The following is a 144,179-nucleotide window of genomic DNA, read 5'->3' as shown; positions in this document are numbered from 1 at the left end:
CTGTTTCTGTTTGAGACGACCGCCATTACTGCCGCTAGGACTCCTCTTTGTGTAAGAGCCTGGAAACTTTTCTTAATTTCACTTGGATAGGAAAACTTAGAGTGTCGAGAGCTCTTCAGATCAGCAGCTCTGTAGAGCAATGAAGAGATAGAAAATCAATGCACTCATCCTTCTGAGATCTTAAATACATGCAAGTCCTAGAGAGTGACACAAAGAAGTAAGGGGTTACGTCGAAGCAGAAAAACCTCCAGGTCCTAAAGGACCCTAAAAGACACTAATGGCGCATTTCCACTACAGCGTGGAGCTCGCTTTAAGCGTGGAGCTCGCTTTAAGCGTGCCGTGCCCGGCCCGTTTTTGGTTGCGTTTCCACTTAGCGTAGTTCCGGCTAGCGGGTACTATTTCACAGTTTTTCTGGCCCCATAAAATCGAGGTTCTTTCCGGGCCAACAACCAACTTTTAAAATGCGTGTTTTCTGAATGGAGATCGGCCAAGCTAACGCAGTATATGCTCCGACCGTCCACACTCACAGCAACGGCCTACAGACATAAATAAACCAGCGACTGTATCCTCCATGACACAGGCAGTCTGTGGTTTGGACTGGTTTAACTTTTGTCTAGTTTCTGAACAGATATGAGGAGCTGAGCGCTCTGAGTGCTAACAGCTAACGGCTGATGTTGGTTTTCTGTGGTTCACATTGAAGATGACGTCACGGCTCCGCCTACACTGCGTTACTACAGGGTTGCCAACTCTGGCGTGTGACACACGCTTTCACTCTCAATCGCACGCTCTCACGCTGCCCGAACTATTCTCACGTCAAAAACAAGATGAACCAGCGATCGTTTTGGGTTGGTTATTTAATGTTGAGTTGACAGCTGCTCAAGCTGTCGATCCGCTCCCTCCCCGCCCCCACCACTCTTAACAACGTTAACAGACAGCAGAGCAGTGCGAGACGGTTGGTCAATCTGCGCAGATGATCTAAAATCCAGTAGAAATGATAAAAAGTAAAAGTCTGCTGCTTATTGTTCTACTAGGCCACAATAGAGTCAAAGAGTATATGAGAGTGAGAGTGTGTTAATTAATATATTTGACAGTCTGTAGATTTGTTTGTGTGCGTGTGTTTCATGTATAGGCATCTCACGATAATTAATTTTGTTGGATACATTTTCCCGGAAATTATTGCGATAAACAATAATATTGTCGGCACCGTTGTATGACCATTTTAGACCCCTGACATAATGATAATATATAATAATAATTGAAGTACATCCTTTCAAACTGCTAGTCACATCCTCATGTAAAAGGACATTTATCGAGTTCATTTTTATTTATCGTACGATAAGTCAATTAATTGCTTATCGCGACAGGCACACAATAAAACAGTGGAAACAAACATGTGTTTGACTTTCATTAGTGAATGAAACGTTGTGCCCTTTATAGTCTGTGTCCAATATTGTGTATTTGTATATATTGTATATATCCTATATATATGCTAAGGTCCCGCTACTGACACGATAGCAGTCATTTAGTGCGCATATGTGTAATTAAACCCATGATATCAAAATCTCACTCCAGCCAGGTACCCAAAGTAAGCATATCTTAAAAGCCCCCAGACATATTCCCCTTATCTTCTTTCTCAGAGATAACATCATTCAAGCGTATCGTCAAAATGTTTGTTATCTCAAAGCAGGATTTGTTAAATGTCACATTGATAATGGATTATATGAAACCTTTAATAGTTCAAAATACAACAAAAATCAGGAACATTTTGCAAAGTAATTTCCAAGTGTGTGAGGCTTTCAGACTTCTTAAAGGTGAGGCATTTCCTGCCATGTTGTCAGATATTAGTCTGCACAACTTAAAAGAGAAAGACTTTTCAGCGGATCAGATGTTTCATATTAAACCCAGACATTATCAGGAGAATCAGGTCCTCCAATTGTTTTCCTTTCCATTAAGTAGCAGACTTTAATTACTGGAAATGTTCTGTTTGGTTTAGGGAAAAGTGTTGGCTGGTGTGCAGGAGGCCGAACATGACGCAAGTTACACCGGTCGTTCAGTTGCTTTGTTATTTGGGTTTAACCAACCAGGTCTCTTATCAGATTTTGGTCCTAGAGTCCTTGAATTTGGATGCTCTCTAGCTGTTCTTGTAAATACCCTTTCTTCTTTATCCTCTAGTATTTGTTTTCTTTAGGTTTCACGTCATCAACACGTCATCAACACGTCATCAACACGCCATCAACACGCCATCAACGCGTCATCAACGCGTCATCAACACGTCATCAACACGTCATCAACACGTCATCAACACGCCATCAACGCGTCATCAACGCGTCATCAACACGTCATCAACACGTCATCAACACGTCATCAACACGCCATCAACACGTCATCAACACGTCATCAACACGTCATCAACACGTCATCAACACGTCATCAACACGCCATCAACACGTCATCAACACGTCATCAACACGTCATCAACACGTCATCAACACGTCATCAACACGTCTTCAACACGTCATCAACACGTCATCAACACGTCATCAACACGTCATCAACACGTCATCAACACGTCATCAACACGTCATCAACGCGTCATCAACGCGTCATCAACGCGTCATCAACGCGCCATCAACACGTCATCAACACGTCATCAACACGTCATCAACACGTCTTCAACACGTCTTCAACACGTCATCAACACGTCATCAACACGTCTTCAACACGTCTTCAACACGTCATCAACACGTCATCAACACGTCTTCAACACGTCTTCAACACGTCATCAACACGTCATCAACACGTCATCAACACGTCATCCACACGTCATCCACACGTCTTCAACACGTCATCAACACGTCTTCAACACGTCTTCAACACGTCATCAACACGTCATCAACACGTCTTCAACACGTCTTCAACACGTCATCAACACGTCATCAACACGTCATCAACACGTCATCCACACGTCTTCAACACGTCTTCAACACGTCATCAACACGTCATCCACACGTCATCAACACGCCATCAACACGTCATCAACACGTCATCAACACGTCATCCACACGTCATCAACACGTCATCAACACGTCTTCAACACGTCATCAACACGTCATCCACACGTCATCCACACGTCATCAACACGTCATCCACACGTCATCAACACGTCATCAACACGTCATCAACACGTCATCCACACGTCATCAACACGTCATCAACACGTCATCAACACGTCATCAACACGTCATCCACACGTCATCCACACGTCATCAACACGTCATCAACACGTCATCAACACGTCATCAACACGTCATCAACACGTCATCCACACGTCATCAACACGTCATCAACACGTCATCAACACGTCATCAACACGTCATCCACACGTCATCAACACGTCATCAACACGTCATCCACACGTCATCAACACGTCATCAACACGTCTTCAACACGTCATCAACACGTCATCAACACGTCATCAACACGTCATCCACACGTCTTCAACACGTCATCAACACGTCATCAACACGTCATCAACACGTCATCAACACGTCATCCACACGTCATCAACACGTCATCAACACGTCTTCAACACGTCATCAACACGTCAATCCACACGTCATCCACACGTCTTCAACACGTCATCAACACGTCATCAACACGTCATCCACACGTCATCAACACGTCATCAACACGTCATCAACACGTCATCAACACGTCATCCACACGTCATCAACACGTCATCAACACGTCATCAACACGTCATCAACACGTCATCAACACGTCATCAACACGTCATCCACACGTCATCAACACGTCATCAACACGTCATCAACACGTCATCAACACGTCATCCACACGTCATCAACACGTCATCAACACGTCATCAACGTTTCATTTCATTTAGCTGACTCTTTTATCCACAGCAGTGTACAATAAGTGCAATAAATCACGAAGACACAAACTCAGAACAGCAACACACATGCAGGATTCTCTTCATACGACTAAAAATCTAAAAGTGAACCAATTATTTTTGTTTTAGGTTCACACACACACCATGTATACATCACTTCAGGGGACATTACATTGACTTACATGCATTTCCTGGAGACTTATCCTAACCTTAACCATAACCAACACATGCCTAACCCTAACCAAGTCTTCACCCTAAAATTAATGATTCCCCTCATGGGGACCTCCATTTTGTCTCCATAAGGGAGGCGGGTCCCCACACGTGAACAGATGTAGGTCCCTACAAGGATAGTAATGCCAGGCCACACACACACACACACACACACACACACACACACACACACACACACACACACACACACACACACACACACACACCACACACACACACACACACACACACACACACAACACACACACACACACACACACACACACACACACACACACACACACACACACACACACACACACACACACACACACACACACACAGGGCTGCTGCATTAGTTTTACCTGGACTAAATGGACTACACCCTCTAACTGCTAACTTTTTTTTTTAAAGGCCAAGGTGTAGTTGGATAAAAAGTTGGGTTTTCAGTCTGAGATGGAAGATGTGTAGACTTTGGCTGTCCTGATGTCAATGGAGAGGTGGCCAACTTGTGGCCCCACAAAGTTATATATCAAAATAAAACAGGAAACACAAATCTGAAATCATGACATGAGGTTGCTCAAGTAGACATACTGTAACAAAGACTTTGTTTCACAGAGCTGGCAGGCAAACATCTGGTTGATATACGGTACTAATGATGACATTGATTGCCTTCTTACATACAGTTCAACCAGGTAATGTCAAGTTCATTTCGAGGTGGAAGTGCATGTGTTAAAAGGGCAGAGGAGGTCCAGGTGCAAATTTATACTTATTAGGATTTGCAGATTGAAGTGTAATTCTTTTTTCGGTGCCTTTGCTTTAAAACAGGGGTGTCAAACTCAAGGCTCAGGGGCCAAATCCGGCCCATGACTTCATTTTATGTGGCCCCACAAGAGCTTGCAAAGAATATAATGTTTATTATATGGTTACATGCCGATTTACAGAAGCACATTGCCCATAAACTATATGTCCCACAATGCATCTCAAATTTGACTTTTTTTCTCAGGATTTGACTTTTTTTCTTCAAAATATTCATTTTTTCTCAGAATCTGACTTTTCTTTTCAAAATGTCACTTTCTTTTTTTTACTTTTGACCTTTTTTCCAGAATTTGGCTTTTCTTTTCAAATCATTTTGTGACATTCTCACTGCAGAGACTTATTACGTTATTACCCTATCCAATATTAATCCAATGCAGAAGCAATCATGTAATATAATACACCACACCACGGGCCATAGGACCCAGAACTTCCCTCCCCCTAACCAGAAATCAAATATAAACCCTATGGGAAACAAAATAAAGTCGCGAAAACTGGACTACCAGGTCCTCCAGGCTAAACATAAACACATCTGCACAAATATGGCCTACAGCTCAAAATGGTAAAGAGGTATTCTAAGGAGAGTGTCTCCCGGCGTTAGGATAGGCGAGACATCCTTCTCCTCCAGCTTCTCTTTATATACACACGGCTGAGTGGAATTTGGAACACCTGGGCAGAGGCGGAGCCAGGGGCAGACCAGACGCACCTGGGCAGAGGCGGAGCCAGGGGCAGACGCACCTGGGCAGAGGCGGAGCCAGGGGCAGACGCACCTGGGCAGAGGCGGAGCCAGGGGCAGACGCACCTGGGCAGAGGCGGAGCCAGGGAGACAGAAAACAAGGAGGGGAGCACTTGTCTACACAGACATCCACTCAAAGTCAACACGTTTTCTGAAGAATGTGCTGACATGGGGGTTTAAATTGCCATGCCTCTTTTTGGCTTTCGAGCCCATCTCAGGTTTAATGCCCAGGAAGCACCTGAAAACAATAGGCCAAGACAACAATTTCAATGTTACATATATGTATATGTTGCCTCATTTATTTTAAGGCACATGCAGCGGTGCCCCTTTCAATTTAAGTAAAACCTGCACCAAAGAAAGAAATTAGTATTTAAAGCCAAGCAAGAGTGATGAAAGCAAGAAAAGCACTTAATTTGTTGTGTTATCACAGAGGATGGTCTGAATACAGTATTGTACTGTGAAATAATACAGTAGCATGTTGTGCAATCCTGGTAATCATTTATCCTGTACATTCACGGTAATTAACTGTGCCTGCATTGATTTCACTGTGACATTCAACATTACAGTATTATATTGTGAACATTACAGGTAAAGACTGTAAAGTGGTAAAACAGTAATTTATTGTAAAATATTACAGCTAAATATTGTGAAATCATGGTAATATTTTACAGTGCAGCACAGCAACAAAAAAGAAAACGGTCACTCTAGTCAATTTCTAATGGACTGGACTTAACTTCAATTATAAATGCATAAAGGAATAAAAATGCACGTGGGCGTGATGGATAAAACCTGCCAAAATTGCAAATATTATATGTGTTAAGTGTTTTATGGTAAACCGGTACAAAGAAAGGATTGGATTAGCTTTGCCAAGGTTGAAAGGAGTCTTAAGGTTTTCCATCTTGGTGTGGACGACAGTACATAGTCTCTGTGTTGTTTTACAATGCAACTAAACCAGGTCCACACAACGTGATTGATAATCCATTCAATGGGCTAAAGCGAAGCTAAATGCCTCAGAAAGATGAGATTGCTTTATTTTCATCGTGTTATATTTGCATTCTGCTCAAAAGCATTCATTGCGAAATAAATTGATGGATGAATGTAGCAAAAAGGGCCCTCGGTGTGTAAAGACCTTTTGTTTCCTATATAATTTAGAACGAGATAAATTGTGCTTCAGTGCTTTCGTTGTATTGTTCTTTCATTTTCCTCGCTGCACAAAGACACTTGACTAGAGGGCAGCAATAAAAGGAGAGCAGCAGATCGGTTAAGAGACCCTCCTCTCCCTCCTCTCTGACACTACAGAGATGAAATGTTTGGACATGTTTGTGTTACATCACGAAGAGAAGGGTCGAGTCAAGTCCAACCGTGCAAAGCAAACCCATTGTTATATAGTCTGCACAGGGGCGGATCTAGACACATATTCATGGGGTGGCAAGAGGGGGGCAGGAGAATTTCAGGGGTGGCGTCCCCTGGCAGAAGTATATGCTGATTTAATCGCAGTCATATCAATTAATGTTAACTTGGAAAGCCACAATATTAATATTTTAACTCAATAACATCAGGTGACATTATTGTGGCACATCAGTAAAGCCTTACGTATAAATATATAAGTTGGCAGACATCATTTAATGAATTTTAACTGAACAATAACTGAATGAGTTTGTCTCACTCTAAGACCAGCAGGGGTACCAGATCTATGCAGACTGCTGCAATAAGTACATTCATTAACTGTCTCATCGATGTTTGTCTGAATGAATATGATAATATTAACAATCATATTATTCCTATCAGCTGTCAATCACTGTTATGATTCACATATTCAATTATTATTAAATAAACTATATTTTTTGGAGAGTTAATGATGAATGTTCCTCAAGATGCTTGCTCACCCTCCTTCAAATTCGAAAGGAGGGGATCCAGAACGCTGCAGCACGTGTCCTCACTAACATTAAAAGAGTGGATCACATCAGTCCGGTTCTGAAATATCTACATTGGCTTCCAGTCGGCCAAATAATTGATTTTAAAGTACTATTGCTAGTTTTTAAATCATTACATGGTTTAGGACCAAAGTATATAATATTATTGAACTCCTACATAATTACGAGCCATCAAGGTGCCTCAGGTCTTCTGGGACGGGTCTGCTATCGGCTCCGAGAGTAACATCAGAACATGGAGAGGCAGCATTTAGCTGTTATGCCCGAGACTTGGCTGCTTTTAATTGAGCTGCTCATATTCGCACTACAGTATGCCTTTTAAACATTGTATACCTGTGGTGTTTATTTCTATTATTTTATTATCTTTGCTTTGTAATGCCTGTTGTAAAATGCCATTATACTTTATATATTTTTACTGTATGTATTCCTAAAAAGTATTTTAATTTGTTTTGTAAAGCACTTTGAATTGTCGCCTACAGAAAAGTGCTATAAATAAACTTGACTTGCCTTACAGCCAAACTTGACAGGCTCTTCTCTGTCCGTGTAGACCGCAAATACCTCATTCCTTCCGTCTACTTGGATCAGAAATGCTTCTCGTTTTGCGCTGTCCCCCCGTTCAAATGAAATCGCCGTCAATCATCTTTCCAGGCTCGTGCCAGGGAGGGGTTACAAGGCGCGTCTTGTGCTGCATTCACTTGCACTCGGACATTAGAGATTTTCTCTCATAAATGTCCGATGAGCCAAAACTTTTCATTCAAAACAAAGCTGCCAACTGGGGTGGCAGCTGGGGTGGCAAGGCATTTTTCTGAGGTGGCAGCTGCCACCCCGTGCCACCCTGTAGAACCGCCACTGAGTCTGCATAATCTCAGAATGGATTTACTGTAGAGGATGCTTTGTGATAACTGGGGATATTTGATGTTACTATTTTTTAAGCTACAAATTTAGATCATTTTTGAGTAATTAAATGAAGTGTCTTACATGATGCATGCTGCCAATTGACTTCAAGTGAGTTACATTTACAGTACTTGTATATGGAGTGGTAATAAAAATGTAGTTTTCATTGTCATTGTTGACGAAACCCACAACATATTTGACATCCACTTCATAGAACAATGGGCGGGTGTTATAAGGAACTACTTTCATTTCGTTTTATGTCATGGTGGCCGGCAGCTGGGATCCACATGAATACATCAATAATCATTATCCAGTCATTTCATATATGATTCTGAAATTGAGTTTTATGCTTAACGATACTTTAGGTATATTCTTATGCAAATGTTGTACTTTTACTTAAGTAAGCCTTTTAATCAGAGGTGGGAGAAGTACTCAGATCTTGTACTTGAGTAAAAGTAGAAGTACTCAGATCTTGTACTTGAGTAAAAGTAGTAGTACTCAGATCTTGTACTTGAGTAAAAGTAGAAGTACTCAGATCTTGTACTTGAGTAAAAGTAGAAGTACTCAGATCTTGTACTTGAGTAAAAGTAGAAGTACTCAGATCTTGTTCTTGAGTAAAAGTAGAAGTACTCAGATCTTGTACTTGAGTAAAAGTAGAAGTACTCAGATCTTGTACTTGAGTAAAAGTAGAAGTACTCAGATCTTGTATTTGAGTAAAAGTAGAAGTACTCAGATCTTGTTCTTGAGTAAAAGTAGAAGTACTCAGATCTTGTACTTGAGTAAAAGTAGAAGTACTCAGATCTTGTACTTGAGTAAAAGTAGAAGTATTCAGATCTTGTACTTGAGTAAAAGTAGAAGTACTCAGATTGTGTACTTGAGTAAAAGTAGAAGTACCAGAGTGTAGGAATACTCTGTTACAGTAAAAGTCCTGCATTCAAAATGTTCCTCAAGTGAAAGTAGAAAAGTAGTCGTTGTGCAGATTGGTCCATCTCAGAATAATATATATGATATGTTTTATAATGATTGATCATGAAAGTGTTCTCAAAGCTGGTGAAGGTGCAGCTAGTCTGAAGTACTTTGTAGACTGCAGGGTAGCTGGTGAATTTACTCCAGATGGAACTAAAGTCTGATTCAACACTTGGTTAGATTTCACATCATTCATCCACATCTGTGAAGTCACTAAAGGTATTAAATAAAGTACACCATTTACCTCTGAACTGTAGTGGAGTAGAAGTACAAAGTACCATAACATGGAAATAATTACTTCAAAATTCTACTTAAGTACAGTACTTGAGTAAATGTACTTAGTTACTTACCATCTCTGCTTTTAATGCAGGACTGTTACTAAAAGAGAGTATTTTTACTAAAGTATAAAATGTGAGTTCTTCTTCTACTACTATCTGATTATAATACATTTTGATTGGACTGTTTAGAAGCTGGCAAGCAAGCTAACCAGTCACCATTAACTAACATGTACACACACAGATGAATCAGACGTATGGACCACAAGATGCATGAATGGACAAAGTGTAAAAAGATACCAGTGGAATTGAATCACTATTGAATCATGAAACTAGGTGAAACCGTGTAGCAAAATATATATTTGTTAATAGAAAATAAACGACTTATTATCACTTCAATGAAAGGTGATACAAACCTTGATCCCTCACTATTATGACTGATATGGAGCCGAAATGCGTTAAGAGGATGAATCACATAATTCCATGGCGAGAAATAACACCTCTCTTTTTGACACCTTCAGTTTTCACACTTACTGTGGCGAGATTTTGAAAGTATCACAAAATCCTCACAGTGTTCTCTCTGCTATGGGCAGGAAATTGTTGCTCCCTTTCAGTGAAATTACACGAATAATCCAAAAGCACCTACAGAGGGAGTGAAGAGGACGAAGCTGAAGGACTTTTCCTGAAGGTTGAACAACGGCCATGTGAAGCCAATGTCGATATTACAAAATGACTGTACTCACAACAACATCATAATATGCATGGTTTAAAATGATTAACAAAGTAAATGTGTTGCTCTGTATTTAAAAATAATAATGTAATACAAAAACCTTTCATGCATAACAAAGACTATTGATATGCGTAACAGATTTTATTTTCAAAGCCTCCACAAAACTAAGCTTAACCAAACAAACCAGCCATTTCACTCACAGTTTTTCCCTACTTTCACAATATCCTCAACGCTCCAAAGCTCTGCTGGAAATTGTGTTCACGGTGATTTACTGGCAGAGCAAGAGTTGTTAGGAATATACTTGAAATACAAATCAAAGCTGTCGAAAAAGTGGCAAGTCTTCCAAACAAAAACACAAAAGACTTTGGTTAGTGACACTACAAAAGGACATTGTTTTCTGATCTGAAGATCCATTCTGCAAGATGGATAAAATGTAGCTTTGCCCTCAACAATTTTTCGCAAGTGTTGCGATCAGTCGCTGCTATGGTTAAGGATTGGTGAGACAGTTTATATGCCTCAATGTACGTTAAAACATTAAGCTGCCATTTGTCAAACAGGCATTCTTGAGAATTATTACACCGCTTATGAGTACTCAATTCTGATTGGTCAATTTGGACATTCAGCGATCTGTTAATTTTTGATAGCAGACCGCTACTAATGACAATCTGATCAAGGGACTATGAGCAGTCATATCAATGGAATACTTTTTTAATATTATTTTTAATATTTGTGGAGAGCATTACACTTTGGGTTCATGATGGCCAGACTTTCCCCAGTCAAGAAAATAAAATGAGAAGAGAAGGAAAGTGGATAAAAGACAGAATGCTGGACGTCAGAGTAAACACGTCAGAGTACAGCAGAAGAAGACTGACAGACAGGAAGTAAACACTAACTGGAACAGCAGAAAATACGGACAGGAAGTAAACACTTAAGGGAACAGTAGAAGAAGACAGACAGGAAGTACACACTAATGGGAACACTATGGGCTCTGGCAGTGTGTAAACACGTATTAGTGGAAAATAATATTTGAACAGACTTGAACAGTTACAAAAAACCTCGATCTGTGCTGCCATCATTTCAATTAAATTCAAAACCTTTATTTATCCAGGTAAAATCCCATTGAGATCAATTATCTCTTTTTCAACGGAGACCTGAAGCAGTAGGTTCCACAACCTTTTACCTTCGCATCGCTAAGCTAATGGCGGCCGATGTTCGCCATTAGCTTAGCGACACTGCACCGGTTTATTGCACATGCCAGATTTCACCATACCAAATCATGAACACCGATCAAACCGTCAAACTAGGCAGTGCCGATCAATTATAAAACCAAGATGTAGTCACTGTATTTCCTTACTATGTATAGCTGTAACATCTGAACGTTTATGACCCTGCCGCCATGTTGAAAACGGATCAAAAAAACATGTTAACTCATTTTAAACTTAATCATAGATGACAACCTTCATATCCTTACACTCTGCAGATACTACAAATGGAAATAAATACATAATTAGGTCCTTTGTTCATAGACTGACGTAGAAAGAGTTTAACCCTCTCCAGATATATAAAGCTTACAATAGCCATCATTTGCTTTGTTGACGCTGTTTGTGTTTGAGTGGGAGTCGGACACTTGTTGTGGGTTGCAAGCGGTCAATTAAATCCACTAAAAACACTTCACATTATGACAAATGTAAAACTGTACACAGCACTGAGCATGTGATGAGGCTCTAAAATAAAGCATCCTCTGCTCCAGTGGTACGTTGGAGTACTGCAGGGGGTACGTGAGATTTATTTGATGTTAATGAAAAAACCAACATAAGTAGGCTAATGCATTTACACAAACTACTAATAGTAGATTAACTACTTTATTCAAAGTTGTACAGTAATTCTGGATAATAAAATGGGAACAATAAACGGGTGCTCTCGAGTCGTGCAGCTCGCTGAACCTGTCATGAGTGACCCGACCGTAAAGAATACACATATTTATAACTAGTTTAGCTAGTTCTAAAGTAGATAAACTGCTAAGTGTGTTAAGTCTATCTCTTAGTGTATTTAATTTTTCTCCACTCAACGGTCCGTCACAGCGGCGGCTTTGATCCGGAAGAGCTGCGTGTTGTCCGTCAGCAGCAGCTAATCTGATCTCTCGTGTCCGATTATACTTCACTCGCGTTGATGTCCAAATCTGTCAGATCTAGCTAGTTCTAGTTAATTATTTGACTGCCTGCTTATCAAAGGACACCTAAACAATAAGCGTTGCTTGGCAACGGCGTGTGGCCGCAAGTAAAGCGCAGCATTATGCATATATGAGGGCTCAAAATCCCATGCTCATAAAATGCTCATATTTGTTTCTCTTCATTCCCCACGCCACAAAATAAATAAATATACCAATTTTAGGAAAAGTAACGAAGTTTGAGCAGTGTGGGTTTTATATTAACAGAGTTACACATATTTCAAAACGCGAAGTGCAATAACTGCAGTAGCCTTCCTGTCACTGAGAATAACAAAGATCCTCAGTGAAGCACAAGCCCATGGTTCTCACTTCATTGCAACTTATTAAAAAGATCAGTTCAATGCAACTAATGTCGTCTTAGTGTTATTGCATGATGTTAAAATTGGTTTGCCGTGAATTTAGTGATGGATTGTAAACATTTTAAATGTAGCATTTAAGTGTTTCTCATGTTGTTGTTTTAATAAATGATGGTGCAGCGCTGTAGGCCTACTGTACCTCTTTATATAGGCATTTTTTCCTTAACAAATTGTGTTTGCGCTGATCAGGGGGTACTTGGCTGAATCTTTTTTTCAAAGGGGGTACAAAAGTTTGAGAACCACTGCTCTACTCAAACACTAAAGGCCCGGACACACCAAGCTGACACCAAAGAACTGACACAGACGGACCCCGGACTGTTGTGTCGCCTCGCCTCTCCTGCGTCTTGGCCATGTGTCGCCCTGGAACACACCGCAAAGACTTCAGCCGACGGCCAAGAAGCACGTACGAACTGCGCATGCGTGAGTGGCAATAACTCTCCTTACCAGCAGGCGGCGGTTGTAGAGGTCGCATTAACCGAATATATTCCGTCTATGACGGAATTCTTTTGACAATGACCGAAAAATCTGAAAGCAGTCCGTCATTTTGACGGATTAGAACAAACTCACAACAGCGCCAAAGTTTCCCCGCAGCAGGGCTCCGGTGTTATGCCCTTATGTCGTTTCCAGACCTAACTATGCCGTACAAATCATTGAAATGTCTGGGAGTTTATGCGTTACGCTGTGGCGCGCTCCCACGAGGTGCAGTGGGCATGCACAACACGGCATAACACCGGCGCTAATCCCCTTCCGTCCCCCCCCGTCAGTTGTGTACAGACCGACGGGTAATTCTGGATTTTGACGAAAATTGTACGATCTTGTCCATTGGGCAGCGAAAAAGTCTAGTGCAACCTCTGGGCGGTAGTGTGTATTCGTCATTCAAAAGAGGCAACAACTGGAAGACAGACTGCATGATAACCGAGAGAAGAAGAACAGACTGCGTGATAACCGAGAGAAGAAGAACAGACTGCGTGATAACCGAGAGAAGAAGAACAGACTGCGTGATAACCGAGAGAAGAAGAACAGACTGCGTGATAACCGAGAGAAGAAGAACAGACTGCGTGATATAAACAAACAACAAATAGCGTGTGCGTTCCATTTCCACTCTACAGCGAGAAGCTCACGGGGCTTTCCCGAACCTGAGTCGAGAGCTGGAGTTAAATGAAATCTCAGATTTGCCTTCTTAATCGTTTGTTTGGGTCCCTCACTTCCGTTTCGCTTCTCATGCACTGATTCGCTAGCTGAACAGCCAATCAGATTTATTTTGCCGACAACCCTAAAGACATGACGGTGCGGGACACATCAATCTGAGTAGGGCGTGTCGACGCTCATCGTCGGCCTGACGCCCATCGACGGCCAAAATCGGCTTGCTTTGTCCGGGCCTTAAAAGTGACAACTGACAGAAAGACTGCAGACTTTCCGCAGGGTTTTCCAGCTTCTTAGTGAAATACTGGACATTTCACTCGAAGTGCCAGAATGGAAATGCAATCAAAAGTTTCTGAAATGAATTAATAAAGTATATCAAATCAAATCAAAATCAAAATCAAACATGTCAGTTCAGTTTTCCTCATAAGAGCTCCACCAGCAGCTTTGGCCCTCTTGTCTTCATCCTTAGCTCTGACACTAATTCACATTTAAATCTTTCTCATTTTGCAAAGCTCTTATGCAAAGGGCTTATAATCAGTGAACTCAATTACTGTAGGGGAGAAGCTCTGATCACAATCACCATGTTGTGTCTCGTCAAATGTGTTAGTTATGTTTAAGTATTTTGTCTGTCATTTCCTGTTTTATTTTGTACTTAGCTCTTGTCTTTCATTTCAGGCCCTGTTTCTTGTGTGTTTTTCCCGCCATCATCAGTGTCTGCCCCGCCCCTGATTGTTTCCACCTGTTCCCACTCACCTCATGTTTAAATAGTCCTGTCTCTCCCCTGTCCTGTGTCAGTTCGTCTTGTTTGTTTCTCCGAATGTTCGTGCCAAGCCTCAACTCAGAAAGGATCGCTTTCACTCATGTCAGGTTTATTTAGTTAATTTTGTCGGCTTAAGTTTTTCTTAAATTCTCTTTTCGTTATGCCTAGTTTTTTCCTCCTTATGAATGCCTTTTGGTATTTCCAGTACCTACTCTGTTAAAAGGGATTACCTGATCTGTGACATTTTAATTTTAATTTTTTACATTCAAGACTTAGTCTCTGGGTCGTGCATTTGGGTTCATCAGTTTGTATCGAGATCCTGACACTAAGCCTTTATTAAAGGGAATGAATAATAAAATAACAGCATGCTAAGCGCTCGTGACACTCTCATAGCAGCAACAGCTGATATAGCACACTCGAAATGCAAAGCAGGGCCACGTAATAAACAGACAATGTGGAGCTGAATCCCTTTTGGGTCTGTTTGGTTTGGAATAATATTGATAATGCAAAACCTTCTCACAATCATCCTATTTAAGTCACAAGCACGATTCTTTTCAAGGTATGCATGAATATTCTGCAGACGTCCTGAAGCCCTAATAACAAAAAAATGATTGAGTTGCCCAGGAAAGGCAGAAATAAATTCTCCAATTCACCAATTTCGTCCTCTAATCACTGCTGCATTCTGAATTTTAATACTTCAGGTTAGCAGCTGATAGACAGAGAATTGTAAGTCATGGATTAACCTGTTAAGCTCCAAGCCTGTTTTTCAGGTTTCAGGCTCGAAAATGACATTCCCAGAACAAATGACCATATCTTCCCTTCTAAAAGGGTTAAATTAATAATCTTTTTTCTCAAAGTAATGATAAACCTGTGAGTTGGATGTATAAAAGTCAGAATCAATATAAATGTTTTTTATTTTAAAGAAAATTCAGATTGAACATGGTAAAAAACTGTAAATTATAGTGTCCGTCCAAAAAATTGTTTGTACTTATAGTGAAAACTAACCTTGGATGATGGGTTAGTAGACTAAAAGCTTCAGGAATCCAAAGTACAACATATAATAAGTACCCTGTATCAAGATTGATGCAAAACAAGTGATATTTGACCTTTTTAGGCAGATTTAGCAAAAAAACCCTCTTCTGGGGCCATTTGGGTGGATTTTCCATATCTCTGGCCCCCCTTGTTCGATTTTGACATGTGACATCTCTTTCTGACCGTTACGGCCCGTCTACACAGCGGCGTGCGTTGAAGCTTCCAACGCTTCTGCCCATTCACTTTGAATGGGGTGTCGTCACTTTTAGCCGAACTGCATTTTGGGAAGCGACGTGGAGCGTTGCTGGCGTTGCTCGCTTCAAAAGTTGAGCAATGTTCAACTTTTGGTGCCTCGGAAGAAGCGTCAGCCAATGAAATCCCGTTTATGCAAATCTGCCAGTACAAGCGCTAGCCAATCAAACCGTGTGTATGCTGGGAGAGACTACGCAGGTAATTTCCTCATATTAAAAAAAATGGAGGGAAAATTCATTATAGCGGTAGTGAATCACCCGGTGCTGAATGATCAGTCTCTGTTCATCTACCGGGATACAAACCGGAGGAGCGAGGCATGGAGGGAGGTGGCAGAGACAGGGGGTGGAACTGGTAGGTTTTCGCCTGTTTGGGGATTTTATATCCAGTTTACTTCTTTTTAACATTGCTATTGCTTTGTATGTCGGGGACGGGAGATTCATGTGATTGGTTGTTGGTCACGTTGCTCGCAAAAAATCCCCAAGCTTCAGACACGCCCACCGCCAAGCGTCAACGCACGCTGCTGTGTGGACGCTCCGTTAGAGCCAATAGAATCCAAGGGAAATCGTCCCGCACACACTCATATTAAAAAAAAAGTAGCCTCTCTGCGCATGCTAGCTTTCAGCAGAGGGGAGAAATATCGCTGCTCTGATATCAAGCAACGGAAAAGCTGTTTTATTGCTTATGGATTGTCAGAACATTTCAAAGGGGACACAGTCACATTGGATTAACATAATGGATTAACTACATCATCGTTTTTATCGTTTTAATGCCATTGAAGACCAGTTTAGACCAGACAAAGACGAAGGTAAGCCATGTTAGCGTTGTGGGCTACCTAGCGCCACTTGTTTTGATGTACGTTTTTGTTGATAACGTCGCGAGTTTGTATCTTTTAGTGTTGATATGGGCACCGTTCGATTCTGTGTCTCCTTGCGATCATAAACGATGTGTTGGATGTGCACCTAGGATAAGTAATAAGGGAGCTAGGAGTGATTATCGGTGCAGTAATAGGTTAGCATTTTTCGCTCAGGGGTCATTTAGATGCTTCTTATGAGACTTGTGTTTTGTTTTGGTAAAAATGGTTTATATCGTCAGTTAGCTGAGATTCTTCCCGTTAATCTGGTATAACACATTAATAGGTTCTTAAATATTAAGATCCCCTGAGACACAGTGTCGTGAAAAAAAAAACTAAAGTACCCGCCGGCAGGGACCTTGGGGCTTAACAGGTTTTAAGTTTCATATCGTCAAATATTGAACAAATATTAAATTGTTCAGAAACTGAGCTGGTTTGTATTCAGTCAGCTACCTCATATCAGCGTGCCAACTTTGGGTTCTTGGCTGGAGTGAGATTTTGATATCATGGGTTTAATTACACATATGCGCACAAAATGACTGCTATCCTGTCAGTAGCGGGACCTTAGCATATATATAGGATATAGGATATATATACAATATATACAAATACACAATACTGGACACAGACTATAAAGGGCACAAAGTTTCATTCACTAATGAAAGTCAAACACATGTTTGTTTCCACTGTTTTATTGTGTGTCTGTCGCGATAAGCAATTAATTGACTTATCGTACGATAAATAAAAATGAACTCGATACATTTCCATTTACATGAGGATGTGACTAGCAGTTCGAAAGGATGTATTTCAATTATTATTATATATTATCATTATGTCAGGGGTCTAAAATGGTCATACAACGGTGCCGACAATAATTTCCGGGAAAATGTATCCAACAAAATTAATTCTTGTGAGAGGCCTATACAACACACACAGACACACACACACACACAGACACACACACACACACACACACACACACACACACACACACACACACACACGCACACGCACACGCACACACACACACACACACACACACACACACACACACACACACACACACACACACACACACACACACACACACACACACACACACACACACACACACACACACACACACATCTACAGACTTACTCCAAAATTAACACACTCTCACTCTCATACACTCTTTGACTCTATTTTGGCCTAGTAGAACAATAAGCAGCAGACTTTTACTTTTTTATCATTTCCCCTGGATCTTAGATCTGCGCATGCGCAATACGGGTCGGCAGTTGCGGCTCCAGAGTATTTGTGTTGGGTAATCTACGGTAGGGCTAACTCATATAGACTATATGGCGCTGGGTTAGCCCATACAGTGGTGGGGTGAAGTCAGTATTTGCAATGTAATTACATACACGCTCCCCTTGACAGTGAAACGCCACGCGTGAGGTTTAGATTATTTCCCTGTCTCAATCCAAATTGAACTGTATCAAATAAAAAGGCACATTTGTCCAATCCTGCAATTTCTCCACAAGTGAAAGAGTTGACATGCTGAAAGCCCAACCCCTGCAGGGGGGTCTGGGGGGATTGTCACCCAGGAGATTTTTTGAAATACTAACATAAAATACACATTCTGGTCCTCTCTTGAGAAGAAAAATAAATACATCTATTACTACACGACATATTTAAACAAATGAATGCCATTTTAGTTTTGTGTTACTTTGTTCTGAAAGCTGAACCTGCTGCTCCCCACAGAGACAAAAGGGAAGAGGCTGTGAATGACTTTACATTGTGGATAGCCCCCATTGTTCTGTGTGCCAAAATGAAAGACAGCCCACACACCTATCAATCATCAAACACGCAATGTTTTTGGCGTGAGAATAGTTTGGGCAGCGTGAGAGCGTGAGATTGAGAGTGAAAGCGTGTGTCACACGCCAGATGCGTGAGAGTTGGCAACGCTGTCATATTAAGACAGCTTTTAAAGGTTTTTCACATGTTTGGTTTGAAGAAAACACTTTTTCACTAGCCCCATGGGTGGCTTTAGCGATTCAGTCATATTTGGTGTTTCCTGTTTCCCTGTCTGTACCCCTGTGTCTGGCCTTTCAGCTGTTTCTCCGTGTACACTACCTTTGGTTTGTTAGCCCTTTACTTTTCTTATGTCTGCTCTAATGACAGGTTACCTCCTTCTGCACTAACGTCCTCAGTACTGGACATGTTTTTCCAGATAAAGATAGCATTTTTAAACCCAAGGGCCTCATCAACGAATCACAGCTGCTTCCTTAGATTTGATCATCTGTTTGTACTACTCTATATATTTGATTGACACTTCTTCCTTCACCATAACAACCAGCTGGAAGATTATTCTCTCAAATGTGTGAATGAGCTTCGGCGCTTAGTCTGACAGCCAAGGATGAGAATAAGAAAAAGGCATTGGAAACAAGGCCTCACTCCTTACTGTTGGCTGTGTGTTTGAGTCCAGTTGTCCAGTTGCACTCCTGTTCTTGCAAAGTTTGTTTTTTACCTTCTGACTTCAACGAGTCTGTCGTGGGTTTGTTGCTGTTCTGTGCAAACAAGAGGATTCTGCTTCAACAAAATAACAAGACGCTGGATTTAAAGGATGAGGCAAGGCGACGTACGAAACTAAAGAACAATCCTAAAAATGCACCTGGCAATGTAAAGAAAACACGAAGCCTTTCCCTCACGACTGCACGTTCCTCCCTCATACTCACGTCTTTGCTGTTGAGACTTTCTAAAGTGAGGAAATAAGCTTTTTTTCTGCTTTGTTCGTTCTTTTTAATACACAGTTGTGCTCAGCAGCTCTTTCAGCTGAGGTCAGGGCAGCGCTTCACGTCAAGATGCAGAGAGAGAAAGCCATACATGTTTATCTTTCAGATATTGTAGGAACAGTTCATGAAATGTGAAATGCACGCACTCAGCACTATGGAGCGCTGACAGGTTCCTCTGACAAATGCGATTGCCATCTCTTGCGAGTAACAAGCAGTGAGCTGGGCTGCAGATGGCAAGATGCGAGAGACGAGTGAATTAAAGAATGAACAACCCAGTCTCACATCTAAAAGTGTAATAGATTGGTCCACAGAGCAATATAGTAAACAAACAAAACACATCATGCAATCGACTGCTTCCCGCAATAGCAGCTACCATTTCAACAATCTTATGAAACATGAAAAGCTAAGTCAAGGCGTCAGGATTTAAATTGCTTTTACTCAAGGAACAGTTCAACACTAACACTGTAATACCTTCATTTGCCCAGAGTGAGATGAGAGGATTAATACTCATGTCATATCTGTATTATAGGCTAATGCAATATATTAGCATTAATACTTTATGCAATTGGAAACTCCGTAGTTTCAAAAAAGCATAACAAGGTATAGTATCATTTGGTATATCTGAAAAATGACATGTTATCATGTAAGCAATAAAACGGCTTAACCTCCGTAACATAGTGACATCACTAGCCACAACTAAACATCCTACACATCCACTGAACAAAGACTCTGAAAGAATACGATATACAAATACTATCAAAACACATTTGAATGCTATGCATAAATAGGATTCTCCGCCGTCTGTTGTTTCCAGGAGGTTGAGAAATGTGACATGGACGCTGGCTTTTAGAAATGAATAGGGGGTTACATAGATATCTCACAATTTCAGATATATATATATATATTTATAAAAAATATATGAATTATATATAAAAAATGGTATCATTAAAAAATAACATGTATCATTTATAAAAAATATATTAAATATATATATACAATTATATAGAAATAGAACAGATAATTAACTTAATAAACTAACACTGCCGCTGACACACCAGTTAGAGAATCTTATGCACGGCAAAGATCCAAGTCCAGACAGGAATCTCCATTTGTGCATTTATTTCCGTGGTCCAATATCACAAACATAAGCACAATGAACAGGTTTCCTATATTCCTTTCTTTAAGCTAGAGATGTCCCGATCCGATCACGTGATCGGGGATCGGAGCCGATCACGTGATTTTCAAAAAATCGGGGATCGGGATTTTTTTTTTTTTATAATTTTTTTTTTTTAATGTAATGTTACAAAACAAAAATGACCATGCTCACGTCTTAAAGTCATCCTGAGGACTTCGTTTTGGTTTAAAACTGCCCCAGAACAGTGAAAAGGCCAACACAATAACAGCCAAGATAGCCAAGAAGAATTCATCGCGTTGGATGACCAGCCGTTATCTGTTACTTTTTTTTTTTCTCTTAATGCATTGCATAAAAATCGGATCGGGAAAAATCGGTATCGGCAGATTGTCAAAATCAAATGATCGGAATCGGATCGGGAGCAAAAAAAGGTGATCGGGACATCCCTACTTTAAGCCTTTCCTGGCTTTCCTCGTGGCTTGAATCGACCTGGTAACATGTGCGTAATAGTGCTCTAATCCCACCATCTCCAATATATACAATTACACCAGGTGCCCAAAGATGCTTTAACTCGCTTCAATAACGACACCATAAGAATACGTTCACTGTAAAATATATATATGATTTGAAATCCATGCACTAGCAGTTACAATAGTTTGGCTTGTTGCTGTTTTCTGTTCATGGCTGACTTCACTTATTGTAAGTCACTTTGGATAAAAGCATCAGCCTAATGTAATGTAATGTATGAACTGCTGGTGACCTCGGCCTCGGGCTGCATGCTGCAGGACGGTGAGTTGCTGACAAGAGTTGAGACACATTGAAGTGGCATGCTGCAGAACCCCCTCCAGGCTCAAAGGACACTGCAGGGTCAGGGCCTCACTTAAATAATATATACACACGGTAACACTTTGTATCAAGGTAAACATATTCTCCATCAACTAGCTGTTCATTAACATGCATATTAGCAGTATGGGCTCTTTGTTAGTCATTATAAAACACTTATTAATGCCTTATTCTACATGACCATATTCTACGAGTACTACGCCGTTAGCTGAGAGCTTTTCCTCAATAACCCTCTAATCAGTGCTCATTGATTGCAAGTAAGGAAGTTGTTGTCCATGAGTTTTGGTCTTAATATGCTCAATATGTTCCTAACAAGGCAGCAGTACCACAAGAATAGTAATGTCCACATACAGATGTAGCACTCCAGATCAGACTCAAATGGGTGTGTCCCAGTCAAAAGCCCAGCGGATGCCAGTGGCTGGGGGTGTTGCCAAATTGCTAGAGAGCGTTGCCCAATTTCCCAACACAATGGGTGTTGTAGAAACATCAATATTTTAGATCAAATAAAGTATATAGTTTGCTTTATGCAGTATATTTCTTGTAATATTGTACAGTAGATTGAAGTAAATCAATTTATACATTAAGATAAGATAAGATGGACCTTTATTAATCCCGTGGGGAAATTCAGTAGTTCAAACAGCAACAGGGTGAGAGTGAAAAACAGGACAGCACAGATTCACACAGATTAATAAAATCAAAAATAAGATGAACGATAAAAATAATAATAATGAGAAACTATGAAATAAGAAATGAATAAAACTAACTGTATGGTCTATTCTTATGTAACAAGACATGAAACTACAAGTGTTAATTGTGTCAAAATAAACATAAATGTGGTTTTTCTAACTCGGAATATGTTCCCTATTTTAAAGTGAAGTCTTGTTCATAACAGATAAGCTAGTAGTTTGACTCTAATATGTTAGGGTTAGTGGACTAGTTGATGGTGAATAAATGTACCTTAGTATAAAGTGTTACCACATATATATATTTCTTTGTGTTCAACCATATTTATTTTAGTCAAACCGACCTATTCCTGCACTTTATCTGCATATTGAAGTATGCTTGTTGTTTACATGTTGTCTTCTCCTGAATGTTGCACGTCTCTTGTTTGTTTATCTGTATTTTTGATGGCAGCTTGAAAAAAGGAGTCGCTCTACTCATCTCATTGTACCTGTATAATGACAATAAAGGATTATATTCTAATCTATTCATATCAGAATCAGAAATCCTTTATTTGTCGCACAACCGGTGCAAAACCCTGGAGTTCACCTTCAGTGTGTCGTAAAAGCGACAGAGATAACGGCTAGCTTACTGTAACGGCCCGTCCACACGACAGCGTCGAAAACTCCAGTCTGCCCATTCACTTTCAATGGGGTGACGTCACGTTGCCTCGCTTTTTCGCCGAACTGAATTGTGGGTAGCAGAGCGGTCCGTCTCCGCCGTCTCCGGCATCAGAAGTTGAACAATGTTCAACTTCTGACGCCGGAGACGCCGGAGTAGCCAGCGCCAGCCAATCAAATCCCGTTTCTGAAAATCTGACAGCTGAAGCCGTAGCCAATCAAACCGCGTCTAAGCTGGGAGAGATATCCCGCCGTTCATTTCTATATTTCAAAAAAAGTCGGAGGAGAAACTAACTATCGCCGTAGCAATCACCCGGTTTTGTATGACCAGACCCTCTTCACCTCCCGGGATACAAACCGGAGGAACCAGCATGGAGGGAGGTGGCAGAGACAGTGGGGGAAACTGGTAGGGTTTCGCCTGTTTGGGGAGTTTATATATTTATTGCTCCCATACAATCCCCGGGGGTTTTTGCTTTGTATGTCGGGGGCGGGAGATTCATGTAATTGGTTGTTGGTCGTGTTGCTTGAATACAATCCCCAAGCTCCAGACACGCCCAGCTCCAAGCTATTTTTGAAGCTGTAGTGTGGACGCTCCGTAAAGGTCTCCTAACATACCATTTTTCGGCATACAGTATATTATGGGTCTCAGATATATAAAAAACATGTCTGTGATGTGTTTTGCTCAAAATACCAAACAGATCATGCATTTTGCTGCTGATTCTGGGTCCAAAGCATTAAAAAGCCCACATTTCAGATATTACGTCATATCGGCAGCCGATCTGGATCCGCTCCGTTGTTCCCCCGTTTTTAGAGATTTGGGTACGGAGGAAAAGAGAGAGTTTCGTTTTCTGACACTTTGTGAGTTCCCTGACGCACCGGGGACACATGTTTATTACATTACATTGCATTTAGCTGATGCAAAGCGACTTACAATAAGTGAGCGACTTACACTAAGTGTATATTTAAGTATAAAAGTGCATTTTGCCTGATAGGAGACCTTTAAGAAATGAGCAAAAAAGGGTTACAGATTTAATTTCACCTCAGTTCAGAGTGCTTAGCTGCAGACGAACTGAAGCATACTGTAGAGAATATATACAATTAACATCTGGGTATTCCCTTGAGGTGAAGATTAAACACACTCCATATCACTCCGCTCACATTGCACACTAATTATCACATGTGCACGAGTAAACACACGCTGAATACAGCTGGAATTTATAGCAGTAAGCAGTGATTAAAAATCATCATGTGCCGGAGTATATCCCCCCCCCCCCCCCTGGACACTCTGAGTGAACAAATGTCTCGGAGGTGTTGGAAGGAGGATCGAGGAGGCTGGAGGAAAAGCTGCATGCAAATCAATTAGTCCATATACGAGTGAACACAAGCAGAACCAATTAAAAAGCTTCAATGTCTTATTTGGTCAATTCGGATATTCCATTAATTCCTAAATTACATCTTCAACATTTTACAAAACGTTTACTCGAGTCACTGCTCTGCGGTGGAAGAAATAATCAGATCATTTATTTACTTCACTGCCAAAACGCCGTGTTACAAGTCAAAGGAAATGTGAGTCAGCATATTCAGAAACATTTATTGCATTTACTTTTTGTATATTTATGTGTCCTGTAGAAATATACCTGACTTCTTCCTTCTGTCTGTCCGGACTCTCATGTTCCGAATAACCCAGCTGCCCCCAAATTTCTTTTTGGTGTCGATCTACGCCGGGATCCTGAGTCGTGGCTGATCCTGTTGCTGCGGTCCTGTGTCCTGGATCCTGTATCCTGAGTCCTGAGTCCTGAGTCCTGGATCCTGAGTCCTGTGTCCTGGATTCTGAGTCCTGGATCCTGGATCCTGAATCATGTGTCCTGGATCCTGGATCCTGTATCCTGAGTCCTGTATCCTGAGTCCTGAGTCCTGGATCCTGAATCATGTGCCCTGGATCCTGGATCCTGTATCCTGAGTCCTGTATCCTGGATCCTGAATCATGTGTCCTGGATCCTGTATCCTGGATCCTGAGTCCTGTATCCTGAGTCCTGAGTCCTGGATCCTGAATCATGTGTCCTGGATCCTGTATCCTGGATCCTGAGTCCTGTATCCTGAGTCCTGAGTCCTGGATCCTGAATCATGTGTCCTGGATCCTGTATCCTGAGTCCTGGATCCTGTATCCTGAGTCCTGTTTCCTGGATCCTCTATCCTGAGTCCTGATCTGAGTCCTGGATCCTGAGTCCTGGATCCTTAGTCCTGAGTTCTGGATTTGAGTTGTGGATTTCGAGTCGTGGCTGAACCTGTCTCTGCGGTCCTGCCTTGGGTCTCGTCATGCTGCTTCCCTGATGGCTTCCTCAGGATTGCTGACATCCTCGTGGATTCATCTTCTCATTACAGACACATGCATTTCCTAACATTCGGTCTATATGCTGTAAAATGTATTATCTCTTGGATTTGCACACGGCATCTATTGCACGTCTGTCCGTCCTGGGAGAGGGATCCCTCCTCTGCTGCTCTCCCTGAGGTTTCTCCCATGTTCCCTTCAAACTGTGGGTTTTCTCCGGAAGTGTTTCCTTGTACGATGTGAGGGTCTAAGGATAGAGGGACTAAGGACAGAGGGTCTAAGGACAGAGGGTGTCGTATTGTCATACTGATATTCTGTACAAACTGTGAAGTCCACTGAGACAAAAGTAACATTTGTGATATTGGGCTATATAAATAAACATTGATTGATTGAAATGTGTTCTTGTATTTCGTGTATATTTGCTCCTTAAACTTTAAATGCTGATATCCCGCACATATTTATTTAGTTATGCGTCACATTCTAATTCTTCATTCTTCATACATTTATTGCTAACATTTTGCATTATCTTTCAATAAAAATCAACCTATTTCTGCAGTCTTTGTAATTTAATAGTTTTCACAATAGTGTTTATAATAATAATATTTGTATATTTACTTCCTTATTACGCCTTCATTCCTAACTCCTTGTTTGTGTAACCCTACATGGCACGAAACCTGATTTTAACTGTTTCCCTTTTCTCTGACTTCGCTCTCCTTGTGTCCGGTGAACAGCAGAAGTGGAGACGTTTGGCGGTCGCCTGCTTTGTGTTATGAATTATTGAAGGATTGGGAGAGTTGCTCGTTTCCCACGGAGATTTTCTAAGCTAAATTTAAATACTTTGCCAGCTCGATTAAAATGTAGCAGAGATATAAAATCTCTCGGAGCGGTGCAAGTGACAAGATGATGAAAAGCCCTTCATCCCTTTGTAAAAATGGATCATGGGAGAAATTAAGATTAGAAAGTCGAGGCGGATTTAATTTGCTTTTACTCAAGGAACAGTTCAACACTAACACTGTAATACCTTCATTTGCCCAGAGTGAGATGCGAAGGTTAAAACTCATGTAATATCTGTATTATATATAAGGCTAATGCAATATATTAGCATTAATACTTTATGTAATTGGAAACTCCGTGGTTTCAGAGAAGCATAACAAGGTATTGAATAATTTGGTATATCTGAAAAATGACATGTTATCATGCAAGCAATAAAACAAGCTAACCAATCAGAGCAGACTGGGCTCTGGTTTCAGACAGAGGGGGAAAAGAGGTGCTGCAGCACAGGCAGTATGAGAAACATAAAGAGCTTTTTGAACATTAAAGCATGGAGACAGTAGAGACACTACATACTGATATACACCTGAACATCAGCAGGAGAGGACTCTTTAAAGTAGAGACACTACATACTGATATACACCTGAACATCAGCAGGAGAGGACTCTTTAAAGTAGAGACACTACATACTGATATACACCTGAACATCAGCAGGAGAGGACTCTTTAAAGTAGAGACACTACATACTGATATACACCTGAACATCAGCAGGAGAGGACTCTTTAAAGTAGAGACACTACATACAGATATACACCTGAACATCAGCAGGAGAGGACTCTTTAAAGTAGAGACACTACATACTGATATACACCTGAACATCAGCAGGAGAGGACTCTTTAAAGTAGAGACACTACATACTGATATACACCTGAACATCAGCAGGAGAGGACTCTTTAAAGTAGAGACACTACATACTGATATACACCTGAACATCAGCAGGAGAGGACTCTTTAAAGTAGAGACAGTACATACTGATATACACCTGAACATCAGCAGGAGAGGACTCTTTAAAGTAGAGACTCTACATACAGATATACACCTGAACATTAGCAGGAGAGGACTCTTTAAAGTAGAGACACTACATACTGATATACACCTGAACATCAGCAGGAGAGGACTCTTTAAAGTAGAGACACTACATACCAGTATACACCTGAACATCAGCAGGAGAGGACTCTTTAAAGTAGAGACACTGCATACTGATATACACCTGAACATCAGCAGGAGAGGACTCTTTAAAGTAGAGACACTACATACTGATATACACCTGAACATCAGCAGGAGAGGACTCTTTAAAGTAGAGACACTACATACTGATATACACCTGAACATCAGCAGGAGAGGACTCTTTAATTATATTGTTTGTTGCATTGTACGAGGATCCTGGGACTTTATATTTTGTATTGCCAGAAACCAGTGGCGAGCCGTCAGGGCCCTCTAGGCCCACTCTGAGGGCCTAAGATATTCTAAAAAAATCTTCTTTAAAAATATATATTTTTAAATATATTTTTAATTATATTTTTCATTAGTTTTACCTAAATAACTTGATTTAACTGTATTTAAAATAACATTTCCAAAGAAATAAATCCTTCGAATCTTCCTGTTCAGTTTCTGTTGGAATGTGAAGGGTTAAATGCCGTCTCTGCGAGTTACTGTGTAGACGGGGTGGCTTGTTGGTCCCTCTGTACATTCACAGAGGGCCCAGATAGAGTGGCGAAGTCACGCCCGTCACACCGGTGTGATCATTCTATAATACACAATTTAAGCCCGGGGGAGAAATGCTAACGCTACATTAGCATCTGCGATCTTTTCTACTTCGTGCTAGCTGCACAAATGGTTGACATTAAACATTAAAAAGACCAGGCAGTTCAGAGAGAATCAAAGGAAGGCAGGCAGGCAGCTTTGCATGACATTCTTCTGGACGTGTTTCATTGTGGTGATAGTGAGGACAGTAGTGACGGCCATCTTGGTGACGTGTGTTGTTCTGCGAGACCAGAGATGTAGTTCATTGTAGTAACAAATGTGTTACTTTACAGTTTTACGACACAAATTATCTTTTAAATTGACAAACATCATATGTGTGATTCGTGGCACAATTCAAACGGGATAGAAAGATAATCTTTCTCTCTCCATTGACATCAATACATAATTTTTCAGAAATAAGGTCCTATGGAGGTCCACCGGAAGGGGAGGGACTTCGCCTCTCTATAGTAACTCTAACTATATGACAAGTTCCGCCCGCTGTGAGGTCTATGCAAGAGGTGCAGTGACGCGTCCTAAAACCCGGAAGTAAGCTGCACTCGCTTTCCCTCGACAGAAAGCAACGGGATTTCTCCATAGGATTTTGGAAAATAGCTCGAAATAAGGTCTGTGGAAAACGAACCTGTTAGATAAATGCACGTTTTGTTCAGCCGGATAATATCCACATGTCTACCCTACTTTTATTATTTTCGAATCATAAATCTAATCGATAGATTTATGATCGATATATTTATAATGAGCATAAGTTCGTTCATGATGGTTCATTTCAGTGATAGTGATGACATCGTTGCAAAATTATTAACCGAGTCATTTTCAAGATTGAGTTACAATGATAAACTGGAGTGGCAAAGGATCAGCTGAATGACCCGCAAGTGCTTCATCCAGAAGGACAGGAGGATGGACTTTGTGTTTCAGTGATTTGATCATCAAAAGTAGGCCTTACGGTACGTCCACACAGCAGCTTTTCAAAAATCTTGAACATCTTGGAGCTGGGCGTGTCTGAAAGCTTGGGGATTTTTTTGCGAGCAACGCGACCAACAACCAATCACATGAATCTCCCGCCCCCGACATACAAAGCAAAAAACCCCGGGGATTTTATGCGAGCGATATATATATATATAAACTCCCCAAACAGGCGAAAACCTACCAGTTTCCCCCACTGCCTCTGCCACCTCCCTCCATGCCTGGTTCCTCCGGTTTGTATCCCGTTAATAGTTCTGGTCGTAAAGAACCGGGTGATTTGCTACCGTAATTTCTCGTTTGGAATATGAGGAAATGAACTGCGGTCTGGTTCTCCCTGCTTACACGCGGTTTGATTGGCTAGCGCTTCTACTGTCAGATTTGCATAAACGTGTTTGATTGGCTGACGCTTCCAGCTCAGCTTCAAAAGTTGAACATTGCTCAACTTTTGAATCCTGGAGATCCTGGAAATCTTCGCTTCGCTCCCCCACAATGCAGTTCGGCGAAAAGCGAGGCAAAGTGACGTCCTCCCCATTCAAAGTCAATGGGCAGAGAAGCGTTGGAAGCGGTGGAAGATTCGTCTAAAGCTGCTGTGTGGACGTACCGTAAGTCATTTTCAAAGTGGCCGCCGTGCCGACTTAATTCATTTGTAATTTTTACTTGGCTGTGGGTGCCCTGTCAGGATAGGTGTTTATATAAATGGTGTTGTTTTGTGTGGTAGAGGGTCGCTGTCAATAGCCGCGTTCACACCGCAGTACTTTTCCCACTTTAGTTCCGATATAGTTCCGAAATGTCCCGATCACACCAAAAAGAGCCGGAACTAAAATGAGTTCATCAGAACGTTTTCACCCCCTTTTCCGTCCCCGCTAGAGAGCAGGTTCTTTCGTGGGAGAAAAAGGTTCCTGTGTCTGATTGGCTGGGCGGATTGCAAACCACGCTCCATACAACTCCAAAAAGGTTTTGTGAAGCTGCCATTTTATTATCATCGCATTAGCATTATTAGCATTAGCATTATCCCAGCGCAGAAACGCAGAGAGACTGACTTATGGCAACACAAAATAAAACATGGGAGCGGTGGAGATGAGGAGGTGTCGGCGTTCTGGCGATTCACTCGGAAGGCTTCAGTAGAAGCTGCTGGGACTCCCAGCAGCTTCTACTGAAGCCAGTCCCCAACTCCGGGGACTTCCGGCCGGGGAATTTGGGCTGCAGTATGCGCCGTGAAGTGGTTTGCGGCCTGCCAGTAAACCCAAAGCAGCAGAAGAAGAAGTGACGTCAGCGGCTTCATTTGCCTAATCCTCCCCCAGGGACTTATTCCGGTGTGAACGCGATCTGTACTTAGTTCATGAGAACTAAAGAGTTCATCAGAACTAAAGTGGGAAAAGTACTGCAGTGTGACCTTGCCTATTGATGCGTTTTGCACCCCGGATCGTTGTTTTGATATTCCGCTGAAGTATACTGTACGCTGTGACGTAACAACTCTTTTTTTTCGAGGGAAGGGGGGGGTCAGAGGGCCTAGGTAGAAAAGTCACGGCTCGCCACTTCCAGAAACATATTAAGATACTTAGGTTTCAACTTATGATCCGGATCAACAAAAGTAGACACAAACATGGCCTTTAGAGCGGCACTAAAACAAACAGAGACATGCATTAAACACCAAGTCCCATGATGCACCTGTGCTGGCACATGCTGTTGAACATATGGCAGCTGTGGTTCCCCTGTGTGTGCGCTGCTGAACCAAGAGGCAGCTGAACTTTGGTTGAACTTGATTTGCATGTTAACTCAATTAGACGAGGCAGAGGCACTACTGAAGACAGAAATTGGATGAGCACTTATCGGAGTTTGCATACAAGCACAGGATTCGACAAGCACTAACTGGTGGCTATTAGTGAGCAGGAGACGGTTATGTACGGCTGAGAGACCAGGGTGGCATTGGTATAATCTGAAAAAATGACTTTGCCACTGGGAAATATCCTATAATTGCCCCCTTTGGAAAAACTATATGAAGACAGACACATTGTTGTTGACACATAACATCTTTGTAGCGTCCATCTTTGTTGCCACATTACAAATTAACACCATTAGACAAGGCTGAGGACTTCCCTGTGTGTGCATACAAGAGCAGGATTCAAAAGGCACACATTTTCCAACTGAAAGCTAATTTATGACTGAAAGCTAACGGCAGTCCGAACAACTGCGGGAAAACCGGTAATAAAAACTATGCTCAAACATATTTCAGCATAAGTTTGAAATGTGGGGTTCATAAATGAGCTTTCGTTGGTACTGAGTGCATTTATGGAAACATATTCAACAGGGAGGAACAAATGTAGAAGTTATTGTATTCACTCACTCAAAAATAGAATGGGGAGGAATTCATTTGCATTTCAATTGAGTTGTATTAATCCTGTATTGACCTGGACACGAGGGCTGCAGTTGAATAGTCCAAAGATCAGCTCCTAAATTCTAACCCTATCGTCTATTCCTTGACCTCTGAGTGAAACGTCACGGGGTGAAGGGATAGTGGATAGGAGAATTCAAAAGGACTTAGGAGAAGAGACTGCGGTACTTTAGAGAATCCGACTGCACTTTCACTATCCGACGTGTTTATGATGCTCCAGCGGACGTCCTGAATGTGCGTCTGCTGCTGTGGGGAAACCATGGAAACCACAGTTTTCTATACAGCGGACTACAACATGGATGTTCAATAAGAACGAGGGACTACTGTGAACTCATCTAGAGACTCTGCACCGTGCTCTGATGCTGCTGCTTTGCTTTATGAACGTGGACAACAGAGAAACATATTCTTCAGGACCAAAGCTGGAATTGAAATAAAAAAGGAAAGTGAAACTTATGCTCGTCACCCTCTCCCTCCGGTCCACATTAATACCAATGATCCCAATACGTATGATTGTATGAACTAAAGATCTTAAAATCAATACAGATGTATTTATTATAAACGTTAGTCCTTAACATCTATCACTGTGTATATCACCATTCAAACATCTTTTAGAAGTTGAACAAACCCCACACAGCTCAGTAAAGACTGAAATGTTGACTTTATTTGATCATTTCAGTGAAAACTAACGTTCATATTTCTCTTTTTGATTATAATACTGATGAACGTTCAGAACAAAGCACTTTGGCAACTTACCACCTATGTTTTAAAAAGCTTAATAAGCACCGTAACTTTCATGATATAATTTCTCGGTCATAATCGGTTGTTTCCGTGAACGGCCGACTGTTGAGTGACGGCAAATTCTGCGGCTGCAAGGCATTGTGGGGCAGCATTTTCTCCTCTCCTGTCGGTTAGGGAGGTCCAGTGGTTCCTAAGCTAAAGGAGTTTATAAAGGAAGTTTGAAACCTCCTTTCCTATCATTCTCATCATTCTAGAGAATTGGAACGGCACTTATCATGGCTGCCACTGAGGGACTTCCGGGTCATTTCACTCCTTTAGGAAGGTTCCTACGCTAAATGGACTATTCGACTTCAGCCCTGGGCATTGGTGGTGCATTCATGTGCAGTCAGAATAATCTGAAAAAATGACTTCAACAGCCGCAAACGTGTAGTAATTTGTCAACATTACACATTTGCACAATTGAGCCCCTTTTGTTTGTTTGTTTGTTCACCATGTAAAGCGGCCTAGGGGCCTTTGAAAGGAGGTATACAAATGTCATCTATTATTATTATTACTATTATCAATACTCAGGAAACGTATTGGAACGTTTGCATGCAAGCGCAGGATTCAACGAGCAATAACTTCCCAACTGAAAGCTAATTTATGACTGAAAGTAGTAATAAAAACGATGTTCAAACATATTTCAACACAAGATAGAATGGTGTGGTTAATAAATGAGCCGGACTGTAAAGATAACACAGAGGTCATTGATGCCTCAACACGCTCTGAGCCAAGAAATACACACATCTCATTCTGAGCGTTCACGTTGTTTCTACAATTAGACAACACAGAGGAAAACCAATTTGATGAGCACTTATCGGAGTGTGCATACAACCATAGGATTCGACGAGCATTAACTTTCAAACTGTAAGAAGGTATGACTAAAAGCCCAAGGTGGCCGCCCGGAGAAGGCTTTTATTGGTGGTTACTGACTCAAAACGCTCCGAGCCACAACATAGCTAGCGTTCAACATTACCAATGTACACAATTTGATAAGCACGTATCGGAGTTTGCATACAAGCAAAGGATTCGACGAGCATTCACTTTTAATCTGTACACATTTGTGACTAAAAACCTATGAGCCGGAACTTAAAGATAACATTTTCTTAGTATCGAGAGTTCATTGATGGTACCGTACTCAACACGGATGAACACATTTGAAATAATCTTTTCTTCTTGTCTACAATAGACTAAGAAAAGAACAACAACATATTGGAAATGTGAGGAAGCCATTTGCATTTTTGGTTTCTTTTCATGAATGCTGGGCTCACCTGAACCCCCTCAGAGGGAAGAGGCTTTTATTGGAAAGGTCGTCTCTGCAGTTTCACGACCCTCCAACCACTCCTCCCTCAGGCCTTATCTGGGCTGCCAGCCTCACTCTGCACACACTTACTGTACAAACAACACACACACACACACACACACACACATACACACACATACACACACACACTAATTACTGTCAAGGCACGCTATGCAGAGAAGGCGGGCTGCAGCCAAGTTCCTCCACCGTCCTTCCAGTTGGCACACAGTCCGTTTAGATTCACTTTATCCTGAATGTGGATTGAACAGCCGCTCTGATCGCACAGTCTCTCAGGGACTGGATGGTAATTGCAGAGGAACCTGTTATGACGCAAATGCCCCCATTTATTAGTGCCATTTTGAATTATATTACTGACAGCTGTTGTGTTTTGCGACAGCCATATTATTAGCACATCTTAAACCTCTACAGCAATCAGACGTCCATTTATTTCCACTGTTTGCTGAATGACTTTGCTCAGTGATTTAGGAGAGTGGAATGAAACCGGGGCTAACAGCCACTCCATGAGGTCTGGAGAAAGTTTCACAAACACAGAAACATACATCAACAGGGTCAGTTTACATAATGATAATGATAACTTAGATTTATATAGCGCCTTTCAGGGGACCCAAGGTCGCGTACATGTACATGAAGGTAGATGGGAGTATTGTCAATTAATTAACTGTGTGTTAGGGTAAATTCTAGACATCGTATCACACTGTTAAGCTTAACACACGCTTGATCTGATCTGCTGTGTCTTTTGCTCACAATGATCCAATTAGGTCATGTCTTTCTGATGTTTTGCTTTAACCCTTATGTTGTGTTCGGGTCTCCCGTGACAAATTAAAATCATACAATATCTACGCTCTAGTGTTGTTTATCGGAACAAGGCTTCCTGATATCCTCCACAACAGCTGTATAAACACTACAACACTGATTTTGACGATTGTAGCCGAGTCTGAAGGTCTCTAAAAAAAAGTGAATAATTTGGTGTTGGGGTCTGGGGAGATCCAGCAGAATTGTTTTGGGTGAAGATTCATCTTTGACTTTAGACGCCCCTCCCCCCCCCCTTCATCCACTGTAACAATAATTTAAAACCTTTTGGGGGGAAATTGTATTCTAATAGTCGATTATAGTCAGATAACGTAACGATCCACTGTCTTCACTATAGGCAATATAATAATGTTTTACTTAGATATGTGGAGTAATGTGTTTCAGGCCATAAAATAAAATAACAACAGGACTGTACGGTTATGAATGCATAATAAGTTAGTTATGATGTAGTTCAAACAATATTGGATGATAGTCATTATTTTGGAGTGTTTCGGACTGAGATAAATCCTGGGTCAAAATGTACCCGCGAACACAACGCAAGGGTTAAGTACGATCATGGCAAAAAAACAGTCGCACATTGTTTATGCCTTTTGGATGAAAGGTAACAAAATAATGAATACTATTAATATTTCTGCCAGTAATTACTCCTCATCAATCCTTGACACTGGTCTTTCAATAATAAGGGAACTGTGATTTCCTGACTGTACTCTTCTTCCCAATGGCTGCCACAACTTCTTTATCTCAGTTTCTCAGGTGTTAGTGACGGAGCCTCTCTGAGCCCTGAAACTCCCTCTGTCAGTCTGACGGTTTCTGCCTGTGAGTGATTCATTCATTTAGTGTGCAACTCAATCAACTCACCAACAACCTATATAACACACTAGAGGAAAGAGGAACCCACAAAAACCCAATAGAGCCTCTTAAAGTTTGATGACAGCAGGAGAAGACAGCGCTTGAAGTTGAACTCACCGACATTAGATCCAGCCCCTAGTTTAGCTGCTATCGGCTTAGTCTGTCGGGGGACATCTTACTTCTTCCTTCTCTCTGTCTGTACCTGTGTCCTCTCATGTTCAGATTAACCCAGCTTCCCCACATGTCTTTCTTTTTGGTGTCTATATACGCCGGGATCCGGAGTCATGGATGATCCTGCGGTCCTGGATGGATATCCTCGTGGATTCATCTTCCTATTATACACACATGCATTTCCAAACATTTGGACTACCTATGTTGCAAATATATTATCTTTTCAATTTACACACGGCATCTATTGCACGTCTGTCCGTCCTGGGAGAGGGATCCCTCCTCTGTTGCTCTCCCTGAGGTTTCTCCCATGTTCCCTTTAAACTGTGGGTTTTCTCCGGAAGTGTTTCCTTGTACGATGTGAGGGTCTAAGGACAGAGGGTCTGAGGACAGAGGGTATAAGGACAGAGGGTCTAAGGACAGAGGGTCTAAGGACAGAGGGTGTCGTATTGTCATACTGATATTCTGTACACACTGTGAAGACCACTGAGACAAATGTAACATTTGTGATATTGGGCTATATAAATAAACATTGATTGATTGATTAATCAATCCGTTATTTTAGCACAATTTCACAAATGACACAATTGTCTCAGGGGGTTTAACAGTGTTTACAACATACACCACCAAGGAAAGCGTACAAGTGTACAAGGAAAACTCCCAAAGCAACGCAAAATAAAAAGGGGAATTATTTTATAAACCACTGGGAAAGCAACAAAGGCTGGTGCAATAAGTGTTGTGTTTAGTGTTTAAAAAAGATGATTAAAGCACTGTCTGTCTTCTTCTGTTCCCTTGAGTGTTTACTTCCTGGCTGTCTTCTTCTACCGTTCCTGTTGGTGTTTACTTCCTGTCTGTCTGACGGACGCGAATTCGCTCCGTCGGTGCGCATGAAGCGGTGGACGCGAATTCCGCGGCGCGATTGAGGCGATTGAAGGGGGCCGCGACAAACGCTCAAGTTCAATTTTTTCAACTCCAACGTCATATTCGCGTGACGCGATCTCGCGGTAGCCAATCAGCGGTGAGGATCTCAGCCTGCCGTCACTGACGTTCAACCAGAAAACATCAGCCGTTCTTCTGCTGTTCCCGTTGGTGTTTACTTCCTGTCTGTCTTCAGCTACTGTTCCCATTAGTGTTTACTTCCTGTCTGTCTTCTTCTACTGTTCCCATTAGTGTTTACTTCCTGTCTGTCTTCTTCTGCTGTTCCCATTAGTGTTTACTTCCTGTCTGTCTTCTACTGTTCCTGTTAGTGTTTACTTCCTGTCTGTCTTCAGCTACTGTTCCCATTAGTGTTTACTTCCTGTCTGTCTTCTTCTACTGTTCCCATTAGTGTTTACTTCCTGTCTGTCTTCTTCTGCTGTTCCCATTAGTGTTTACTTCCTGTCTGTCTTCTACTGTTCCTGTTAGTGTTTACTTCCTGTCTGTCTTCTTCTACTGTTCCCATTAGTGTTTACTTCCTGTCTGTCTTCTTCTTCTGTTCCCATTAGTGTTTACTTCCTGTCTGTCTTCTTCTGCTGTTCCCTTTAGTGTTTACTTCCTGTCTGTCTTCTTCTACTGTTCCCATTAGTGTTTACTTCCTGTCTGTCTTCTTCTGCTGTTCCTGTTGGTGTTTACTTCCTGTCTGTCTTCTTCTGCTGTTCCCATTAGTGTTTACTTCCTGTCTGTCTTCTTCTACTGTTCCCATTAGTGTTTACTTCCTGTCTGTCTTCTACTGTTCCTGTTAGTGTTTAGTTCCTGTCTGTCTTCTTCTGCTGTTCCTGTTGGTGTTTACTTCCTGTCTGTCTTCTTCTGCTGTTGCCATTGGTGTTTACTTCCTGTCTGTCTTGTTCTGTTGATTTCTCTGGCGTCCAGCTCTCTGTCTTTTAAACTCTTTCCTTCTCTTGCAATTTCATTTTACAGTTTAGCCATCATCAATCCAAAGTTTCCTGCTCTAATAATTAAATTACAACAAAGACGATCCAAATGATCACATTAATGTACACAAAGAGCATGGATGATGGAGGATGTCTACAATCTTCCAGTTTGCCACCATAAAGATATATAACGCGGGCATCAGGCAGGTTCATGGAAACTCTCTCGTCTTCTGAAAGGAGGTCAGCGAGTTCAGTCTGCTCCATGCCAGGTTTGAGAAATGTTTTTCAATACTTCTATATGCAAGGAGGAAGAAATTAGACAATAAGCCGAAGCTAAGACGCCGGGCTTACACTCGTCTGTTGTCATAGTGACCCCCACACAGCAGGTGTTGTTGGGTGAACCCCAACACAGATACGTGACTCAGAGGGTGAAGTTTCAAAGGGTTATATCAGGGCAACATGAGAGGATGTGTGTGTGTGGAGAAGAGAGCAGATGTTGGGAATGTATTTATCAAATGTGGATAGCATGGTGGCCCTGAAGTGCAAGTCAAAACAACCTTTCACAAAACACAACGACATAACAAAATTACGGAAGGGTATTCCTTTAGGGACAGCATCGAGGATAACATCATATATATATCCTTTGTTAACATATTCCCTTAAGATTTCCATCTCTTCTTCCATTCTTTCCAACCCAGTTTAAAATTCGTGCAGAAACAGCTGAACAGTACCAAACAGGAAATACGTGGCGCTGTCGGGTGCTGACCAATCACGAAGCGTCATTTCTTGACTGGCAGCGAAACAACCAATCACAGCAGTGCTTCTCTGGCTGGCTCTGTCCAATCACAAACAAGAAGTGTTCTCCCTAAAGGAATAGCCTTTCCGTAATTTTCTAAATGCTGTAGTGTTTTCTCAAATGCTGTAGTGTTTTGTGAAATCTTGTTTTGACTTGCACTTCAGGGCCACCATATGGAGAATCAAACCATTCAGCTGCTTTGTCGTATTTTATTTCTTGCAAGAAAGTTCAGTTGGTCATACAGAGACAAAGACAAGACAAGAATAAAGTTTGGGTTGCATATTTAAACACAGAGAGAGGAGGAAGGGAGGGGTTGAGTTTGGTGATAATGAAAGGAGCGTTCTGGGAGTTACGGCCCGTCCACACAGCGGCTTTGGAAAAAGCTTGCCGGTGGGCGTGTCTGAAGCTCGACCAACAACCAATCACATGAATCTCCCGCCCCTGACACACAAGCAGCGGTTTGATTGGCGAGAGCTTGTACTGGCATATGATTTGATTGGCTGACGCTTCCACCGAAAGCTTCAGAAGCTTCAAAAGTTGAACATTGCTCAACTTTTGCAGCCTGAGACGCCAGGAAAGCTCCGCTCTGCTTCCCACAATGCAGTTCGGCGAAAAGTGACGTCACCCCAGAACAGGGGTGGCCAACCAGTCAGAGGTTAAGAGCCACATTTTTTCTCTGTTACTGCAAAGAGCCACATCAAACACAGTCACTGATACCGCTTGTTTCAGTTTTTTGTTTTCTGGAGACAAGATTTCAACCACGTCACTGATGCATTTTTGTGGCATTAGGATATATATTTTAAAATCCTCTGGAGCAGAGAGCGGAGCTGTGGATTATTGATTAATGCATCAGTGTTTCTTAGGGTCAAAAACACTAAGCTTACAAGTTCAAGTTCAAGCGTTTAGTTTATTTAATAAAAGAGCACATGTTCAATGTGAAAAGTGACAGTAGTTATAGATTATTTGCAATTTGGTGCTATATATATATATTTAAAAAATAATTATATATATTTTTTAAACACCTTGAATTTCAGGGGGGGCGCGGGGCTCCGTTGGCGGGGCGCAGTGCCCCTCCAAGACAATGGTAGGGGAAACACTGGATAGTGTTTAATCAACGATAGGTTCCACCCCCTCAAAGGTGATTGGTTCACTGCATCGCAGGTCTTATTGTGATTGGCTCTTGGGCCACATCAAAATACACACATACACACGTAGGGAGAGCCGGGACGAAAGTAACACGGGACGAAAGTAACGGAGCAATTTTATCCGAGCCCAAACAACTTTGACCGGCCAAATTACGTCAGAATTATCAGCATTCAATACTTAACAGACCTACTAAATATCAGGGTTAACTGTCAGGAGTAGCTAGTGTTGTCACGGTACCAACATTTTGGTTTCGATACCAAGTCAAGAATTGCGATTCCGATTCTTTTTCGATACTTTTCTTAAAAAGAGGGAAACAGTCTTAAATGTAATTATTGTGCTTTATTTCACACCAGAACCAGAACAGCAACTTTTAAACAATGAGAACAATAAATAAAATAAATGACAAGAATTCGCATTAAATACAATTAATACATTTCTTACAGACAGGCCTCGTGGTGTCCGTAGGCTTGCCCTCACAGTCAGAGATATCGCTCAAATACTTCCACATTTCGCTTCTGGCGTCTTTGTTGTCAACAAGCCGAGGCGCAGCGGCAGTTGCACTCCCACTTGCAGCCATGCTTCTCGCTTTCTCACATGCTCTGGCAGCTAGCGCGTGCACGAGAGAGGGGAGGGACTTGAGCGTGCTTGAGAGGGGCGGGACTGCAGGCACGGCTGCAGTGCAGGGAGTGTAAGCAGAGCACTGAACACACACGGCTCTTATTAAAAGTACTTTCCGCCGTCATTCTTAAAGTACCGATACTAATGAAACGGAGGAATCGTAACGTTTTCAACGGCAGGGTATCGCGGGACCTTTCAAGTATCGGCACCACTAGTCAGGAGTCAGTGTCTCTCCCCCAAACTCACACATATAAAATTCAATATGAACTGAAGAGCCGCATGAAACTAGGCAAAGAGCTGCATGCGGGTTGGCCACCCCTGCCCCAGAAGCTCCCAACGCCGCCGTGTGGACGGGCCGTTAGGGAGGCCGTTTCAGGAAGTTCTCAGATCGACAGAAAGTGAAGGTCATAATGTTGGTTCACATCGAGTGCAACTACATCTTCTTAATAAGCAATTTTCCCAAGTTTAGCTAAGACGTGTGAGAAGTAGTAAATATAGATAAACATTAGCAAATACGAATCACACAATGATATTATTAAAGTAAGTATAATATGTTTCTATGACATCATGCACAACATATCACCAGGAAAGCTCTAAAGGGAAAAGTAAAGTGCATTATGGTTGCAAAGTTTGCATGAAACTTTAAATGATGAGTCATTTTATTAAAATATCAGGAGGTCCTCTTCTAAAGAGCGAGTGCCCGTAGTGTGTACTATAGGTTTTAGTGCATGTAAATGGTCTGCAAACACACACTCCCCCTCCTGAAACACCTCCATTGGACTTCTTTCTCTTGCACTATTTGATCTGTTTTATTTGTTGTATGCCCTAAACAGTATATATTCATGTTGCATTGTTAGAGGAGCCTGTGACTTACGTTTTTCACTGCCATACACTGTAGCTAATGTGCACATGACATTAAAGCCTTGAATCTGAATCTTTGTTTACTTCTGGTACATCGTGACATAACTATGGAACACAGGCTCTTCTATTGGCTAGCGCTCCAACACATTGTACGTGATAGGCTAAGAGGCGGGACATCTCTAAAGGCCCTGACACACCTACCCGATTTTGGGAGTCAGAGGCCGTCAGAGGCAGTCGGGCATTCGCGGCGCCCTACTCAGGTTGGAGTGTCCCGCACCGTCGTTGCTTTACGGCACATTTTCACACCTCCCGCGGCCGATTCAACATGTTGGACAAAAGAAATCACTCTGATTGGCTGTTGCCTCTTTTGAATGACGAATACACACTACCGCTGCCTGCTGGTAAGGACAGTTATTGCCACTCGTCGACTGAAGTCTTTGCGGGGTGTTCGTGGGCGGGCGGCGTAGGCGGGCAGCGTAGGCGGGCGGCGTAGGCGGGCGGCGTAGGCGGGCGGCGTAGGCGGGCGGCGTAGCGGACGTAAAAGTTGGGACGCCTTCGGTACGCGTTCTTTGGTCTCAGGTTGGTGTGTAGCGGCCTTAAGTGGTTGACTAATCACAACAGAGCCAGCCAGCTAACCAATCAGAGCAGACTGAGCTCTGGTTTCAGACAGAGGGCGCTAACAGGAGAAAAATAAAGAGCTTTTTGAACATTAATCATTCAAACATGTCACAGTAGAGACACTACAGATAAACTATGAAACCTGAAAGTGAGCATAATACAGCCCCTTTAATGTCCTTACTTTCCACCATTCATTATCAGAGACAAACATCCTTTCCTCGAAAGCTACACGGAGCTGCAGGCTATCACACTAAACCAATCAAAGTAATAAGAAGAAAGAGAGGGAGGATGTGAGAGGGAGGGAGAGTGATGCTGCAGATGAGAGAGAGCCAGTGGGCTGTTTGTTCAACATCTGAATGTCAAACAGGTCAGCAGCAGCCTGCGATGCGTCAGCGGGGTGAACATAATGTCAGGCATTGAAGAAGACGAGTCACCAGACCTCAAAACGTATCCGCAACCTAGAAGCAGATTACTACCCACACTGCATCAGCACTTGAGGGGCAGAGGTTAAGGTATCAGTACTTTACTCCACTACTTATTTTTCTGACGACTGACATTTCTAACCCAAATACCTGTACTTTCTACTTCTTACATGTTGAACTCAAATACCTGTACTTTCTACTTCTTACATGTTGAACCCAAATACCTGTACTTTCTACTTCTTACATGTTGAACCCAAATACCTGTACTTTCTACTTCTTACATGTTGAACCCAAATACCTGTACTTTCTACTTCTTACATGTTGAACCCAAATACCTGTACTTTCTACTTCTTACATGTTGAACACAAATACCTGTACTTTCTACTTCTTACATGTTGAACTCAAATACCTGTACTTTCTACTTCTCACATGTTGAACACAATTACCTGTACTTTCTACTTCTTACATGTTGAACACAAATACCTGTACTTTCTACTTCTTACATGTTGAACTCAAATACCTGTACTTTCTACTTCTCACATGTTGAACTCAAATACCTGTACTTTCTACTTCTTACATGTTGAACTCAAATACCTGTACTTTCTACTTCTCACATGTTGAACTCAAATACCTGTACTTTCTACTTCTTACATGTTGAACCCAAATACCTGTACTTTCTACTTCTTACATGTTGAACCCAAATACCTGTACTTTCTACTTCTTACATGTTGAACACAAATACCTGTACTTTCTACTTCTTACATGTTGAACTCAAATACCTGTACTTTCTACTTCTTACATGTTGAACTCAAATACCTGTACTTTCTACATCTTACATGTTGAACACAAATACCTGAACTTTCTACTTCTTACATGTTGAACACAAATACTGTACTTTCTACTTCTTACATGTTGAACCCAAATACCTGTACTTTCTACTTCTTACATTTTGAACCCTGATACCTGTACTTTCTACTTCTCACATGTTGAACTCAAATACCTGAACTTTCTACTTCTCACATGTTGAACTCAAATACCTGTACTTTCTACTTCTTACATGTTGAACCCAAATACCTGTACTTTCTACTTCTTACATGTTGAACTCAAATACCTGTACTTTCTACTTCTCACATGTTGAACTCAAATACCTGAACTTTCTACTTCTCACATGTTGAACTCAAATACCTGTACTTTCTACTTCTTACATGTTGAACTCAAATACCTGTACTTTCTACTTCTTACATGTTGAACTCAAATACCTGTACTTTCTACTTCTCACATGTTGAACTCAAATACCTGTACTTTCTACTTCTCACATGTTGAACTCAAATACCTGTACTTTCTACTTCTTACATGTTGAACTCAAATACCTGTACTTTCTACTTCTTACATGTTGAACTCAAATACCTGTACTTTCTACTTCTCACATGTTGAACTCAAATACCTGTACTTTCTACTTCTCACATGTTGAACTCAAATACCTGTACTTTCTACTTCTTACACGTTGAACCCAAATACCTGTACTTTCTACTTCTTACATGTTGAACACAAATACCTGTACTTTCTACTTCTTACATGTTGAACACAAATACCTGTACTTTCTACTTCTTACATTTTGAACACAAATAACTGAACTTTCTACTTCTCACATGTTGAACTCAAATACCTGTACTTTCTACTTCTCACATGTTGAACTCAAATACCTGTACTTTCTACTTCTTACATGTTGAACCCAAATACCTGTACTTTCTACTTCTTACATGTTGAACACAAATACCTGTACTTTCTACTTCTTACATGATGAACACAAATACCTGTACTTTCTACATCTTACATGTTGAACACAAATACTGTACTTTCTACTTCTTACATGTTGAACCCAAATACCTGTACTTTCTACTTCTTACATTTTGAACCCTAATACCTGTACTTTCTACTTCTTACATGTTGAACACAAATACCTGTACTTTCTACTTCTTACATGTTGAACCCAAATACCTGTACTTTCTACTTCTTACATTTTGAACCCAAATACCTGTACTTTCTACTTCTTACATGTTGAACACAAATACCTGTACTTTCTACTTCTTACATTTTGAACACAAATACCTGTACTTTCTACTTCTTACATGTTGAACTCAAATACCTGTACTTTCTACTTCTTACATGTTGAACTCAAATACCTGAACTTTCTACTTCTTACATGTTGAACACAAATACTTTACTTTCTACTTCTTACATGTTGAACCCAAATACCTGTACTTTCTACTTCTTACATGTTGAACACAAATACCTGTACTTTCTACTTCTTACATGTTGAACACAAATACCTGTACTTTCTACTTCTTACAACCCAAATACCTGTACTTTCTACTTCTTACATTTTGAACCCAAATACCTGTACTTTCTACTTCTTACATGTTGAACACAAATACCTGTACTTTCTACTTCTTACATTTTGAACACAAATAACTGAACTTTCTACTTCTCACATGTTGAACTCAAATACCTGTACTTTCTACTTCTCACATGTTGAACTCAAATACCTGTACTTTCTACTTCTCACATGTTGAACTCAAATACCTGTACTTTCTACTTCTTACATGTTGAACCCAAATACCTGTACTTTCTACTTCTTACATGTTGAACACAAATACCTGTACTTTCTACTTCTTACATGATGAACACAAATACCTGTACTTTCTACATCTTACATGTTGAACACAAATACTGTACTTTCTACTTCTTACATGTTGAACCCAAATACCTGTACTTTCTACTTCTTACATTTTGAACCCTAATACCTGTACTTTCTACTTCTTACATGTTGAACACAAATACCTGTACTTTCTACTTCTTACATGTTGAACCCAAATACCTGTACTTTCTACTTCTTACATTTTGAACCCAAATACCTGTACTTTCTACTTCTTACATGTTGAACACAAATACCTGTACTTTCTACTTCTTACATTTTGAACACAAATACCTGAACTTTCTACTTCTTACATGTTGAACTCAAATATCTGTACTTTCTACTTCTCACATGTTGAACCCAAATACCTGTACTTTCTACTTCTTACATGTTGAACTCAAAGACCTGTACTTTCTACTTCTTACATGTTGAACACAAATACCTGTACTTTCTACTTCTTACATGTTGAACTCAAATACCTGTACTTTCTACTTCTTACATGTTGAACCCAAATACCTGTACTTTCTACTTCTTACATGTTGAACACAAATACCTGTACTTTCTACTTCTTACATGTTGAACTCAAATACCTGTACTTTCTACTTCTTACATGTTGAACCCAAATACCTGTACTTTCTACTTCTTACATGTTGAACACAAATACCTGTACTTTCTACGTCTTACATGCTGAACACAAATACCTGTACTTTCTACTTCTTACATGTTGAACCCAAATACCTGTACTTTCTACTTCTCTCATGTTGAACACAAATACCTGTACTTTCTACTTCTTACATGTTGAACCCAAATACCTGTACTTTCTACTTCTTACATGTTGAACTCAAATACCTGTACTTTCTACTTCTTACATGTTGAACTCAAATACCTGTACTTTCTACTTCTTACATGTTGAACTCAAATACCTGTACTTTCTACTTCTTACATGTTGAACTCAAATACCTGTACTTTCTACTTCTTACATGTTGAACCCAAATACCTGAACTTTCTACTTCTCTCATTTCCCAAACAGCTGGTTCCTTTAGTCTGAATGTGTGTTGGTGCGTGATCATTATTCTTTAGAGTCATTGCGTGCCTATTGGTTGGAACACGATCCGTGTATCCATCACTTCCTGGTCTTCTCTAAAGAAGATGGACCAATGGAAACGTTGTCATGTTGCCGTTGGTCACCATGGAAACATTCATTAGCTAACAATGACATTATTGTTCTATTAATATGAAGGGAGGTCAGGTACTCTTTAAAGCAGCTGCTAGTTATGGGTACTTTTTACTGAAGTGCACTTCAAAGCCTCTTTACTTTCACTTGAGTAAAGACGTTTAGTCAGTACTTCTACTTTCACCAGAGTATTTTTAAACATGAGTATCTGTACTTCTACTTGAGTAAAGGATGTGTGTACTTTGTCCATCTATGTCCAGAAGTGCACAGAGGAAATGTACCTCCAGGAAAGCTGACTTCTCTCTCCTCGGTACATGCCGTTCTCACTCGTGGTGAGTGCTGAGAATCAGGCTGAGACCCAGATATCTTCACACCACAAACCACAGGAGACACAAGCTGCCAAATGTCACCTGAACAGGAAGAGACACTGTTACTGCTGTGTGATTATCTTGGGTCTCATGTCAGTAGTGTGAGAAAGTTGTAAAAGTTAACTTTCAGCCGCCTGCAGCAGTGAATAATTCGAAGGGGATAAAATGCAGCGATTCTGTCATTTGTAAAGTTTTTTTCAATGAATGACTTCCTCGCTTCACATTATCCACTTTATTACACAGCTACACACTAAATAAACCAAAGTCTTGACTCACAATATTCATTAAAAAATGATTTTATTGATTTAAATTGACGCAACTTAAAATGACGCCAGCACTGATTGAGGTTTTCTGTAACTGTCCAAGTCTTTTTACATTTTCTATTCCACTAAGAAGTCTTTAAACACTGCCAGAGCCCATAGTGAAGGTTTCCCATTTCTCTAACTCCCCCCCTCGACTCCTATCCTCGTGTCTAAGTCCCGCCCACAGGAGATGCGAGCGGAGGAGTCGAGGAGGGGAACCGAGGAGAGAGGAGGGGAAGCAGCAGGCGTTTGAGAAATCCTCTCCTCTGAGCGGCCATTTTAAAGAGACGTCCATTAATGATGACAGGAGGCACAGCAGCCCTCTGTCTGATGGACAGATGTGTTCATGACCACTTATATATTTGCTTTTAATTAATTGACGGTGCGGTATAATGAGACAATAACAGGCTGCGGATGCGGACACACACACACACACACACACACACACACACACACACACACACACACACACACACACACACATATATATATACAATTTTAGAATCAAACAAGTATGAGAGCACTCTCATAATAACGTAACACTACACTATCAGATTAACAGCAGCATGAGAATAACCTGCCGATGCTCCATGGTGGAGGCTCCGGTAGAAATTGCCGGGATTCACGTTTTTACCCCCTTAATGTCTGACCAATGGTTGAACAGCATTTCCGTTCACATGACTTGTGTTTAAAGTTTATAGTCCGTTTGAGTTTTGCCGTGTGAACGCAAACCGAACCTTCTGAAAAATGAAACGATGTAACAAGCTGTCGTCTGGTGCGCACCAGAGAAGCGGACTATTAGGTGTGAATGCGACCTAATTCATTAAAAAAAAAATATATATATATCCGAATAACGAAATTGAAAACCAAATAGTAGGCCAACGATCGAATACTCGGGTACAGCCCATCACTGTTGCCGGAAATACATCCGCGGAGGATCAATCAGTGTATCCTCGATTATAGCTCCTCCAGAGAGCCTCCTCGACGCTCGATCCTCGGTCCTCGATGTGCATTTCGAGAAATGAGATGTCCTTCAACATGGCGCGCTGAAATCTTTTTCCGGGTCACTACCGGAGAACCGAGGAGCCGAGGAGTCGAGGAGTCGAGGAGTCGAGGAGTCGAGGAGGGGAAATTAGAGAAATGAGATGTCCTTCAACATGGCGCGCTGAAATCTTTTTCCGGGTCACTACCGGAGAACCGAGGAGTCGAGGAGTCGAGGAGTCGAGGAGGGGAAATTAGAGAAATGAGATGTCCTTCAACATGGCGCGCTGAAATCTTTTTCCGGGTCACTACCGGAGAACCGAGGAGTCGAGGAGTCGAGGAGTCGAGGAGTCGAGGAGGGGAAATTAGAGAAATGAGATGTCCTTCAACATGGCGCGCTGAAATCTTTTTCCGGGTCACTACCGGAGAACCGAGGAGTCGAGGAGTCGAGGAGTCGAGGAGTCGAGGAGGGGAAATTAGAGAAATGAGATGTCCTTCAACATGGCGCGCTGAAATATTTTTCTGGGTCACTACCGGAGAACCGAGGAGTTGAGGAGTCGAGGAGCCGAGGAGTCGAGGAGTCGAGGAGTCGAGGAGTCGAGGAGTCGAGGAGGGGAAATTAGAGAAATGAGATGTCCTTCAACATGGCGCGCTGAAATATTTTTCTGGGTCACTACCGGAGAACCGAGGAGTTGAGGAGTCGAGGAGTCGAGGAGTCGAGGAGTCGAGGAGTCGAGGAGTCGAGGAGTTGAGGAGGGGAAATTAGAGAAATGAGAAACCTTCAGTGTGTTCCCTTTAGTGTTTACTTCTTGTCTGTCTTCGTCTGCTGTTCCCATTAGGGTTGCTGTTCATTTCTCTGGCGTCCAGCTCTCTGTCTTTTAACCGCTTTCCTTCTCTTGTGATTTATTTGACAGTTTAGCCATCATCAATCCAAAGTCTCCTGCTCTCCAAAAAAAAAAAAAAAGAGTGTTTTCTGATGGAGGAAAACTGGCCGTCACTGCACCACCGCTGGCAGTACAGGTGTTGCTCTTCAGCGAGTCCTGGACATTTCTCTGCATTTCTCAGTCGTATAACAGCGGCGAGTTTCTCTGCAGTCGATGGCGAGAGTACTTCATCAATCAGACTCAACGCTCATCGACCTCCCTTTACAGAAGCTCACAAAGACAGAGAGTGGAACGAGGGGTGACACGGTGCAGGAGTTTGAACTTGTAGACATTGAGATCTGAGTGCCAGTCCTGCTGGGTCAGATCGATGAGGGACTCGATCAGTATGTCTTCCCACTGATATTTTAGCATGGTTTTAAAAACGGATTCTGCCATTGGAGAAATGTGTGTTAAGATGTACTCTTGATGTTGTTCTTAATAGCACTATACATGACATAATATGTTCTATAACTATAGGGGTAACCAATATAAGATAATTATTCCTCACATTTGGTTAAGTTCTTTGTTTTGTGTGTTGTGTTTTTTGTTTTGTCTTAAAGAGGACGTATTATGCTAATTTTCACAGGTTCATATTAGCATTAAGTGCCTCTACTGTGAAATGTCTCCATCTCTGATTGGTTAGCTGGTCAGCTCTTTTGTGATTGGTCAACCGCTTAGAGATGTCCCGCCCCTTAGCCTATCACTACAATGTGTTTTGGAGCGCTAGACCAGTGATTCTCAAATGGGGGTACGCGGACCCCTAGGGGTACGTTGGGGTACTGCAGGGGGTACGTGAGATTTGAAAAAAAATTAAAAAAGTTAATTAAAATGATTACAAAAATAATCTTAGTGCAATAAATTAAATAGAAAACACAATTTTATATAAAATATTCCTAGAACCACCAAGGGGGTCCTCGTATAAACATGTCACATTTGTGTATTGTATTTTATAGTTTTGCATAATATATAATTTTGTTCATTAGTTTGTTAAACAGATATTACTTCAGTTGAAAAAAAATTTTGTTATGTTATTTTTTTTCATGCATAAAATGAACATATCCTTAGTGTGTTGTAATGCGTGCCACGAAGGAGTTAATAAATCACACACTGAGGGAACATCACTATATTGGAATTATTTGTATAGGCTTTTTCGATCAAAAATGTTCGGGGTCGGTCAGGGGGTACTTGGCTGAGAAAATGTTTCAAAGGGGGTACACTACTGAAAAAAGTTTGAGAAGCACCGCGCTAGACAATAGTTGTCGAGTGTTACATAGTGATGTCACTATGTTCCGGAAGTAAACAAAGGAGTCCAACACAGGGATTTTAGTCTTTGCAGACCGTTTACATGCACTAAAACCAATACAACACACTATTGGAACGGGTAAAAGCAGAACAGGAGCATTTTAAGTCTAGGTCTTGCAATTGTCTCATGTTATGACTGTTGAGAGGAAAATACACATACAGTCTCTGTCCCACGACACCGGCTAATAACATAGTTTTTAACGTAAAAGGATTTGTATGAATACAATGTACAGTACAGGGAACGAGCCAAGTTTCTGTCTGACATTATCTGTTAAAATTAGGTTTCCATTTAGTCGAGGAAGGATCAAAATGCCGTGCAGTGCCCATCCTCTCCTAAGCCCTGTCGTCACAGTGTGAGTGGCCAAGAAAGGCACCAACTTGCTCTAAATTATTAATAAAGATCTACTCCACACCCTTAGTGACAGGTCACCTAATTAACCTGCCAATCTACTGGGAGGAATTGAGCCAGTCAGCTTAAATTCATTGGGTAATGAAGAATGTGGAAAGAAAGTGGTTGAAAAAATGTCTCTTACTTAAACCACAAATATAAATCTCATCGTCACATGATGAGAAAAGCAAGTGGATTATCTAAAGCAGGGGTGTCAAACTCAAGGCCCGGGGGCCAAATCCGGCCCGCGACTTCATTTTATGCGGCCCCACAAGAGCTTGCAAATAATATAATATGTTTGTTATACGGTTACATTCCGATTTACAGAAGCACGTTGCCCATAAACTACATGTCCCACAATGCATCTCAAATTTGACTCGTTTCTTCTAAATATGCCTTTTTTCTCAGAATTTACTTTTTTCAAAATGTTACTTTCTTTTTCAAAATGTCACTTTTTTTTTAAATTGTGCTTTTCTTTTAAAATCATTTTGTGACATTCTCACTGAAGAGACTTGCCATTATTTGCCCTAGACTTCTGCTTCCAGACGTAGTTAATTATGAAGTTATTACCCTATCCGATAATAATCCAATGCAGAGGCAATAATGTAATATAATACATTATTTTAAATATATTAAATATTTATATATGTATTTTTATATAGTCTTAAAGTTACACCCGGCCCTTTGAGTGCAACCATAATGTGAATGTGGCCCGTGATGAAATTGAGTTTGACACCCCTGATTCTAAAGTTTAACTATTTTTACAGCAATCTATCCAACCATTTTGTCATGTCTCTAGGGTAAGGGTGTCAAACTCAAGGCTTTATTTCATGTGGCGCACAAGACCTTGCAAAGAATAAAATAAGTGTATGATACGATTACAGGCCACTTTACAGAAGCACATTGCCCAGAAACTACATGTCCCACAATGCATCTCATTTTTTGGAATGCCACTGAAGAGACTTGCAATTATTTGCGCTATTCTTCTGCTTTCAGACGTAGTTAATTATGAAGTTATTACCCTATCCGATAATAATCCAAAGCAGAGGCAATCATGTAATATAACACATTATTTTATATATATATATATATTATATGCGTATATTTATATAGTCTTAAAGTTACAACCGGCTCTTTGAGTGCGACCATAATGCTGATGTGGCCAGCAATGAAATTGAGTTAGACACCCCTGCTAGGGTGTCGAAAAACACATAAAGTGGATCAAGAAAATATATTTTCTGATGTTCTAATGCCGAAATAACTCTCAGCATTCAGGACATGACAGTGAGAAACAGTCTCTTCTGCTTTCCCTCCAATACGAATCACTGCTTGGGGTTTGAGAGGATGACAGTCCTCACACACAGGATATGAATTGTGTCGGTCTCATGCTCTCTGCACGTCACACACTGAACATGGCATCAAAAGTGTGTGTGTGTGTGTGTGTGTGTGTGTGTGTGTGTGTGTGTGTGTGCGTGTGTGTGTGTGTGTGTGTGCACGGCCCAAATCTTCCGGGGAAAAGCTTTTGGTTTCATTTACTCTGCAGCCCTGAGCTTAGCGTTTGACAAAATGCCACCTCAGCAAACGACTTGATTAATTCTAATAAGACTTTTCCTTGAGAATTTCCTGCAATGGGATTTAGTTGCTTCAAAGGACACGTTTCCATTAGTACGATACAGTCGGCGTTTCAGAGCAAAAGGACTGTGCACATTACATTTAAATCATCTTTTTTTTTACTTGTGTGCCAATGCAACCTTAAGACATTGAACAATATCACTGCTCAGCACTTTTAGAATATACACTACCACTTTAAATCTGCTTCTTATTTTGTTGGTGGTAAATAGTGCACGCGGGTTACATTGTGATGACGTGATGGAGGATTGTATGTAACCTAGTTTATTACATCTTTGTCAGCAGAACTGACACTCGGAGAATGTGCCGAGCCGAGCTCTCTCTCTCAATTCAGATTTAATTTAGACTGAAGTTAGATATGTTTTGTCTTTGGTTGTTTTCAGTTCACAAACTAGGTTAGCAAATGTGACGAGGAAGGGGTTTCTGCAAGAGATTTAACAACAAAAGAATAGAGCAAATTCGCTTGACGTACGCACATGCATTCACACACCGACACACACGACACACACAACCTCACTGAATAAGGAACTCGCTGAGGTCGTCCCTCCCAACGACAAACAAGCAAGGCAAACTGTTACTAATTCAAAAAGAAAAATCTAATTAGTGCAATCATTCCTCCGACGAGAGACATGATTAATTAATTTGTTGAACATGGGTCCTTTTAGAACAGGGGTTCTCAAAGTGCGGCCCGCGGGCCAATGGCGGCCCTCGGAAATGTTTCTGGCGGCCCGCGATAGTTAATGTGACACGCTGAAATGCATGCGTTATATTTTAATCCTCCATGGTTGTATCTAGTAAGAACTAGAATGGAATTTAAGAATGGTGACAGCTTGTGGAAAGTTTGCTAGACTACTGGTTGCATGGCAACTAGGCATCTCGCCAGTTGCGGTAATTGGTTAGTACAATAAAGAAAGGATTTGTTTTGGAATTATTTTGTGTTCCGTTTTTCTTGGGCGGCCCTCAATCCAGTATTGGGTACCTCAATTGGCCCTCACTCATCAAAACTTTGAGAACCCCTGTTTTAGAAGTAATGCTATATTCAATTCTTAATATGTTAGTGTGTTCACTTTATATTACAATCCCCTTAATGTGATTATTATGCATATACATCTTATTTTCTATTTACTAGTTTAGTAAACGCTCAATATATGTGTATATTAATGTATATATTCCCTTTCTTTTCAAATATTTGCTTCACATATCCTTTTGATTGAAAGATTAAGGCATGTTTGATACAGTATCAGTATACTGCCTGTACAGAAAGGAGTTGAGCAAAAGCACATGTCCAGACAGTCCAAGTCAATTAACAAAAACGTTTTAAAATAAGTCGTCCTTTTTCTTTCAATTAGCCGCTCTCACTAGATTATGAAGGACCTTCACACTCACACACTTGACCTCCATCTCCAGATAGCAGCGAGAGTGCAGGATGTGTTATGTTTCTTTTATATCTGGATGAATAAACGAAGGTTGTGTTCGAGGGACCACGATGCGACACAGCTAGAGACGAACATCAGATGGAAAGTCATTAGATATCTTAGTTTATTAAGCCACGATAACTGCGTGACGCTAAGGATTGCAACGTCAATCTGTCGGTCTGACTGTGACTTTGGTCCTGAAATATCTCAACTACTATTGGACGAATTGCCATTGAACTTCAAGGCTTTATTGTCATGTAGCTACAGTGTAGATATGGCACAGGCTCCTCCAACAGTGCAACATGAATATATATAGGACATAAAACAAATAAAATAGTGCAACAGAATGTTTTGAGATGTGTAAGTAAATACACATAAAATAGAAATAGTGCCAGAAGAGTCTGTGTACAAGTAAATGGAATTGATATATTAGATACATAATTAGCAAAATGCAAACGGATGAATGTTTATGGATATTCTTTAAACAGTTCAGGTGTTTATTAATAATATCATTTGGTATTTGATGCCCAGAAGAGGAGTGTATACCGTAGAGAAAAAAGAAAAGGACCTGGTTCCAAATGTTAGTTGAGTTGGGCCAAGATGTCGTGGAAACTAGACAGCGTCCACACGGCGGCGTGCGTTGAAGCTCGCCGGTGGGCGTGTCTAAAACTCGACCAACAACCAATCACATGAATCTCCCGCCTCGGACACACAAGCACGCGGTTTGATTGGCTAGCTTGTACTGGCATATGATTTGATTGGCTGACAGCTTAGTAGCTGTTGAGTTTTTAAATTCGATGTAGTATGGGTGCCATGGATAACTAGTTGCATCAATAAAGAAAGTGCAACAGGTACAAATAATGAATGGCAAATAATGATTGTAGTCCCATCGGCCTTTTAAAGTAGCAGCAAAAGCTAGTGACATCATTTATGTAAAGCTAAACTATAATCTAGACCTCAATACCAATACAATTATAAAGCAGACTAGCTCTTTCTGTGTCACCACATATCCAAGTGTCCATTAAAAAACCTCCTTTCAAGCCTAATATTTACATCACAGCTGGATACTGTATAAAGGCAAACATTTGCAAATGATGGAAAATACATATTCAGCAACCGGTGACGTAAACAACTGGAGCCTCTTCCTCTAAAACCCCTTTCAAGTGCCATTCTGAATATTCATTAGATTAATGAACCTTCCCCCTTCAACTTGTTCAACACATCCCCCTCTTATCGAGCACTCATTCAGGGAAGTAACCGCATGGAAGTGTAATCAGCTGAATGCTCTGATATCCATGAGGTTCAAGGGGACTTATTATGTAAAATCCCCTCTTCTTCACGTCTCTTCTACATCAACATGTGTCCCCTCTTCTTCATGTCTCTTCTACATCAACACGTGTCCCCTCTTCTTCATGTCTCTTCTACATCAACACGTGTCCCCTCTTCTTCATGTCTCTTCTACATCAACATGTGTCCCCTCTTCTTCATGTCTCTTCTACATCAACATGTGTCCCCTCTTCTTCATGTCTCTTCTACATCAACATGTGTCCCCTCTTCTTCATGTCTCTTCTACATCAACACGTGTCCCCTCTTCTTCATGTCTCTTCTACATCAACATGTGTCCCCTCTTCTTCATGTCTCTTCTACATCAACGTGTGTCCCCTCTTCTTCATGTCTCTTCTACATCAACATGTGTCCCCTCTTCTTCATGTCTCTTCTACATCAACATGTGTCCCCTCTTCTTCGTGTCTCTTCTACATCAACATGTGTCCCCTCTTCTTCATGTCTCTTCTACATCAACATGTGTCCCCTCTGTGGAAAGAGACTCTGAAAGTTTCAGGAACAAAGATTCTCTCTCTTTTTGATCCATTTCTATAAAAAGCTGTCTGAAAATGAGCTGATCAGATTTTGTCCACTTGATGATGTCATAACGATGTGTTGTCTTGTGTAGCCATTAGCCAATCAGCAACCAAGGTACCCCTCCCCCCCCACCACCTTATCACCTGAATCTCCTCCTAGAGCACCATTAGGCGCTTTCACACCGGAGTACTTTTCCCAGGAATAGTTCCGATAGTTCCTGGGATTTTGCGTTCACACCAAAAATATCTGGAACTAGAACTTTTTGTTGCGAACCTTTTCACCCCTTTTCAGTCCCAGCTAGAGAACAGGGACTTTCGTGGGAGAAAAAGGTTCCAATTTCTGATTGGCTGGGCGAATTGCAAACCACACCCCGTAAAACCCCCCTGTAAAAAAGTTGTTGTGAAGCCGCCATTTTATTTGCTTGCATTAGCATTATTAGCATTAGCATTAGCCCCGCGCACCAACGGAGAGAGAATAACTTATGGCAACACAAAAGAAAACATGGCAGCGGTGGAGATGAGGAGGTGAGGGCGTTCTGGCGATTTACTCGGAAGGCTTCAGTCTTAGGGGCTTCGGGTGGCAGTATACGCCGTGAAGTTGTTTGCGGCCTGCCAGTAAACCCAAAGCAGAAGAAGAAGAAGTGACGTCAGCGGCTCCCTCAGGGACTTATTCCGGTGTGAACGCAATTGACTAGATAGTTCCAGGAAATAAAAGTTCCGGGGAAAAGTACTGCGGTGTGAACGCGCCTATTGTGTTCTTTCTAACCAACTATCTCTCAGAGGGGCGTGGGGAGGGGCTCCTTATTTTCATCTAAAGTAACAGACAGAGAATCAGCACTTTTGAAACAGGGCTGAAACAGAGGGGATTATGGGTAATGCTGCAATGATCTGTTTGGTGTTCCAGCCAATCAGAGACATGTTGTGTATATATCTGAGAGACCTGTAATATATTGATGAGAAACAGTATAATAGGGGACGTTTAGCCTAAAGTGCTTCTTCTGCCGCTCTGGACACAAGGCTGTGTTCATTAAAAGCTGCGGAGGATCAGAAGTCAGCTTGATGTCATTCCATGTTTTGTCTGTAATTGATCTTTTAGCACAGAAGTCAAAGACGTTGCGGTGTGCAGAGCCAACGAGTCCAAGTCTATTTCTATCCCGCCATTGTCTTATTCATTGGTGCTATTTTACTGGTGAAGGTGTCGTCCAGTCAGCCAATCAGAGAGCCTGTCAACCTGTCAGCTGTTATAAAGCAATTCACAGCGATCAATTGTCAAGCCACCACTTCTGATAGCAGAGAGGAAGAAAGAGAAAAGAGAAGGTAATTGCAGCGCTGAGAAATACAATACAAATGTTAAGAGCTGTTTGATTTGGTGCAACAATATGAACTGTGAAACAGAACACTTTTTTGTACGTTGCTATGGACAGTCTTGCACTAATGTACATTCTCAAAGATATTGAAGTGACTGTTATTTTGTATATATTGTTTGTTGCTCTTTTATGTATGTCTTAATGTGTGCATATGTATAAATATGTCTGTTGATTGTGTATATATAGGATATACATATTTCTATATATATTTGTATTTTGTTTTCGGGATTGTGGGAAACGGTATTTCGATCTCTCTGTCTGTACACACAAACTGAACGATTGACAATAACTTGTCTTTGATATAGAAACACAGACTGGCTCCCAATAAAGTTAATATTTGTTAGCCTGATGTTTCTACAAGGATTCTGCACTTGTTTCATTTCAGTCAGACAACTCACGTGTTTCTTAACATGTTTATTATAAGCAGAATATAGCTTGAGTTTGGCGTCCAGGCTCGGGCCTCATCACTCCACAGATTTACAAAGAACATTGAGTGATGAGAAGATATCCCCCGAGCCATAGTTTAGTTTCAGCACAACAACACTGAGATGGAGATTCTGGGATTTGTTTGGAATGAATGTCGAGGAAATATAAGTTCTGTAAACACATTGAACATCATTAAACTCCCAGTAACAAGAATAGTTGGTGTGTGTCTTAATTATTACGCTCTGCAAAGTGTGAACTTCTACTTGTGATAAACATGTTACGCAAGAACAGCCATGTGGTTAAATATACATATGTTTTAATTATTAAAAGATTGGACATGCATAAATAGCTCCAGAGCGGCTCACACATTTGCATCTTCTCACGCCGAGGTAACCGCGTCTCACTTTATTCAGCTGCCTCCTCTGTGGAGCTTTCAGCAGGAAGTGAGTCACCCTGTGTCGCTGCTGAGCAGAAGAGCCCACTGCTCGATTCATTAGCGATCATTATCCCATCTCTTCCTGTGCTTTTGTACTCGCCTCCATTAGCATCGCTAGCTGCCCTATAGAATCTGAAGACATGGGAATGTGTGTCGCCGCGGTCTGGAAGAGGCTGTCCGCCGGTATCTGTTATTCGGTGTTATTCTAAAATGTATTTTCTTTCCGCAAGCGCATGACGAAGAAGTGAAGCAAGCAAGGAAGGAAAGAAGGAAGGAAATGGTGAATGGGAGACAGCGAGGGTGTCATTAGACCTCTTTCAGCGGGATGTGAGCACAGTTAGAGAGCAGCTTACACAACTGAACAGAGTTTTAAATAAACATTCATTCATCAGGAACCTGACAGTTTTCAAGCACCGGTTGTGAATCAGTGGCTGGTTTTGGACGTTTAGAAGAAGTCTTGCCTTCATTAGACACCTATACTTACTGCAGATTTACACAAGTAAGCAAAGCTCTAAGAGATAAATAAGTTATAAAAACAGCCGAAGCCTTTTCTATGTGTGATTGTTCGAGCTATCATCCAGGATGGTCAAATTATGCTTTAAATGTCAACGTTGCACACCTAGACTTCCTTTTACATCATTCGTTCTGAACACAAAAGCACATCACAGCACAGTCCAAGGGATTCTCGGCATGAACATATGTTTGCATTGTTAAACTTACACTAAACATAACACATCAAACAGTCTGCTTGCAATCAACCCACTCACCCACGAAGTGAGACTGTCCAGCACCCGATACAGTAGGCGGTTATTACATCAGGCATTAGTAGAAATGAGACAAACTCGACATTTAACTGGTGTAACTTCGATAACATTTAAAATATATTACATTAAAAATCTGTCCCACCACTTCAACACATCTTTTCATCACCTCAGCCCACCTGAAATACAGAAACACAATCACATCGCTCCAACAATTGTGTCTGTGTGTCACCATGATATAATGTCAAACTGACATCTAACACAAAATATGAAAAACTCCACTTGTAATCAACAAGTTGTTACTGGAACTACTCAGCACACATACAGTAGGTGGTTATTAAATCAGGCTGTATTCCAAATCAGCTAGCAGGACTCAACATTTATCAGGCTTTATAACAAGAAGGTCATTTTTTTAATATTCCATCCACAAAGCATTGTTTATGAAGCATTTAAAGTCAAGTATTTGACATTATTTCACAGATTGACTGCCTGCATTGAATACCATGTTGGTAAGAATATACTGTACCTTGCCTTGCCATTCAATTTCATTCAATCAAGGCTTTATTGTCATTATGACAATATGATATAATAATAATAATACACTTTATTTGTATAGCACCTTTCATGCACCAAGCAGTGCTTTACAGAACAAGAAGAAAACACAACAACAATATTAAAATAAATACAGAAGAAGATAAAACATCGACAGCGATCCCAATGAAATGTCCTTGAATTAAAGCTGACGAGAAATTAAAATAGGTTAAAATAAAACAATAACAAAAAAAAAAAAGTACAATAAAAGCAAAACATACAGTAAAACATGGACAGTGAGAATTGAAAGTTAACCCACATTAAAAGCCATATCAATAATTCCCGAGGCTGTTACTGCAGGTACAATTCAACCTTGAGTTTGACTTCCTTTTCTCTGTGCTGTGATTTTGGAGTGCTCTCAGTCCAAAGAGAGATGCTCAATAAGAGCGTCACTAATCCCTAACGGCTGACCTCTCTCTTGACACCTCCTCCGACAGAAACACATCTTCTGATTACCTTTCATCTGCCGAGCCGCAGCCATCAGACGCCCCAATTACACCTCTAATGGATCCGCCACCTCTCCACCTGGCCTTTCATCTACTACTGTAGGTGTGAGGAGAGAGGAAAGCAGGAGTCAGGAGAGAGGCACTTGAACAAAACAAAGCAAGTTTTTGACCAAACATGCACCATTAGTGGATGTACTCACAGTTCCTGGAAGACAGGAGGGAACAGAGGTGCTGCGGCACAGGCAGAGAAAAGAGCTTTTTGAACATTAAAGCATGGAGACATGTCACAGTCGAGCAGTGGTTCTCAAACTTTTTCTGTCAGGCCCCCCCTTTGGAGTCAGGCTCAGTGGCGGCGCCAGAGATTTCTTTTGGGGGTGCTGTGGGGTAGCTTGACGTTTCATAGAGGGTGCTCAAACATTTAGGGTTTCCCATTAATGTACCGGGCGCTACAGAGGAACTTTCTACTGCAACACTGACAGTTACAACGAAGGCTCGATGATCAGCTCACGGCATATAGGTGTAAGCAGGGGTCAAGTGATATTATTATAGGTGGTGTGTGGACCTCACATAGGGGGGTCCGGGGGCAAGCCCCCCCGGGAGGATTTTTAAATATTGAAGTTGAAAGCATCAATCTGGTGCACTTTGAGAGCAACATGAGAGATCTATGGATACATCTCTCAACACCCATTTGAAACAGACCTAGAAACAGATTTACTTTTTCTTTATGGATATTTTACAAATCACTCCCCTTTTAAACTTTATTCTGTTTTACTGTCATATAGTATTTCATACTTGTTTTTTATTTATTCTCTTATTTTTTTATATCTATACTGATCATATAAATGTGCGCCTCGGAAATAATCGTTTACATTAATGGTGACCAAACCGTTTGAGACCCGCTGAGATAACACAGAGTCCTTTAGTTCACTGAGTCTCTCAGTCTGACAGGAGAGGACTCTCCTCCACCTTGTTGTTGAAAAAACTCCTTATATCCGTTAGCGTAGCTCGCTAGCACCAGAAGCTAACAACAACGATTTCCGGTAACGGTGCGCTCTCTCTCGCACACACACACAATGGCTCGTTCCACACACACACACAGAGCCGAGCTTTAATGAAACACAGAGACCCAGACGTAATAGTACTGTATCATATTATTTTCGAATCAATAATCTTTCAAAATATGATTTATTTATTTTTGTAATCTTTTTTTTTTTTAATAACCATTTTTCCTCCTGGTGCCGCAGTTTTTGCGTGGCTGTGTCTTTAGTTGAAAGCCCAGTGGCGATCTGCTCATCTCTTATCGAAAATAAGATGCTACACAGGGGCGGACTGGTCATCTGTGTTTTGGAGAATCACAGAACGGACGGTCATCATTATTATTTTACCGTTTAAACCGATTATTTAAATTAGTTTAAACGACATCATGTAAGTTGCGCTGACAGGTGAAAGAGGTCCACTCACTGCTTCCCCGCAGCGAGGCTCCCCCGTCCTCCTGTTGACAGTTCGCGATCGTCGGCACTTCATATCAAAAAGGTTGCCGAACCCTGCTATAAAGAAACTACATCACGGTCACATGACTTCACGTCACCACCGCTAAGCTAAAGGCGGCTAATGTTGGGCTATAAAGGAACTACAGCACGGTCACATGACTTCACGTCACCACCGCTAAGCTAAAGGAGGCTAATGTTGGGCTATAAAGGAACTACAGCACGGTCACATGACTTCACGTCACCACCGCTAAGCTAAAGGTGGCTAATGTTGGGCTATAAAGGAACTACAGCACGGTCACATGACTTCACGTCACCACCGCTAAGCTAAAGGAGGCTAATGTTGGGCTATAAAGGAACTACAGCACGGTCACATGACTTCACGTCACCACCGCTAAGCTAAAGGCGGCTAATGTTGGGCTATAAAGGAACTACAGCACGGTCACATGACTTCACGTCACCACCGATAAGCTAAAGGCGGCTAATGTTGGGCTATAAAGGAACTACAGCACGGTCACATGACTTCACGTCACCACCGCTAAGCTAAAGGAGGCTAATATTGGGCTATAAAGGAACTACAGCACGGTCACATTACTTCACGTCACCACCGCTAAGCTAAAGGTGGCTAATGTTGGGCTATAAAGGAACTACAGCACGGTCACATGACTTCACGTCACCACCGCTAAGCTAAAGGAGGCTAATGTTGGGCTATAAAGGAACTACAGCACGGTCACATGACTTCACGTCACCACCGCTAAGCTAAAGGCGGCTAATGTTGGGCTATAAAGGAACTACAGCACGGTCACATGACTTCACGTCACCACCGATAAGCTAAAGGCGGCTAATGTTGGGCTATAAAGGAACTACAGCACGGTCACATGACTTCACGTCACCACCGCTAAGCTAAAGGAGGCTAATATTGGGCTATAAAGGAACTACAGCACGGTCACATTACTTCACGTCACCACCGCTAAGCTAAAGGCGGCTAATGTTGGGCGTGATGACGTTTAGTCTTCTCATTTAGACGCTTGTTAGCAACCGCCGTTATTAAATTCACGAGTGGGGTATTTACTGACTTATTTAATGTTGTAGAATTAAAATCTCTTCAGCTTGTGTTACCCACAGACCTTATTTCAGGCTAACAACCAGAAACACATTCAGAAACCATTGACCTCCAGACCAGGGGACAGGAAGTACTAAAATGCTGACTCATTTCGAGATTTTAAGACTCATTCCTGCACGACGATATCGAGGTATTTGATCAAAAATGGTGTTATGTGTTTTTCTCCATATCTCCTAACCATGTATGCACCTTGGAACTAACAAAGTTATTCAGTTTTCAATTTATTTAGTCCATATACAAGTTATACATAAATCAAAAATAGTTTTCTTTTTCAATTTTTGACAACCTTATGTCTTCTTTTCATTTAAAAACATTAACTCTCATGGATGAAGTTTAACACTCTTACCCTTTAATTGGGTCCGGAAGTGTTTACATGAGTTGAAGCAAGTAGCAACATGATAAATCCAATTTAATTACTTTTACTGAAAACGTCAAGTGGTTAACCTTTATCTGATGGATATGACTCAGAGCTGTCCTGATCTCAGACGTGGTGGATAACAGAAGACAGAAGGCTTCACACTGCGTGGGTTTTTTCTGACCAGCCGTTTATCTCCCTCTCATCGTGCATTGTTACTCCTGGGAGACGATCACACTGCAGCAGCCTGTACACATTAAATCAGGACTCCAGTGGTATCAGAATAATCTCCATAGCTGGAATAATTTGAGGCATGATGACGGTGCATAAAGACAAATCTGTTAGACTTGATATTGTTTCTCAAACTACAGCAAAAGCCCACTCGCAATCATTTCCAGGCTTGGGGCTAACATGAGGATTATGTAATCAAGACACAAAAAAAGGTAACTGTATTCCCTTAAACTCACTTTAAAGCATTCAGATTAGAGTTACATTTCTGAAATATTGGGGATTACTAGAAGGATCAGGCTGCCTTTTTTTCAAGATTCAAGGCTTAATGTCATGTGTAGCTACTACAGTTTCAGGGTTGCCAACTCTCACGCATCTGGCGCTTTCACGCTGCCCAAACTATTCTCACGCTAAAAACAAGATGAACCGGCGATCGTTTTATGTTGGTTATTTACAATGTTGAGTTGACAGCTGCTCAAGCTGTCGATCCGCTCCCTCCCCGCCCCCACCACTCTTAACAACGTTAACAGACAGCAGAGCAGTGCGAGACGGTTGGTCAATCCCGACCCGTATTGCGCATGCGCAGATCTAAGATCCAGTAGAAATGATAAAAAAGTAAAAGTCTGCTGCTTATTGTTCTACTCGGCCAAAATAGAGTCAAAGAGTATATGAGAGTGAGAGTGTGTTAATTAATATATTTGGCAGTTTGGAGTAAGTCTGTAGATTTGTTTGTGTCCCTGTGTTTCATGTATAGGCCTCTCACGATAATTAATTTTGTTGGATACATTTTCCCAGAAATTATTGCGATAAACGATAATATTGTCGGCACCGTTGTATGACCATTTTAGACCCCTGACATAATGATAATATATAATAATAATTCAAGTACATCCTTTCGAACTGCTAGTCACATCCTCATGTAAAAGGAAATGTATCGAGTTCATTTTTATTTATCGTATGATAAGTCATTTAATTGTTTATCGCGACAGGCACACAATAAAACAGTGGAAACAAACATGTGTTTGACTTTCATTAGTGAATGAAACTTTGTGCCCTTTATAGTCTGTGTCCAATATTGTGTATTTGTATATATTGTATATATATCCTATATATATGCTAAGGTCCCGCTACTGACAGGATAGCAGTCATTTAGTGCGCATATGTGTAATTAAACCCATGATATCAAAATCTCACTCCAGCCAGGTACCCAAAGTTGGCAACCCTGCAGTTTAGTTATGTCGATGAAAATCTTAGGTCCCAGGCTCCTGATAATTGCCAACCCTCCCGATTTTCGCGGGAGACTCCCGATTTCATTGCCCTCTCCCGGTTTCCTCCCGGGGTCATATTTCTCCCGCATTTCTCCAGATTTCTGACAACATTGGATTTACTCACGACTGTTTCCACTCGGACTTTAATACAGCTACAACATTGTTTGGTTTCCATGGTAGCGCGTCTCTTTAGTAGCGCGTGCAACTGAAAGTCTGAGAGGGTGAGGGAGATAAGTCACAGAACAAGAATCGACAAAACTCCCCCCTGCTCACTCCCTTCCTGCGCAGGTCCAGCCCACACACATGCTCCATCAAGACAGTGCACTCACAACTACAGTAAGCATGTCAAGCTAATACAGCTCCGGCGATCCACGAGCACCCCCCCCCCCCCCCCCCGGTTTTGAAATGCTCCCGATTTCTGAGGCAAGTATGGGCTCCTCCAACAGTGCAACACAATAAAGCTGATAAAATAGTGCAAGAAGATACAATAAAATAGAATGGAAGTAGTGCCATAAGAGTAATTGCATTCTGATACGTAATCCTGTTACATGTAGTACTTTATTTCCCAAGTCTGTACTTTAATAAAGACAGACAACATGTAAACATAGATAACATAGTTATTGTATTTTAACTCATGACACAAGTCGCTACACACTTTACAATTCCTGGGGTTTCAGATGTTTCTATAAACTCAGTGGGAACCTTTTTGGATTAGTACCAAAAGGTACAGCTTTACTTGAAAGAATAGTAAAGCTAACCTTTTATTGCACCTCAATAAAAGTCCAACATTTCATTTTAACGCTCGTGGCGACTCCAGGAAGCCACTATGCCCGACCATGAAATATTCATTAGTCATACCCTCCTGAATGAACTAAGATTTTCACGCATTTATTTAATATTTTAGACGAAACAAACAAAATATAACTTGCTATTTTGCAGATTTGCTTACATTAGCAGTCCTGCCTGACTCATAATAATAATAATTCCTTACATTTATTATAGCGCTTTTCCAGATGCTCAAAGCGCTTTACAAATACACATTACACATATCATACATGCCATGGTCACCACTGTGGACAATACCCACAGGAGCAAGTTCAGGTGAAGTGTCTTGCCCAAGGACACACCAAACTACTTCCCTGATGGCTCCCACGGGATAGCTGACATCCTCGTGGATTCATCTTCTTATTATACACACATGCATTTCCAAACATCTGGACTACCTATGTTGCAAATGTATTATCTCTTGGATTTGCACACGGCATCTATTGCACGTCTGTCCGTCCTGGGAGAGGGATCCCTCCTCTGTTGCTCTCCCTGAGGTTTCTCCCATGTTCCCTTTAATCTGTGGGTTTTCTCTGGAAGTGTTTCCTTGTACGATGTGAGGGTCTGAGGACAGAGGGTCTAAGGACAGAGGGTCTGAGGACAGAGGGTCTGAGGACAGAGGGTCTAAGGACAGAGGGTCTGAGGACAGAGGGTCTAAGGACAGAGGGTCTGAGGACAGAGGGTCTAAGGACAGAGGGTCTGAGGACAGAGGGTCTAAGGACAGAGGGTCTGAGGACAGAGGGTCTGAGGACAGAGGGTCTGAGGACAGAGGGTCTAAGGACAGAGGGTCTGAGGACAGAGGGTCTGAGGACAGAGGGTCTGAGGACAGAGGGTCTAAGGACAGAGGGTCTGAGGACAGAGGGTCTAAGGACAGAGGGTCTGAGGACAGAGGGTCTGAGGACAGAGGGTCTAAGGACAGAGGGTCTGAGGACAGAGGGTCTGAGGACAGAGGGTCTGAGGACAGAGGGTCTGAGGACAGAGGGTCTAAGGACAGAGGGTCTAAGGACAGAGGGTCTAAGGACAGAGGGTCTGAGGACAGAGGGTGTCGTATTGTCAAACTGATATTCTGCAAACTGTGAAGTCCACTGAGACAAAGGAAACATCTATGATATTGGGCTATATGAATAAACATTGATTGATTAGCAAAGACCCTGGCTAGTTTCCCCCCATGATTTCTTTTTTGATAAGCTTTCATTTCCCCACCTGACTCTTGTAAAGAAAGTGAACAACTGTGTTTCCCTGTCCAAAAGACACACTATACTTCTAATTTAAGATTAAGAATATAATCAGCACTTTAAGAGCCTATTTATATGACGGCACAAATAAATGATACTATACCTCTGCATCCATTCACTTCCACATTATGCACAATATGTATGAGACTATCTGAATGATGGGGAAGAAGATGCATGGTGGTTAAAAGTTAAATATGCACTTAAAACGCTAAAGGAGACACATTTTAAAAACCCAGGCTGAGGGCATTATGATGTAACCCCCAGCCAGAGCTTTCTCAGCCTCCGGACTATTGTCTGTCTTTAAGGGATTACATGTAACAGGATTACGTAATCAGGATACTAAAGGTAATTTACAGGTATATAGAAAATAGTTATTCACATCGCTGTTACATTTCTAAAAACGGGGCATTACTAACATATAGTGTTTGGTGTAAAAGGATCAGATGTGATCTCTTCTCTGTAAGCGAAATGTGAAACCCGCATACTGCCTGAATCTGCTTCATCGCTTTTTTTTTCTTTCCCACAATTCTGACTTTTTTCCAAAATTCTATTATCTTTGAAATGTCTCACTTTCTTCCAAAAAAATCAGATTCTTTTGAAAGAATGTGTTTTTCTAAATTCTCACTTTTTTGAAAAATGTCTCGGTGAGCTGTTCTGTAGGATAATACTTTAAGTGTGTATACTTCTACTGCCTGCATCTGCTTCATGGTTTTCTCTTTCTTTGCTTCCTTTGTTCTGTTTTTCATTCAGCAGGTGAACCGATATGTTCATAAAATAGTGTGTGAGCTTAACTGTGTGTGTTAAACTAAAACGGAACATTTTCTGTCAGCTCAGATTTTATTTCTGCTTTTTTAAAACTGTAGTATGAAGTATGCTCACGTGCTTCATTGAAGGCTGCTGCTGAATATGCTTCATGAAAGGCAGGTTTTCTTATCAATAAAATCATTTCTGATCCTAAATATTCCTCCGTGCTCCATCATGTCCGACGGCACTGAAGCTCTCAGAACATTGCCACAGAGCGGAGCCATTATACTTCCAACTGGTCAGCTTCCTGTCCCCAGAGTCAGAACCAGACATGGAGAAGTTCAGTTACTTTGCTCCGAACATCTGGAACAAGCTCCCAGAAACCTGCAGGTCCGCTGCAACTCTGACTACTTTTAAATCCAGGCTGAAGACTTTTCTTTTTATGGCTGCTTTTAATTGAACTATTCACATCTTAAACTGCACTGTAACTTTTATTCATATCTTTTTTCTTATAATGCTTCTTTCCTTTTCTTTTAATTACTGTTTTTAAATGCCATTTTCTTAATGTCTTTCATTTGTGTAAAGCACTTTGAATTGCCTTGTGTTGAAAGGTGCTATATAACCAGGTGGGAAGTAGTGGAGTACAAATACTTCATTACTGTACTTAAGTACATTTTTCTGGTATCAGTACTTTACTAACTACTCATTTTTCTGACGACTTTTTACTTTGACTTCTTACATTTTGAACTCAAATACCTGTACTTTCTACTTCTTACATGTTGAACACAAATACCTGTACTTTCTACTTCTTACATGTTGAACACAAATACCTGTACTTTCTACTTCTCACATGTTGAACCCAAATACCTGTACTTTCTACTTCTTACATGTTGAACACAAATACCTGTACTTTCTACTTCTTACATGTTGAACACAAATACCTGTACTTTCTACTTCTCACATGTTGAACACAAATACCTGTACTTTCTACTTCTCTCATGTTGAACTCAAATACCTGTACTTTCTACTTCTTACATGTTGAACTCAAATACCTGTACTTTCTACTTCTTACATGTTGAACACAAATACCTGTACTTTCTACTTCTCACATGTTGAACTCAAATACCTGTACTTTCTACTTCTTACATGTTGAACACAAATACCTGTACTTTCTACTTCTTACATGTTGAACACAAATACCTGTACTTTCTACTTCTTACATGTTGAACACAAATACCTGTACTTTCTACTTCTTACATGTTGAACACAAATACCTGTACTTTCTACTTCTTACATGCTGAACACAAATACCTGTACTTTCTACTTCTTACATGTTGAACACAAATACCTGTACTTTCTACTTCTTACATGTTGAACACAAATACCTGAACTTTCTACTTCTTACATGTTGAACACAAATACCTGTACTTTCTACTTCTTACATGTTGAACTCAAATACCTGTACTTTCTACTTCTTACATGTTGAACTCAAATACCTGTACTTTCTACTTCTTACATGTTGAACTCAAATACCTGTACTTTCTACTTCTTACATGTTGAACTCAAATACCTGTACTTTCTACTTCTCACATGTTGAACACAAATACCTGTACTTTCTACTTCTTACATGTTGAACACAAATACCTGTACTTTCTACTTCTTACATGTTGAACTCAAATACCTGTACTTTCTACTTCTTACATGTTGAACACAAATACCTGTACTTTCTACTTCTCACATGTTGAACTCAAATACCTGTACTTTCTACTTCTCACATGTTGAACCCAAATACCTGAACTTTCTACTTCTTACATGTTGAACCCAAATACCTGTACTTTCTACTTCTTACATGTTGAACCCAAATACCTGTACTTTCTACTTCTTACATGTTGAACCTCAAATACCTGTACTTTCTACTTCTTACATGTTGAACACAAATACCTGTACTTTCTACTTCTTACATGTTGAACTCAAATACCTGTACTTTCTACTTCTTACATGTTGAACCCAAATACCTGTACTTTCTACTTCTTACATGTTGAACCCAAATACCTGTACTTTCTACTTCTTACATGTTGAACCTAAATACCTGTACTTTCTACTTCTTACATGTTGAACACAAATACCTGTACTTTCTACTTCTTACATGTTGAACACAAATACCTGTACTTTCTACTTCTTACATGTTGAACCCAAATACCTGTACTTTCTACTTCTTACATGTTGAACACAAATACCTGTACTTTCTACTTCTTACATGTTGAACTCAAATACCTGTACTTTCTACTTCTTACATGTTGAACCCAAATACCTGTACTTTCTACTTCTTACATGCTGAACACAAATACCTGTACTTTCTACTTCTTACATGTTGAACACAAATACCTGTACTTTCTACTTCTTACATGTTGAACACAAATACCTGAACTTTCTACTTCTTACATGTTGAACACAAATACCTGTACTTTCTACTTCTTACATGTTGAACTCAAATACCTGTACTTTCTACTTCTTACATGTTGAACTCAAATACCTGTACTTTCTACTTCTTACATGTTGAACAAATACCTGTACTTTCTACTTCTCACATGTTGAACCCAAATACCTGTACTTTCTACTTCTCACATGTTGAACCTAAATACCTGTACTTTCTACTTCTTACATGTTGAACACAAATACCTGTACTTTCTACTTCTTACATGTTGAACACAAATACCTGTACTTTCTACTTCTTACATGTTGAACACAAATACCTGTACTTTCTACTTCTTACATGTTGAACCCAAATACCTGTACTTTCTACTTCTCACATGTTGAACCTAAATACCTGTACTTTCTACTTCTTACATGTTGAACACAAATACCTGTACTTTCTACTTCTTACATGTTGAACACAAATACCTGTACTTTCTACTTCTTACATGTTGAACACAAATACCTGTACTTTCTACTTCTTACATGTTGAACACAAATACCTGTACTTTCTACTTCTTACATGTTGAACACAAATACCTGTACTTTCTACTTCTTACATGTTGAACTCAAATACCTGTACTTTCTACTTCTCACATGTTGAACACAAATACCTGTACTTTCTACTTCTTACATGTTGAACACAAATACCTGTACTTTCTACTTCTTACATGTTGAACTCAAATACCTGTACTTTCTACTTCTTACATTTTGAACTCAAATACCTGTACTTTCTACTTCTTACATGTTGAACTCAAATACCTGTACTTTCTACTTCTTACATGTTGAACACAAATACCTGTACTTTCTACTTCTTACATGTTGAACACAAATACCTGTACTTTCTACTTCTTACATGTTGAACTCAAATACCTGTACTTTCTACTTCTTACATGTTGAACACAAATACCTGTACTTTCTACTTCTTACATGTTGAACACAAATACCTGTACTTTCTACTTCTCACATGTTGAACTCAAATACCTGTACTTTCTACTTCCTACATGTTGAACTCAAATACCTGTACTTTCTACTTCCTACATGTTGAACACAAATACCTGTACTTTCTACTTCCTACATGTTGAACACAAATACCTGTACTTTCTACTTCTCACATGTTGAACCCAAATACCTGTACTTTCTACTTCTTACATGTTGAACACAAATACCTGAACTTTCTACTTCTTACATGTTGAACACAAATACCTGAACTTTCTACTTCTTACATGTTGAACACAAATACCTGTACTTTCTACTTCTTACATGTTGAACTCAAATACCTGTACTTTCTACTTCTCACATGTTGAACACAAATACCTGTACTTTCTACTTCTTACATGTTGAACACAAATACCTGTACTTTCTACTTCTTACATGTTGAACTCAAATACCTGTACTTTCTACTTCTTACATTTTGAACTCAAATACCTGTACTTTCTACTTCTTACATGTTGAACTCAAATACCTGTACTTTCTACTTCTTACATGTTGAACACAAATACCTGTACTTTCTACTTCTTACATGCTGAACACAAATACCTGTACTTTCTACTTCTTACATGTTGAACTCAAATACCTGTACTTTCTACTTCTTACATGTTGAACACAAATACCTGTACTTTCTACTTCTTACATGTTGAACACAAATACCTGTACTTTCTACTTCTCACATGTTGAACACAAATAACTGTACTTTCTACTTCTTACATGTTGAACACAAATACCTGTACTTTCTACTTCTTACATGCTGAACACAAATACCTGTACTTTCTACTTCTTACATGTTGAACTCAAATACCTGTACTTTCTACTTCTTACATGTTGAACTCAAATACCTGTACTTTCTACTTCTTACATGTTGAACACAAATACCTGTACTTTCTACTTCTTACATTTTGAACTCAAATACCTGTACTTTCTACTTCTTACATGTTGAACACAAATACCTGTACTTTCTACTTCTTACATGTTGAACTCAAATACCTGTACTTTCTACTTCTCACATGTTGAACTCAAATACCTGTACTTTCTACTTCCTACATGTTGAACTCAAATACCTGTACTTTCTACTTCTTACATGTTGAACTCAAATACCTGTACTTTCTACTTCTTACATGTTGAACACAAATACCTGTACTTTCTACTTCTTACATTTTGAACTCAAATACCTGTACTTTCTACTTCTTACATGTTGAACACAAATACCTGTACTTTCTACTTCTTACATGTTGAACTCAAATACCTGTACTTTCTACTTCTTACATGTTGAACTCAAATACCTGTACTTTCTACTTCCTACATGTTGAACACAAATACCTGTACTTTCTACTTCTTACATGTTGAACTCAAATACCTGTACTTTCTACTTCTTACATGTTGAACCCAAATACCTGTACTTTCTACCTCTTACATGTTGAACTCAAATACCTGTACTTTCTACTTCTCACATGTTGAACTCAAATACCTGTACTTTCTACTTCTTACATGTTGAACACAAATACCTGTACTTTCTACTTCTTACATGTTGAACCCAAATACCTGTACTTTCTACTTCTTACATGTTGAACACAAATACCTGTACTTTCTACTTCTTACATGTTGAACACAAATACCTGTACTTTCTACTTCTTACATGTTGAACTCAAATACCTGTACTTTCTACTTCTTACATGTTGAACTCAAATACCTGTACTTTCTACTTCTTACATGTTGAACTCAAATACCTGTACTTTCTACTTCTTACATGTTGAACTCAAATACCTGTACTTTCTACTTCTTACATGTTGAACTCAAATACCTGTACTTTCTACTTCTCACATGTTGAACTCAAATACCTGTACTTTCTACTTCTCTCATTTTCCAAGCAGCTGGTTCCTTTAGTCTGAATGTGTGTTTGGTGCGTGGTCATTATTCTTTAGAGTCACTGCGTGCCTATTGGTTGGAACACGATCCGTGTATCCATCACTTCCTGGTCTTCTCTAAAGAAGAGGGACCAATGGAAACGTTGTCATGTTGCCGTTGGTCACCATGGAAACATTCATTAGCTAACAATGACATTATTGTTCTATTAATATAAAGGGAGGTCAGGTACTCTTTAAAGCAGCTGCTAGCTATGGGTACTTTTTACTGAAGTACACTTCAAAGCCTCTTTACTTTTACTTGAGTAAAGAAGTTTAGTCAGTACTTCTACTTTCACCAGAGTATTTTTAAACACGAGTATCTGCTTCTACTTGAGTAAAGGAAGTGTGTACTTTTACCCTCTCTGCCCCAACTCACTCCTCTCAGAACAGCGACTCAAACCCTTATTCCTGTCTGACAGACCATATCCAGAATAAAGTGGATCCGTGTTCCTCCGGCATCTCGATGGGAAGTCTCTGACATCTGCAGCCACCTCTCTGCGGGGGAAACCTCCACCCTCATGTTTACCCACTGGGAGCTGGCCTCTAATTGAAAAGAGTTGGAATGGAGACTTTCACTTTGACGCCCTCTTCATGGACAAATCATCAATAGCTCCACGGAGAACTAATCAATGAGTCCGAGTTAAAGAACTTAGCTGGAAGGAAGACAGTCCAGACTTCGCCTCATTACAGAAGAAAAGGTAAATATCACATGTCCACACGACAGCAGGGAACACGTATCGCACTTATTGGCAGCACTTTCTTAAAAATACAACCGTTCACCTGCTTTAATGAGGAACTCCCCAACAACAGTCAGGCTTTGGGACATCAGCCACGGATAGATTTGTACTTTCAATTCACTTTTATAATCAGATACATCCAATTGGGACGCCTAATCTTTATCTGGTCTAAACTTGACACTCAACAGGTTTTTGGCGGTCCTGAAGGTCGTTTTAAAAGCTTTATTTTACTTAAGCATTGCATAGCTAAGCTCTTACACATGCCTCCTTTCTGGTGTGTTCAGTGATAACTTCAAATATTGCTTTATAATATGCAGCTGTATAACAGGAGGTCAGATAAGTAGCTTAGCGAGGCCTCTGAGGACTTTGTACGCAATCAGTAACATCTTAAAAAAGCAACAGGTATGAAGTTTAAGGAAGCCAGGATCCGTGTGGTGTTGTCATAATTCCAAAAGAGGATATATTTGCTTATTTGCAGGTTCATATTTGTATTTTGTGCCTTGATTTGAGCCTTTACAGACCATTTACATGCACCAAAACCTACATAGCACACTAGAGGAAAGGGAAACCCCAATATAGAAGAGTATGACCTCGCCTATATTTATCATCTACGTAAGTCGGTTGTTTTTATAATAGGAGCAGGGTTTCCGTTAGCCGGTAATTACCGGTTTTTAGCTGGTCAAATTGATTAATAATTAGGGAGGCTCCGATCGATCGGCCGCCGGTCATTATCTGCCGATATTCACTCTTAATAGTTTGATCGGTGCTCTCTATAAAGGCCGATCAGGAGAGCTGGATCTGATCGATATGGACATAAACGCGAGTGAAGTGTAACCGGACGAGAGAGAGATCAGATCAGCTGCTGAGTCTGACCGAGACACCCAGCTCTGCATGATCACCTGAAGCCCCGCCCTCTGTTTAGCGGGCTGCAGGAGCTGCTTGAGAAACTGACGGGCTGTCAGGAGAGAGAGAGAGAGAGAGAGAGAGAGGGAGAGAGAGGATCCGTTTCTCCCGTGTTATTATTCAAAGTTGATGTAAACTTCTGAATAATGTACGTTATCTACTACAAGTAGTTTGTTTGAATGTAATAATTATGTTGTTTGTTGTTTGTGGAATCATTTATTGAAAAATGAATCTGAATTTTTCGATCTGTTACGATTATAAACTGAAGCAATATAAAAATGAGCCCGTGAACTGAGTTTTAAACTGAAGCATATCTGCTCATAGTCCGGTAATTACCTGCTAACGGAAACTCTGCTACACAACTATTATTATTATTGAAATATGACCGGTAAGTTTCAAATTTGTCCGGTAAAATAAATTCTGACCGGCGAGAAAAAATCCTAGCGGAAACCCTGAATAGGAGGTCAGATAAGTAGCTTAGCGCGCCCTCTGAGGACTTTGTACGCAATCAGTAAAATCTTAAAAAAGCAACAGGTTTTAAGGAGGATCGGTGTGGTGTGGTCATATTTCCAAAAGAGGATATCATATGCTTATTTCAGGTTCATATTTTGCGCCTTGATTTGCTCCTCTTCAGACCATCTACAACACACTAGAGACCCCACATAGAAGAGTATGGCCCCTTTAACACGCCTATATTTATCATCTGGGTCTGTGGTTCACTGTGGCGTGCTAACATTTGCTAATTAACAACAAGGTATTTGGATAAAAGCCAAATTGAAATGTTGACCTAATGATGTCACTTGATGAAAAGTCACTGCATCACTTACGTTATTGGAGCTTCCCTGCAGGGCCTGGAGTCTCAGCAGCTGAACATCAGCAGGAGAGGACTCTTTAAAGTAGAGACACTACATACTGATATACACCTGAACATCAGCAGGAGAGGACTCTTTAAAGTAGAGACACTACATACTGATATACACCTGAACATCAGCAGGAGAGGACTCTTTAAAGTAGAGACACTACATACTGATATACACCTGAACATCAGCAGGAGAGGACTCTTTAAAGTAGAGACACTACATACTGATATACACCTGAACATCAGCAGGAGAGGACTCTTTAAAGTAGAGACACTACATACTGATACACCTGAATATCAGCAGGAGAGGACTCTTTAAAGTAGAGACACTACATACTGATATACACCTGAACATCAGCAGGAGAGGACTCTTTAAAGTAGAGACACTACATACTGATATACACCTGAACATCAGCAGGAGAGGACTCTTTAAAGTAGAGACACTACATACTGATATACACCTGAACATCAGCAGGAGGGGACTCTTTAAAGTAGAGACACTACATACTGATATACACCTGAACATCAGCAGGAGAGGACTCTTTAAAGTAGAGACACTACATACTGATATACACCTGAACATCAGCAGGAGAGGACTCTTTAAAGTAGAGACACTACATACTGATATACACCTGAACATCAGCAGGAGAGGACTCTTTAAAGTAGAGACACTACATACTGATATACACCTGAACATCAGCAGGAGAGGACTCTTTAAAGTAGAGACACTACATACTGATATACACCTGAACATCAGCAGGAGGGGACTCTTTAAAGTAGAGACACTACATACTGATATACACCTGAACATCAGCAGGAGAGGACTCTTTAAAGTAGACACTACATACTGATATGAACCTGATATTTGTACAGTTATATATATATATATATATATGATTTGTTATGAGTTATTACTAAAGTTATCATGTGAGTGACAATACACTTAACTAATTTGAGAAATGAGTAGGATTGGATATAATGAACATACTGAAACAAGGACAAAGAGGCGGAGATCCATGTTGAAACTAAGGGAACGTTTTGCTGGTGAAAATAAGAGTAAATACTTTCTTCAGTGTAATTTAATAAATACGCTTCACAGTACATGGTTTACATTCAACAACACACACATATCTTGGACAGTGACATTTCAATATGGACATTTGCATTAATGAACGACCTGCTATTGCATTGAGACTGCTTCTCTGAGAAGATGTGCAATCTGCAGAAACCCCATCGTTAGTCTCCAGGGGAACACGCTGACCTTTGAGGAACTGCGATGAAGAGCAGCAGATGTGTAAACACCACTGCATGAACAACACACTGTGCAGCCGTTCTGATTTCATTACGTCCGCCTAACGCTACACAACTCCATTTCTCCGGCTGTTATCCATCCAAACTATTTTTTATAATCGATTTGAAAGAATCTCCACTGGTCTACAGAGCTCTTAATGGTGGCCTCTTGTCACCTCTGACTTTCTACCTTTTGATGTGTCCGTCTAATATTCCAAAAGTAAATAATATTGTTATCTAATAATTATTACATATTGAAACGACAGCTGGAGAGACGATATCCCCCTTTAGTTGGTCTATTTATTTTTTTAAATGTATTTATTCTTTTGGTCTTTCTTACGTTTACTGAGTGGGATCATTTTGTATATATTTTTTGTATTCATTACCTTACCTATTCTACATTGTTGTAATCTATGTACTCATATGTCTGATGCGCGCTGTGACCCGAATTGAATGTCTTGTCGTCTGTAAGTGTTGTCTTGTTGTCATATCGTCCGAGCACTTTGAGCTGCGTTATGCGTGTGAAAAGTGCTCACAGATAAAGCTTTAACATCATAATAAACAATGTAATTGGGATAATACATGTGGATTCTGTGAGGGAGATATCGAGACTCTGCCGGGCCTATTTTCTTCCAGCTACATCCTCTGAATGAGAAGTAGATTAAAGCTGGAGTTCACACACACACACACACACACACACACACACACACACACACACACACACACACACACACACACACACACACACACACACACACACACACACACACACACACACACACACACACACACACACACACACACACACACACACACACACACACACACACACACACACACACACACACACACACACACACACACACACACACACACACACACACACACACACACACACACACACACACACACACACACACACACACACACACACACACACACACACACACACACACACACACACACACACGTCTTGTACAATACAGTTCCAAATGAAGTGTTTCAGGCTGCTACTCCTGGCAGTGAAGCGGCAGCGCCACCTGGTGGTCGTGCATGGATGATCTTTACAGGATGAGTGAGAGACTGTCTGTAAGAGACGCACACACAGATCTAAGAACACATGCTGTGACCACGTGGACAACAACGAGGCTTTCTATACAGAGGCGTGAGAGAAGCGTGTCACAACATCGTGGACACGACTGAACGCTTTTCAATTTTAAAGCCACTTTCTTTCAAGCGAGACTCAAAGAAACTGACGGATTAAAACTACTGTGCGTTGCAGTGATGATTGACAGGAAGTCCATTATTAAAAACATTCAAAGTGACAATAAATATTGTAAGGGAAACTTCTGTGTCGCAACGCAGTGGGAGTCCCGACTCAGGAAGGACACGGGACGAGCAGGAGCTCTGCTGTCGAACACTGGCAGTTTATTACAAGCATCGGCCGGAGAATTCACATCACAAGTCACACAGCCAAAGGTTCTGACTGCACGGTGGGTCGCCATGTCAGTTCTGATCAGCCTCTCTCTCGATAGACCCTTTAACTAGTTTACCGAGAGCTAATCAGCATATTGGGGGAAGGTATACGTGAGCACCTGGAGACACTGAGTCACTCGTCTGACTCTATGGCTCTGTGACCGAGAGCTGACCGGTCATAACACTGATAATGGCAGCAATAGCTGAGACTTCCCATTCCTTAACGGTACGTCCACACAGCAGCTTTTCAAACATCTTGAAAGTCTTGGAGCTGGGCGTGTCTGACAGCTTGGGGATTTTTTGCGAGCAACGCGTCCAACAACCAATCACATGAATCTCCCGCCCCCGACATACAAAGCAAAAAACCCCGGGGATTTTATGCGAGCAATATATATATATATAAACTCCCCAAACAGGCGAAAACCTACCAGTTTCCCCCACTCTCTGCCTCCTCCCTCCATGCCTGGCTCCTCCGGTTTGTATCCCGTTAATAGTTCTGGTCGTAAAGAACCGGGTGATTTGCTACCGTAATTTCTCGTTTGGAATATGAGGAAATGAACTGCGGTCTGGTTCTCCCTGCTTACACGCGGTTTGATTGGCTAGCGCTTCTACTGTCAGATTTGCATAAACGTGTTTGATTGGCTGGCGCTTCCAGCTCAGCTTCAAAAGTTGAACATTGCTCAACTTTTGAATCCTGGAAATCCTGGAAATCTTCCCCCACAATGCAGTTCGGCAAAAAGCGAGGCAAAGTGACGTCATCCCCATTCAAAGTCAATGGGCAGAGAAGCGCTGGAAGTTTCTTCTGAAGCTGCTGTGTGGACGTACCGTTAGACAGATAACAGACTTAGGCTTCGTCGTAAATGTCAACAGGCCGAAAGGTCAAATATCTTAAGTAAAGACTAAATTAATCCCTAACGAATATGACGCTTGAAAAACACTCTTTGTGCCCCGGGACCGATTGAACATGAAGAGGTAACAGCTGGTGTCCTTTTGGGTGGAAAACAATAAGTGCTGACTATTTTCCGTTACAACTCAGCACTGTAAGAGCTTATGACCTTCACATTGGTTACCTTTAGTAGCATTTAAAGTATCCTTAACTCTTTCACATTCACAGACATGCACACAGCACACTTCCTATAACTCATCTACTAACAGCTGTAATAATCAGGTTTGTATCATAGTATAGCCATTGATAGCAGAGTCACGATGTATATTGATGTAACGGCTTATATCTGTGTCTTTATTGTCGCTCGGTTTAGAAGTTCTTCCAACTACAGATTGAAGGTTAAACTCTATTTGACGCTAACTGAATGTTTGTTTAGTTATTTGCTTTTGTCTACAGTACCTTTCAGACCTGACTCAAGCTTATATTGTGACGAGATGTTACACAGATGTCCTTCCCTTTTTCTATTGACACATACCGTGATTTGAAAGCATGACAACATACATGCAACCGTTGTATGTTATAAGACCTGAACATAATTGCATTGCTACTACAAAACAGAATCAGTTCGACCAGCAGGAGAGAGCTATCTAAGCCAGTTCAGAAAACAACAGGAAAGTTATTAAAGTTAGATTGGAATTTCCTGAAAATGAAAAAGCTAGTACCGTACTTTTCGGACTATAAAGCGCACCTGCATATAAGCCGTCTGTCTTGCTCTCGTTCTGTCTCTCGGTTCCACTTTTACTTTGGCGCGCGACCTGTCTCACTCTTTTCCGGCCTCCAGCTTTTCCTGCTGGAGCCCGGGCGCGGACAGGTCCTAGAGCCCGTAGAGTTAAAGGTGGTTAATTTTACCTGTAAAACCCATAGATTCAGGAGGTTCCCTAGTGGCCGTTAGCTGTACACACAAAATGGGGGAAAAGTCGCGGCTTATAGTCCGAAAAGTACGGTAGTTATTTGGGACGTCATGTGGCTGAGATGCATTACGGACTAATGTCCTTCCACACAACAACCTCTGTAGAGAATATAGTGCAATGAGACCAGGGCCAAATACACGATATCTTCCAAAGGGCTCGGATCAAAAGGGATTCAATGCTTTGTTATCAAACACCCACGAAATAGAGACAATTGATTTAGAAATCAAACAGCAAAGGTCCAGAGTCACTTAATCCCTTCTGCTAATGATCGTGTGAAATGCATTTTTAAGGACAGCATCTGTCTTATCGTGGTGCAGGAGAGGAGTGAGCAACAGCAGGAAAACCCCATCACTCCCTCCTACTGTATATCAATCTGAGACTAAATGAGGTGTTGTTGTGCTGAAAGCGAGCGCCTCTGACATTCTGCAGGTGAAAGAGGGGGAAGGGTTCCCTGTGTTTCAGAGTTCAGTCCAGCGGTACCTCCAGAGGCAACATGGCGGCCGTGGCCAGCTTGGACTCCTTCATCTTGTCCAGACCGAAGAGGAGGTCCAGCTGGGTGACGGGGCGCAGACGCTCCTCGTCCACCGGCCTGAAGAGGACACGGACACACACCACACGGACAGTTTAGTTTAGGACACACTAGATGGACACGGTGTCTTTGACATTAAGTAGCTTCTGTTTTCTCGGGAAGGTGAGAGCTTCAAGTTTTCAGTTTAGACAATGAACTTTCTGTTTCATATTAACATGCTGCACACACTATGTATACAAACATCAACAGGAGAGGACTCTTTAAAGTAGAGACACTACATACTGATATACACCTGAACATCAGCAGGAGAGGACTCTTTAAAGTAGAGACACTACATGCTGATATACAGCTGAACATCAGCAGGAGAGGACTCTTTAAAGTAGACACTACATACTGATACACCTGAATATCAGCATGAGCGGACTCTTTAAAGTAGAGACACTACATACTGATATACACCTGAACATCAGCAGGAGAGGACTCTTTAAAGTAGATACACTACATACTGATATACGCCTGAACATCAGCAGGAGAGGACTCTTTAAAGTAGAGACACTACATGCTGATATACACCTGAACATCAGCAGGAGAGGACTCTTTAAAGTAGAGACACTACATACTGATATACACCTGATCATCAGCAGGAGAGGACTCTTTAAAGTAGAGACACTACATGCTGATATACACCTGAACATCAGCAGGAGAGGACTCTTTAAAGTAGAGACACTACATGCTGATATACAGCTGAACATCAGCAGGAGAGGACTCTTTAAAGTAGACACTACATACTGATACACCTGAATATCAGCATGAGCGGACTCTTTAAAGTAGAGACACTACATGCTGATATACACCTGAACATCAGCAGGAGAGGACTCTTTAAAGTAGAGACACTACATACTGATATACACCTGATCATCAGCAGGAGAGGACTCTTTAAAGTAGAGACACTACATGCTGATATACACCTGAACATCAGCAGGAGAGGACTCTTTAAAGTAGAGACACTACATACTGATATACACCTGATCATCAGCAGGAGAGGACTCTTTAAAGTAGAGACACTACATGCTGATATACACCTGAACATCAGCAGGAGAGGACTCTTTAAAGTAGAGACACTACATACTGATATACACCTGAACATCAGCAGGAGAGGACTCTTTAAAGTAGAGACACTACATACTGATATACACCTGAACATCAGCAGGAGAGGACTCTTTAAAGTAGAGACACTACATACTGATATACACCTGAACATCAGCAGGAGAGGACTCTTTAAAGTAGAGACACTACATACTGATATACACCTGAACATCAGCAGGAGAGGACTCTTTAAAGTAGAGACACTACATACTGATATACACCTGAACATCAGCAGGAGAGGACTCTTTAAAGTAGAGACACTACATGCTGATACAAGTGTTTCCCCTATATACAAATAGCGGCGGCGCTATTATGCAAAATCCTCTTCCTCATGTCTCTTCTACATCAACATGTGTCCCCTCTTCTTCATGTCTCTTCTACATCAACATGTGTCCCCTCTTCTTCATGTCTCTTCTACATCAACATGTGTCCCCTCTTCTTCATGTCTCCTCTACATCACCATGTGTCCCCTCTTCTTCATGTCTCTTCTACATCAACAGGTGTCCCCTCTTCTTCATGTCTCCTCTCCATCAACAGGTGTCCCCTCTTCTTCATGTCTCTTCTACATCAACATGTGTCCCCTCTTCTTCATGTCTCTTCTACATCAACATGTGTCCCCTCTTCTCCATGTCTCTTCTACATCAACATGTGTCCCCTCTTCTTCATGTCTCTTCTACATCAACATGTGTCCCCTCTTCTTCATGTCTCTTCTACATCAACATGTGTCCCCTCTTCTTCATGTCTCTTCTACATCAACATGTGTCCCCTCTTCTCCATGTCTCTTCTACATCAACATGTGTCCCCTCTTCTCCATGTCTCTTCTACATCAACATGTGTCCCCTCTTCTTCATGTCTCTTCTACATCAACATGTGTCCCCTCTTCTCCATGTCTCTTCTACATCAACATGTGTCCCCTCTTCTCCATGTCTCTTCTACATCAACATGTGTCCCCTCTTCTCCATGTCTCTTCTACATCAACATGTGTCCCCTCTTCTTCATGTCTCTTTTACATCAACATGTGTCCCCTCTTCTTCATGTCTCTTCTACATCAACATGTGTCCCCTCTTCTCCATGTCTCTTCTACATCAACATGTGTCCCCTCTTCTTCATGTCTCCTCTACATCAACATGTGTCCCCTCTTCTCCATGTCTCTTCTGCATCAACATGTGTCCCCTCTTCTTCATGTCTCTTCTACATCAACATGTGTCCCCTCTTCTCCATGTCTCTTCTACATCAACATGTGTCCCCTCTTCTCCATGTCTCTTCTACATCAACATGTGTCCCCTCTTCTCCATGTCTCTTCTACATCAACATGTGTCCCCTCTTCTTCATGTCTCTTCTCCATGTCTCTTCTACATCAACATGTGTCCCCTCTTCTCCATGTCTCTTCTACATCAACATGTGTCCCCTCTGTGTAAAGAGGGGCTGAAACAGAGGGGATTATGGGTAATGCTGCAATGATCTGTTTGGTGTTTCAGCCAATCAGAGACAGGCTCTGGATATATCTGATGGAAACAGTATAATAGGGGACCTTTCAGTTTGTTGTAATTGCACAGAGAACAAGTTGTTGGACAGGAGATGCAGATGCGAATGTCTTGTTATCTGAACATGGACTTGTAGGATATTTGTTTGTTTTACTTTATCATTTTAACCCTGGAAATGGATGTATGTATGTACGTACAGTATGTATATGTGTACTTACTGTATGTGAGTGTATATATTGTTTATCTGTGTGCGTATTTAATCACAGAATTCTCTCTTTTTCTTCATCCTGCAACTGGATCACTATCAGGAGGACTACCTCTGTATACACTTTGCTTTCTGCCCTCTGACTTCTACTCATTTTGTTTGTGTTTCCTGATGTATAAACCGTCTAATTGTTGAAATAGTAGAATAAATAACATAATGTATATGTATGATATAGATATATACAGATATGAATATTTATAGCTATTTATTCTATGAACCCGTTTTCTGGACCTGTTTCACGTCAATCTAAATAAGTATTTCAGCAAACTATTTGATACTCATTTCTTTTGTTGAACACATGGTCTTCTATTTCAATATTTCTATTTCAAGACTTCATGTACTTCGCAGTATTCCAAAAACGACATTTAGCCCACATGTTTGAGCCTCCAGCTGTTTCCTGATGTCCCTTTGAAGCAACGTGCCGACAACTAAAGGTTACACTATGTTCTGCTCCAACAGGGCTTCTATAGTCGCTTAGCAACAACCGAAGCATGGGTTACTCAGATCAGATATTTAGCCTTTTATCAAATATATGATGATTTAAAAATAAACCAGCCTCTGATAACGTCCAACATCTCACATACAGTGCTGGAGGACATGTTATTAATATGTTCAGCTTTATGAATCTGACTAACTTCAGTGTTTCTGAATGCGAAGCCTCAAACTCAGACCGTTTCATAATTACAAACCATTAGAGATCATTTACATTTTAATCTCAATTAAGTTGCAGGTTATATTTTCAATTTCGCATAATTTTAGAACAATTACAAATAAACTTTACACACTTGTATAATGTAGATGTATGTCTGTCTATTTAATGTTGTATGATTAGTAGAATTGGTCTATTATAATTATTAATTCTGTATTTTTCACACACACACACACACACACACACACACACACACACACACACACACACACACACACACACACACACACACACACACACACACACACACACACACACACACACACACACACACACACACACACACACACACACACACACACACACACACACACACACACACACACACACACACACACACACACACACACACACACACACACACACACACACACACACACACACACACACACACACACACACACACACACACACACACACACACACACACACACATTATGGAAAAAGAAGTATTCTAAAAGTAATCTGATATTTTTTTAAGACACGTATCCTGATTACTTTCAGAGCATGTATTCAGTAACTGCTTAGAGAGAGGAGAGAGAGGAGCAACATGGACATAGAGAATGAGTAAAGACGGTCTCAGGTCACTTCCACATGTTCTCCATCAGCTTCGTGGCACCTCGGACACAACACAAGAACAACATCCTGTTTTTGAAACACAAACCTTTATTGATGATCCAAACATTCGATCACACATCCCATCAGTAAAGTGTGTCCAATGATTTCATGACCAGCTTCTCTTTCTCCGCCATGATGTGTTTCATCTCCGCTGTTTCAGAATCAGACATGATTTACTTATTGATTATTATCATGAGTTATGTTCTATAAAACATCAGAGTGCCCACTTTCTATTTGGACAACAACAACAACAACAACAACAACAACAACAATTAGTCTGCAAAACAATAACTAATGTTATACCATGTGTTTCCCGAGCAAAGACTCTCAGCTATTCACAGCAGAATAATGAATGATGTTCTTATTGATTATGATCACGACAGCAAGTCATATCATTTTGAATAAACACGTGATGATGAAATAAGTGTGATAACCATCTGGGAACTCGTGTGTTTGTTAATTTGGGCGACAATAACATTTAATCTGTCAGAATAATACATGTGATTATAAATGCCTCTGTTGTTTTAGAACCAGAATAACATGTGTAGAATAAAAGAAGCTCCGCTGCTTCCTCTCTGAAGACTCGTGCACTACGAGAGAAACGACAACAAGAATCAAAAGAAACATCCAACACATATTTAGAGCAAAGTTTACACATCAGTTCAGGTGAACAAGGATCCTCCTGAGCAGCGACAGCCTCCGTGGCTACACAGACACAGGAAGGAGCCGGAAGAAAGTCCAACATCTACAGAACAACTCGTGAGGAGATGTTGAAGCCCCGCCCATCGTGTTTGATTGACAGCTGATCTCTGCTCAGTAAAGACACGGACAATCAGCTCTGAAGGACACACGGTGAGTTTAAGAAGTAGAAGAGTTCCGCCAAGGACTTCAGGCTATTTGAGTTTACAAAACTCAGCAGTGTCTCCATGTGTGTAATAAAGAGAAACTCCAGCATGCAGCGGCTGAGTGAACGTGGTCTGCACTCTGTGGAGGAGAGTCATGGTTTCAGAGACGCTGTAGAAGGACAGAACACCTGCTCTGTGATCCAGGTACACTCCTACTCTGGAGGACAGAGGACCTGAGACGGGAGTGCTGATTCTGTTGTAACGAAATGAATAACTGTTTTGGTCACAATCTAAGGACCAAGATTTGTCATTGAGTCCAAATAGACTTTCAAACCCTGCTCTGCTGATACTCTTGTATGCGACTGCTACTTCAACTGCTCCCCCTCTCCACTCCACCTCCCAGTAACAACGTCCAGTCAGACTCTCTCTACTCAGGACCTGAGGGTAATCAGTGAATCTGTCTGGGTGACGAGAATAAGACTGTTGTTGTCTCATGCGTGTTGCTTTCCTGCTCCCCTCAGATAATACCAGGTGTGTGTGTGCTGTGTTTGGATCCAGAGTGATCTCCTGTGAGTATCTGAAGAACCCAGCTCTGGAGGCGGGCTCTGCTGCTGACGGTAAAACCTCCACTTCAGTCGGTGAGACGTTCGTCCATCCCTCTCTCAGGACGTCCTGTAGTTTGTCTCTGACTGCTGACAGGGCCGCCGTCACGTCCTCAAAGTAGCTCAGAGGACGGATGTTGGTGCTGGAGGAGTGTGTAGCTCCACTGAGGGGGGCTGGCAGTGAGGAGGGGTAGCTGAGCAGAAACTGGTTGTGGTCCTCTGTGTGAGACAGCAGCTCCAGCTCAGCGTCTCTCCTCTTCAGCTCAGAGATCTCCTGCTCCAGCTTCTCCTGGAGCTCTCTGACTCGACTCACTTCTCTCTCCTGCTGGGATCTGAGCTGCTGCTTCACGTCAGAGCTTCTCTTCTCCACGAGACGGATCAGCTCAGTGAACGTCTTCTCACTGTCCTCCACTGCTTTGTCAGCGGAGCCATTGACGGCCTCCACCTCCTGCTGAAGCAGCTTCACCTCCTTCTCTCCGTCCTGGATCCTCTGCTGGATGTTGAGTCGACTCCCCTCCAGCTCTCTCTGCCTCTCAGTCCTCTCTGCTGCAGCTGACACCGTGTCGTGGCCTTTGTGTTCGTCCACAGAGCAGAGAGAACAGATACTCTGCTGATCAGTGCGGCAGAACAGCTTCTTCACCTCGTCGTGACGAGAGCAGATGTTCTCCTGGAGCTTCTTGGAGGGCTCCACCAGCTTGTGTTTCTTTAATTGAGCTACGTTATAATGAGACTGGAGGTGCTTCTCGCAGTACGATATAAGACACACGAGGCAGGACTTACAGGCTCTCAGCTTCCTCCCAGTGCAGACATCACAGGCCACGTCTCCAGCTCCAGCATAGCAGAGATCAGCAGGAGCAGCTGGGGGTCCAGTCTTCTTCAGCTCCTCCACCAAAGCTGCTAGCATGGTGTTCTTCAGCAGGACAGGCCTCGGTGTGAAGCTCTGCCTGCACTGAGGGCAGCTGTGGATCAGCTCTCCATCCCAGTGCTGTGTAATACACTTCATGCAGTAGCTATGTCCACAGGGAATAGTGACCGGATCCTTCAGTAGATCCAGACAGATGGAACAAGAGAAGGTTTCCCGGTCCAGCTGAACTCCTTTCTGCGCCATTTCACCTCTCAGCAGCAGCGAGTGTGTGAGTTTCACTTCCTCAGAGCTGAAACTAGTGTGACAGGTTATCTGAACAGGATGTGTGTGGGCGGTGAATGTGGCCTATCAGCTCGTGTGCTTTACCCACATGTTGGTTCCTCCCCTCCTCCTCAGTGTGGATCTGAAGGGGAGGAACCAGGAAGCACAGAGTGGAGCTGGCTGTGTCTGAGAGCAGGAAGGAGAGGGAGGGCTCTGATAAGCTTGTGAGAATAGAGCGAAGTGATTGGCTAAGCTGGAGAGTGACGCCCCCGATCACTTATTGAGAGGAGAGAGAGTAGTAACATGGAAATGAATGAGTAAAGACGGTCTTCCTGGTTGAACTCGCGCTGAGCTTCATTAGTTTTAAAACTGATGGCATATTATCGACTGATGTTCTCTTAACCTGACATTTCAATTAAAGTCGCTGTATGTGAAGCATTGTATTTATTTTTTAGTGATATGTTACAATTAGTTATTAGTTTAGATCAGATTAGATGTACTTGTGTAAAATGTGTGGGATTCTTTTTGTTGTCACTCCTGTGACAACAAAAAGAATAACAGATAATAGCACAATAACAGACATTACTCATAAGATAGAAATATACTACAATTAAATACAATAGATTTAAAAGTAATTAATTAAAAAAAGTAAACAGTAAACACAATTAAAAAAAAATCTTATTAATAGTATAAATTAATACGAATACATTTTATTTTATTTGTATTATAAAATAGTCTAAAAGGTCCCATGTCATGCTTTCCGGTTATCCCCCGTCCCCTCGTGTTGTGAAGGTTGTTCTGCATGTGAACGGTCTGCAGAGTCTCAAACCCTCAGAGTGCACCCTGTAGCGAGTAACACTCTAACCAGAGAAGACCCGTCTGCGCCCCAGAACGCCTCGTTGGACTTCTTTTTTCTTCCCGAGTAAAGTGACGTAAACAGGCATAGTGACGTTTCGGTAAAAATGGTTCGTATCTTCCGTTAGCTGAGTTTCTAACCGTTAAGTGAGTATGACACATTAATAGGTTTTTAAAAATATTAAGAAGCCCTGAGACACAGTTTCGTGAAAAAACACCCCGCAGGACCCGGATTAGGGTCCTCTCGAGTTAAGACCCAAACTCATGTACAACAACTTCCTTACAATAAATGAGCACTGATTATTTAGTTATTGAGGAAAAACTATCAACTAACGGCTTTGTACTTGTAGAATATGGTCATGTAGAATAAGGCATTAATACGTGTTTAATACTGACTAATAACGAGCCAATATACTGCTAATATGCATGTTAATCAACAACTAGTTGATGGAGAATATGTGTACCTTGATATAAAGTGTTACCCAGTGTTTATATAGAAATGTGAGCATGAGTCGTACCTCTCCTCCTCCTCCTCCTCCTCCTCCTCGCTGTCCTGCAGCTGCTGCGCGATCCGCCTCATCTGCTCCTTGCGGACGTAGTCTCTGACTCGGTACATGGCGGCGTCTCTGCAGAGCTCCCGCAGGTCGCTGCCCGAGTATCCCTCCGTCCGCTCTGCGATCTCCTTCAGATTGATGGCATTGCTCAGCTGCGGAGAAACAGAGTGTTATAGATTAATCACAATCAGGTTTATATCAGCAGAGGTGGGAGGTAGTGGAGTACAAATACTTTGTCACTGTACTTAAGTACATGTTTCTGGTATCAGTACTTTACTCCACTACTTATTTTCTGACGACTTTTTACTTTTACTTCTTACATGTTGAACACAAATACCTGTACTTTCTACTTCTTACATGTTGAACTCAAATACCTGTACTTTCTACTTCTTACATGTTGAACTCAAATACCTGTACTTTCTACTTCTTACATGTTGAACTCAAATACCTGTACTTTCTACTTCTTACATGTTGAACTCAAATACCTGTACTTTCTACTTCTTACATGTTGAACCCAAATACCTGTACTTTCTACTTCTCACATGTTGAACTCAAATACCTGTACTTTCTACTTCTCTCATGTTGAACTGATGAGCCGCACTTGTGGGAGGATACCTGCCTGATGAGCTACACCTGTTGAAACAGGATATAGGAGGAGCCCAGCCGGTTACGTCGCTCTCACTCTTCTGGGCACTCTCTCTGCGCCAGCCTCAGGGACTTGTTGCTGGTGTTCATTTAGTTGTTGTGTTTCAACAAATAAACTATATATTCCTACCTCTCGTCTCGCCTCCCTGCTTTATGTTACAGCCCACGAGCCGGGTTGTAACATATGGGGGCACGTCCGGGATTGTAACATAAAGCAGGGAGGCGAGACGAGAGGTAAGAATATATAGTTTATTTGTTGAAACACAACAACTAAATGAACACCAGCAACAAGTCCCTGAGGCTGGCGCAGAGAGAGTGCCCAGAAGAGTGAGAGCGACGTAACCGGCTGGGCTCCTCCTATATCCTGTTTCAACAGGTGTAGCTCATCAGGCAGGTATCCTCCCACAGGTGCGGCTCATCAGCACCTGAACCTGTGAACACCCACAAACCACACCCACAACCCACACACACAAACAGACGGCACCCCACGTGGTGTGGAGGGGTCGTCACACTTTTTAAAATCACAACACATCAACAGCATTAGCTATAAAGAAAGGACGAAAGAGAATAATACAATGCAAACAGCACACGTCACATATAGCACCTCACAATAGAAACGAGGGGCCACATCCATGATCACAACATGTAACACACACACCATATCCAACACAGACGAGTGTGTGCAGTGTTTTGATGTATGCATGTCTTTGAGGTGTTTGAGGGTGAAAAAACGAGGATCAAAAGACATCTTACGTTTTCTCCCGCTAAAATCAGCCTCAGGATGTCTTGCCTTTGTCTCGTGCTCTGCAGAGACAGAAGGATAGCGGTTCTTTAAAGCATATTCATGTGGATGAAAAACAGAGAGTACCCGACAATCAGCGACTAATGACACGATGATAGACTCTCTCTCCATCAGACACCGTCTAAGTGCCACTTTACCTGCCTAATGGCTGTAATGTTCTCATTTACGGTTCGCTCCTGCACCAGCAGCACATATGTATTTATATCTGACAAGGACCTTTTTAATGTCCCGGATTAAAGATGTACTCTGTGCTTTTTGTAGTTTCACCAGCAGCCATAGCACACACAGTTTAAGCTCTGCTGCTTTACTGTGTGTGGATTAAAGCCCTCCATTAAACGCACCATCGCTCAATAGATTAGCTGATAATGAGACAAGAAGTGGGATTAAGTGGAGTTACACATCTCATTAGATTTTCATTTAAGTATATCCCCCTCGCACTTTTATTGTCATTACACAGTACAGGTACCATGTAACTAAATGGTTTCTCTGCCTTTGACCCATCCTAGTGTCAGGAGCAGTGTGGGGAACGGTGCCTTGCTCAGGGACACCTCGGTAGCACTTGGTCTTGCCGGGGCTTGAACTGGTGACCTTCCAGTTGCCAAGCCAAGTCCCGATGGACTTCACCACCACCGCCCACATACACACATTTGTAGAAGTACACACGTTAAGGATATAGAACAGGGGCAGTAAACATGAACGTATTACATACTGTATGAAGGAATGGGTTTAGATAACATGTCATTTGGAGATTTGATCTGATAAGATTTAAAGAAACATTTGTATGATAACATTGTGTTGGTTTATAAAGAGACTTACAGAGCCCTCGTAATATGTGTGTTTATTATATGTTATCTATTTTAAACCAATGTTAGGACAGATGTAACGAGTGTTCTACGAGCATTAAGTCGTTGTATTAGACTAGTTTTAGGCTACTTGGTTAGGTGTTTTGAAGCTTGTAAAAGGCTCTGTATACAGAAACTCTCTCTAGTGTTGGTAAGATATATTTTAAATATTTCCTCTCTCAAGCTTCAGATAGCTTTTCCACTTGAGATATTTCACTTGTACTTGTAATTGAATTTACTCGAAGACACGGGTTATCGAATTACTAGAACGTTTAGGTGATTTTTTGGGGTGACAAGACGAGACAGTCTCAAAGAAAACTAAAGCGCCAGTAGCTGCTACATCTGTATGCACCTTGGATCCTCACATCAAAACTATTAGGGCACTCATGTCTAAACACTGCTGGAAACAAAGGTACAGGGCGGCTGCTGAGTCCCGTGCATTAGAGGAGTTCTGTATACCTGTCAATGATTGGCTTAATACACAACAAGTGAAAACAGCTTGTTTTCATTATTGTTTCACTTGTTTTTGGAGCAGCATTTTCTCCAGTGTCTCTTACTGGTTTAAACCCTGTATTACTTAAATTAGATGTCAATGGTTTGTGCTGGTGAAAGTGTTTGTGTCTTACTGGCAGGCCAACATAAAACGTGGCGGGCATCCTGCGCAGAATGGCTGGATCTACATCCTGTGGTCTGTTAGAGGCTCCCATCACCATCACCTACAATCAGAAGAATCAACAGGCAAGATTATTTAAAAAGCACAATTTAACAACAAGGCGACTCAAAGTGCTTTACAAGAAACATCAGACATTGCATTTCAAAACGGTCACTAAAAGCCAAGACAATACTTTAAAAAAACAAGCTGAAATTGGGTAACACAGGTACAGAAATATAATAATAGGTAGAGTGCAGTGAAAGATATGACAAGTTTTTAGATTTGATAACAGGCAGAGGCAACAAGAACAGTCTTAAGCCTGGACTTTAAAGTATTAAAGGGGACCTATGATGCAAAATGCACTTTTCCCCGGTGTATCAGGGAACTCACGCAGCATCAGAAAATAAAACCCTCTCTCTTTTCCTCCGTACCCAAATCTCTAAAAACGGGGAACAACAGAGCTGATCCAGATTTGCGTCCGATATGACGTAATATCTGAAATGTGGACCCACGGGCCAATCAGAAACGTTGCTATCAGAAACAATGCCAGACTGTTTTGGACGTACTATGGTCGGTGTTTACATTAGCATCGCTAACACTCAGAGCTAACCTGTGCTGGAGAGCATGTGTGTGAAGAAGCAGGAAGTAAAGAGGAACTCACATTGTGGTATAACCGGCAAGAGAGAAAGCCTTTGAGCTCCAAACTGTTTCAGAGAGAATCCTTGATAATCCATGATATGGTGCTTCATCACGGCAGCATTTAGTTTAGACGGTAGCTGCCGGGTCCCGCATGAGCTCAGACCCCTCCTATTTTATTTTTAAAGCTTTATCCCCAAATCAGCACGTTTGAAACAGGAAGTGAAACAGAGGGATATGAGGCATGGCTAGAATGATCTGTTTGGTATTTTGAGGAAAACACTTCATAGACATGTTTTTTATATATTTGTATATATCTGAGACCTATGCTATTGCCTAAAAATAGCATGATAGGTGACCTTTAAGAGTTTTAGCAGACCTGCAGTTTTCTGGTAGTTTATTCCACATATATGAAGCCTAACAACAACTGAACGATGCTTCTGTGATTAAAACCAAACCTAGTATTGCATTCAAACATAAAGACCTGCATACATGTTGATGTAGAAGAGACATGAACAAGGGGAATTTGCATGATAGGTGACCTTTAAGAGATGACAGAAATCCCACCCATTCAGTGCCAGTGTGACTACATCTGGTAGATACATTATAATAAAGACTCCTGGTGGTGCTACCTGCGTGGTGGAGGAAGTGTCCAGGCCGTCCCACAGGCTCATGAACTGGGCCTTCATCATGGCCGTGGCCTCGTGGTCCAGGCTGGAGCGGTTCCTCAGAAACGAATCTGACACACAGGAGACAAGCAGGACATTCTTATTTTAGCACTAGCACTAGCATTGGCTATTCTTCCTGGGGTCCTCACACACACAAAACATACATCAAACTAAACAGCTCATAATTTCCCGCAATTTACAGTGCTATATGAAGTGAAACTAAAATGGTCATCCACAGTTCAATTTGACTTCATAATATTGAGATAATGTTTTAGCAACCTTTTGAAATGTATTTGAGAAATAAAGATGGAGACAGCATTTACACAACACATCACAGACTAAGATCAGTAACATCAGGGACATTTCGTGGGGATGAAACATGAACGAAAATGTGAAATCCTGCCAAGTATATCCGTCTGATTTCTGGTCAGAATACGTCTTTACACTTGATAATGAATATTGAAGAAGTAACAATGCAGTGAGATACAGGGTCTTGTTGTTAGACAATGCATCTTAAGTATCTTGTTAAGTCAAGGGCTCGATTTTTATTTGAAAAACACATTTGTATTAGAAATTCACCAACTAACATCATATGACAGAAGACTTTTGAACATATTCTGGCTTATTTTGTATCATAACATTTCCTGATTCTGATAAAATATAGTTCAAAAGAAGTTTTCCAAGTTTATTACAAGATCTAATTTATAGAAATATCCCATCTTATTTCAAGAAATCCTACCAAGCTAATGTTCACTTGTTCTATTTGCAGATTATTGTACTTATTACAAGTGAAAACACCTTACAGCATTTTTCCCAGTGTACATTACATTACATGGTATTTGACGCTTTTATCCAAAGCACTTACACTTCAATACTATGGGACTTAAAACGGTGAAAACCTCAGATATCAATATCAGTGTCATCATTTATTTTTGAAAAGGTAAAGATAAACACCACATGGTCATCAGACTCACCAATCTCATCGATGAAGATGATGCAGGGCTGGATCTTGACAGCCAATGAGAAGACGGCAGCCGTGAGCTTCTGTGATTCGCCGTACCACATGTCCGTCAGCGTGGACGCCTGCAGGTTGATGAACTTACAGCCCGACGCTTTGGCTGTTGCCTTGGCGATCATCGTCTTCCCACATCCTGGAGGACCAAACAATAAAACACCTGCAAGGACAAAAATAAATAAATTAATTAGGTAAAAACAGTACATTTGAACCTTGTAGAGATTTAAGAAGTAGTGATATTCCTGCAGACATTACACAGTATGTCTAAATATTACATCCTGTTTGAGCAAAACGACAGAATGTACATTTTTACACATGATTTAACAGTTTATAGACCTTTTATTTTAAGTGTTTTAATGCACCTAAACTCCTCAAGAGTTCAGACGTATTGATTGCAAGGCATTCGCTGTAAAAGAAAAAGTGTTTTACTGAAGTTAAATGTTGTCAAATCTGTGGTAAAACTCATTTTAAGTGTTTAATTTGAGCTCCAGTCACTGTCATTAATTCCTATGAGTCAAATTTAAGGACATTTTGACTTATATAAACTATAGGAATATTGTTTAAAGGTCACTTATTATGCAAAATCCACTTCTCCATGTCTCTTCTACATCAACATGTGTCCCCTCTTCTTCATGTCTCTTCTACATCACCATGTGTCCCCTCTTCTTCATGTCTCTTCTACATCAACATGTGTCCCCTCTTCTTCATGTCTCTTCTACATCACCATGTGTCCCCTCTTCTTCATGTCTCTTCTACATCAACATGTGTCCCCTCTTCTTCATGTCTCTTCTACATCAACATGTGTCCCCTCTTCTCCATGTCTCTTCTACATCAACATGTGTCCCCTCTTCTTCATGTCTCCTCTACATCAACATGTGTCGCCTCTTCTCCATGTCTCTTCTACATCAACATGTGTCCCCTCTTCTTCATGTCTCTTCTACATCAACATGTGTCTCCTCTTCTCCATGTCTCTTCTACATCAACATGTATCCCCTCTTCTCCATGTCTCTTCTACATCAACATGTGTCCCCTCTTCTTCATGTATCTTCTACATCAACATGTGTCCCCTCTTCTCCATGTCTCTTCTACATCAACATGTGTCCCCTCTTCTCCATGTCTCTTCTACATCAACATGTGTCCCCTCTTCCTCATGTCTCTTCTACATCAACATGTGTCCCCTCTTCTTCATGTCTCTTCTACATCAACATGTGTCCCCTCTTCTCCATGTCTCTTCTACATCAACATGTGTCCCCTCTTCCTCATGTCTCTTCTACATCAACATGTGTCCCCTCTTCTTCATGTCTCTTCTCCATCAACATGTGTCGTGAAAATGAGCTGATCAGATTTTGGCCACTTTATGATGTCATAACGATGTTTTGTCTTGTGTAGCCATTAGCCAATCAGCAACCAAGGTATCAGCTGCCGTGACATTTTGCGATCGCTAAAGCCGGTTAAACAACGAGGTCCAAAACAAGACTAGACTATAGCTACTTAATATACACACACTCGCCACCAACTGGACAGGGGTGTGAATGACTACATAACAGTTACAGACTACAGTCGAGTAGATCGCCCTCAGTCGACCTGGCCACTAAGGATGTCATATAATGTGGGCCACTAGTGGACATTTTGGCGCTGTTCTGAGTGTGTTCTAATGTGTCAAAATGACGGACTGCTTTCAGATTTTTCCGTCATTGTTAGAAAAAATCCGTCATTGACGGAAAATATTCGGTTAACGCGACCTCTGTCTGAGACCTGTACTATTTTGATGAAAACCAGTATAATACGGGACCTTTAAAGTGTGTGCTACAGATGGAACATTTGGCCCTGCTTGCTGCATACTTTATAGAAGTTGCATGATGTAAACAAAGGCTGGAGGCTCGATTCCCATAACAGCTAATTTTGGAAGCCGTTTCATCCTCAACTTTGTTTAAAGCTTTCTGTCAAACAGTAAAAACGTGACGTGTTCGTCTGCTGTCAGGCGGCCAGGAGGATACATACCGTCAGCTCTTTCTGTGACACATTGCTCAGAGGGTCCCGACCTTTTTCCTTAAAAGACCTTTTTTATGTAAACTATTGAACCCTGACTAAGTGAGATGTGTTATGGATACTTCACCTTATAATCATTGATTTGTTAAACTTGACAAATAACCTAAATAATGAACATACTGGCTGCAGGATAAATGTAGAAAATCTGGTATTTTAGAAATACAGCTTTGTTGCATGCATCATGTCGTCTTGCTTATTTTATCTTGAAAAAGCTCATGCACGCTTATAAGGCTATTTTTCAAATTCTGTGTTTTCTTCACCTAACCCTCGACCGTTGTTCTATTAGCTCTTAGGCTGTTTTAACGGCATACTTTTTTCAGGGCGAGGCGGTTTGGCAGAGTGTCAAATACACATTACAGTTAAAGGTGGGGTAAGTTTGAGAAACCGGCTCGAGATACACTTGTTATATTCCATGGAATGCTCTGAACATCCCGATAGCAATGAATATCTGAAGTGCTTTGACAAAAAATCATCTGTGGAAGCCGTGGCGCTGTAAAAAGCACGACCAATCATCTGAGCCGGCTAAAGTAACTGGACGGCCTACCAGCCTGTCAGCCTTCCATCTGGGCACACACTTATCTCGTGCCCTCATTGGTCATGTGCGCGTTCCTGTGTGTTGGAGGAGGGGCTCTGTGAGGAAGTGGCAGATTTCTTCTGGCTGTGTATTTTCAAATTCTAGCGCACTCGAGCTGGTTTCTCCAAAATTACCAACCCCACCTTTAAGAGAAATACAATTAAAAATACATGGAGCTGTAATTCCTACACAGTTGACCTAATTGTCCAAATACTTTCTAAGAAGCACTGAGGATTCAATAATGTCATATCAGTGTTTGGTTTCCAATCCGTTAGAATATCACTCAAAATCAGAACATTTTCCTATTTTGTCCTTTACTGCAATGTTAAGATAAAGGTTAACTTTCTGATTAGACAACATGTGTGTTACCTTTTGGCGGCTGAAAGAGTTTGGATCCCGTTAAAAGGTGTCTCTTCTGGAAGGGCAGGATGACGGTGTCCTGCAGCTCGTTGATCGTCTCGTCCAGACCGGCGATATCCCTCCAGGTCACCTGCAGGGCGGTTCGTATGGAGAGAGAGGTCAGATAACATGGTGCTTTAAAGGTATATATATATATACACATCACAGGTCCAGATATATACAGAACCTGTCTCTGATTGGCTGAACCACCAAACAGATCATTGCATCATTACCCATAATCCCCTCTGTTTCAGCCCCGTTTCCAAAGTGCTGATTCTCTGTCTGTTACTTTAGATGAAAACAAGGAGACCCTCCCCACGCCCCTCTGAGAGAGATTTGGTTACAAAGAACTCAATGGTGCTCTAGAGGAGATTCAGGTGATAAGGGGGGGGGGGGGGGGTTACCTTGGCTGCTGATTGGCTAATGGCTACACAAGACAACACATCGTTATGACATCATAAAGTGGCCAAACTCTGATCAGCTCGTTTTCAGACAGGTTTTTATAGAAATGGATCAAAAAGAGAGAAAATCTTTGTTCCTGAAACTTTCAGAGTCTCTTTCCACAGAGGGGACACATGTTGATGTAGAAGAGACATGAAGAAGAGGGGACACATGTTGATGTAGAAGAGACATGAAGAAGAGGGGACACATGTTGATGCAGAAGAGACATGAAGAAGAGGGGACACATGTTGATGTAGAAGAGACATGAAGAAGAGGGGACACATGTTGATGTAGAAGAGACATGGAGAAGAGGGGACACATGTTGATGTAGAAGAGACATGAAGAAGAGGGGACACATGTTGATGTAGAAGAGACATGGAGAAGAGGGGACACATGTTGATGTAGAAGAGACATGAAGAAGAGGGGACACATGTTGATGTAGAAGAGACATGAAGAAGAGGGGACACATGTTGATGTAGAAGAGACATGAAGAAGAGGGGACACATGTTGATGCAGAAGAGACATGAAGAAGAGGGGACACATGTTGATGTAGAAGAGACATGAAGAAGAGGGGACACATGTTGATGTAGAAGAGACATGAAGAAGAGGGGACACATGTTGATGTAGAAGAGACATGAAGAAGAGGGGACACATGTTGATGTAGAAGAGACATGAAGAAGAGGGGACACATGTTGATGTAGAAGAGACATGAAGAAGAGGGGACACATGTTGATGTAGAAGAGACATGAAGAAGAGGGGACACATGTTGATGTAGAAGAGACATGGAGAAGAGGGGACACATGTTGATGTAGAAGAGACATGGAGAAGAGGGGACACATGTTGATGTAGAAGAGACATGAAGAAGAGGGGACACATGTTGATGTAGAAGAGACATGAAGAAGAGGGGACACATGTTGATGTAGAAGAGACATGAAGAAGAGGGGACACATGTTGATGTAGAAGAGACATGAAGAAGAGGGGACACATGTTGATGTAGAAGAGACATGAAGAAGAGGGGACACATGTTGATGTAGAAGAGACATGAAGAAGAGGGGACACATGTTGATGTAGAAGAGACATGAAGAAGAGGGGACACATGTTGATGTAGAAGAGACATGAAGAAGAGGGGACACATGTTGATGTAGAAGAGACATGAAGAAGAGGGGACACATGTTGATGTAGAAGAGACATGAAGAAGAGGGGACACATGTTGATGTAGAAGAGACATGAAGAAGAGGGGACACATGTTGATGTAGAAGAGACATGAAGAAGAGGGGACACATGTTGATGTAGAAGAGACATGAAGAAGAGGGGACACATGTTGATGTAGAAGAGACATGAAGAAGAGGGGACACATGTTGATGTAGAAGAGACATGAAGAAGAGGGGACACATGTTGATGTAGAAGAGACATGAAGAAGAGGGGACACATGTTGATGTAGAAGAGACATGAAGAAGAGGGGACACATGTTGATGTAGAAGAGACATGAAGAAGAGGGGACACATGTTGATGTAGAAGAGACATGAAGAAGAGGGGACACATGTTGATGTAGAAGAGACATGGAGAAGAGGGGACACATGTTGATGTAGAAGAGACATGAAGAAGAGGGGACACATGTTGATGTAGAAGAGACATGAAGAAGAGGGGACACATGTTGATGTAGAAGAGACATGAAGAAGAGGGGACACATGTTGATGTAGAAGAGACATGAAGAAGAGGGGACACATGTTGATGTAGAAGAGACATGAAGAAGAGGGGACACATGTTGATGTAGAAGAGACATGAAGAAGAGGGGACACATGTTGATGTAGAAGAGACATGAAGAAGAGGGGACACATGTTGATGTAGAAGAGACATGAAGAAGAGGGGACACATGTTGATGTAGAAGAGACATGAAGAAGAGGGGACACATGTTGATGTAGAAGAGACATGAAGAAGAGGGGACACATGTTGATGTAGAAGAGACATGAAGAAGAGGGGACACATGTTGATGTAGAAGAGACATGAAGAAGAGGGGACACATGTTGATGTAGAAGAGACATGAAGAAGAGGGGACACATGTTGATGTAGAAGAGACATGAAGAAGAGGGGACACATGTTGATGTAGAAGAGACATGAAGAAGAGGGGACACATGTTGATGTAGAAGAGACATGAAGAAGAGGGGACACATGTTGATGTAGAAGAGACATGAAGAAGAGGGGACACATGTTGATGTAGAAGAGACATGAAGAAGAGGGGACACATGTTGATGTAGAAGAGACATGAAGAAGAGGGGACACATGTTGATGTAGAAGAGACATGAAGAAGAGGGGACACATGTTGATGTAGAAGAGACATGAAGAAGAGGGGACACATGTTGATATAGAAGAGACATGAAGAAGAGGGGACACATGTTGATGTAGAAGAGACATGAAGAAGAGGGGACACATGTTGATGTAGAAGAGACATGGAGAAGAGGGGACACATGTTGATGTAGAAGAGACATGAAGAAGAGGGGACACATGTTGATGTAGAAGAGACATGAAGAAGAGGGGACACATGTTGATGTAGAAGAGACATGAAGAAGAGGGGACACATGTTGATGTAGAAGAGACATGAAGAAGAGGGGACACATGTTGATGTAGAAGAGACATGAAGAAGAGGGGACACATGTTGATGTAGAAGAGACATGAAGAAGAGGGGACACATGTTGATGTAGAAGAGACATGAAGAAGAGGGGACACATGTTGATGTAGAAGAGACATGAAGAAGAGGGGACACATGTTGATGTAGAAGAGACATGAAGAAGAGGGGACACATGTTGATGTAGAAGAGACATGAAGAAGAGGGGACACATGTTGATGTAGAAGAGACATGGAGAAGAGGGGACACATGTTGATGTAGAAGAGACATGAAGAAGAGGGGACACATGTTGATGTAGAAGAGACATGAAGAAGAGGGGACACATGTTGATGTAGAAGAGACATGAAGAAGAGGGGACACATGTTGATGTAGAAGAGACATGGAGAAGAGGGGACACATGTTGATGTAGAAGAGACATGAAGAAGAGGGGACACATGTTGATGTAGAAGAGACATGAAGAAGAGGGGACACATGTTGATGTAGAAGAGACATGAAGAAGAGGGGACACATGTTGATGTAGAAGAGACAAGGAAGAAGAGGGGACACATGTTGATGTAGAAGAGACATGGAGAAGAGGGGACACATGTTGATGTAGAAGAGACATGGAGAAGAGGGGACACATGTTGATGTAGAAGAGACATGAAGAAGAGGGGACACATGTTGATGTAGAAGAGACATGAAGAAGAGGGGACACATGTTGATGTAGAAGAGACATGGAGAAGAGGGGACACATGTTGATGTAGAAGAGACATGAAGAAGAGGGGACACATGTTGATGTAGAAGAGACATGAAGAAGAGGGGACACATGTTGATGTAGAAGAGACATGAAGAAGAGGGGACACATGTTGATGTAGAAGAGACATGAAGAAGAGGGGACACATGTTGATGTAGAAGACATGAAGAAGGTGACCTTTAAAATCAAGATGTCATGAATTAGGATTACAGCATTCACCATCATCGTCTGTGGATCAACAAGATGAGACGCTATGTTCATCTCGTAATCTGTCAGACTGACGCCCTCAACGCCGATCCTCCTCATCAGCCGTTCTGCCTGCATCGGACACACACACACACACACACACCACACACACACACACACACACACACACACACACACACACACACTTCAGCTGGAGAAACTAAAGGAAAACAGATGACAGAACAAATCCTGGAAAGAAAGTGTCTCCCTCCCTTGACTGCAGTGACTCGCATAGCCGAGGGAAGTAGGGGTGCCGGGGGTGCTGCAGCACCCCCTGTTGGCGAGTGGTGTACATTTGAAAAACTGAGTGACCACCTAAATAAAAATGATTAAACTACATAAAATAGTTATGATTTTACTTAAAATAAAATTAGCTGTATACAGTAACATATAATAGTCATAGTATATATCAGGTGGCTTGAATTTATTTTCCAAATAAAATCCGAGTCATCTAGGTCGTGGGAGAGTGACGTAATTGACGCGACACACACACTGCAGAGTGACAACTTTCTAGAATGGCGCAAAAAAGGATTTTGGATTTTTTTCTCCAACAAACAACCCAATAAAAAGAGTGGACCACCAGCTACTCCTCAGCCACCACCTCTACAACTAGAGTAATACACAGAAGAGACTGACACATCTGGCTTTGATGCATGTCAACAGTAACATTTTGGACAATGTGGATGTATCTGCTCTAATGAGGGTCATTAGTGCCACCCCAGGCTACATTTGGAGTTTTGTGAAGCACAAGGTAAGACGATATTTTTCCTTTAATGCTGCTGCCGCTGTGCAGTGTTTGCCTTGTCAATCAGTTACAATTGAATTCATAGTTTTATTAATATTGTAAATAATATTTTCTGACTATTTGTAATGTTATGTAGGTTTGTAAGACCCATAGTTAGCATGTGCAGCTGTTGCTAAGTGATGTAGGTCTATAATGGTTTAGTAAGCCTAACAGTTAAGGCACCCCAGGTGAATAGGGTAATTTCTCCAGTTAATTACCTACAATAAGGCAATTGTTTCTTATATTCCAAGTTTTCTGAATATGCAAATTACCCATTATCTCATTACATTTGCGCATATTTTAACACATTTCAGGAACCGAAATTTGGATAAAATTCTCGTTTCACTTTGTAGTCATATTAGCATCTAAGGATTTTACAGAAGGGATTTTGGATCTCTCTTTTTATCACTCCATAAATCAGAACATACTGGCAACAGCCCTAAAATACCAATGTTCGCCATGTTTCTAGGTATAAAATCTTATATAATTCAGGCTATGAATGATATATGAACAAACCCTTCTGTAAAAGCCTTCATAATATTGATAGGAATATAACTAGAAGGTTTGGTGTCTCTACGTGCTACTGAAGTGGACATTTCGAACTCAGAGTAGGAGAAAAAACTCATTTTGAGAAAACGACCTTGAAAGATGGCAGTGAGGCGCTAGCTGAACCCTCCTGTTCTCTGGATGACAGCTTGCACATCGCCGCACTCCGTGAAGGCATTTCATGTTCGGGGTCATTTGTTTCTTGTATAACCTTGCTTCGTGCAAGTGACAATTGTTGTCGTGTTCTCTGTGAACGTTTTTTTCTCCGTTCTTTTGCCATTTTGAGATTTAAATTTCTAGCGGAAAGCTAACCAGGAAGTGTTTTAGCACACCACGTGACGCATCTGAACGAATCACGTTGTCAGAAATTGACACCAGCCAATGAGATTTCGTTTCTTGGTTTAAGACCCCTTTGTGCTTTCACGATTGGTTGCTGAAACGAAGGAAATGACCATATTTGGATCCGATGAGATTGTGCAGGAGAGACGGAGCTTTTTCAACGATGACATTGTGCAAACAGCGGTCGCGGTACTTTTAGTTACGTTAGAATGCTAACTTTTGGTGAATTTAGGAGAAATATACAGATGCAAATAGACAAACTATAGTAAAATGAACACGTGAATGTGTATTTTGTACGTTTTCCTTCCAAAAGCCTGAAAGAAAACATGTTATAGAATCAAAATAGCACAAAATCTCAAAATTGACCAGTGCATAAAAAACGATGTTTTTGCGTGCCGTGTCTCGCCTTTAACAAACAATGTATGCGGCTCGTATCGCTGACAGCCGGGCCGGCACCGCCTTTTTGTTATTTTTTAAACGGCTCCCTCCCCACTTTTGGCAGCACCCCCCCCCCACACCATATAAAACCCAGAAGTAAACTCCTTCCGGTTCCTTCGTCAAAAACGCAACGCAGTTTCTCCAAAGGGTTTTAGAAAACAGCTGGAACTAAGGTCTGTGGTTGAGACACGTTTAAGAGACGGGTCACGTTTTGTTCAGCCGGATAATCTCCACATCCTACTTTTATCATTTTCTATCATAAATCTAGTCGCCAGAATCTAAATGCTAACGTTATGCTATAAAGGAACTACAGCAGGGTCGCTGCTTCAACGTCAACTTAAGATGCATATTCAAACTACAGACTCTAAATGGAACAAGTTGAAGTGTTTGTTTGAACACTTTGCAGGAGGCAGGGACTGGCTTTCAAGCAGAACAGAAACTAACTCAGAGGAGTGATTACTGTTCGGCGTAATGACGTACAACGACCTCCACAGCTTCTGTAGTCCTGTTCAGCCACTTGGTAGCAACCATCGTTTCTCAGACACGGCAACTCTTCAGAAATCACCAGCGCGGTCGCTGCTGATGATTTAATGTCGTAGAACAAAACGTGATCCGTCTCTTCAATGCGTCTCAACCACAGACCTGAGTTCAGCTGTTTTCCTAAACCCTGGAGAAACTGCATTGCTTTTTATCGAAGAAACCGGCCGTGGTAAAAATGCTAACTTACTTCCGGGTTTTCGGACGCGTCACTGCGGTTCTCTATTGTGCTCCTATTGTGTTATATTGTTTTTGTTCCCTGTACAGCACTTTGGTCAACTGACTTTTGACTTTTTAAATGTGCTATATAAGTAAATAAAGATTGAGAACATGCATAACATTCACCTGGTTGCAATTCACACATTATTTATCCAATATATCATATTCCAATTACTTGTATATAGACTCTGATTGCACTATTTCTATTCTATTTGTATTTCCTTGCTTGATTGTATCAGTTGTGTTGTGTTGGAGGAGCCTGTGACCTCAGATTTTCATCGACATACCTACACTACCTAGCTACGTACGAAGGACGATAAAAGCCTTGAACTTGAGATCTAACAGAACATAAATGCCTGTGTTCCACTTGCCCTTTTCTTGGCTTGGCTCTTCTGTTTGGAGGTAGGGTCCATAGCATCCATCGCCCATTTGATGCCGTAATATGTCACAGCGCCAAAGATGGTCAGCCTCAGAATCATGCCCAACACTTCATTTCTGGACAGAGGTCGCAGCAGGGCGTCCCGCGGGAGATCTTTCAGCAACATCTCTGCTGGGGGAGATCAGTCCATCGGCTGGAGGAAGGGAACAGAGAGTAAGTTCACCGAGAAGAACTACACCTGCACACTCGTCTGTGTTGATATGGTGTGTGTGTTACATGTTGTGATGCTATATGTCAGTGCTTCTCAAACTTTGTTCAGTAGTGTACCCCCTTTGAAACATTTTCTCAGCCAAGTACCCCCTGACCGACCCCGGACATTTCTGACAGAAAAAGCCTATTTAAATAATTCCAACAGAGTGATGTTCCCTCAGTGTGTGATGTATTAACTCCTTCATGCATGCATTACAACAAACTAAGGATATTTTCATCTTTATGCATGAAAAAAAAGATTTTTCCAAGGAGTTTTTCAATTGAATTAATATATGTTTAACAAACCAATGAACAACATGATTATTAAAAACTATAAATATAAAACACAAATGTAACATGTTTATATGAGGACCCCCTTAGTGGATCTAGGAATATTTTATATACAATTGTATTTTCCATTTAACTTATTGTACTAAGATTATTTTTGTAATCCTGCATGGTCTTTTTTTAATTAACCTTTTTTTTTTTCCCTCACCTACCCCCTGCAGTACCCCAACGTACCCCTAGGGGTCCGCGTACCCCCATTTGAGAATCATTGCTATATGTGACGTGTGTTGTTGGATTTTATTGTTCTCTTTTATCCTTTCGCCTCGATCTACTTCATCCTTTCTCTATAACTAATGCGTATTAGTGATTTTAAAAATTATTATCATCTGGCCGGGGACAACAGCTGGAAATGAGCAATGTTGGATAAAGCTGCCCCATTTACTGTTCTTTGTGGCAGTTGATCAATGGGGACTGTCCACGACACTATAAACAAATAAACGAAACTAAGAAGAATTCAGACGGACACATAAACAAGAACGTAAGGTAGAGTAAATAGCCATCAGGTTTGCAATGCAATTCTGCCTGGTCGTGTGCTGGCGCTCCACCCTGTGAACTATAATCCCATATTGCTTGAATTGACAAATAACACAATAAAATGTCCTCCTGTATTTAAATGTCAATATTTCAGGTTAAAAATCAAATGTCCTGAAATCAAATACGCATATGAATGGCGATGAGGAGATTGAACCAAATCATTTTCGAGATAAGTCGAGAATGTTACATAAAACACAGACGCGGGTACATTTGCATGTGGCCTTCCACTTTGTGGCATGATGGGGGAAACATTACGTTATCACATTTTTGGTAGATACTAAACATGTCACCTGTTCTCCCAAAGAAGCCATATGCATCCTGTCTGTGAGTGTTAGTCTGTCTTTAGAAGCTCTCCTTTGTTTCTACTTTTCTTGTATTTTCTCACAACTCTTTACCTTTTATTGTACAATACTTTAACCTGCACTCACATCTGCACACTTATGTAATATATTTAACAATCCAAATATGTATGCATGTCCATTCAATTGGTCCATGTTTACTGTGATATCTTGTTTCAACAGTTATATATCACTTTATTTTAAATGTTTGTATTATTTTTACACGTCTGAATGTCCCCACAGGGATAAATAATCTAATCTTATTTTATATGAAACAAGGCCTGCTGTTAGATTTAGGATGATGGGCAAAAAATGACATTTCATATAACTTGATCCCATTATTGGTAGATACTAAAATGCTTTAAAATAAAGCTTTTTATAAACAATATTAATGATTGCATAAACAGATATATCAGTCCAAAATTGTCACACCAGTTCTCCTTAAGTTTTGCCATGTTAAAAACAGTACGCAAATGTGGCCGGTTAGCTCAGTTGGTTAGAGCGTGGTGCTAATGAAGCCAAAGTCGCGAGTTCGATACCCGTACTGGCCAAGCATTGATTTAGAAGCGGTGGTTTGAGGAGACTTGCACTGGAAACTGGAGGGTTGCCGGGTCGAGTCCCGATGCGAACAACACTGCTGAATTGCTCAATTTAACACATGACATAGCGCTTGCCGAATTAAAGAGTAATATGGTCAAATAAGATGTACTTTATTAATCCCAATTCGGGGGAAGAAAAGAAATGTTGCAGCAGCATAACACAAAGCAAGGCGTTGCAAATAATAACACATTAAAATAGTAGAAATAAACAATTCTAAAATAGAAACATCTCAAAATAGAAATAGAAATAGAAAATAGAAAGATATACTGATGACCGTTCAGATAACAAATCTATAGACTGACTGACAAATAAAAACACTATTGGAGGGCCATTATATGGTTGAAAAAAGTATTTTGAGGTATGGACTTTAATATATTTAAAGAAAAGTATTAAATGTTCACTTTTCTGAATGGAGGTTAGTCGCTGGTCTCCATGGTAATAAACGAGACCGTTAGTCAGAATCAGAAATAGGTTTATTGCGGAGTAGGTTTACATATAAAGTCAAAGCCATAACATAACAATGCTAAAAAACTATTTTACTATAAACTATAATAACTTTAAAATATAGCAATATTTACATGGATTACCAGAACAATAACATTAGAGTTAAATATGTGCAGTATTGTATGACAGGTGGAAAGATGTGCGGGTATAAGAGGTAGCTTTGCAGCAGTTTGCAGTTACTGTCAGAATCCACTCATAAAGCTACATTACAGGTCATTTACACACCAAAACAAGCCAGTAGTTTACGATTAAGTAGAGATAGAGTTAGTGTTCATCCATGATTTACTACCAAGAAAAACATCCTTTTGATTCACCAGTTAGCATCTCTGAAGCTAACACAGCTGCACCTAGCAACGGTCAAACGGTCACTTTAGCCGTTTGGCATTTTGATTAAAACCCCAGGCTGAATAAAACACTTTACACACACTCTGTATGCCGTCTCACACACATTAACACTTAACTCGTAAGGAAAAAAGACATTAATTATACTCACTGAAGACGGGAATCAAATACCAAAACACTGGCTAACGGTGCATCATGTTTAGTAACTCGGGTAGGAATAAACACTTTAGTTCCGGGATTTGTTCGTTCCACCTTTTCTTCCTCTTCTCTCGGAATATTGGCGGATCGCAAACAACTTAAAGGTAGATACCGCCACAAGTCAACAGCTTTAACATCTGATATACTACAAATATTTAGGAGGTTTAAAACTGGTATTATTTCAACATATGAAAAGGTGTGCAATGTGATGCTTCGCAAACTAAATAAAAAAAATATCAGGTCCAGACTTATGATACGGTTGTTTTCGGTAGTATTGGTTAAATATATTAGTTTAACCTTAACCAATGCTGATTTAATTCTAAGACTTTCGGCACACATCTCTCTCAAATAGATTTATAAAACAATACTGGAACGCCTTTTAAACAACAGTATTTAAGACAAAATTAAGTGAAAATGTAAATCAGAGTTTAAATTGTAAATGTTTTTGATTGTAGTTTTTTAAAAGCATTGAGGCAAGATCAATCCAGACATTACTTTAACGTCCACGTTTGCTTCTTGAGCATTTATTATTTTCTTAGTGAACATTCAAAGCACTTCACAACACAAGAAGCCATACACTGTTTCACACACATGCACACACCTGTGGCAGAGGCAACCACACACGGTGCAACCTGCTCATCAGGAGGAAACTTCAACATGTCTTGATGTATTGTTCCTGTGAAAGTAAAACTAAAACAGAGTGTCCTGTAGGAACAAAGGACTTTCTGCCCTGCATGTAATCACAAGTATAAAGCTGGTGTGTTCCTGTAAAGAGAAACTCCATAATACTATGTATCTGAAAGGGAAACTTAAGGGACAGCATGATGTAGAAATACCAAGGAGTGCATGCAAATAACAACAAATAGCCAATAGCCAATCTGCATCAAGGCACACGGGGCGAGGTCACAGGAAGGAGAGTATAACACATCTTGAGGTGAGGCATGAAATCATTCCCTTCATCCATCACCGGTACAGACGCTCTCCTTTCACTCACATCACAGGTGAGATCAGAAACCTTCACTCACTATTAGATCAAATCTAAATATTTGAACATTTCTTCAAGTCCCCATTGACTCTAATCATTTGAATCACAGCAGCGATGGCGGCAGCAGTTTCATCCAGAAGCAGAGGAGCAGCGGGGGGGCTGTTCTTCCTCTTCACTCTGCTGGGTCTGGTTTGCACCGCAGCTTCACTGATGGATGAGAACCTTCTGGTAAATAAATACTGACTTAACTTCTAATTGTTATTGGAAACAAATCCACATTTTCTTTCAGTTGCTCTTAAAACATGTTGTAATTCTGCCGGCTCATGCACCGAGGTGCGGCTATGAGCTGCTTTTATGTTCCCAAATGTAACTGGTCATTTTCATGATGGATTTTCTCTTTAGAAATATCTCAAGTTACACCTTCAGAAAGCAGAACAAGACCTGGACACTTTGAAGGTGAGTCCATGGGTCACATCAATTCTTTGGAGGAACTGACGGGCTGAGAGAAGTAGGCCTTGTTCAGAAGGGACTTTATGCACTGCAGTGGACACAACACAGCAAATAGATTCACTGCCATCTCATGAACTCTGTTTCTCCCACATTAGGCACGAAGGGACACCGCTTCAGAGCTCAGTAATGGCTTCATGAGCCTCCTTCACCCAACGATGGTGTTTATGAGGAAAGCTACGGAAGGTTCCCCTGAATTCTCTGCATTAACGGAGGAATATCTCAAAAGCACTAAGGTTTTCATGAAGACAGTTAAGTCTCTCCTGGATAGGGATGCTCTGAAGTTGGATGCACATATTTTGAAATTGGAACAGAATCTGAGGGCAAGCAAGAAAATAGTCCAATCCCAGGAGGAGCAACATGCTGAATTGTAACCTCCATGTCAACCAGTGCCTCCATGATACTGCACCTATTGTATCTGGGAGGTTTCTATTTCTTACTGAGCTGCTCCATCTTTACATTACAATGCACTGGCTTAGAAATCATGAATTTCTGTAATTGAAAATAGGTTATCGATAATAGGTGTGTTGACCTGCAACTGTAAATGAATACATGTACTGTTCAAATGTACTATATTCAATATTGTTGCTCAAAATAATAAAAACAATGGTTGTAAAACATGTGTTTGTACAGTGTTTCTGTCCTGAGGAGTTATTCCTTGTGTTTTCCAGTGAAGTCAACATATGTGCTGAGAGAGGTCGCCGCCAACAGGTTTAACACTTATTTGATCAAGTGCTGCCCCCCGGTGGTCACAGTAGTATGCACACCTAAAAAGGGTGTGTCCGGTAGAAAAAGGAATAATCTGTCCTGCATTAACCTCTGCGGTCCCCCCAGTGGAGCCCCCCCCCCACCGTTTTATTTCGAGACTGTGTCTCAGGGCTTCTTAACATTTATGAAACTATTAATGTGTAGCACCAGATTAATGGGAAGAATCTCAGCTAACTGAAGATATGAACCATTTTTACCAAAACAAAACACAAGGGTAATACCAAGCCTCTGAATTAGCACTAAGCGGAAAAATGCTAACGCACTTTAGCACAGAACTCAAAATAAAGATACCCTTATTACTTATCGAAACTGCACATACAATATATCCGATTAAAGCTGAGACTCCACAGATTATTTAAGTATAGTATCATCACTGAGTGATCCGAACTCGTGACAGGGGAAGTAAACACAGATATCACAACACGTACTTTTACGAAGCTTTTACGGGAGATCGTTTCACCGTAGCTGTCAATCTGATCAAAAGACGTGTTCAATGGCATTACAATGAGAAAAACCGCGGCTGAATCAGTTGATCCATAGGTTAATAATGTATCTGTGGCTTTGAAACAATTATTTATAATCCATAATTCCATTTTTATGTAAAAATCGGAGAAAAAAAGTTAGCTGCTAATGGTAGCCACCAGAGTGTATGCAGCTTCCGGTTTTGGCCATGCGTCAGTCTCACTCCTTATTTGTTCATGTGTTGGTGTGTGTAGAACTTCCCCTCGACTCCATTGGCTCTAGCGGTTATAAAGATATTTCATTGGTCAAAATCGACCAAGGGGGGCCAGAGATATGGAAAACCCACCAAATGACCCCAGAAGTGGGTTTATTTTGCTAAATATCTCTAAAAAGGTCAAATTTCACTTGTTTTGCATCAATCTTGATACAGGGTGCTTATTATATGTTGTACTTTGGATTACTAAAGCTTTTAGTCTACTAACCCAGTGGTTCTCAAACAAAATTCAATAATGTACCCCCTTTGAAAAATAAATTCAGCCAAGTACCCCCTGATCAGCGCAAAAAATGCCTATATAAAGAGGTACATCATCAGTGTCTGATTTATTATAACAACAACTTTGTAACTGAGAAACACTTAAATGCTACATTTCAAATGTTTACAATCCATCACTAAATTCAATAACACTAAAACAACATTAGTTGCATTGAACTGATCTTTTTAATAAGTTGTACTTACAATGTAGTGAAACATGGGCTTGTGCTTCACTGAGGACCTTTCTTATTCCTCTTCAAAGCGCAATCAGCCATTCACTGTTTCACACACATGCACACACCTGTGGCACACACACCTGCTCATCAGGAGAAATGAACTTCACACACCGTTCAGGAGATTTGCCTGAGAAAACTAAATCTGTGGTGGCTGTGTTCTGGCCCCACAACTTGGAGACGTCACGTATTATTCCTGTGGAAGTAAAACTAAAACAGAGCGTCATGTAGGAACAAAGGACTTTCAGCCCTGCATGTCTCCACATTCTCATAGACAAGTATAACGCTGGTGTGTTCTTGTAAAGAGAAACTCCAAAATACTAGTTATGTGAAAGGGAAACTTAAGAGACAGCATGACGCCGTAGAAATACCAAGGAGTGCGTGCAAACATACCAACAGCATCAAGGCACACAGGAGAGGTCACAGGAAGGAGAGGATACAACATTTTGAGGTGAGGCATCAAATCATTCCCTTCATCCGGTACAGGCGCTCTCCTTTCACTGCCATCACAGGTGAGATCAGAAACCTTCACTCACGGGTAGATCAAATCTAAGTCCCTATTGACTGCAATCATTTGAATCCCCGCAGCGATGGCAGCAACAGTTTTATGGAATTCGATTTGTGTCATTAAAATGTGTGGAATCAGCTTCCAGTTTGTGTTCGGGCGGCAGACAGCCTATCCGTTTTAAAGAGTACTGTTGGAGCTATATGTCTCTTTATATTATTTAATAGTTTAACATTTATTTTCTTGCTGTTTATAGTGTTTATTATTATCATTTATTTATATGCATTCTTAGTTAGCGTCATAAGTTAAAGTAGTTTCTATGCTTTTATTTTGAAGGCATGTTTTGGGCACTGGGTGGTTAGGGCACCTGGTGTAATTGTATATATTGGAGACAGGTGGGTGGTGGGAGCCAGAGCACGAGGAGGCAAACGGTTTTTTACCAGGGTGTTTCAAGCCACACGAGGGAAAGCCATAGGAACGGCTTAAGGAACGAGATGTAGGAAACCTGTTCATTGTATTTTGTTATAGGAATAAAATGCACAACGGAGAATCTTGTCTGGACCTGGATCATTGCCCTGCGTAAGATCCGCTAGCTAGTGCCTCAGCGGCTGTTAAGTTATCTGTTTTAGTTCTATATGATTTTGGCCGCTACAAGTACGCTTAAGACCTTCCTTTTTGATAAAGCTAGTGATAAAATAAAATAATCTAATAAGAGTGCATTGACGAAGATACGTTGTGCCTCTTCACCTATACTTTTTAGTTCTTACTCTTTCACTTAAATCCTAAAAACTTAGATCTTATATTTAAAACTTTATCCGAACCTTTCCCCTCTCTGACCTCTCGAGGTTATTAGAGGGTAACAGGTTGCAGAGAAGGCCTCGCGCCCGGGGAGTGTGGAACGTAGTCCCTGACCCTCTCCACCTCTGTTTCCTACTTCTTACTTCATACCCTTTTCCCTCAACCTATCCTAAGTATGTATGTAGACACGTTAGTTTAGCTGCTATAGGCTTGGACTGTGGGGGGGGGGCACCTTACTCCGTCTTTCTGGCTGTGTGTACCTGTGTACTCTCATGTTCCGATGAACACAGCTTCCCCCAAATCTCTTTTTTGTGTCTACATCTACGCCGGGATCCTGAGTCGAGGCTAATCATGTTGCTGTGGTCGTGTGTCCTGGATCCTCTATCCTGTGTCCTGGATCCTCTATCCTGTGTCCTGGATCTGAGTCCTGGACTTCGAGTCGTGGCTGAACCTGTCTCTGCGGTCCTGCCAGACTCTCACACTACTTCCCTGATGGCTCCCACAGGATTGTTGACATCCTCGTGGATTCATCTTCCTATTATACACACATGCATTTCCAAACATCTGGACTACCTATGTTGCAAATGTATTATCTTTTCAATTTACACACGGCATCTATTGCACGTCTGTCCGTCCTGGGAGAGGGATCCCTCCTCTGCTGCTCTCCCTGAGGTTTCTCCCATGTTCCCTTTAAACTGTGGGTTTTCTCTGGAAGTGTTTCCTTGTACGATGTGAGGGTCTAAGGACAGAGGGTCTAAGGACAGAGGGTCTGAGGACAGAGGGTCTAAGGACAGAGGGTGTCATATTGTCATACTGATATTCTAACTGTGAAGTCCACTGAGACAAAGGTAACATTTGTGATATTGGGCTATATGAATAAACATTGAGTGATTGAAGATACAGCAACACTTTCTCAGAATCAAGCACAACTAAGAGTTTAACCCTGTAAAGCCCAAATATAGAAAAACATTAGAATGTATTCTTTTGACCTTTCAGATGTTTTTGTAGAAATGATGGAGTTTTTACGTTTTGGTAAGTTTTTAGGGAAACGTTGTTATATTGCGACGTTGGGCTTATAGCAGAATTCCTGTATTTCTACTCACATTGTCTGAATACATATATTGAAGAACTAAGGGTTGACTTGCAGGATTGATCGCTTACTTAGCCCTGTGTCAGTAGCAGGAATAATAATCACACATCACTCATGTTTGTTATGAATAGTCATTTATTAAATATAGGAGGAGATGACAGAGTCAATCAAGATACATGTCAGAACTATTACAGCGAAAAAATATCATTTCTTTTAATAAATGGCAAATAGCAGAAATGCATTCTTACCAGGATGAGAGAGGATGCTAGATCTGCCTGAAACGGTCTCCTGCTCAGGATCTCCTGCTCCATCTTTGGAGCGTGGAGGCGTTGATCACAGCAAGGACGACGGTGTGCCAGAAGATGTACACGTACCAGCGTCGGGACTTCATGGGGAACTTGTATTTGGCCGTAAACGAGTCCAACAAATCCACACCTCCCATGCACTTGGTGTACGTACCCACAATGTAAGGCCTGTCAACTTCTATGTAGGTGTTGTTGGCGTTGAATTCTCTGCGCAGGGTCTGGTCGAGCAAAGGACGACACAAGTGTGGCCGCCCTGCTGCCATTTGACAGCACAGATGGTGTGGTTGGCCTCCACTCGGATGTCAAAGCTTCCTCTCCCTTTTCCCTTCAAGCTCTTCTCCTCTTCAAGGTTCCAGTTGGGTAAGCGCACCTGATTGGCTGTTCCCACATCATGAATCCCACGATCAAGGAGCTTCGCTACCAATGGGACACAGGTGAAGTAGTTGTCTGCGTAGATCTTGTAGTTCTGACCTGTACTCATTTGTCTTCTGACACCAACTTCTGGAAGTACTCCAGTGGTTTGTGGCGGGAAATGACATCCTCTGTGGCGTTGCCTGGCCTGGGCATTCGGGGCTTTAATGTATTATATCCCTCAATAATATAATACATTAACCGTGCTTTACCTGAACCTCATCATGACACTAGAGAGGACGGCAGGGTTGTCATTTCCCGTGTTCAGTGAATGCAACTAGACACTAGAGAGAGAGAGAGGGACCGGTGCCAGCAGCAGGGACCGTGTTGTTAGCATCTGGTGCTAGCTGCACTAACGGACACACGGAGCTGTTGGTTCCACAACAAGCTGGAGGAGAGCTCTCCTCTCAGACTGAGAGGCTCAGTGAGCTAAAGGACTCTGAGTGTTTAGATAGTTAACTTTAGTCTAAGTTATCTCAGTGGGTCTCAAACGGTTTGGTCACGAATTATGTAAAAGATTATTTCCGCGGCACACCTTCATATGATCATTATAGTTATAAAAAAAACAAGAGAATAAAGGAAAAACAGGTATGAAATACTATATGGCAGTAAAACAAGAATACAGTTTGAAAGGGGAGTGATTTGTAAAATATCCATAAAGAAAAAGAACATCTGCTTACAGTTGTGTTTCATCTGGGTGTTGAGAGAGGTATCCATAGATCTCTCATGTTGCTCTCAAAGTGCACCAGATTGATGCTTTCAACTTCAATATTTAAAAAATATCTTCCCGGGGAGAATGCCCCCGGACCCCCCTAGAGGAGGTGAGGTCCGCCCCCCACTTATAAAAATAGCACTTTACCCCTGCCTATATGCTGTGAGCTGATTGTCGAGCCTTCATACACACTGTGTGTGTGCGTGGGGAGTGTTGCAGTAGAAAGTTCCTCTGTAGCGCCCGGTACATTAATGGGAAACCCTAAATGTTTGAGCACCCTCTATGAAACGTCAAGCTACCCCACAGCACCCCCAAAAGAAAATGTCTTGCGCCGCCACTGTGGGCTATGGCCGAGTGTTTCCAGGTCCAGGAAAGGCCCCCGCCGCCACCTACTGTAGTGTGCCTCATCATGTCACCACTCGAGGAAGTATTCCACCATGTTTAAACTCTTTTAAATTCTTCTAATCAGCCATGTTTCACCCAAAATAATACAAACATATTTGTTTATCTTGTTTCCCCAGCAGGCTCCACTCCCTTCCTGCCTCTCTGACCCTATCACTGAGCTTACTTTGTCTCCTTCTTTGTTTCATAAATATTTCTATGTACTATGTATGATATGTTCCACACTTTATTTAACTCCACAGTACCTCCACTTTTCACTGTCCCTTTGTCCCATTAAGATAAGATAAGTACCATATTGGTCCTAATTTGGGCAATGTTTGTGTTGCAGCAGCATATAAAGACATGGTATTGTACAATAACAATTAAAAGACAACAAATAAACAAGAAAGTAGAACATTTTATTCCAAGAGAAACTATGGAGCAGAGACTTCTCTGCCAGCCAGAGGTGATTTAGTGTTCCACCTTTTCCCGGAGCAAGCATGCTTTACACACTCAGCCACTGGAGGGCACAGCGTGCACACAGATCACTTCAATATCAGCACCATGGACACCATCCTATTTTATTTCGATTGAGATGTTTACATTTTGGAATGTTTATTTCCAGTCTTTTTATGTTATTGTTTGTATGTTTTTTTATGATGCTGCAACGCAACACATTTCAAAATTAGGATCATAAAGTAGGGTACTTCTTATCTTATCTTATCCACACTACGACAGCAGGTACAAGTAGGTGAAAATAGATGCAGACGCAGCAGAGTTGGGAAGTAGTGGAATACAAATACTTTGTTACTGTACTTAAGTAGATATTTCTGGTTTGTTCCTTTAGTTTGAATGTGTGTTTGGTGGCGTGATCATTATACCTGTACTTTCTACTTCTTACATGTTGAACACAAATACCTGTACTTTCTACTTCTTACATGTTGAACTCAAATACCTGTACTTTCTACTTCTTACATGTTGAACACAAATACCTGTACTTTCTACTTCTTACATGTTGAACACAAATACCTGTACTTTCTACTTCTTACATGTTGAACACAAATACCTGTACTTTCTACTTCTTACATGTTGAACACAAATACCTGTACTTTCTACTTCTCACATGTTGAACACAAATACCTGTACTTTCTACTTCTTACATGTTGAACACAAATACCTGTACTTTCTACTTCTTACATGTTGAACCCAAATACCTGTACTTTCTACTTCTCTCATGTTGAACTCAAATACCTGTACTTTCTACTTCTTACATGTTGAACACAAATACCTGTACTTTCTACTTCTCACATGTTGAACACAAATACCTGTACTTTCTACTTCTTACATGTTGAACACAAATACCTGTACTTTCTACTTCTTACATGTTGAACACAAATACCTGTACTTTCTACTTCTTACATGTTGAACACAAATACCTGTACTTTCTACTTCTTACATGTTGAACACAAATACCTGTACTTTCTACTTCTTACATGTTGAACACAAATACCTGTACTTTCTACTTCTCACATGTTGAACTCAAATACCTGTACTTTCTACTTCTCACATGTTGAACACAAATACCTGTACTTTCTACTTCTTACATGTTGAACACAAATACCTGTACTTTCTACTTCTCACATGTTGAACACAAATACCTGTACTTTCTACTTCTTACATGTTGAACACAAATACCTGTACTTTCTACTTCTTACATGTTGAACTCAAATACCTGTACTTTCTACTTCTCACATGTTGAACTCAAATCTGTACTTTCTACTTCTTACATTTTGAACACAAATACCTGTACTTTCTACTTACATGTTGAACTCAAATACCTGTACTTTCTACTTCTTACATGTTGAACTCAAATACCTGTACTTTCTACTTCTTACATGTTGAACTCAAATACCTGTACTTTCTACTTCTTACATGTTGAACACAAATACCTGTACTTTCTACTTCTTACATTTTGAACACAAATACCTGTACTTTCTACTTCTTACATGTTGAACACAAATACCTGTACTTTCTACTTCTTACATGTTGAACTCAAATACCTGAACTTTCTACTTCTTACATGTTGAACTCAAATACCTGTACTTTCTACTTCTTACATGTTGAACTCAAATACCTGTACTTTCTACTTCTTACATGTTGAACTCAAATACCTGTACTTTCTACTTCTCACATGTTGAACTCAAATACCTGTACTTTCTACTTCTTACATGTTGAACTCAAATACCTGTACTTTCTACTTCTCACATGTTGAACTCAAATCTGTACTTTCTACTTCTTACATTTTGAACACAAATACCTGTACTTTCTACTTACATGTTGAACTCAAATACCTGTACTTTCTACTTCTTACATGTTGAACTCAAATACCTGTACTTTCTACTTCTTACATGTTGAACTCAAATACCTGTACTTTCTACTTCTCACATGTTGAACTCAAATACCTGTACTTTCTACTTCTTACATGTTGAACTCAAATACCTGTACTTTCTACTTCTTACATGTTGAACTCAAATACCTGAACTTTCTACTTCTTACATGTTGAACTCAAATACCTGTACTTTCTACTTCTTACATGTTGAACTCAAATACCTGTACTTTCTACTTCTAACATGTTGAACCCAAATACCTGAACTTTCTACTTCTTACATGTTGAACTCAAATACCTGTACTTTCTACTTCTTACATGTTGAACACAAATACCTGTACTTTCTACTTCTCACATGTTGAACCCAAATACCTCTACTTTCTACTTCTTACATGTTGAACTCAAATACCTGTACTTTCTACTTCTAACATGTTGAACTCAAATACCTGTACTTTCTACTTCTTACATGTTGAACACAAATACCTGTACTTTCTACTTCTTACATGTTGAACTCAAATACCTGTACTTTCTACTTCTTACATGTTGAACTCAAATACCTGAACTTTCTACTTCTCACATGTTGAACTCAAATACCTGTACTTTCTACTTCTTACATGTTGAACTCAAATACCTGTACTTTCTACTTCTCACATGTTGAACTCAAATACCTGTACTTTCTACTTCTTACATGTTGAACTCAAATACCTGTACTTTCTACTTCTCACATGTTGAACTCAAATCTGTACTTTCTACTTCTTACATTTTGAACACAAATACCTGTACTTTCTACTTACATGTTGAACTCAAATACCTGTACTTTCTACTTCTTACATGTTGAACTCAAATACCTGTACTTTCTACTTCTTACATGTTGAACTCAAATACCTGTACTTTCTACTTCTCACATGTTGAACTCAAATACCTGTACTTTCTACTTCTTACATGTTGAACTCAAATACCTGTACTTTCTACTTCTTACATGTTGAACTCAAATACCTGAACTTTCTACTTCTTACATGTTGAACTCAAATACCTGTACTTTCTACTTCTTACATGTTGAACTCAAATACCTGTACTTTCTACTTCTAACATGTTGAACCCAAATACCTGAACTTTCTACTTCTTACATGTTGAACTCAAATACCTGTACTTTCTACTTCTTACATGTTGAACACAAATACCTGTACTTTCTACTTCTCACATGTTGAACCCAAATACCTCTACTTTCTACTTCTTACATGTTGAACTCAAATACCTGTACTTTCTACTTCTAACATGTTGAACTCAAATACCTGTACTTTCTACTTCTTACATGTTGAACACAAATACCTGTACTTTCTACTTCTTACATGTTGAACTCAAATACCTGTACTTTCTACTTCTTACATGTTGAACTCAAATACCTGAACTTTCTACTTCTCACATGTTGAACTCAAATACCTGTACTTTCTACTTCTTACATGTTGAACACAAATACCTGTACTTTCTACTTCTTACATGTTGAACCCAAATACCTGAACTTTCTACTTCTTACATGTTGAACTCAAATACCTGTACTTTCTACTTCTTACATATTGAACACAAATACCTGTACTTTCTACTTCTTACATGTTGAACTCAAATACCTGAACTTTCTACTTCTCACATGTTGAACTCAAATACCTGTACTTTCTACTTCTTACATGTTGAACTCAAATAGCTGTACTTTCTACTTCTCACATGTTGAACACAAATACCTGTACTTTCTACTTCTCACATGTTGAACCCAAATACCTCTACTTTCTACTTCTTACATGTTGAACTCAAATACCTGTACTTTCTACTTCTTACATGTTGAACTCAAATACCTGTACTTTCTACTTCTTACATGTTGAACTCAAATAGCTGTACTTTCTACTTCTCACATGTTGAACACAAATACCTGTACTTTCTACTTCTCACATGTTGAACCCAAATACCTGTACTTTCTACTTCTCACATGTTGAACCCAAATACCTGTACTTTCTACTTCTTACATGTTGAACTCAAGTACCTGTACTTTCTACTTCTTACATGTTGAACACAAATACCTGTACTTTCTACTTCTTACATGTTGAACACAAATACCTGTACTTTCTACTTCTTACATGTTGAACCCAAATACCTGTACTTTCTACTTCTCACATGTTGAACTCAAATACCTGAACTTTCTACTTCTTACATGTTGAACACAAATACCTGTACTTTCTACTTCTTACATGTTGAACACAAATACCTGTACTTTCTACTTCTTACATGTTGAACCCAAATACCTGTACTTTCTACTTCTTACATGTTGAACCCAAATACCTCTACTTTCTACTTCTTACATGTTGAACTCAAATACCTGTACTTTCTACTTCTTACATGTTGAACACAAATACCTGTACTTTCTACTTCTTACATGTTGAACACAAATACCTGTACTTTCTACTTCTTACATGTTGAACCCAAATACCTGTACTTTCTACTTCTCACATGTTGAACTCAAATACCTGAACTTTCTACTTCTCACATGTTGAACACAAATACCTGTACTTTCTACTTCTTACATGTTGAACCCAAATACCTGTACTTTCTACTTCTCTCATGTTGAACTCAAATACCTGTACTTTCTACTTCTTACATGTTGAACCCAAATACCTGTACTTTCTACTTCTTACATGTTGAACCCAAATACCTGTACTTTCTACTTCTCACATGTTGAACTCAAATACCTGAACTTTCTACTTCTCACATGTTGAACACAAATACCTGTACTTTCTACTTCTTACATGTTGAACCCAAATACCTGTACTTTCTACTTCTCTCATGTTGAACTCAAATACCTGTACTTTCTACTTCTCACATGTTGAACTCAAATACCTGTACTTTCTACTTCTTACATGTTGAACTCAAATACCTGTACTTTCTACTTCTCTCATGTTCCAAACAGCTGGTTCCTTTAGTCTGAATGTGTGTTGGTGCGTGATCATTATTCTTTAGAGTCACTGCGTGCCTATTGGTTGGAACACGATCCGTGTATCCATCACTTCCTGGTCTTCTCTAAAGAAGAGGGACCAATGGAAACGTTGTCATGTTGCCGTTGGTCACCATGGAAACATTCATTAGCTAACAATGACATTATTGTTCTATTAATATAAAGGGAGGTCAGGTACTCTTTAAAGCAGCTGCTAGCTATGGGTACTTTTTACTGAAGTACACTTCAAAGCCTCTTTACTGTTACTTGAGTAAAGAAGTTTAGTCAGTACTTCTAGTTTCACCAGAGTATTTTTAAACATGAGTATCTGTACTTCCACTTGAGTAACGGATGTGTGTACTTTTGACATCTCTGAGAAGGAGGACTAACACACTTTGGTTGGACACTTCGGCAGCGACCAGCAGGTGAACTGGCACCTCTTCAGCTCCCGGTCCATACTCTGGCCGTCTCTCAATGTCGAGGAGTCTTGCTTGGTAGCACATGTATGCTGGGCATTTAAACAGTCCTTCGGCGCCACTCGATGATGTAGTATGCTTGAAATAGTGGCTCTGGAGCAGCTTTACTCGACATTGAGAAACGGCCCCTGTGTGTCCAGGACTAGAACCGGCGACCCTTCGGTTCCCAAGCCAAGTCCCAACCAATCAGAGCCCTAAAATATCTCATTGGGCAGTACGGGTATCGAACCCACAACCTTGGCGTTATTAGCACCACGCTCTAACCTACTGAGCTAACCGGCCACATTGTCTAGTGCTTTTTAGACATAATTTCAAAAACAAGGAACACTTGGTGTGACACTTTAGATGAATATATATATATTTTTGCAATTATTAAGAACTGTGAAATTTGAACATTTAATACTTTTCTTTAAATATATTAAAGTCCATACCTCAAAATACTTTGTCAGTTTATAGATTTGTTATCTGAACGGTCATCAGTATATCTTTCTTACTCTCTAATGCTGGTTTGTTTCTATTTCTATTTTGAGATGTTTCTATTTTAGAATTGTTTATTTCTACTCTTTTAATTAGTAACTTGCTTTGTGTTATGCTGCTGGAATATATTTTTATAATACATTTAATTGTATCATTCCATATCACTCTTTAATTCGGCATGTCCCTCAAGCTCTATGTCATGTGTTATATTGAGCAATTCGGCAGTGTTGTGCACATCGGGACTCGAACCGGCAACCCTCCAGTTTCCAGCGCAAGTCTCCTCAAACCACCGCTCCAAAATCTATGCTTGGCCAGTACGGGTATCGAATCTGCAACCTCTGCGTCAACAGCACCACGCGCTAACCAACTGAGCCAACCGGCCATGATTTGCACTGCTTTTTTGACATATCTTCAAACACAAAGGACACTTGGTGGGACACTTGATGAATATATGTATTCATGCAATCAATAAGTACTTTCCTTCCGCTTCTGCTGATGTATCTGACGTCCAGCGCTCCGTCCGTCTTTTCACTTATTTTCCTTTCTCTCCCTTGATCCTCCTTAGCAACGGTCATTATCGTCCTTGACAGCGGTCTGTACTACTGTATTAACCACGTGTCACATGTTCTGAATTGACCAATTAGAATCGAGAATACAACTAAGCCGTGTAATAATATTGTTTATAAGCTTATTTTAAAGCATTTCAATGTATGTTTGTATTCAAACCCATTATGCCACAAAGTGTAACACATTCAATATGTTTTTGGGCAAAATATGTTTGTTTGGACACAGACACTCAACATGTTTTAGGAAAAGCCACAACAGTCATAGCTCAAATCTTCAGTGTGCGTCTCTCTTTTCCAGTGCAGTCTGGACGATGCAGTCCTCTTATCAGCGCCCTCACAGATAAGGCTGTAACAAATGGGCTTCAAGTACAAGCAATGTATCACTCTGGGTCAAAGGGATTGTTAATTGTCACAGATTGTGTGCTCAATTTGAAAATGCTATTACAGATCGTTTCCAGACTGGTCTCAGTCTGATTTCATCAGTGGAATCCGGAATAACACTGCTAAGAACAAAAGTAAAGTATAGAAGTTTAAAAACATAATTAGCATCCGTTTACATCAGAGGATTTCAATGAACACACATGTTTCTTTTGATATTTTCCGAGGACTCGCGGCTCTTGCATCAACCTGAATGCATTACCTCAAGCAAATATAAACAATTACACTTTTTTAATTCACCTTGCAGTCCATAGGAGTACATTCTGTCCCATTTTACCACACTTCTCTGTGAGCATAATTAACTATATTATAAACAATATAATATAACAATATATTTTTGTTCTGAAAAAAAGGATTGTCTGACTTGCTCTGTTGCCGTGCAGTTAAAAAACCTCCAAACCACCCAATTAGTCTACATAGCAGAAATCCCTCCTGCATAGTGGCAGTCTTCAGGGTCCAGCAAAGTTCAATGCGCCCTTGATGTGGGAAATGGCACACAGGCTGCTATTGCACACACCTTTGGCTGTGAAAATGCTTCATGAAAAGCGTTAATCCCCCTGTACTGCAGCAGCGTGTCCCAGGAGATAGCAGCCTGACGGGCCATTCTGACGGCTCTGGGCACGAAAGCACAGCATTGTGTATCTGCAAAGTGCAGCCGGGGCTCCCTCAGCCACTCACACCTCGCCCAAACAACCACTCTCAAGCGGGGTGACAAAAAAAAACACATTCAGCTCCCACGGCCGTCAACTTCCCCCGTTCCATGGCTGGAACAAGGCTCCGTGCGCTCACGTGCCGAGGCTGGACAACACCGGCTGGCAGCTGATTGTTCTACTGCGAAAGATACAAATAAATACCTGTTCATGGAAGATGATTGGTCAGTTACTTGTTATTGTACTGAAGTACTAGCCAGATTATACGATACGATACAATACAATACGATACATAAAGATACGATACAATACGATACAACACGATAAGATACATAAAGATACCATACGATACAATACATAAAGACACAATACAACAGGATAGAATACAATACCATATAATATACGATACATAAAGATACGATACAATACGATACAATACGATACGATACAACACGATAAGATACATAAAGATACCATACGATACAATACATAAAGATACGATACAATACAACAGGATATAATACAATACCATATAATATAAGATACATAAAGATACGATACGATACGATACATAACGATACATCAGGATAAGACAGAATACTATATGATACAATATGATTTGAAACGTTACCATATCATGTGATACAATACAATAGAATGCAATACAATACGTTTTGATACATTACGATGTGATACAATAAAATAGAATAGGTATGATATGATAAAATACATTAAAACACGATACAATAAATAACAACACGATACAATACAATACACAACGATACAATGCGATACGCAGCGGTGGAAGAAGAACCTGGATCGGTTCCTTTAGTAAAAGTAATAATATCACTGTCTCTGTTACAAGCGGAAGTTCGGCATTAAAATGTTAGTTGAGTAAAAGTATAAAACTATTAGTATTAATTATCCAACTAGAAGAAGCTACACCTGGGGCCTATACTGCGAACCTGGTTCAACCTAACCTGGATATGTTTGAGTTAGCCGGTTGGCCTAATCCAAAACATACGCGCTCTCGCTAAACTGTACTACGACGCTGGTTATCAAGTGGATCGCTCAAGCCAGCCGTGTCCTATCTAGTTAGGTGCGCGTTCACATGAAAGGGGTGGTATCTGGAGCATTCGACCAATCACAAACATGGAGAAGCTACTGACAGCGCAGCGTCATACTTCCTGAATGAAAAGTGAACTTTAATACTAGTCAAAAATGAAGAAGTTAAACTTTAAACATCCATGACTTAAACACTTTATCCAGGATAAAAGCCACAGAGCTGCACCTGCAAGGTGAATACAGCTGGTAACAGAACAAGTGTTTGAATGCGTACATCAACAGGTTTATGATATCACTGCCCGTCTAAAACACGATCTGACTTTAATTACATTTGTCTCGAGTGTTTCGTCAACTTAATGTGTTGCTTAAAATAATACTTCTGCATACAGTATGTGACACTGTGAGTGTTGCACGGCCAGATACGGCTCAGCTGACTCAGATAAGGAGATATATGATACATTATGAAGTGATATGCCGCGGACTGTACTTAATGTACTCTGATCCGGGTACTTATGTTGTGGCCGATATTTAAGTAAGCTTTCTTAACGCTAATGTTATAATAGTCAGATTGCTCTGAAGATGGAGGTGATATTCTGTTAATATTCACGTTCACACAGTCGGTGATTTTTGCCGGCCGTCTTTCCTGCGACGGCAGCTTTTCTGTATTTCCTTTCTCCTGTAATATGACTTGATCGCTTTAAACTCCGCACACTGAGCTCTGATTGGTCAGCAGGCGGTGCTTTCACTGAGTTGAGCTCTTAGCCTGCAACCTAACCTGGTCCCGACCAGGTTAGCTGCTTAGCATATATTACCATGGAGATCTAGCCTGCTAAAAAGAGAACCAGCTTCGTAGGACCGGAAAGCCGGAGTTTTCCCTGAATTTAGCCGGCTAAGCGAAAATCCTGCTTCGCAGTATACCCCCCTGATGTATCTTAATCCATAATAGTACGTTATAATTAATTAATCAATGTCATTTTTGTTGATCCAAATATGAACCTGCAAAGTAACTCATCTTGTCAAATAAATGTAGTGACTAAAAAGTAGAATATTTTCTTTAAAATTGTAGAAAATTACATTCCATGAAATATTACCTCAATATTAACTCAGAAATATACTTGTGTATACTACTTGGCTACGTTTCACCAAAGAAGACACAATATACTTGTCTCTTTAAGCAAATATGCAGAAATGACTGCTTACAATTTGCCATTATTTCACGAGTGGCCGTTCAATATCGACCTTTCCACTGAAGGAGTTGTTGGCCACACACCGCAGGTAATTACCCCTCGATCTCCCAGAGAGATGTAATCTCTCACGGGATAAAGAATCACTCGGAAGTGGATTATTTATTTGCCCACTGAGCAACTAAAAGGATTTATAAAAAAACAAAACAGCAAGCATATCCGCTCTGAACGTAAGTGGACTGTTTTATAAATGAATGTTGTGGCTGTTCACTCTCTTCTTATGAAAGGAAGAGGTTTAATTGAGGCTAACAAATATGGTGCAACTATTTATTTAGTGCGCCCTTATAAAAGGTGAGCCTGATGTTTTTACTTTTCTGTATAGATCAGCTGTGAGCTACAGAGCAGTGCTTTGTCCTCCTGTATAGTAATAATAATAACAACGTGTTTATTTGTACAGCACTTTTAATATGCAGCTCAAAGTGCTTTAACAACAAAAGAACACCAACACACACAGTACAGAAGATAAGACATTCCATTTGAAACCTATTAAAACATGCAGCACATTGACCTGATACTGTACACATCATTTCAAGAGACACAAGGCGTTCAAATAGGCAAGAGAATAAACACAACACATAATCAAAAGCCATCAAGAACAACAGAGAACAGACTCAGACACGTGAGAAAGACAGAAGACGAGCAGGATCAATATGATATGGACAATAAAGACCAGTGGACCAATTCAAGGAGGATTTTGATCGTTAAAAATGATCCCGAAAGTCTTCAGCTGCCGTTTCAAAACGCCCTCTGAGTTTGCCTCTCTAGTATCTCCTGGTTTCTAAAGTGTGGGACCTTAATGGACGAAAGCCGCTCTCCCAGTTACATGTTAAAAAGCCTGCTGTTGAGGAACGCTGGGCTCACTCAGGGACGCAGAACGACGTCTCCGAGGTGCCATTAAGAGCATTGTCCACCACAGTGTTTCTCAAACTTTTTCATACCAAGGACCACGTAACCAATAAAAAAACACTCGCGGACCACCTAACTCCACAAATATACAAAATCACATCGGTTTTCTAGAACAGATTACAAATCGCTTGACAATGGGACACACAAGTGGCAACATGTGTGACGAAGGTGCTTATCTGGGCTATATCATGCAATTTAAAGTGAAACTTAAGCTCGCTCCATTGCGGAGATATTCCCGCGAGAGTGCGGAAAAACTCAAATTCATTAATTTATGTAAAATGTGAAATGTTACAAATATACTCACGGACCACTAGGGGGCGCTCACGGACCACCAGTGGTCCGCGGACCACACTTTGAGAAGCACTGGTCTACCAGTACGTAATGATGAATCTGGGAGATAATGCAGTGTGGCTTCCTGGGTGCCATTTCCAGCACCGATGAGCTGCCAGCTGCTATATGTAAATGATTCATGTCTATTATGTTACAAATAAGCCTATCATTGTCACTTGGCATCAATACAATCAAACCAGAGGGATGAGCAGCAACAGATGCATACAGGAAGTGACATCTGAGTGGAACTGGATTCAGCTCAACAAAGGGGTTTCACGTGGAGCCGAGGCGAATATGCGCTCTTTGTATACGCTGAGGTAACTCAAGCAAGTCGACCACCCATCGACATCGCCAGAGACAGAGGATTACAGCGGGAGCTCCAGACCGACAGCTTTCTTTCACTCAAACTCTGCATGGAAACAGAGACGCTGACAATCGAAGAAAAACACTTTCTAAAAAGTATAATAATTCGTTTTTTCCTTCCCCTCCATCGCCTGAGCCCGGAGAGAAGTCTCTGCATTCCCGATGGGGCATCTCTTCATGCATAAAGATTAGATTACATACTTTATTTATCATCTGTTTGTTTGTCAAATCACTGACGTGGAAATAAACCGGCTCGGAAATGTTTCATTACAGCAGAAGATGTTCTTTTAAAAGTGTTGTTGTTGTTTGTTGTTGCAACTAAAGTTAGATAACTAGAGAATGCAATTCCTGAGGAAATTGCTCGTGGGAATGCTTTATCAAATCAAATCAAGTTTTATTTATATAGCACATTTATAAATAAAAATAGCCTACAGTAGAGACACTTTAAAGCAAATACAACAGCACAGATTGTTCAGAATATCAGTATGAGAAAAACGACACCCTCTGTCCTTAGACCCTCTGTCCTTAGACCCTCTGTCCTTAGACCCTCTGTCCTCAGACCCTCTGTCCTCAGACCCTCTGTCCTCAGACCCTCTGTCCTTAGACCCTCTGTCCTTAGACCCTCTATCCTTAGACCCTCTGTCCTTAGACCCTCTGTCCTTAGTCCCTCTGTCCTTAGACCCTCACATCGTACAAGGAAACACTTCCAGAGAAAACCCACGGTTTAAAGGGAACATGGGAGAAACCTCAGGGAGAGCAGCAGAGGAGGGATCCCTCTCCCAGGACGGACAGACGTGCAATAGATGCCGTGTGTAAATCAGAGATAATACATGTTACAGCATATAGACCGAATGATAGGAAATGCATGTGTCTGTAATGAGAAGATGAATCCACGAGGATGTCAGCTACAATCCTGAGGAAGCCATCAGGGAAGCAGCATGACGAGACCCAAGGCAGGACCGCAGAGACAGGTTCAGCCACGACCCGAAGTCCACGACTTAATCCAGAACTCAGGATGGAGGATCCAGGACACAGGACTACAGCAAGAGGATCAGCCTGGACTCCGGATCCCGGCGTAGATATAGATACAAGACAAGAAGAAAGATTTGGCTGGGTTAATGGGAACAAGAGAATACACAGACTCAGACAGAGAGGGGGAAGGTCATTGGATAAGAGCTATTCTTGATAACCCTCTAGAAAGATCTCATGACCTTCCCCACTCAGTCTATCAAGACCCGAGCAGTTCTATTAGATATAGATAAGAAACAGAGAGAGGGAGCACAGCAACCTATCTCTTCGTCAGATGCACTCCCCCGCTTTGTGCTGAAAAGCTGACGCTGAACTGCTGAAATGTAATGTGTAAGGAGAAAGTGAAGAATTTAGATTGAAATTCTGGGGGCTTGAATGTGTGATGAGAGAAGAGAAGAAAGTGAAAAGGCTTGGAAAAGCTGCAGAATATTTGAACTGCAAACTTGATGGCGAATGATCTGTCGCTGAACAATGTTTACTATCTCTAAAAGTACGAATCAGCTTTAAAAGTTGTTTGACACGAATAATGTCAGAAAGATTTGCAACATTTGAAAGTTGGAATGAGGTTTCTGAGTGAAAGTATGAAGGAACAGTTAGCAGTTGAAGTCGCATGAAGATTTGTTGAAGTCTGAAGATTCCTCCATTGACTACCATGTTAAAAATGTGATGTATTATGGGATGTATCTCTGGAATTGTGAAAGTTATGAATGAGAAAAGTAACAGCCATCGATTCCCGACCGAGCTGAACGTGTTGATGTTTGAACGGAGCTTCTGCGATGTTCAATGCGGGAGGAGAAGAGGGTCAAAATAACCCGGCGGAATAATAAAGAATTCCGTGCGTAGCATAACAGACAGTGGGACGGCTGTGTCAGACATTGGGAACCCAACTGTGAGGATCTGCAGTACTTCCTCCTTCTTTCCCCCTGTCTGTGTCTGTCTCCCTGGCTGGGCTGTGTGTCTGTCTCCCTGGCTGGGCCGTGTGTCTGTCTCCCTGGCTGGGCTGTGTGTCTGTCTCCCTGGCTGGGCTGTGTGTCTGTCTCCCTGGCTGGGCAGTGTGTCTGTCTCCCTGGCTGGGCCGTGTGTCTGTCTCCCTGGCTGGGCCGTGTGTCTGTCTCCCTGGCTGGGCTCTGTGTCTGTCTCCCTGGCTGGGCTCTGTGTCTGTCTCCCTGGCTGGGCCGTGTGTCTGTCTCCCTGGCTGGGCCGTGTGTCTGTCTCCCTGGCTGGGCCGTGTGTCTGTCTCCCTGGCTGGGCCGTGTGTCTGTCTCCCTGGCTGGGCCGTGTGTCTGTCTCCCTGGCTGGGCCGTGTGTCTGTCTCCCTGGCTGGGCTCTGTGTCTGTCTCCCTGGCTGGGCCGTGTGTCTGTCTCCCTGGCTGGGCCGTGTGTCTGTCTCCCTGGCTGGGCCGTGTGTCTGTCTCCCTGGCTGGGCCGTGTGTCTGTCTCCCTGGCTGGGCTGTGTGTCTGTCTCCCTGGCTGGGCCGTGTGTCTGTCTCCCTGGCTGGGCCGTGTGTCTGTCTCCCTGGCTGGGCCGTGTGTCTGTCTCCCTGGCTGGGCCGTGTGTCTGTCTCCCTGGCTGGGCTGTGTGTCTGTCTCCCTGGCTGGGCGTGGCTACCTACATTCCGATTCCCGCCAACTCACCTCCTCAGCTGCTGCTCATCTCACTGATTGCCACGACTCACCTGCACCTGCTTAAAACCCCGGTTCCCATCTTCAGACTTCGCCAGTTCTTCGTTTATTCTTCCGTGGTAAACTATCGTCCAGGCCTACGAGTGGTTTTTCCTGGTGACTTTTTGATGCTCCTAGTGAAGGGAGATCATTTCCTAATCCTGCTTGTTCTTCCTGTTCCAGATCCACATACCTGCCGCTCTGCCTGCCACGCCCAGCCTCCCCTCCTGAGTAGCCCAGCTCCACGTCTTCCCTCTACGTGAGCTTCGTCAACTCCGTCAGTGTCGTGGACAAAATAAAGCCTTTTTGACACTTCACCACAGTCTCGGTGGTAGTGCTTGCATAGCGGGTTCTCATCTCGAGACACTTCTCGGGAAACCTAACACCAAGTGTGCACTGAAACTGAAGTTAACTTTATGAGAGACATCTTCTTCATTCTGGGAAGAGACCAAGGGGTAGACCTAGGACCAGGTGGAGGGATTATATCTCTTCGCTGGCCTGGGAGCGCCTTGGGACCCCCCAGTCAGAGCTGGTTGATGTCGCCAGGGAAAAGAAAGTTTGGGGCTCTCTGCTGGAACTGCTACCCCCGCGACCCGACCACGGATAAGCGGGAGAAGATGGATGGATGGATGGATGCATGGATCTTCTTCATTCTGTCCATTTTCATACCGTAAACTGTGTGCATTCCTCTGTATACGTTTCACATTTACATTCATTGCTGCCTCTTTTAAAAAATCGACATGCTTAAAAATGTACTACATAAGATAACATGGAACTTTATTTAGCAGCAACAGTGAAAAATAGGTTTCACACATAAAATAGAAAACAAATAAAGATAACAATACATAAATAAAGTGATACAGTAACTGTTGAGACAAGATATCACGACAAAGGAAAGGGAACACCACAAAAAAGCATAAAAGGGCCTCTTTAAAATAGGGTTTTCAAATATATTAAAATATTAAATATAATAAAATATAATATAATAAAATTAAATATGATAAAATAAAATATAAAAATAATAATATAATATAAATAATAATATTTTATAAATAATATAAAAATATATTAAATAAATATAAAATATATTCATTTGCTCATTTGTTGCAGTGTTTCTGTGCAACATTAGACACCACAGCCTTTTGACCCTAAACCTCATACTGACATCACAATACAAGCCGTGCAGGTTTCCCAGGGAGGAGCAAGTCAAAGCCATGGGGCAAAAGTTTTAAAGCAAACGTCTAAGAATAAAAGTCAGACACTGATAGCAGACATGCAGATTATCACACCTTGACTGCGCGTTGCATAACCATTTGTTCTCACCTTCATCACGTTAATGTGTTTGCAGATTTCAGATATTTTTACCTTTGTAATATATTCATCTTCATCTGTTTATGAGTGTAGTCTACTGGACGTTATTTTCTTTTACATAATTGTGTTGTGCCTTTTTATTGATGTCTCTCACACTCCAGCTTCGACAGCTTCAAAATCGGTTTCCAACGCGTCTGCCCATTCACTTTGAATGCGGTGACGTCACGTTGCCTCGCTTTTCGCCGAACTGAATTGTGGGTAGCAGAGCGGTCCGTCTCCGGCGTCTGAACAATGTTCAACTTCTGACGCCGGAGACGCCGGAGTAGCCAGCGCCAGCCAATCAAATCCCGTTTCCCAAAATCTGACAGCTGAAGCCGTAGCCAATCAAACCGCGTCTAAGCTGGGAGAGATATCCCGCCGTTCATTTCTATATTTCAAAAAAAGTCGGAGGAGAAACTAACTATCGCCGTAGCAAATCACCCGGTTTTGTATGACCAGACCCTCTTCACCTACCGGGACACAAACCGGAGGAACCAGGCATGGAGGGAGGTGGCAGAGACAGTGGGGGAAACTGGTAGGTTTTCGCCTGTTTGGGGAGTTTATATATATATATATATATTGCTCGCATAAAATCCCCGGGGTTTTTTGCTTTGTATGTCGGGGGCGGGAGATTCATGTGATTGGTTGTTGGTCGCGTTCCCAAGCTACAGACACGCCCAGCTCCAAGCTATTTTTGAAGCTGTAGTGTGGACGCTCCGTTAATGTGTATATGTGTCAGTATGTATTTGTAATATATAAGTGGCTGTACAGGTGTATGTTTTTATACATATTGTAATCTTTGGGATGGTGAGAAACAGCACTTCGATCTCCCTGTCTGTCTCCAACACACAGAGACATTGACCTTGACTTTTTGACTTGCAATGCTATCAATGTTATCCTTCAGACATTAAAAGGGTCATGCAACATGTTTTTCTGCCATTTAATTGTCTCTATGTCAGGTTGACTGAACAGCTTTTGTCTGTGGTTGTGTTCTTGTATTATAGTCCCTTTGTGTGCATGATTACACATTATTAACGGTAGAGTACGGTGAGTTCTCCTTCCACCATCAGGAATTGCCACAGCTTGAGATGATTCATTCAGAATTAAAATTCATAAACTTCCATTTCGATTCCCTCTTCAAGGTGTGATCTCTGCTCCCAGTCCCACCCCTGACTGACAGTAGTGATATATTCACTGGAAAGACTCCTGTTCTGTTACTTTAGATGCGGTTAAAGAGATTAAAATGTACTGTGTCGAAGAAGAAGTATCTCAGACTGGGCGGTTTAATGGAGCTGGAATCCAATTTACCGAAAAACCCAATGTAAGAGCGGAGCAATGTCAAATGTTTGGTTGAAGAAAATCCTTTAATATCGATGCATGTATATTTCAGCAGGTGTAGTATGCACAACGTATTTTTTTAATCAACAGTGCATTGTGGTTCTTTTAATTAAGCCCTTGATGTAAAAATAATTGTGGTATTTGTAAGGGAATCCTCTGCAGCAATGGAGAGTTAAGACACGAGGAGAGTTGGAGCTTTGATGTCAAACACGGATCTTTAATACAAGCATCGGCCGGAGAAATTCACATCACAGGTCACACAACCAGAGATTCTGACTGCACTGGTGGGTTGCCATGTCAAATCTGCCCAGTCTCTCTCTCGATAGACCATTTAACTAGTTTACAGAGAGGTAAACCCCATATTGGGGGATGGGGCGTTAACACCTGGAGACACTGAATCACTTATCTGACTCTTACCCCGAGTTTCCACCGGGTCCGTCTGCGGCGCGTTACGGGCGCGCCGCGGTTTTGGTCCGGCCTCCTCCGGCGTCATACCCTACCGGGCGCGTTTCACGAGCGTTTCAGAAGCATTACGGAAGCGGAGCGTCGTGCATGCCGGCTCGCAGATTCAGTTGATTTGAGCATATTTCCTGGACAGACTTTGTGCAGACAAAGTTAATAATAATTGTAATATCCCAGCTATAAACGACATGAATCAAAGATGTGTTGCTGTATTTTAGTGGTAAAATCATCATAATTATTCTATATATATAATTTACACAGTGCCTGTAAACCGGAGGAGAACGCTGGCATTTCTCCTCCTACTTGAACGACTACGGAGGGATAGGGTCTGCAAAATGAGTTTGCGTGTGTATATATGCTATATATGCTTTGAACGTTCCACTTCCTGCCTGCCCGACATTACCTTACGGCTGCGTCGCATCGAAAAATAGACTTCAATCCTATTTCGAGCGGAGCCCAGAGGCGAGACGCTTCTGGGACGCTTCTGAGCCGTAACGCGGCGCGTCTGGTGGAATAGCACCCATTGACTAGAGTGGCCGTAACGCGCCGCAGACGGACCCGGTGGAAACTAGGGGTTAGGCTCTGTGACCGAGAGTCAGAGACTTCCCATTCCTTAAGACAGATAACAGACTTAGGGTTGGTCGTAAATGTCAACACACAGAAAAGGTTAGACTCCTAGGAGTAAGACAAAATTAATCCCTAACAGTATTATTCCATTGTTATTCGTGTTTATGCTCAAAATGTAATTTAAAATGCAGGAGACAAAATACTGACATTGACTTTTCCCCCTGAAGTTAAATAAGAGGATCGATGTCACGCTCATATCTGTACCCTGAATATAAAGCCAGCCCCAGCACATGATTAACCTAGCTTAACTGAAACCAGGAGGATACAGCTAGCCTTACGGTGTCTAAATGTAAAAACATCCAACTACAAACTGCATGTGACATAGTAAGGGTGGCAACATCTTAATCCTTTGTTGAATCCAATGTTTTCTGACTGAAACAAACCCACAAACGGACAGACTGCCTCATCTTATTTCACACAATGTGGGTGACAAGAAACACTAGATACCATAATGTATGTGAACATGCATCGAAAAGTGAGTTTTTCATTGTATATCCTCTCGTACTGATAATTTAATTAATTGAAGAGGAATTTATTTAAATTCTATGCTTAAAAATCAGATATTATGAAATATTTCATGCTCTTACGTGATGTTTTATTTGACTACACGCCAGTGGAAGAACAATCCTTTTAGCACTGGTTATGAATGTAACTTTTAGACTGAAATAAGCAAATATTTTGTATGTTAACTGTTTGTTCTGCTTCGTATTTTCAGTGTTGTTTTATTTGCTAGTGCCAAAGACGCATTTCCAGTCTATGTACATTTAATGGACCATACAGTCATCTGAATCTGATCAGATAAGCTTCACTGATACAAACCAGTTTAAGGCTGCTGACAGGTAAGGTACGTTTATTTATTTAACACATTGTCAGACACAGAGGTCATTCAAAGTGCTTTCCTCATCATTAACACTTAATAAGGAGACGACAGAAAGCAACACAATACATAAACATCATGGAATAACAGATTCATAAAAACCATGCATAAAAGAGATACAGAATAGTTTAAAAACAACATTGTAAATGCAGTAGGTGCTAAAACAAGTTCAACGACTTCTGGGTAAGCAGCCGAAACAAGTCATGTTTTTAAACTCATCGTTGGTGAAGACCTCAGGTTTTGTGATGTGTTCCATTTGTTGGGAGGAGCTTAAACACTAAAAGCAGCTTCAGCGTGTATGGTTCTGTGCCGGGGTACAATGAGTAAACTGGTCCTCTTAGAAGAGCAACCAAGGCTAACCCTAACTCACCATCTGAGTCTAAGTCTAACTCTGACTCTAACTCTGACTCTGACTCTGACCCTGACTCTGACCCTGACTCTAACTCTGACTCTGACTCTGGCTCTGACTCTGACTCTGACTCTGACTCTGACCCTGACTCTGACTCTGACTCTAGCTCTGACTCTGACTCTAACTCTGACTCTAACTCTGACTCTGACTCTGACTCTAACTCTGACTCTAACTCTGACTCTAACTCTGACTCTAACTCTGACTCTAACTCTGACTCTAACTCTGACTCTAACTCTGACTCTGACTCTGACTCTAACTCTGACTCTGACTCTGACTCTAACTCTAACTCTAACTCTGACTCTGACCCTGACTCTAACTCTAGCTCTGACTCTGACTCTGACCCTGACTCTGACCCTGACTCTAACTCTGACTCTGACTCTGGCTCTGACTCTGACTCTGACTCTGACTCTAACTCTAACTCTAACCCTGACTCTAACTCTGACTCTGACTCTAACTCTAACCCTGACTCTAACTCTGACTCTGACTCTGACTCTGACCCTGACTCTGACTCTGACTCTAGCTCTGACTCTGACTCTGACTCTGACTCTAGCTCTGACTCTGACCTCTGACTCTGACCCTGACTCTGACTCTGACTCTGACTCTAGCTCTGACTCTGACTCTAGCTCTGACTCTGACTCTGACTCTGACTCTGACTCTGGCTCTGACTCTGACTCTGACTCTGACCCTGACTCTGACTCTGACTCTGACTCTGACTCTGACTCTGACTCTGACACTGACTCTGACTCTGACTCTGACTCTGACTCTAGCTCTGACTCTGACTCTGACTCTGACTCTGACTCTGACACTGACTCTGACTCTGACTCTGACTCTGACTCTGACTCTGACTCTGACTCTGACACTAACTCTGACTCTGACACTGACACTGACTCTGACTCTGACTCTGACTCTGACTCTGACACTGACTCTAACTCTAACTCTGACTCTAACTAAGCCTGAAAAGCCTTTATAATCTCTGCCTGCCTTGACGCTTTCTGCACCATGGAGATGCAATTGAAGCCAACAGCGTCTCCTCCTCAGGTTGTTTCCCCACGGGTGTCAAATGAAGTGGGGGGTGTGTTTGTGTGGCTTTCAGAAAGCACGGGATCTGCACACTCTGACAAGTAGGACGTTTAAGTTCAGAGCGTGTGAGACTTGTCCCGTTGAGTGAAAACAATTGGCCAGTTCCAGCTCCCATTCATCAAAGTGACAGCACTTGGCCACGTGGAAATGAATGAATACATGAAGGAGAACGCATTCAGTGTGCAGATGAAGTGGAGAGACTGTCAGTGTGTGTACCACTCAGCCCTCATTGGAAAAATGACATCCCCTACGACTGAAATGCTCCTCACATATGGATATCTCTCCTCTCCACAACACTATGCATCACATCTAATATTTCCAATCCCCCCTTTTCACTCTTCTTATATTGTGCGAGTGGAAGAACAATTCAATTTATGACTTTTTTTTAACAAAGTGTTGATTCACATTTTATACAATAAGACACAAGTACACAGTGTACAGTTATAAACATACAGAAGGGCACTTCTCAAAGTCAAATTACACTGAGGTACAGGTGCAAACACAAATAAAAAACTAAATAACAAACACCTACCCTTCATACAAAGACACATCTTACATACATTTCCAAATTGAATGATATTTCCAGCCCCTTTGGTTGCATTCAAGGCAGTTTCATGGTACATAATCCGAACTCAAAATAATCATATTATGAGGTGTGCACACTTCAGTATCCTCATCATCTGCTAGCTCCTACCTTCCACAAACAGATTAAATGGTTTCTAAATCTTGTCAACAAATTCTTGCTTCCCTTTTTAGTATATATGTTATATGACTTTCAATTGTAATCACTTTTAGACTTAAATATGCCATTCCTTTTGAATGTGAACTGATTGTTGTGCAACATGGCACTGAAATGCTCCTCACAGATATATCTCTCCTCTCCACCACACTATGCATCACATCCAAATGATTTCTGACAGTGGAAGCAAAATCTAATATTTCCAATCCCCCCTTTTCACCCCTTCTTATCTTCCTATATTGTGCTGCTGTCATGGTTTGCCTGTGGCTGGGAAAAACAAGAGCAGTTGACCTCGGAGAAGTCGAGCATATCAACATCCATTTTCTTGCCTTTGACAGTGAGAAGCAGAATATTTGTATGCGCCCCATGTGGATACAGAATCGTGTGCATCACCCCTCACTACCCTGCTCTTGAGCTATGACCTGCCACAAATTCATTATTGATCATCGCTTTCGGTTGCCGGCCGCTGAGCTGCCTCGGTTATCTATAGACATCCACGCCGGCCTACAAGTCTCCTTCTATGTGCGATTCACAAGAAAACTAGGACTGTCTTTGATAAGCAGGCAGTGTGTGCTGCTGAGGTTGTACTGTAAGACACATCGAGGTCATCTCACTGGATCCTTTGCCTCTTTAATCTTTAGACCGCAGAAAGTTGCTCTTGACAATCCAATAACGCTATTTGAAAAAGCTGTTGTATGCATTGTAAACTTTCTATTTCAATATTTATGGTTCTTATTTCAATATAGACATAGAAAATATGATATAAATAGTATTTAGCTTTCTTGCAAGATAAGATCGTTGCCAAATGATACATATGAAGCTAGACCAAGGTGATTAGCATAGCATAGCATAGCATCCGCCTCCCAACACCATTACATCCCACTATTTAACACGTTATATCTCCTGTGTTTAATACCTACAATAACTGAAACATGTCAAATTAAAACAGTAAGTTCTTGTGAATTTAAGGTTATCTGTTGCTTCCTGTCGTTGAGCTATAAGCTAACTAACTAAGCTAAGTTGCTGTAAATGTGATGCAACTATAGTTGGTGTATTTAGATTGTTCTGTACGGTAAACATCGTATGAATAATATCAGTAAGCTTGCAAAGAGTGAGATAAAGAGATCAATAGTAAGTTCATGCTCCAAAGATACCTTGATGACCACAAAGGGCTTAGCATAGCCTAGCATAGCATCCACCTCCCACCTCCTCTTAAGCTACAACGTTAGCATGTTATATCTCATGTTGTTGTGTATAATAAAGACATTGAGTTGTGTTACTGTGTGCTGTTCTATTTAAGTCCTGCAGTTTCCCATTGTTTCCCATCCCTCAGGAAGGCTTAGCATAATGAGATGATATGTATTGATCTTATCTAACTCTTGAAAAGAAAAAAAGTAATGATATACAATACATCAAACTATTCCATATAATAAATTCTGTAAGTCTGCGTGAAGTTTTGCGATAGTCCCGAGAGCATTGCATCTGGATCATTTGTCATTCAGAGCCACTTTAGATGCATCGCTGAGTTCTCCCTTTGTACGGGACGCCTTGGATCAATCCATCATCACACGAACACAATTGAACAGCGCAGCTAGGCAACCTCGCTTTTAGTTTTTGAGGAGGAAAAGCTTTTATTTTCCTCATGAGCTGTGGCGTATTGTTCTGAGAGTGACACCTTTATCATAAATTACGTACAGGCGGCATGATGGCGTCAAACTTCAGCCCGGGGTAGGCCGCGGGTGGCGAGTCTTATGATGCTTGGCTGCACAACGAGACATATTGATTAACACTCATGTCTCTTTTGAATCAATCTCCATCAACCATTGGCCATTTTCTCCATTATCATTCATGTGGGAGGACAGATGATGGAGATGGCTGAGTGTTTGCTCTCCTATCTGCAGAGGTGGGAGGTAGTGGAGTACAAATACTTTGTTACTGCACTTAAGTACATCTTTCTGGTATCAGTACTTTACTCAACTACTTGTTTTTCTGACGACTTTTTACTTTGACTTCTTACATTTCTAACACAAATACCTGAACTTTCTACTTCTAACATGTTGAACACAAATACCTGAACTTTCTACTTCTTACAAGTTGAACACAAATACCTGTACTTTCTACTTCTTACATGTTGAACACAAATACCTGTACTTTCTACTTCTTACATGTTGAACTCAAATACCTGTACTTTCTACTTCTTACATGTTGAACACAAAGACCTGTACTTTCTACTTCTTACATGTTGAACTCAAATACCTGTACTTTCTACTTCTTACATGTTGAACACAAATACCTGTACTTTCTACTTCTTACATGTTGAACTCAAATACCTGTACTTTCTACTTCTACATGTTGAACACAAATACCTGTACTTTCTACTTCTTATATGTTGAACACAAATACCTGTACTTTCTACTTCTTACATGTTGAACTCAAATACCTGTACTTTCTACTTCTTACATGTTGAACACAAATACCTGTACTTTCTACTTCTTACATGTTGAACACAAATACCTGTACTTTCTACTTCTTACATGTTGAACTCAAATACCTGTACTTTCTACTTCTTACATGTTGAACACAAATACCTGTACTTTCTACTTCTTACATGTTGAACACAAATACCTGTACTTTCTACTTCTTATATGTTGAACTCAAATACCTGTACTTTCTACTTCTTACATTTTGAACTGAAATACCTGTACTTTCTACTTCTTACATGTTGAACCCAAATACCTGTACTTTCTACTTCTTACATGTTGAACTCAAATACCTGTACTTTCTACTTCTTACATGTTGGAACTGAAATACCTGTACTTTCTACTTCTTACATGTTGAACTCAAATACCTGTACTTTCTACTTCTCTCATGTTGAACACAAATACCTGTACTTTCTACTTCTTACATGTTGAACACAAATACCTGTACTTTCTACTTCTTATATGTTGGACTGAAATACCTGTACTTTCTACTTCTTACATGTTGAACTCAAATACCTGTACTTTCTACTTCTCTCATGTTGAACCCAAATACCTGTACTTTCTACTTCTTACATGTTGAACTCAAATACCTGTACTTTCTACTTCTTACATGTTGAACACAAATACCTGTACTTTCTACTTCTTACATGTTGAACCCAAATACCTGTACTTTCTACTTCTTACATGTTGAACTCAAATACCTGTACTTTCTACTTCTTACATGTTGGACTGAAATACCTGTACTTTCTACTTCTTACATGTTGAACTCAAATACCTGTACTTTCTACTTCTCTCATGTTGAACACAAATACCTGTACTTTCTACTTCTTACATGTTGAACACAAATACCTGTACTTTCTACTTCTTATATGTTGGACTGAAATACCTGTACTTTCTACTTCTTACATGTTGAACTCAAATACCTGTACTTTCTACTTCTCTCATGTTGAACACAAATACCTGTACTTTCTACTTCTCTCATGTTGAACACAAATACCTGTACTTTCTACTTCTTACATGTTGAACACAAATACCTGTACTTTCTACTTCTTATATGTTGAACACAAATACCTGTACTTTCTACTTCTTATATGTTGAACTCAAATACCTGTACTTTCTACTTCTTACATTTTGAACTGAAATACCTGTACTTTCTACTTCTTACATGTTGAACCCAAATACCTGTACTTTCTACTTCTTACATGTTGAACTCAAATACCTGTACTTTCTACTTCTTACATGTTGAACACAAATACCTGTACTTTCTACTTCTTACATGTTGAACACAAATACCTGTACTTTCTACTTCTTATATGTTGAACCCAAATACCTGTACTTTCTACTTCTTACATGTTGAACTCAAATACCTGTACTTTCTACTTCTTACATGTTGAACACAAATACCTCTACTTTCTACTTCTCTCATGTTGAACCCAAATACCTGTACTTTCTACTTCTTATATGTTGGACTGAAATACCTGTACTTTCTACTTCTTACATGTTGAACTCAAATACCTGTACTTTCTACTTCTCTCATGTTGAACCCAAATACCTGTACTTTCTACTTCTTACATGTTGAACTCAAATACCTGTACTTTCTACTTCTTACATGTTGAACACAAATACCTGTACTTTCTACTTCTTACATGTTGAACCCAAATACCTGTACTTTCTACTTCTTACATGTTGAACTCAAATACCTGTACTTTCTACTTCTTACATGTTGGACTGAAATACCTGTACTTTCTACTTCTTACATGTTGAACTCAAATACCTGTACTTTCTACTTCTCTCATGTTGAACACAAATACCTGTACTTTCTACTTCTTACATGTTGAACACAAATACCTGTACTTTCTACTTCTTATATGTTGGACTGAAATACCTGTACTTTCTACTTCTTACATGTTGAACTCAAATACCTGTACTTTCTACTTCTTACATGTTGAACACAAATACCTGTACTTTCTACTTCTCTCATGTTGAACACAAATACCTGTACTTTCTACTTCTTACATGTTGAACACAAATACCTGTACTTTCTACTTCTTATATGTTGAACACAAATACCTGTACTTTCTACTTCTTATATGTTGAACTCAAATACCTGTACTTTCTACTTCTTACATGTTGAACTGAAATACCTGTACTTTCTACTTCTTACATGTTGAACCCAAATACCTGTACTTTCTACTTCTTACATGTTGAACTCAAATACCTGTACTTTCTACTTCTTACATGTTGAACACAAATACCTGTACTTTCTACTTCTTATATGTTGAACACAAATACCTGTACTTTCTACTTCTTATATGTTGAACCCAAATACCTGTACTTTCTACTTCTTACATGTTGAACTCAAATACCTGTACTTTCTACTTCTTACATGTTGAACACAAATACCTCTACTTTCTACTTCTCTCATGTTGAACACAAATACCTGTACTTTCTACTTCTTACATGTTGAACACAAATACCTGTACTTTCTACTTCTCTCATGTTGAACTCAAATACCTGTACTTTCTACTTCTCTCTTTTCCCAAACAGCTGGTTCCTTTAGTCTGAATGTGTGTTGGTGCGTGGTCATTATTCTTTAGAGTCACTGCGTGCCTATTGATTTGAACACGATCCGTGTATCCATCACTTCCTGGTCTTCTCTAAAGAAGAGGGACCAATGAAAACTGCTTCCAGTTTGTGTTCGGGCGGCAGACACCCTATCCGTTTTTAAGAGTGCGCTTAAGACCTTCCTTTTTGATAAAGCTTATAGTTAGGGCTGATTAGATTCAGCCCCTAGTTTTGCTGATATAGGCTTAGTTTGTCGGGGGACATCTTACTTCTTCCTTCTCTCTGTCTATACCCGTGTACTCTCATGTTCCGATTAACCCAGCTTCCCCACATTTCTTTCTTTTTGGTGTCTATATACGCCGGGATCCGGAGTCATGGATGGTCCTGCGGTCCTGGATGGATATCCTCGTGGATTCATCTTCCTGTTATACACACATGCATTTCCAAACATCTGGACTACCTATGTTGCAAATATATTATCTTTTCAATTTACACACGGCATCTATTGCACGTCTGTCCGTCCTGGGAGAGGGATCCCTCCTCTGTTGCTCTCCCTGAGGTTTCTCCCATGTTCCCTTTAAACTGTGGGTTTTCTCCGGAAGTGTTTCCTTGTACGATGTGAGGGTCTAAGGACAGAGGGTCTGAGGACAGAGGGTCTAAGGACAGAGGGTCTGAGGACAGAGGGTCTGAGGACAGAGGGTCTAAGGACAGAGGGTGTCGTATTGTCATACTGATATTCTGTACACACTGTGAAGACCACTGAGACAATTTAACATTTGTGATATTGTGCTATAAATAAACATTGATTGATTGATTGATTGAAAACGTTGTCATGTTGCCGTTGGTCACCATGGAAACATTCATTAGCTAACAATGACATTATTGTTCTATTGATATAAAGGGAGGTCAGGTACTCTTTAAAACAGCTGCTAGCTATGGGTACTTTTTACTGAAGTACACTTCAAAGCCTCTTTACTTTGACTTGAGTAAAGAAGTTTAGTGAGTACTTCTACTTTCACCAGAGTATTTTTAAACACGAGTATCTGTACTTCTACTTGAGTAAAGGATGTGTGTACTTTTGCCATCTCTGGTTATCTGTGTTACTGCAGAGGAGATGTAGCATTGTTTCCATCACACCAGGATCGGCTAATGGAGGGAGGCACATCACTGTCACATCCTCCCCCATCTCCCCCCGCCCTCCATCATCCTCCCTGACTGCAACCCCCCGGGGATCCAGAGACAACATTTACTTTGGCTGATTAAAAACCCTGCCAAAATAACACCTTGGGTTCACACCAGACACCCTCTTGACAGGTGATGTTTGCCTTTGTCTATACATATACACAACCACACATATTGGACGTGCTGCAATTGTATTGAAAGAAGGATTTCCACTTTGACGAGCCTCTCTCTGTGAACTATAAACGACTGGGTTTTTCACGCTTCACTATGCGTTTTTTATTCCATGCATCAAGTCCATCCTGAGGCGAATAATAAAACATTTTCAGCGTCAATCAGAAAAAACAATGACTATCCCTCAATTTTTCTTAATTTAAGCTGTGACAGGAAATGAACTCCATATGACGCCCAATGGGAGACATTCCTCACGGTGCAGCCACCACACCCGGCATGTTTATCCTCTGACACAGTCTTACTTTGGATTGTTCCACAATACGCTGATAAGTCGTCGTGCAGCGGATCTCGTTCGGTTGGTGTCAGACAGATTTATTTCCCCCCGCAGCACCGGAGCTCGGTCAGTTTTCGGATCAGCCCAAACCCCCCTGGAGCTCTCGCCAATCTATCAAGTCCATCAGTGTTTCGAGCTGCCTGGGGGACGCTGGCTGGCAGCCCGAATGAGCTTCCTCTTCCTCATCCTCTTCCTCATCCTGCCATCACCTCCCTGTCTGAGACACAGAGGCCTCAGATGTGATTCTTTCTCCTGAGGTAGATTCCGGGATGTCTTTCTCACTGACATGTTGAGTGAAGCTCAGGACAGGAAGCCGCACTCAGATGGGTTTCTTCAGTAAAAGCAGTCAAACTAAATTGTACAAATACTCTGTAACAAGTGAAAGTACTGCAATTAAAATCTGAATGAAGTAAAAGTACAAGAGTATTGTCATCCAAATATACTTAAGTACAGAAAGTAAAATAACTTGTTACGCTGGCTGGCAGCCCGAATGAGCTTCCTTTTCCCCTTCCTCTTCCCCATCCTCTTCATCATCCTCTTCCTCATCCTCTTCATCATCCTCTTCCTGTTCCTCATCCTCTTCCTCCTCCTCTTCCTGTTCCTGTTCCTCATCCTCTTCCTGTTCCTCATCCTCATCCTCTTCCTCTTCCCCATCCTCTTCCTGTTCCTCTTCCCCATCCTCTTCCTCATCCTCTTCCTGTTCCTCATCCTCTTCCTGTTCCTCTTCCCCATCCTCTTCCTCATCCTCTTCCTGTTCCTCATCCTCTTCCCCATCCTCATCCTCTTCCTGTTCCTCATCCTCTTCATCATCCTCTTCCTGTTCCTCTTCCTGTTCCTCTTCCTCATCCTCTTCCTGTTCCTCTTCCCCATCATCTTCCTCATCCTCACCCTCTTCCTGTTCCTCTTCCTGTTCCTCATCCTGTTCCTCTTCCTCATCCTGTTCCTCTTCCTGTTCCTCTTCCCCATCCTCTCCCTTTCGGATCAGCCCAAACCCCCCTGAAGCTCTCGCCAATCTATCAAGTCCATCGGTGTTTCACGCTGCCTGGGGGACGCTGGCTGGCAGCCCGAATGAGCTTCCTCTTCCTCTTCCTCATCCTCTTCCTCATCCTGCCATCACCTCCCTGTCTGAGACACAGAGGCCTCAGATGTGATTCTTTCTCCTGAGGTAGATTCCGGGATGTCTTTCTCACTGACATGTTGAGTGAAGCTCAGGACAGGAAGCCGCACTCAGATGGGTTTCTTCAGTAAAAGCAGTCAAACTAAATTGTACAAATACTCTGTAACAAGTGAAAGTACTGCAATTAAAATCTGAATGAAGTAAAAGTACAAGAGTATTGTCATCCAAATATACTTAAGTACAGAAAGTAAAATAACTTGTTACGCTGGCTGGCAGCCCGAATGAGCTTCCTCTTCCCCATCCTCTTCCTCATCCTCTTCCTCATCCTGTTCCTGTTCCTCATCCTCTTCCTCATCCTCTTCCTGTTCCTGTTCCCCATCCTCTTCCTCTTCCTGTTCCTCTTCATGTTCCTCTTCCCCACCCTCTTCCTGTTCCTCTTCCTGTTCCTCTTCCCCACCCTCTTCCTCATCCTCTTCCTGTTCCTCATCCTCTTCCTCATCCTCTTCCTCATCCTCTTCCTCATCCTCTTCCTCATCCTCTTCCCCATCCTCTTCCCCATCCTCTTCCTCATCCTCTTCCTGTTCCTCTTCCTCATCCTCTTCCTGTTCCTCTTCCTGTTCCTCTTCCCCACCCTCTTCCTCATCCTATTCCTGTTCCTCACCCTCTTCCTCATCCTCTTCCTCATCCTCTTCCCCATCCTCTTCCTCATCCTCTTCATGTTCCTCATCCTCTTCCCCATCCTCTTCCTCATCCTCATCCTCTTCCTGTTCCTCTTCCTCATCCTCTTCCTGTTCCTCTTCCTCATCCTCTTCCTGTTCCTGTTCCTCATCCCCATCCTCTTCCTGTTCCTCATCCTCTTCCTGTTCCTCTTCCTCATCCTCTTCCTGTTCCTCATCCTCTTCCTGTTCCTCATCCTCTTCCCCATCCTCTTCCTGTTCCTCTTCCTGTTCCTCATCCTCATCCTCTTCCTGTTCCTCTTCCTGTTCCTCATCCTCATCCTCTTCCTGTTCCTCTTCCCCATCCTCTTCTTCATCCTCTTCCTGTTCCTCTTCCTCATCCTCTTCCTGTTCCTCTTCCTCATCCTCTTCCTGTTCCGCTTCCTCATCCTCTTCCTCATCCTCTAACCCATCCTCTTCCTCATCCTCATCCTCTTCATGTTCCTCTTCCTCATCCTCTTCCTGTTCCTCTTCCTCATCCTCTTCCTGTTCCGCTTCCTCATCCTCTTCCTGTTCCTCTTCCTCATCCTCTTCCTGTTCCTCTTCCTCC

At 41.1% G+C, this 144,179-nt stretch overlaps 2 protein-coding genes and 2 non-coding genes across 4 annotated transcripts; 1 reads left to right on the top strand and 3 right to left on the bottom strand.

Moving 5' to 3' along the window:
• Positions 1-76,094: 76,094 nt before the first annotated feature.
• atad1a (ATPase family AAA domain containing 1a) lies at positions 76,095-105,979 on the bottom strand. Its single transcript, XM_071204444.1, has 10 exons — positions 105,878-105,979; positions 102,800-103,004; positions 99,543-99,637; positions 95,497-95,617; positions 92,464-92,664; positions 91,454-91,560; positions 90,160-90,249; positions 88,643-88,693; positions 87,209-87,396; positions 76,095-79,100 (listed from the first exon to the last, which is right to left on the bottom strand). The coding sequence occupies exons 2-10, from the start codon at positions 102,975-102,977 to the stop codon at positions 78,977-78,979; spliced, it is 1,155 nt and encodes a 384-aa protein (XP_071060545.1). The 5' UTR covers positions 102,978-103,004; positions 105,878-105,979; the 3' UTR covers positions 76,095-78,976.
• Positions 79,026-85,915, bottom strand: LOC117452359 (tripartite motif-containing protein 16-like). Its single transcript, XM_034090937.2, has 2 exons — positions 83,309-85,915; positions 79,026-79,100 (listed from the first exon to the last, which is right to left on the bottom strand). Exon 1 carries the CDS (start codon positions 85,815-85,817, stop codon positions 84,156-84,158), a length of 1,662 nt encoding a protein of 553 aa, XP_033946828.1. The 5' UTR covers positions 85,818-85,915; the 3' UTR covers positions 79,026-79,100; positions 83,309-84,155.
• On the top strand, positions 104,758-104,831 carry trnai-aau (transfer RNA isoleucine (anticodon AAU)). The gene has a single exon. It is a non-coding gene; the product is annotated as a tRNA-Ile (tRNA).
• A 13,681-nt stretch (positions 105,980-119,660) lies between the features above and the next one.
• Positions 119,661-119,734, bottom strand: trnai-aau (transfer RNA isoleucine (anticodon AAU)). The gene has a single exon. It is a non-coding gene; the product is annotated as a tRNA-Ile (tRNA).
• Between the last annotated feature and the right edge of the window lie 24,445 nt (positions 119,735-144,179).

This window comes from Pseudochaenichthys georgianus, chromosome 9 (assembly GCF_902827115.2).
Source record: "Pseudochaenichthys georgianus chromosome 9, fPseGeo1.2, whole genome shotgun sequence".
Taxonomy (NCBI): domain Eukaryota; kingdom Metazoa; phylum Chordata; class Actinopteri; order Perciformes; family Channichthyidae; genus Pseudochaenichthys; species Pseudochaenichthys georgianus.
This window is presented reverse-complemented; position numbering and strand designations above follow the sequence as displayed.

Excerpts from the sequence above, each read along its gene's own strand:
- LOC117452359 (XM_034090937.2), bottom strand. The coding sequence starts at position 85,817 with ATGGCGCAGAAAGGAGTTCAGCTGGACCGGGAAACCTTCTCTTGTTCC.
- atad1a (XM_071204444.1), bottom strand. The coding sequence starts at position 102,977 with ATGTTGCTGAAAGATCTCCCGCGGGACGCCCTGCTGCGACCTCTGTCC. Across the intron at positions 95,618-99,542 it reads TTGATCCACAGACGATGATG|GTGACCTGGAGGGATATCGC; the intron begins GTGAATGCTGTA and ends ACCGCCCTGCAG. Across the intron at positions 90,250-91,453 it reads ACACTTCCTCCACCACGCAG|GTGATGGTGATGGGAGCCTC; the intron begins GTAGCACCACCA and ends TTCTGATTGTAG.